Here is a 139,937-nt window from a genome sequence, read left to right as displayed (position 1 = left end):
TACTTTTATCATTACTTCTTATCAAATGTTTTATTTATAGCAATGTTAGAGAAAGCTTTGGAAAGACTCCTTCATAATTTACTATATTTAGTTATTTTGCTATTTTCAGGCATTTCAGGAGGAGATTAAGGGATCAGGAGTGTGTTTGGCATTTCTAGAAGCTGTTAGCAGGGAGACTATTGAGGAAGATGCAAAACGGGCAGCGACAACTGTTCAGCATTCCACTGCAAGAGTGATACTGATCTTTTGCTGGTACACAGACGTGAGGGAGTTGTTTCTACAACTGGCCAAGAGAAATGTGAGAGGCTATTAGGAAATATCCAAATACATTTCTTAACGTGAAAACCAATGCTTCATAATGTTCTGTTTGTTGAATGACGTTCTCTTCTCTCTTCGTAGGTGACTGATAGGCAGTTCCTAGCCAGTGAGGCTTGGAGTACCAGCAGCGATCTTTTACAAAATGTTGCCATTTTGAACGTGGCAAGTGGTGTGTTTGGTGTTGCAATTCGAAGTGCAAGGATACCAGGATTTAAAAGTTTCCTCCAGGGCTTAAAACCCTCAAATCGCCCTGGCGATTTACACCTGCGGGAATTCTGGGAAAAGGAGTTTGAATGTAGCCTTTCAACGACACTGTTGAAGTCCATGTCTGATGGTTTAACTACAAATATCTCGACTGCTTCTCATGCCACCATGTCTCCACTGTCAGCTACTCTTTCATTGTGCACTGGGAGGGAGACACTTGAGGGCGTACAGAATATTTTTACTGACACTGCCCAATTAAGGGTCGCGTATAACACCTACCTGGCTGTGTATGCTGCAGCCCACGCTCTTCACAGCTTTCTCTCATGCCCAGATAAAGACCGTTCCCCAAGAGACAACAGCTCCACCTGTAGCTCACCTTATAACATCACACATAAAGAGGTATAATAAACTCCACACCAAGCATGATTTTCACAGGGTGGGGATTTATAATAGCATGGTTTATGCTTTGAATGTCAGACATATTGGTTTCACATAATATTTAAAGAAATCTCATCAAGGTTTTAGTAGACTAGTTTATCCTACTGATTACCATACGTTGTTCTTAGTTGTTAGAGCACCTGAACAACGTGAATTTCACTACTCCGAACGGGGAGGAATTCTTCTTCCAAGGAGCCGACATCCCAGCTGCTTATGACCTGGTCAACTGGAAGACCTCCCCTGATGGGTCACTGAAACTAGTTCTGATTGGTCGAGTGGATGGCCTGGAATTACACTTGAACAAAACATCTATTCAGTGGACGACAGGCTCCAGTCAGGTAATCAAAGAGTCATCCACCTTAAACAGGTTAATAATACAATATCAATCAAATATTTATACCTTACTAATTGTGTTTATTACATTTTTTAGGTGCCTATTTCTGTATGCAGTGAGAGCTGCCCCCCAGGAACCCGAAGAGCCAATAGGAAAGGAGAGCCTGTCTGCTGCTTTGACTGTATCCCCTGTACTGATGGAGAGGTCAGCAATGAGACTGGTGAGGGACAAAAACACTTCAACTGGTGTGTTTTCAGGAAAATCAGGAGGCTCTCTTCCCATTTCTTTGTTGCCTTCCCTGTATTACCCTCTCAGGTTCCCATCAGTGCAGGCGATGTCCTGTTGAGTTCTGGTCCAACATGGGGAACACGGCCTGTATTCCACGCAAAGTGGACTTCCTGTCTTTTAATGAGACGATGGGAATCGTCCTGACAACTGGAGCTGTGTCTGGGGTTGTGGTCACTACAGCTGTTTTTGTCATCTTCTTGTGCTACCATAACACTCCTGTGGTGAGGGCTCAGTGCATAATCAATGTTTTATCTTCAAACAATAAGTTGGTCATCTTAACCATGTTGTCTCTCATATTTCACCTCTATGTTTTACCTCGGATTAATCATTTTAATTCAGGTTAACTGTGTTGTCACTCATATTCCACCTCCAGGTGCGAGCAAATAACTCAGAGCTGAGCTTCCTGCTCCTCCTGTCACTCAAGCTCTGCTTCCTGTGTGCGCTGGTGTTCATTGGTCGTCCCTCCGTGTGGTCCTGCCGCTTACAGCAGGCAGCTTTCGGGATCAGCTTTGTCCTCTGCGTCTCCTGCCTTCAGGTGAAGACCATAGTGGTCCTGGCCGCTTTCCGCTCAGCTCGGCCAGGAGCTGGAGGCCTGATGAAGTGGTTTGGTCCGGGCCAGCAGAGAGGCAGCGTCTGTTTCTTCACCAGCATACAGGTGAGCATTATTTAAAACATTAGCCATCATAATCGTTTACAGTGTCTGAGATATAGTGAGGTGTATGTGTTTTTTTAAACTAGGTGATCATCTGTACCATATGGCTGTCCCTCAGCCCTCCGATCCCTCATCGTGACCTTGGTTTCCAGGGGTCAAAGGTTAACCTAGAGTGTGCCATGAGTTCAGTGGTGGGCTTTGCCGTTGTCTTAGGCTACATAGGCTTCCTAGCCTGCCTCTGTCTCCTCCTTGCTTTCCTGGCTAGGAAACTACCTGATAACTTCAATGAGGCCAAGTTCATCACCTTCAGCATGCTGATCTTCTGTGCTGTCTGGGTGGCCTTTGTCCCAGCCTACATCAGCTCTCCCGGGAAGTACTCAGTGGCTGTGGAGATCTTTGCCATCCTGGCTTCTAGTTATGGCCTGCTGCTGTGCATTTTTGCTCCAAAGTGCTTCATCATCCTCCTGAGGCCTGAGAGGAACACCAAGAAACAGCTGATGGGAAGATAGGAAAATGTGCACATACACAAGGGTAGGCAGCAAATGATTCTTAATTTCATGGATTTCAAGGGGCACAAAAAGTAGCAAAATGTTGAATAATTAGCAAATATCTATGTTCATTTTTGTAATGCATTATTTAATACCTTGTCAAATGTATTGCATCTTTATTGTTTTAATAATAATGTTTAGATTTCTTACGTCCTATTATCGCCATTATTAGTTTCTTAAGATGAAGAAGTTGCACAACCACATGTAACATTTATTAAGATATCTTTATCCGTCAACAGAAATCGACATTTGTTCGTAAATGTAATTCATTAAAATGTCATGATCTAACCAGGACATTTTCTATTGACATATCAAATGTAATGATAACATAATAAAAATGTAAACATCAAGAAAATTAACTTTGAGCTTTATGTATAGACTTGGTTCAACAAAATAGTTAATGTTGCTGTTCTTTCAACTCTTCTATTAAAGGATTTTATGTTTTAGAAGTTGTTCTCTCAAGTTATTGAGTGCCCAATATTTTGCACTACTTACATAATTGATTAAAAGTTATACAATTTAAAACATTGGTCCAACATTGTTCTGTGCAGTGTTATGATGGTTATAATGTATTCCTTTTCTTACACACCAAGTTTGTCACCTGCTAATGGCTCGGTTACAGAATGTTTTTTCTAAAGAGGAGTGGCTTTACATGTATGGGAATATGTCATCTTGTTTACGAAGCTGCCAGGCGTTACCACATTTATAAAACCCAGCTCGGCAGTCAGAATTTGCACAGACTTGCGGTATGTTATAATAGCCGCCATTGCCTTATTTTTTATAATACAGCATTAGAATAACACTTAAATTGTATTTTTTTTCCTTTCAGGTTTCCATGTGGGGTCTTTTTTATCTCCTTTTCAAAGTTTAGCATTTTTGGGTGAAAAGGTACTTGCCACTTCTGAATTGAGAGAGACTAATTTATTTAGCATATTTACATGCTTTCTTGTTTTCTATAATTCTACAGCTGTAGATTTGGACATCAATTCAAACTTAATCTGCTTTTATTTTTGCAGGAAGAAATACTTCTGCTGCATTTTATTTGTCATTCTTTAAATTGTGCTATTCAGTTACAATAATGGTTTACATAATTTGACACTGAGTGTCGCGTCAGTAGTGCTCCTCGATGTTATCGGCCTCCGGTCCGCCCATGTCTTGGGTGTCTCTTCTCCTGACTGCGTGGTCCTCCAGGGCTCCCTCCCTGCTGCTTGTTGTGATGGTGAGCTGGGATGTGGGGCTCAGGGTGGGTCTGGAGGGGGTGCAGACCTCCATGTGCTCTCGCTGGGGCTCCAGAGTGGAGGAGTTCAACCAGGGTCAGGGTGGAGACGTTGTCATCGGTGGGCTCTTTAACTTCCATTCCCAACCGCAAGTTATCAACCAGGCTTTCATTAAGCCTCCCTTCTACAATCCATGCACTGGGTAAAGGCACTCGTCACAAATGATTTGTTAATCTGTTTAAACAATCATCAATCTGATGCAATTGATGATCTGTATGTTCTTCTTTAAATACTGAAAGATGAATGTATATACATCCGATTAATGCATGGTTGATATTATTGCTGGTGGTGAGCCTCCTCCCTGTCATATTAGGTTGGAAGCAGTGATCTTGAAGGCTGCCTATGCCATGGAGTTTGCAGTGGAAGAAATCAACCGAAACCCCCTAATTCTTCCTGGTGTGAAGTTGAACTACCGAATCTTCGACGACTGTAGCCTACACCCCTGGGTGCTGCATGGAGCATTCTCACTGGTTGGGGGAGAGACAGAGAGTTGTGACTCCACAGCCATCCTGCCACAATCACATGTATCTGGACCATCTTCAGCTATGAGAGGTACAATAACAGATTGATATGATGAGGTCCCCTCCTCATGTATTGTTGATTGATATTCTGCCGGTACTTTATATGCATTACTTTCATCAGGGGGCCAGTCTGTACCACTGATCATCGGTGGGGCTTCTTCTACCACAGCTATAATACTGTCTAGGACACTGGCCTCTCTCTCTGTTCCAATAGTGAGTTTCACCATGAATAATATCGGAGGAACATTACATTTTCTATTTCGTAATCTTTAGCTTGAATTTGACACATTTTACTTCAACAGTTGATTAATATATAAAGTCTTTGCTATTTACATTTCATCTTTCCCGTTTTAGATTAGCCCCCTTGCTAGCTGTCCCTGTCTTAGCGACAGACATCGGTTTCCAAACTTCTTCAGGACCATTCCCAGCGACGTCTACCAGGCTAAGACAATGGCCCGACTTGCAATACTCTTCCACTGGACTTGGATTGGAGCAGTCATTGCAAACAATGATTATGGTCGTCTGGCAATTCAGGTTATTACGTTCAGATAACATGTCTTGTATGTAGCGATAAAAGAGAAAGCTTTGATAAGAATCTTCATTCATTTGGTAAGATCTTTTAAAATATTTACTCCTCTTGCTATTTTCAGGCATTTCAGGAGGAGATTGAGGGATCAGGAGTGTGTTTGGCCTTTTCAGAATATCTTAACAGGGAGACTTTTGAAGAAGATGCAAGACGTGCAGCCACGACTATCCAGCATTCCACTGTTAGAGTTATACTGATCTTTACCTGGTATACAAATGTGAGGGAGTTGTTTCTACAACTGACCAAGAGAAATGTGAGAGGCTGTTATGAAATATCCAAATAAATGTGCTGGACTGATGAGAAAATAAATGCTTTATAATTTTCTGTTTGTTGAATGACGTTCTCTTTTCTCTTCGTAGGTGACTGATAGACAGTTCCTAGCCAGTGAGGCTTGGAGTACTAGCAGCGATCTTTTACAAGATGTTGCCATTTTGAACGTGGCAACTGGTGTGTTAGGTGTTGCTATTCGAAGTGCAAGAATTCCTGGATTTAAAAGTTTTCTCCAGGGCCTAAAACCCTCAAATCGTCCAGGCGATTTATTTCTACGGGAATTTTGGGAAAAGGAGTTTGGATGTAGCCTTCCAACAACACCGTCAAAACCTCAGTCCATGTCTGACAGTTCAACTAAAAATATCTCAACTTCTTCATATGCCACCAGGTCTCCGTTGTCAGCCATCCTATCACTGTGCACTGGGAGAGAGACACTTCAGGGCGTACAGAATATTTTTACTGACACTGCCCACTTAAGGGCCGCGTATAACACCTACCTGGCTGTGTATGCTGCAGCCCACGCTCTGCACAGCCTTCTCTCGTGCCCAGATAAAGACAGTTCCCCAAGCGGCAACAGCTCTACCTGTAGCTCACCTTATAACATTACACAGAAAGAGGTATAATTAACTTCACACCAAGCATGAATGTCATAGTGTGGGGCCTTAAAATCAAAATGATGAGACTGTCACATTTTGGCAAATTTGTTTCACATACTATTTGAAGAAATAGGTCTCATTAAGGTTTTATTAAACTAGTTTATGCTACTGATTACCATTCGTTGTTCTTAGTTGTTAGAGCACCTGAACAAAGTGAACTTCACTACTCCAAACGGGGAGGAGTTCTTCTTCCAAGGAGCCGACATCCCAGCTGCTTATGACCTGGTCAACTGGAAGACCTCCCCTGATGGGTCACTGAAACTAGTTCTGATTGGTCGAGTGGATGGCTTGGAATTACACTTGAACAAAACATCTATTCAGTGGACTACAGGAACCAGTCAGGTAGTCAAAGTGACAGCCATCCTAAATAGGATAATAAAACAATAACATTCCTATTCTTAAACCTTTCTAATTAAGTTATTTAATTGTTTAGGTGCCTATTTCTGTATGCAGTGAGAGCTGCCCCGCAGGAACCCGAAGAGCTAATAAGAAAGGAGAGCCTGTCTGCTGCTTTGACTGTGTCCCCTGTACTGATGGAGAGGTCAGCAATGAAACTGGTAAGGGACAAAAACACTTAAATCGGTGTGTTTCAGGAAACTAATTCTACTGCTACTGCACAATAGTGTAGGTTAATGTCTTTAGACACAGTTAAACTCCCTTCCCATTTCTTAGTTGCCTTCCCTGTATTACCCTCTCAGGTTCCCATCAGTGCAGGCGATGTCCTGTTGAGTTCTGGTCCAACACGGGGAACACGGCCTGTATTCCACGCAAAGTGGACTTCCTGTCTTTTAATGAGACGATGGGAATCGTCCTGACAACTGGAGCTGTGTCTGGGGTTGTGGTCACTACAGCTGTTTTTGTCATCTTTTTGTGCTACCATAACACTCCTGTGGTGAGGGCTCCGTGCATAATCAATGTTTAACCTTGAAACAATAAGTTAGTCATGCTAACCATGTTGTCTCTCATATTCCACCTCCATGTTTTACCTTGCAACAATCTGTTTAATAAAGGTTAAACGTGTTGGCGCCCATATTCCACCTCCAGGTGCGTGCAAATAACTCAGAGCTGAGCTTCCTGCTCCTCCTGTCACTCAAGCTGTGCTTCCTGTGTGCGCTGGTGTTCATTGGTCGTCCCTCCGTGTGGTCCTGCCGCTTACAGCAGGCAGCTTTCGGGATCAGCTTTGTCCTCTGCGTCTCCTGCCTTAAGGTGAAGACCATCGTGGTCCTGGCCGCTTTCCGCTCAGCTCGACCAGGAGCTGGAGGCCTGATGAAGTGGTTTGGTCCGGGCCAGCAGAGAGGCAGTGTCTGTTTCTTCACCAGCATACAGGTGGGCAATATGTACACCATTAATCAGCAAAATAGTTTATTTTGTGTCAGATATATTGAGGTGTATGTGTTTTTTCTAAACTAGGTGATCATCTGTACCATATGGCTGTCCTTCAGCACTCCGATCCCTCATCACAACCTTGGTTTCCAGGGGTCAACGGTTAACCTAGAGTGTGCCATGAATTCAGTGGTGGGCTTTGCAGTTGTCTTAGGCTACATTGGCTTCCTAGCCTGCCTCTGTCTCCTCCTTGCTTTCCTGGCTAGGAAACTACCTGATAACTTCAATGAGGCCAAGTTCATCACCTTCAGCATGCTGATCTTCTGTGCTGTCTGGGTGGCCTTTGTCCCAGCCTACGTCAGCTCTCCAGGGAAGTATTCTGTGGCTGTGGAGATCTTTGCCATCCTGGCTTCTAGTTATGGCCTGCTCCTGTGCATCTTTGCTCCAAAGTGCTTCATCATCCTCCTGAGGCCTGAGAGGAACACCAAGAAACAGCTGATGGGTAGATAGAAAATGTGCACATACACATGGGTGGGCAGCAAATGATTCTTAATTTCATGGATTTCAAGGGACACAAAAAGTAGACTCCAAAGAGCAAAATGTTGAATTATTAGCAAATATCTAAATTCATTTTTGTGATGTATTATTTAGTACCTTGTCAAATGTATTCCATCGTTATTGTTTTAATAATAATGTTTAGATTTCTTATATCCTATCTTTGCTATTATTAGTTTCTTAAGATGTATGACTGTTTCTCAAGCGGGATTCTCCCAACCAAAGTGGCGCAACCAAATGTAACATTTATTAAGATATCTTTAGCTGTGAACAAAAATCTATATTTGTTCGTAAATGAAATTTCATTAAAATGTCATGATCTTACCAGGACATTTTCTATTGACATATCAAATGTAATGATAACATAATAAAAATGTCAGCTTCAAGAAAAGTAACTTTAAGCTTTACGTATCGACTTGGTTCAACACAATAGTTAATGTTGCTGTTCTTTCAACTCTTCTATTAAAGGATATTATGTTTTAGAAGTTGTTCTCTCAAGTTATTGAGTGCCCAATATTTTGCACTTCTTACATGATTGATTAAAAGTTAGAGAATTCAAAAAATTTGTCCAACAGTGTTCTGTGCAGTTTTATGATGTTTATAATGTATTCCTTTTCTTACACACCAAGCTCGTCACCTGCTAATGGCTCGTGACAGAATGTATTTTCTAAAGAGGAGTGGCTTTACATGTATGGGAATATGTCATCTTGTATACGAAGCTTCCAGGCGTTACCACATTTATAAAACCCAGCTCGGCAGTTAGAATTTGCGCAGACTTGCGGCATGTAACAATAGCCGCCATTGCCTTATTTTTTTAATAAAGCATTAGAATAACACTTAAAATGTAATTTTTTGACTTTTAGGTTTAAATGTGGGGTCTTTTTCTATCTCCTTTTTAAAGTTTAGCATTTGTGGGTGAAAAGGTACTGGTCACTTCTGAATTGAAAGAGACAAATTTATTTAGCATATTTACATACTTTCTTATTTTCTAGATTTCTACAGCTGTAGATTTAGACATCAATTCAAACGTATCTATTTTTATAATTTTCAGAAAGATATACTTCTGCTGCATGTTATCTGTCATTCTTTAAATTCTGCAATTCAGTTACAATAATGGTTTACATAATTTGACACTGAGTGTCGCGTCAGTAGTGCTCCTCGATGTTATCGGCCTCCAGTCCGCCCATGTCTTGGGCGTCTCTACTCCTGACTGCGTGGTCCTCCAGGGCTCCCTCCCTGCTGCTTGTTGTGATGGTGAGCAGGGATGTGGGGCTCAGGCTGGGTCTGGAGGGGGTGCAGACCTCCATGTGCTCTCGCTGGGGCTCCAGAGTGGAGGAGTTCAACCAGGGTCAGGATGGAGACGTTGTCATCGGTGGGCTCTTTAACCTTCATTACCAACCGCCAGTTATAGACCAGGAGTTCATTAAGCCTCCGTTCTACAATCCATGCACTGGGTAAAGGCACTCACCTCAAATGATTTGTTAATCTGTTTAAACATTCATCAATCTGATGCATTTGATGATCCGTCTGTTTTTCTTTAAATACTGAATAATTATTGTATATACATATACATCTGAACAGTGCGTGGTTGAGATAATAGCTGGTGGTGAGCCTCCTTCCTGTGGCATTAGGTTGCAAGTGGAGACACTGAAGGCTGCCTATGCCATGGAGTTTGCAGTGGAAGAAATCAACAGAAACCCCCTCATTCTGCCTGGTGTGAAGCTGAACTACAGAATCCTCGACGACTGCGGCCTACACCCCTGGGTGCTGCATGGAGCATTCTCGCTGGTTGGGGGAGAGACGGAGAGTTGTGACTCCACAGCCATCCTGCCACATTCACATGTATCCGGACCATCTTCAGCCATGAGAGGTACAATGACAGATTGGTACGGTGAGGTCTACGCCTCATCTATTGATGATTGATATTCTGCCGGTACTTTGTATGCATTACATTCATCAGGGGGCCCGTCTGTACCACTGATCATCGGTGGGGCTTCTTCTACCACAGCCATTATACTGTCCAGGACACTGGCCTCTCTCTCTGTTCCAGTAGTGAGTTTCACAATCCATAATATAGGAAGAACGTTGAATTATATTTCCTAAGCTTGAGTTCGATTATGCCAATTTACTTCAACAATTGAATCAAGTCTATGCTATTTACATTTTATATTTCACCCATTAAGATTAGCTACCTTGCCAGCTGTCCCTGTCTTAGCGACAGACATCGGTTTCCTAACTTCTTCAGGACCATTCCCAGTGACGTCTACCAGGCTAAGACCATGGCCCGACTTGCAATACTCTTCAACTGGACTTGGATTGGAGCAGTCGTTGCAAACAATGACTATGGTCGTCTGGCAATCCAGGTTGTTATTTTTATCATTACTTTTTAGAAAATGTTTTATTTGTAGCAATGTTAGAGAAAGCTTTGGAAGGAATCCTTGATCTATTAATACATTGAGTTATTTTGCTATTTTCAGACATTTCAGGAGGAGATTAAGGGATCAGGAGTGTGTTTGGCATTTCTAGAAGCTGTTAGCAGGGAGAATATTGAGGAAGATGCAAAACGTGCAGCTACAACTGTTCAGCATTCCACTGCAAGAGTGATACTGATCTTTACCTGGTACACAGATGTGAGGGAGTTGTTTCTACAACTGGCCAAGATAAATGTGAGAGGCTATAATGAAATGTCCAAGTAAATTTGTTTATGTGAAAACCAATGCTTCATGAATTTCTTTTCAAATTTCATTCAAAAGTTTTTTAAATGACGTTCTCTTCTCTCTTCGTAGGTGACTGACAGGCAGTTCCTAGCCAGTGAGGCTTGGAGTACTAGCAGCGATCTTTTACAAAATGTTGCCATTTTGAACGTGGCAAGTGGTGTGTTAGGTGTTGCTATTCGAAGTGCAAGGATACCAGGATTTAAAAGTTTCCTCCAGGACTTAAAACCCTCAAATCGCCCTGGCGATTTTCACCTGCGGGAATTCTGGGAAAAGGAGTTTGAATGTAGCCTTTCAACAACACTATTGAATTCTCAGCCCATGTCTGATGGTTTAACTACAAATAACTTGACTGCTTCTCATGCCACCAAATCTCCACTGTCAGCTACTCTTTCACTGTGCACTGGGAGAGAGACACTTGAGGGCGTACAGAATATTTTTACTGACACTGCCCACTTAAGGGCCGCGTATAATACCTATCTGGCTGTGTATGCTGCAGCCCACGCTCTGCACAGCCTTCTCTCGTGCCCAGATAAAGAGAGTTCTCCAAGAAACAACAGCTCCACCTGTAGCTCACCTTATAACATTACACAGAAAGAGGTACAATAAACTTCACACCAAGCATGATTTTCACAGGGTGGGGATTTATAATAGCATGGTTTATGCTTTGAATGTCGGACACATTGGTTTCACATAATATTTAAAGAAATCTCATAAAGGTTTTATTAAACTATTTTATCCTACTGATGTCCATACACTGTTCTTAGTTGTTAGAGCACCTCAACAAAGTGAACTTCAATACTCCAAACGGGGAAGAGTTCTTCTTCCAAGGAGCCGACATCCCTGCTGCTTATGACCTGGTCAACTGGAAGACCTCCCCTGATGGGTCACTGAAACTAGTTCTGATTGGTCGAGTGGATGGCATGAAATTACACCTGAACAAAACATCTATTCAGTGGACTACAGGCTCCAATCAGGTAGTCAAATTTACAGCCATCTTAAACAGGATAATAATGTAATAAAAATACAATATCTGCACTTGACTCATTGAGTTCATTTAATTGTTTAGGTGCCTATTTCTGTATGCAGTGAGAGCTGCCCCGCAGGAACACGAAGAGCTAATAAGAAAGGAGAGCCTGTCTGCTGCTTTGACTGTATCCCCTGTAGTGATGGAGAGGTCAGCAATGAGACTGGTGAGGGACAAAAACACTTCAATTGGCGTGTTTTCAGGAAAATCAGGAGGCTCTCTTCACATTTCATAGTTGACTTTCGTGTATGACCCTCTCAGGTTCCCATCAGTGCAGGCGATGTCCTGTTGAGTTCTGGTCCAACCCGGGGAACACGGCCTGTATTCCACGCAAAGTTGACTTCCTTTCTTTAAATGAGACGATGGGAATCGTCTTGACAACTGGAGCTGTGTCGGGGGTTGTGGTCACTACAGCTGTTTTTGTCATATTTTTATGCTACCATAACACTCCTGTGGTGAGGGCTCAGTGCATACATCAATGTTTTACCTTCAAACAATAAGTTATTCATGTTAACCATGTTGTCTCTCATATTCCACCTCCAGGTGCGTGCAAATAACTCAGAGCTGAGCTTCCTGCTCCTCCTGTCACTCATGCTCTGCTTCCTTTGTGCGCTGGTGTTCATTGGTCGTCCCTCCGTGTGGTCCTGCCGCTTACAGCAGGCAGCTTTCGGGATCAGCTTTGTCCTCTGTGTCTCCTGCCTTCAGGTGAAGACCATAGTGGTCCTGGCCGCTTTCCGCTCAGCTCAGCCAGGAGCTGGAGGCCTGATGAAGTGGTTTGGTCCGTGCCAGCAGAGAGGCAGTGTCTGTTTCTTCACCAGCATACAGGTGGGCAATATGTACACCATTAATCATCAAAATATTTCATTTTGTGTGAGATATATTGAGGTGTATGTGTTTTTCTAAACTAGGTGATCATCTGTACCATATGGCTGTCCCTTAGCCCTCCGATCCCTCATCGTGACCTTGGTTTCCAGGGGTCAAAGGTTAACCTAGAGTGTGCCATGAGTTCAGTGGTGGGCTTTGCAGTTGTCTTAGGCTACATAGGCTTCCTAGCCTGCCTCTGTCTCCTACTTGCTTTCCTGGCTAGGAAACTACCTGATAACTTCAATGAGGCCAAGTTCATCACCTTCAGCATGCTGATCTTCTGTGCTGTCTGGGTGGCCTTTGTTCCAGCCTACATCAGCTCTCCAGGGAAGTACTCAGTGGCTGTGGAGATCTTTGCCATCCTGGCTTCTAGTTATGGCCTGCTGCTGTGCATCTTTGCTCCAAAGTGCTTCATTATCCTCCTGAGGCCTGAGAGGAACACCAAGAAACAGCTGATGGGCAGATAGAAAAAGGTGCATATTTCACATATGCATATACTCAAGGGAAGGCAGCAAATTAATCCTCATTTCATGGATCTCAAGGGACTCAAAAAGTAGACTCCAAAGCAAAGAATAATTAGCAAACATGTGTATTCATTTTTGTGACCTATTATTTATTATGTAGTCAAATGTATTTCATCTTAATTGTTTCAATAATAGTTGTTCACATTCTTAATTTTAATTCTTATTAACGCTAGTATTAGTTTCTTAAGATGTACCGCTGTTTCTTAAGATGGATGCTCCCAACCAAAATTGTGCAACTACATGTTACATTTATTAAGATATCATTAGCTGTCAACAAAAACCTATTTTTTTTCGCAAATTTCATTCATTATTTACCGACCTATCAATTGTTATTGATGACATGATACAAAATGATGACTTGCAAAAGTTTCTTGCCTAGAAAATTTAGTTTTATGTATTGACATGGTTCAACACAATAGTTAATGCTGCATTTCTTTCAACTCTCATATTAAAGGATATTATGTTTTCAACTTCTTAAAAAATTGCTTTAAAAAATGTATTGATTTTCAAAACATTGTTCCAACAGCGTTCTGTGCATTGTTATGATGTTTATAAGGGATTCATTTTTTCTTACACATAACGTTCGTCACCTGCTAATCACTTGTGACATAATTGTTTTTTCTAAAGAGAGGGGAGTGGCTTTACATGTATGCGAATATATCGTCTTGTTTACAAAGCTTCCAGGCGTTACCACATTTATAAAACCCAGTTCGGCAGTTTGAATTTGCACAGACTTGCTGTATGTTACAATAGATGCCATTGCCTTATTTTTTAATTACAGCATGAGAATAACGCTTAAATTGTCATTTTTTCACTTTTAGGTTTAAATTTAGTGTCATTTTATCTCCTTTTGATATTACTGGATTTTATGGTAAAAAGTATTTGCCACTTCTGAATTGAGAGAGACACATTTATTTAGCATATTTACATACTTTCTTGTTTTCAATGTTTCTACAGCCACAGCTTTAGACGTCAATACAAAATAATATATTTTTTATTCTCAGAAGGTGAAACATCTGCTGCATGTTTTCTATTCTACAATTCAGTTACAATTATGTTTGATGCATAATTTGACATTGAGTCTCCAGTCTCAATAGTGCTCCTTGATGTTTTCGGCTTCCGGTCCGCCCATGTCTTGGGTGTCTCTGCTCCTAACTGCGTGGTCCTCCAAGGCTCCCTCCCTGCTGCTTGTTGTGATGGTGAGCAGGGATGTGGGGCTCAGGGTGGGTCTGGAGGGGGTGCAGACCTCCATGTGCTCTCGCTGGGGCTCTAGAGTGGAGGACTTCAACCAAGGTCAGGATGGAGATGTTGTCATCGGCGGGCTCTTTAACCTTCATTACCAACCGCCGGTTATAGACCAGGAGTTCATTAAGCCTCCGTTCTACAATCCATGCACTGGGTAAAGGCACTCACCTCAAATGATTTGTTAATATGTTTAAACATTCATCAATCTGGTGCATTTGATGATCTGTCTGTTTTTCTTTAAATACTGAATAATTATTGTACATACATATACATCTGAACAGTGCTTGGTTGAGATAATAGCTGGTGGTGAGCCTCCTTCTTGTGGTATTAGGTTGCAAGTGGAGACACTGAAGGCTGCCTATGCTATGGAGTTTGCAGTGGAAGAAATCAACAGAAACCCCCTCATTCTGCCTGGTGTGAAGCTCAACTACAGAATCCTCGACTGCTGTGCAAGACACCCCTGGGTGCTGCATGGAGCATTCTCGCTGGTTGGGGGAGAGATGGAGAGTTGTAACTCCACAGCCATCACGCCACAATCACATGTATCTGGACCATCTTCATCTATGAGAGGTAAACTGATTATTGCGATGAGGTCTCCTCCTCATGTATTGTTGAATGATTTTCTGTCTGTACTTTATATGCATTACTTTCATAAGGGGGCCCATCTGTACCGCTGATCATCGGTGGGGCTTCTTCTACCACAGCTATAATACTGTCTAGGACACTGGCCTCTCTCTCTGTTCCAGTAGTGAGTTTCATCATCAGTAATATGGAAAGAGTCCCATTCCTTGTCTATTTCGAAATGTTGCTTAAAAGTTGATAATGAAGAACTGTGATGTTTTATTTCTCTTAGATTAGCTACCTTGCTAGCTGTCCCTGTCTTAGTGACAGACATCGGTTTCCTAACTTCTTCAGGACCATTCCCAGTGACGTCTACCAGGCTAAGACCATGGCCCGACTTGCAATACTCTTCAACTGGACATGGATTGGAGCAGTCTTTGCAGACAATGATTACGGCCGACTGGCAATTCAGGTCAATATAATTGATGAATTATTTGTATTTAAGATATAATCTGAGGTGCACCTTTTTCCATTTGTTTTTATTTTTGTTATATTTTAAGGTAATTTTTTATATTTTCTTTGCTATTTTTCAGACATTTCAGGAGGAGATTGAGGGATCAGGGGTTTGTTTGGCTTTTTCAGAAGCTGTTAGCAGGGAGACTATTGAGGAAGATGCAAAACGTGCAGCTACCACTGTTCAGCATTCCACTGCAAGAGTGATACTGATCTTTTGCTGGTTTACAGACGTGGGGGAGTTGTTTCTTGAACTGGCCAAGCGAAATGTGAGAGGCTTTTATGAAATACCCACAAACATGTGATGGACTAATATGTGTGGATGTTAAATTCCTTTGGTTTTCTGTTTAGTTTATTTTTCATCTTCTCTCTTCGTAGGTGACTGATAGACAGTTCCTAGCCAGTGAGGCTTGGAGTACTAGCAGCGATCTTTTGCAAGATGTTGCCATTTTGAACGTGGCAAGTGGTGTGTTAGGTGTTGCTATACGAAGTGCAAGAATAGCAGGATTTAAAAGTTTTCTCCAGCACTTAAAGCCCTCTGATCGTCCTGGTGACCTGCTTTTGAGAGAATTCTGGGAAAAGGAGTTTGGATGTAGACTTTCAACGACACCATCTCATCCTCAGTCCATGTCTGAGAGTTCAACTACAGCAAGTATCTCTGGCCCATCTTCTGGCAACAGGTCTCCACTGACAGCTCCCCTACCACTGTGCAGTGGGAGCGAGACTCTCGAAGGGTTAGAGAATGTTTTTACTGACACTGCCCATTTAAGGGCCACGTATAACGCCTACCTGGCTGTGTATGCTGCAGCCCACGCTCTCCATAAACATCTCACGTGCCCGGATGAGGACAGTCCTCCAAGAGACAACGGCTCCACCTGTAGCTCACCTTTTAACATTAAGCGAAAAGAGGTGCAATTATGAATGTGCTTTATAGGTTATAGTTCTTGTGATTACTCAGGATAGGTTGGTGTCATGGACTTTTAAGAATAAAAGGTATTTTTCACTAAAAAAACGTTTTGACTATTATCCATTTGTTGTTCTTAGTTGTTAGAGCACCTGAACAGGGTGAACTTCACTACTCCAAACGGGGAGGAGTTCTTCTTCCAAGGAGCCGACATCCCAGCTGCTTATGACCTGGTCAACTGGAAGACCTCCCCTGATGGGTCACTGAAACTAGTTCTGATTGGTCGAGTGGATGGCCTGGAATTACACTTGAACAAAACATCTATTCAGTGGACGACAGGCTCCAATCAGGTAGTCAAAGTAACTGTCATCAATAGGATAATATTAAAATAACAATCCAATATTTACACCTGACTCATTGAGTTTATTTAATTGTTTAGGTGCCTATTTCTGTATGCAGTGAGAGCTGCCCCCCAGGAACCCGAAGAGCCAATAGGAAAGGGGAGCCTGTCTGCTGCTTTGACTGTATCCCCTGTACTGATGGAGAGGTCAGCAATGAGACTGGTAAGGGGAGTAAAAACAGATTTAATTGTTTCAGATAACCCAAAAAATGCAATGTTACTGAAGAGTTCTAACTGTCCACATGATAAATGTATCTGTATTTGTCTCATCCTATTTCTATTGTCTTTCCTGTATGATCTTCTCAGGTTCCCATCAGTGCAGGCGATGTCCTGTTGAGTTCTGGTCCAACCCGGGGAACACGGCCTGTATTCCATGCAAAGTGGACTTCCTGTCTTTTAATGAGACAATGGGAATCATCCTGACAGCTGCAGCTGTGTCCGGGGCTGCAGTAACGACAGCTGTGTTTGCGGTTTTCCTACGCTTTCGAAACACTCCGGTGGTGAGAGCTTTGCGTAAGATCTAATCAAAAATCAAACAAACATCCTATACCTCTGTTTTATATCGTTCATCTCTGTCCCACAATTAATCTCCAGGTGCGTGCAAATAACTCGGAACTGAGCTTCCTGCTCCTCCTGTCACTCAAGCTCTGCTTCCTGTGTGCGCTGGTGTTCATTGGTCGTCCCTCCGTGTGGTCCTGCCGCTTACAGCAGGCAGCTTTTGGGATCAGCTTCGTCCTCTGCGTCTCCTGCCTTCAGGTGAAGACCATAGTGGTCCTGGCCGCTTTCCGCTCAGCTCGGCCAGGAGCTGGAAGCCTGATGAAGTGGTTTGGTCCGGGCCAGCAGAGAGGCAGTGTCTGTTTCTTCACCAGCATACAGGTGGGCAATATGTACACCATTAATCATCAAAATAGTATACTTTGTGTGAGATATATTAAGGTGCATGTGTTTTTTTTAACTAGGTGATCATCTGTACCATATGGCTATCCCTCAGCCCTCCTGTGCCTTATCGTGACCTTGGTTTCCAGGGGTCAAAGGTTAACCTAGAGTGTTCCATGAGTTCAGTGGTGGGCTTTGCAGTTGTCTTAGGCTACATAGGCTTCCTAGCCTGCCTCTGTCTCCTCCTTGCTTTCCTGGCTAGGAAACTACCTGATAACTTCAATGAGGCCAAGTTCATCACCTTCAGCATGCTGATCTTCTGTGCTGTCTGGGTGGCCTTTGTCCCAGCCTACATCAGCTCTCCAGGGAAGTACTCAGTGGCTGTGGAGATCTTTGCCATCCTGGCTTCTAGTTATGGCCTGCTGCTGTGCATCTTTGTTCCAAAGTGCTTCATCATCCTTCTGAGGCCTGAAAGGAACACAAAGAAACAGCTGATGGGCAGATAGGAAAGTTTAGGTTTGACTCTCCAAAAGCAATGACTAAAATATTTTACAAATATCATCTTTAATTCATGTGCTGTTTATCTATTTCTCTCATTTTGCCCTGAACTCAACTGTAAAAAACAATCCATCTTTACTGCTTAAATACAAAAAATATACACATTCTTAGTCACATCCATGAGACTTTTGAATGGTTGAACCACTCTTTGAACTGTATCCTCTCGTTTTAATACCTGGAATCTTTTTGAACTGTATCCTCTCGTTTTAATGCCTGGAATCTTTTTGCATTATTTATTTATTTCTTCTCCACTATGGAGGTAATACTATTCATTCATTAGCCATAGGCAAGGATTTTTTTGCGGGGCTGATGGTGTGTGTGCGCGCGTGTGCGTGTTTTTGTTTATTGTATGTACTGTTGGGTATGGACACACCCTGCTGCTCCTCCACATCTGAAGTTCCTAACGAAAAAATAAAGTTATTTGAATTTAATTGAATTAGTTCAGTTAACTAAATTATTGAGAATGCTTACCACCAAAATGATGTGCTCACATGTAAAATTGCTTGCTTGATCATTTCTGACAAAAATACTATTACTATCTTTATAAAATAATGTAATGTACATATTGCATAGTGAACAGTATAGAATAAAGACTTTTTAAGAATGATGCATTCCGTTATCGAATAAATTCAAATAATAACGGGTATGTGTGTGGGTGGTTGGTTCAACCGGCTCAGTCAGACTCTTTCGACTTTCTATATTATCTTGAGTTTTTCCTTTACATATGATGTGATCATCGTACTATATTGCTTTAGAGAGTCCAAAACAACCTTCTAGAGACAATGTTGCTTTTCATACAGGATAGAAGTCATTGGACCTCGCCATCGAAAGCCAAGCCATCCAGATTCATGAATGAGAAGGCCATGTGTTTCACATGCCACTCCTCTTTGAGATGGCCCTGGCCAGGGTAACTACAATCAGGGAACATCTGGGGCCGTATTCACAAAGCATTTTATCTTACCGCTAGGAGTGCTCCTAACTCGCGCTAAAACATTTTACGTAGGAGTTTTTTCTTAAAAGTTATTCACAAAGCCGCTGAGACCTAGGTTGAATCCCATTACTTGGCTCGCTTCAAAATCTCAGCCCTAACCCTCGCTGTTGCGCGTTCACGCGCCGTGGAGCCATGTCCCAATACCAGTTTAAAGATAGCTTAAGGGGTAGGGGGAGGGCTAACATCCCCTCAAAATTGAGATTTTCGATGGGCACCCTCAAAGCGCTTCAGTTCTGACTTGCTCCCACAATACCTTGCGAGAAAACGGAAAATCAAGATATATCCTAGACAAGATGGAGGGCGAAAAGATGCGACAGGATTGGAAAAACACAAATGTAAGTGTTTTCTCTGTAATTAACGAGTAATTATTTTATTAATTATACTCTGCAGCCCGGCCGCGGACTCTCGGAAGATCGCGAAAGTCTGTGGCCGACTTTCGCGGAAGATCGCGAAAGTCCGCGGCCGACTTTCGCGGGCCGCCCGAGGGGCTGCAGAGCCCGATCACGGGCTCTGCAGACCGGGCTGCATACGACCGGGCTGGATATCATGTCGTATGATATCCAGATCTTCCATGTTCTAGTGACTCCAGGTTAAAAATAAGCTTTATACTAATATATTATATTATATTTAGAGCTGTCAAGCGATTAAAATATTTAATCGTGATTAATCGCATTAATGTCATAGTTAACTCGCGATTAATCGCAAATTCTTTTTCTATGCTAAATATCCCTTGATTTTTTCTTCTCATTTTAATTCTCTTATCAACATGGTGAAGTGCATAGTCAAAGTAACTGTCATCAATAGGATAATATTAAAATAACAACATGAACAACATTGGCATATACTGATCAAAACAGGACGATACAAAAAAAGAGCCTATAGTGCAATTAAACGACTGCTTTGAACAAATGTCATTTGAACATAGCAGTCAGGCTACTGCTTCTTTGTTTTGAGCCAAAGAAAAAAAAAAAAAATTATTATTTTTTTTTTATAAAACAATTGCGTTAATCGCGCGATAATTTTTTTAACACCGTTAAAATTGGTTTGCGTTAACGCCGTTAATAACGCGTTTAACTGACAGCTCTAATATATTATATTATATTAGTAATGTTCTATAAGTATTATTATACTAATATATTATATTATATTAGTAATATTACATGGTTAATCAATGTATTTTTTGGCAGTACTATATTGTGTACATAGCTATTATATATTGTACATAACATATGGCCATATCAACCAGTTCTGGCATATAATTCCTATTTCCTTCTTATTCATTTTCTTTCAGGACTTCGTTGAGTCCACTGCCACCAGCCCCCCCACCTCTCCCTCATGCTCCTCCACCCCAGGCACCTCTTCCACCACCCCAGGCACCTCTTCCAAGAGGAGAGTGCCAGGGGGCAGGCGAGGCATGAGGAGAGCGAGGCAAAGTTGGCGGAATGGTGGAGAAGATGTGATTCTCCACCATTCTCTCAAAAGCTGAGAGAGAGTGTGTGTGTGTGTGTATGTATTTTTAGGTGTGCGTGTGTGTGTATTTTTAGATGCGTGTGTGTGTATTTTTAGATGTGTGGTTCAGTGTTTCTTATTTAAATAAAGTGTTTCTTCTAAAGTGTTCTTGTTCATAACCGATTATTATCTAAGGGTGCACTCACACTAGGCCATCTGGCCGTGGCCGTGGCCGTTTTAGCACCTAACCGTGCTCAAATCTGCCAGTGTGAGTGTGGCCAGTCTGGCCAGGCCGGGCCAATTTGGCCACTTGGGAGAGGTGTGCTGCTACGGCACGGGCCGCTACGGTACAGATGCTAATGAGCCGACACGCGCTACGCAACCTGAGCTGGATGACGTATAGTCAATGCAACGACCACGGACATAATAAAGGCGACGAGCCTTCTTTCCCATTAAACGGTAAACATCGCGTCAAGCGGTTCAACTGTTGGCTTGTTCTCTGTGTTGTTGTCCATTGTTGTTAAAACTCTGACTGGCGGCAGACTTTATTATGGTCCATGCAGCGGACGCTTGGTGATGACGTGTTACGACGTGATGACGTATGTACAAGAGCCTTCCGTGGCCAGGCCACAGCTGCGACGGCCAACGGCCACGGCCAGATGGCCTAGTGTGAGTGCAGGCCAGAGAACAATGGGGCCATTTGAGCACGGTTAGGTGTGAAAACGGCCAACGGCCACGGCCAGATGGCCTAGTGTGAGTGCACCCTAATACCACCTTTAACATGTAGCTAAGTGACATTCAAAATAAAGGTATATTACGAGGGACAAATAGTATTATTTTTTTTTTAACACTTAATTTAAACATGCCAATTACAAAATATAAATACCATTTCAGGTTAAACATCTTTACAATGGGTCTTGCTCGTTGCCCGAGACAATGGCAGCCAGTCTGTCTCTTGTAACATTACCAGGGGTCTGGTTATCTGCTAGGGGGCACGGGGAGGCCATGATGACATCACAGGGTAGGGTTGTCCCATTTGGTAGGGGATCGGTTAGGGGTAGCAATGAGGGGTAGCAATGAGCATGAGCAATGAGGGTTAGGGTTGAGATGTAGGGTTGAGACAGTGAGCAAAGAAACGGGATTGGGCCCTACTCTTACTAAGGATAAATCACAAAGAGTGAACTAAGAGTGACGCGCCGTTGCTATGGATTACGTCAATTCTCGTGCACGAGTTTAGAAGCGATCAGTTCGGTGATTGGTTGTTCAGACGAGCCCACTGAATCACCGAAAAACAAGGAAATAGCCTAGGCTAGAAATGAATTCCTATTAAGTAGTTATAGTGCAGTTAGCAGAATACACGCATGATGACAATTTTGTGCAGACCACGATAATGACGTTGTAGCCTGCACGTTCAAGAGAGAGAGAAAGCAAACAATAAAAATACGTAAAATTTAAAAGAAAATAAATGTTATGAACTACCGAAGTGTTGACTGATTTGTGCCAAGGTGTTTACCTAAAATGTGTTCAAAGTGATCCCTAAATGCCTGTCCACTCGGTTCCACACGGCCAAATTCCTTGTCATGTTGATCGCCATCATCATCATCATCATCATCATCATCATCATCATCATCGTCTGGCTGTGGAATGTTCCTCCGCTTGCAGAGGTTGTGTAGAATGGCACATACAGTGATTACTGTGCTTGCCCTCTCTGGGGTGAGGCATATTTCACCGTGGAGGACATGAAACCGACGTTTCATCTGCCCAATTCCTCTCTCCACAACATTTCGTGTATGTTTGTGTGCTGTAGCATATATGGAAGAAATCAGTAAACAATAATAATTATGGATTCAACAAATAAAAGGCGTGAAAGAGCCAGTACGATGTGTTTTAAGCATAGGACTAAGTGTAATCTGCGTAATCACTTACATGTTATACTTTAACTGTGCTCTCGGTTGTGGATTGAGGTAGGGTGTCTAGAGCCACGTCTTGCATGGATAGTCACATGTCACCCAGCAAGTGACACCCAACTGGTACATCTCAAAAAGCTGCCTCAGACCGCTCACTATTAAAATGTGCGAATCATGGGTAGCTGAAGATCCAGGCCACTTTGCAACAACATCCAGTAGGCTATGTTAAAATTTGCATCAAAAACAACCTGCGTGTTGATGGAATGCACTTTCTTCCTATTGACGAACACGTCCTCGTCTTTTGATGGCGCAATTATTTTTATGTGCGTCCCATCAATAGCACGACCACACCGGGCATACCTGCAATTGCCATGAAGTAGGCTTTGATCCTGTGTAATTGTTGAATGTCCAAAGGAAAGTTTATGGCACGGCTGACTGATGGTTGCGATAATTTTAAATCGTCGGCATTGCAAAGTTGCATTTCCCCTGTTGCTAAATAACTTAGTGTGGCCAAACATTTTATTTCGGGACTAATCAGATTATTCCTGTTAGTCGGGGATGTTATTGCATCGCGCATTAACTCCACAACAAGTTGAATACCCTAACATTTCGTCTCGCAGGCATTTTACGATTCTTTGTGAATAGGTCTTACTGAGTTAGGAGTCCTCTTGAGGACTTTTAAGCTCTCCTAGACTTAGGTGCTACTTTTAGGCCTAAAATACTTTGTGAATTGCTCCTAGTGAAAAAAGTTAGGAGTCCTAAATTTAAGAGTGACACGCCATTATTTTTAGGAGTTACTCCTAAATTCGCCAGTAAGGACCTACTTTTAGCCCTAAGATCCTTTGTGAATACGGCCCCTGGTGTGTAAATGTATTGATACCAATACTATACAATGCGAAAAATAACCCAACATAACCCGACATGTATATGATCCCAAATGTCTGCGAAATTTACATTGTGTACAGTATAAGTGTACAGTATATTGAAATAATAATGTTTGTTATTTTAATTGTTTACTATTCTCTATTTCGCAGACACTTGAGTTCATATACTTGCCATAAACAGGGTTTGAAATCTTGCTTAAGGATGCCTCCAGGTAACCCATGGATGTAGGGAATTGAACACATAACCACTGGATTGGGAGTTGACTAATAATTACACATAATGACTGAGTAGCATGCAACTGTTCCTTCACTCTGGAGAGATGTTGTGTATGGCATCGTGTCCAAGAGTCATACAGCTTCAGGCTAAATTATGTTTATAAAAAGGCAGCCCAATAGTTGATTATTCATAGGGTTTAGAGGTAGCAGTTTAGATACTTCTGGTTTGTATATTTATGAAATGGAAAAAATGCATATACACCTAAATTACAAGTTTTCTTTACAGGCAGGGGTCCGTATACCAACACATGCAAACTCTTCTATGGATTTGCAGTTTTAGTCAATTACGATTTTTTTTGGTGGATTCATGTGTTTACGTGTGATTTTAGGTCTAATCAAACAGGCTTTTCCTTCATTTAATAATTTATTATACTACTGAAATATCCATCTCAATGTGTATTTTCCACCAAGCCTCCATGTCTTGGGCGTCTCTGCTCCTGACTGCGTGGTCCTCCAGGTCTCCCTCCCTGCTGCTTGTTGTGATGGTGAGCAGGGATGTGGGGCTCAGGGTGGGTCTGGAGGGGGTGCAGACCTCCATGTGCTCTCGCACGGGCTCACCGATGGAAGAGAGCAACCTGGGGCAGGATGGAGACATTGTCCTCGGTGGGCTCTTCACCCTCCATTACCAACCGCCGGATTTAGACATTGATTTTGTTAAGCCTCCACACTTCAATCCATGCACTGGGTAAAGTCTGATTATTTGTATGTATTAGTGTGCAATCAGTTTGGCAAATTGATTACAAATATTGAATTTACCATTACGACTTTTCTTTGTCTCTGTGTATTCATACCACAAACAATTACATCTATTGCTGTGGGATCCAGAAACTTTGTTTTCAAGCCCCCTGATGATGATGAGTGATGAGTTATATTCACATTCAATTATTCTTTTCCCACGCAACGTCAGTTTGCAAATAGAGCCATTGATGTCTATGTACGCCATGGAGTTTGCGCTGGAGGAAATCAACAGCAACCCCTCCCTTCTGCCAGGCGTTAGACTCAGCCACCGTATCCTTGACAGCTGTGGGCGACACCCCTGGGCCCTCCTAGGAGCTTTCTCACTGGTCGGGGGAGACGGCTCGACCTGTAACACAATGCCTGTTCTGCGATCATCTCGTGTGTGGTTGAACCAAACTTGGCAAAGGACAGGTATACAATATGAATGTTTTGTGCCCGTTGCTTAATGCATTGATTGCCACATAAGCTTTTCCTCACTTTGCCTATAATGCTTCCATCAGAGGCCCAATCTGTCCCTGTGATCATTGATGGTGATGCATCCCGATCAGCCATGATTCTGTCTCGGACCCTAGGTCCTCTGTTCATACCTATGGTGAGAACCACCATCGATAGCCTCCTTATTACATAAATGCAGGAACGAGTGATGTTTGGCGAAAACATATTGCTACACTTAAGTCTATATTAAATTATATTTATTTGCATTTCTCTTTTTAGATCAGCTACCTTGCTAGTTGTCCCTGCCTTAGTGACAGACAACAGTATCCTAACTTCTTCCGGACCATTCCCAGTGACATCAACCAGGCTAAGGTCATGGCCCGCCTTGCCATACGCTTTAATTGGACTTGGATTGGAGCTGTGCTTTCAGATAATGACTATGGCCGTCTGGCCATCCAGGTAACTTGGTAAAGTGTTATATGATATATATATATGTATATATATATATATTTTAAACACTTCTTCTTCTCATCACCATCACATATGTTCATTCATTGTCCTATTGTATTCAAATTATTTTCTCCCTTTTAAACTCATTTTGCCACTGTTTCTAGGTATTTGAGGAGGAAATTCGGGAGTCAGGGGTGTGTGTGGCATTTTCCGAAATCCTTAGCAGGGAGACTATAGAGGAAGATGCAATACGTGTTGCAAACACTATCCAGCATTCCACTGCAAGAGTGATACTGATCTTTACATGGTACACAGACGTGGCAGAGTTGTTTCTACAACTTGCAAAGATAAATGTAAGACACTATTATAAAATGCACATATTTTTTTGGGGAAAAAACGGTTTTCCATTGTTTTGGATGTTTAATCACGTTTCTGTCCTCACCGTAGGTGACTGACAGACAGTTCCTAGCCAGCGAGGCTTGGAGCACCGCCACTGATCTTTTACACAATGTTGCCCTCTCTAAAGTTGCAAGCGGTGTGTTAGGGGTGGCTATTCGCAGTGCAGGTATACCAGGATTTGAACAATTTCTGAGAAGGTTACATCCTTCTGATCGTCCGAGTGATTTCTTTTTAAGGGAATTCTGGGAAAAGGAGTTTGGCTGTAGCCTTTCAATGACACAATCAAAAGTTACAGCTCTGTCCAAAAAAAATATCTCGACTGCGTCTCATGCTAACAGGTCTCCACTGGCAGCTTCCATACCGCTGTGCAGTGGCAGAGAGACCCTAGAAGGAGTGAAGAAACGTTTTACTGACACTTCCCACCTAAGAGCCGCATATAATGCCTACCTTGCTGTGTATGTTGCGGCCCACGGCCTGCACAGCCTTCTGTCGTGCCCAGATGAAGGCAGTGCTCCAACAGACAACAGCTCCACCTGTAGCTCACCTTATAACATTACACCAAAAGAGGTATAGGACAAATAATTGACTTTAGATGACACAAAGCTGTTAAATATTATTTCCCTTTGTGATGCTTATTTTGCCGTGTTAATAATGTTGAAATACATTTCCCGGTAATTTATATATTTAAAACATGTGCCTTTCAGTTATTGGAACACCTGAACAAGGTGAATTTCACTACTCCACACGGGGAGACGTTTTTCTTTGAAGGAGCCGACATCCCAGCTGTTTATGACCTGGTCAACTGGAAGAGCACCCCTGATGGGTCACTGGGAATGTTTACAATTGGTCGCTTGGTTGGATCTGATCTCCATCTCAACGAATCAGCCATTCAGTGGAGTACAGGTTCCACTCAGGTAGTAAAAATAAGAAAAATATGTCAAGTACATTTTCCACTGAATACAATTAATTTGTTTATTTCATTGCTTAGGTGCCTATTTCTGTATGCAGTAAGAGCTGCCTCCCAGGAACCCGAAGAGCCAATAGGAAAGGAGAGCCTGTCTGCTGCTTTGACTGTATCCCCTGCACTGATGGAGAGGTCAACAATGAGACTGGTAAGGCGGGTTTATATTTTTTAGATTCATTGTTGGCATAGGCCAATGGGCTTTAACTCAGCTATGTTGTAATGTAATGTATGTGCAGTGTCCTCAATGACAATCTATACATATATATATAACAATCTATATATATTTATATTTACTGTACCGGTATTTATTTACAATATGTCAAATATGTCACATATCAAATCAAAAAATGTATGCAATGTTTTTCTCTTAAATTTGATCAATGTCATCTCAGGTTCTCATCAGTGCAGGCGATGTCCTATTGAGTTCTGGTCCAACACGGGGAACACGGCCTGTATTCCTCGCAAAGTGGACTTCCTGTCTTTTAATGAGACTATGGGTATCGTCCTGACAACAGCAGCTGTGTCTGGTGCTGTGGTGACGGCAGCTGTGTTTATCGTCTTCCTCCACTATCGACACACTCCTGTGGTGAGAGCCTTGTGTATCACAACCGGTATTTTATGTTACTCATTATCCCTGTAGGTTCCTCAAATCATCACCAGGTGCAGGTCCTCACATTCATTTTGAGTGTAGGGTTTTATGTTTATATATATTTACATGCCTTTCCACTAGGTGGCAGATGTAAAGGTGTATGGTTTGCACAAGTCACACACATGGGCCCTGTTTGAATTGGTCTTATTTTGACCCATTTTGAGGATTATTTAGGGTGTCACTATTTTGTAGTATTTGTAATATCAGTGGACACACCCATTGTGTCCTCCATGTGGTGCACTACCTAATACCAATGATGCACCATCAAATAAGCTACTGGAATAATAAATAAGCTTACTCTCTACTGGAATGAGCTTTACATATAAGGCAAACTTTTTCCACTGAATACCCCAAACACTAATTTCCATAAAAGGGAATGAGGAAACAAGTGAACTAATTAGAACATATCCCATAAGCAAGAATGTTTTATTATTGAGACAAACATCACAAATTGTTTTAATTCATGTTCATCTTGTTGTCTCTCATAATCCACCTCCAGGTGCGTGCAAATAACTCAGAGCTGAGCTTCCTGCTCCTCCTGTCACTCAAGCTCTGCTTCCTGTGTGCGCTGGTGTTCATTGGTCGTCCCTCCGTGTGGTCCTGCCGCTTACAGCAGGCAGCTTTCGGGATCAGCTTTGTCCTCTGCGTCTCCTGCCTTCAGGTGAAGACCATAGTGGTCCTGGCCGCTTTCCGCTCAGCTCGGCCAGGAGCTGGAGGCCTGATGAAGTGGTTTGGCACAGGCCAGCAGAGGGGTAGCGTCTGCTTCTACACCTGTATACAGGTGAGCAGTATGAAAGGTTTAATATAAAATAATATAAGTACAAGTACATATATTGTAATGTTTTTAACTAGTTTGATGTTTGTATTTTTATTAGGTGATCATCTGTACCATATGGCTGTCCCTCAGCCCTCCTGTGCCTTATCGTGACCTTGGTTTCCAGGGGTCAAAGGTTAACCTAGAGTGTGCCATGAGTTCAGTGGTGGGCTTTGCAGTTGTCTTAGGCTACATAGGCTTCCTAGCCTGCCTCTGTCTCCTCCTTGCTTTCCTGGCTAGGAAACTACCTGATAACTTCAATGAGGCCAAGTTCATCACCTTCAGCATGCTGATCTTCTGTGCTGTCTGGGTGGCCTTTGTCCCAGCCTACATCAGCTCTCCAGGGAAGTACTCAGTGGCTGTGGAGATCTTTGCCATCCTGGCTTCTAGTTATGGCCTGCTGCTGTGCATCTTTGCTCCAAAGTGCTTCATCATCCTCTTAAAACCAGAGAGAAATACCAAGAAACACCTGATGGGCAGATAGAAAAATATAGATTTTCCAAAGAGCAAAGACCAAAATATTTTACAAATATCATCTTTAATTCATGTGCTGTTTATCGCTTTGTAAAATGGACCCATCTTTGTTGCTTAAATCCATCTTTACTGTTTAAATACATAAAATAAACACATCCTTACTCACATTAGTTTAATTAATTATTGCTGTTAAAAAAAAAGCTTGTGACCAAAATAGTGTGCTCACGTCTAGTGTAACATTACTTTTTTGATGCAAAATGTTAATTTATATTTAAAGGCAATGTGATTAAAGCTTCTGAAAAATGTACCCTATGTCTTTGTTATCTTTGTAAAATATTATAATTGACAGTGCATAAAGAAAAACATAAAAGCAGGAATATGTTGCAAATATTCAATTACAATAAAAAAATTATGAATTAGATAAAACATTAATATAAGTCAGCCCATCATTTGAAATTGAAAATGTGTGCTTAACCACCGATGTGATCATGGTACTATACGGCTAAGGAGAGTGTAGAACAGCCTTCTAGAGTCCATGTAAGGCTATCCAGAGGGGAGGGGGGGGAAGAGAGAGAGAGAGAGAGAGAGAGAGAGAGAGAGAGAGAGAGAGAGAGAGAGAGAGAGAGAGAGAGAGAGACATTATGGAACACCTGCTCGGCCGGCCAAACCTTTAAACCTTTCAAACTCTACAATAAACTGGTTTCTCAACCTCAACTTGTGTCCAGATGTCAGATCCTTAAGACACTCAGGTGGTGTGTGGGAGTGGGAAACGGCTTGTAATCCTCTTGAAGTGGTGGAGTATCGTCAACAAAATGATGTAAAAAAAAAAATTATATGTGAAATGTGCAAAGAATATAGTGATTGCACATCGCACATGTTGTCATACAGTACAGTTTACAGCCACATTGCTGTTCATCGAAAAGCCTTTAAAGACTTGCAATATACATAGTTTGCTTAAATCGTTATGTACGTTTCTGTCGATCACTGCTTCCTACTGCGTTGTCATTTAGCATGCAGTTCTGGCGGTCTCTGTTGGCATCTTTATGTAAACAAAAAAGTAACCACTTTACCGTCAATAAAATAGAATATTAGCCAATTTTCTACTTTGCATAATTTGAGCCTATATTGGGATAACATTTCCTTCACTTACAATAATTATTTATTTTGTTTGATATACGATTTCAGACCTCATCGTTTACTCAACATCTAGTCTTATGAAAATGTAGGAATAAGCCTCTCTCTATACATTCTACTTATTGAGTTCATCCCGATAACCAACTACACATAAAGTGAACTAATGGTAATGTTTAGGCATTTTATTGGATGACAGAGATACAGATACATGTTTATAGTTAGCAGTGGCGGCTGGTTGAATTTATTTGAGGGGGGGCTGAACGTTTGCATTCCAAAGTTTCCAAACCCCTGTAGGGGGGTCTGGGGGCATCCTCCCCCACAAGATTTTTTTGTGATTTTCACAAACAAACAAAGCAATCTGGTGCATTCTGACAAAATAGTAAAGGCATAAAAAGAACATTTACTTACAAAGACGAATGGGGCCAGGGAACTTAGTTTTAAATTATTTTTTTGCCTTGTAGAAATCAGCAACATTAAGAGTGCAGATAGATCAACAATAACTTTGAATTACACACAAGGTAACATTCTCTCTCTCTCTCTCTCTCTGTGTGTGAGTGAGAGAGAGAGAGAGAGAGAGAGAGAGAGATAATGGGTGAGTGTGTTACGGCCAAGCCATTGTGTTGGTAAACGTCACTCATAAATATATCTACAGTCTGCATTAGTAAGCATTTAGACAAATACAATGAAATATGAATTCCACAAAATTCATGTAAATGTGCAAACTTTTGTGTGTGGGTTGTTGAAGACACTTAAGGCATGATACCAACATAGGTTTGCAGAGGACTACATACAGTACAATATGCACACTGAAGGCCTGATGCCACCATAGGTTTGCAGAGGACTATATACAGTATGTAGGCCTACACTGAATAGGTTTGCAAAGGACTATATACAATATGAACACTGAAAGCCTGAAGCAACCATAGGTTTGCAGAGAACTATATACAGTATGTACACTGAATAGGTTTACAGAGGACTATACACAATATGCACACTGAAGGCCTGATGCCACCATGTTTGCAGAGAACTATATACAGTATGTACACTGAATAGGTTTGCAGAGGACTATATACAATATGCACAATGAAGGCCTGGTGCCACCATAGGTTTGCAGAAAACTATATACAGTACACTTGAAAGGGGTGGGGGGAGGTTGTGAGGGTCTGCAACCAGTGTCCATCTCAAGGGAAATACATATAGGCTAGTGGAATAAATAGAAGTTGCTTACCTCTAGCATGGCTAGCTTCACACAGTTGTTCATATGCACTCTTGCTCGCTTGTGTCTTTTGTTATCCGTTCTGACAGATGTTTCAGGTCTGTCAACCCTGTCTGTGTCCACGAACTATCATAGGTACTTATTTTAAAAAGTATACAAGGAAAGCAAAAAAATGCATTGGCATTCCCACAGCTAGTTAGCCAAGCCTGAACCAAACTCTGGAAAAACTTCTCTTGTAGGCTCTATCCTTTTCTCTTGCTTGTTGGGTTATGTTCACTTCTGGCTTTTGTGCTCTGAGTTATTTTACTTGCAATTTTTCTGCAAATGTTCTTCTTTCGAAGGGATTCATAAGCAAAGACTTAACAGAATTTGGGGCTAGCTGAACTCACAGGGAAACAGTGGTAGCAGTACTCAAAGTCACCATCTTGCTGATCTCTGAGGTAATCATGGACATATGGCAAATGCGCGGTTACGCGCAGTGGACGGTGCACTGCGCTTGGGGCTATATCTTGAGCGCCCCAAAGCCATACAATTCGACGACGCTGATTGGCGAAATTATGTAGTATTCTGCCTAGCAACGGGGGAACCATTGGCTAATAATTCAGGCATGTGGGGCTGAGCGAATTGCGCCCCACGGAAGACATCTACTTCACCAAAATGAACGTTGAACTTTGAATGAAGATTTAATTATGGGGGATTCTAAAGTAAATGCATTATTCGAATGCAATTAAATTAGATTAATTCTCAAAATGAGAAGATTATTAAAAAAAAACTATATAAATATATATATATATAAAAAAGATGGTCGGTCGGCGGGATGGCGGCGCCCCAGCGCCCTCTATAGGCGAGCCGCCACTGATACGGAAAGCGCCGCATTTCTACTGGCCTGGCGATAGTAGGTTTCGCGCCGCTCTGACCCTGCCATTGTTCTTTTGCCGCCGAACACGTCTGGAGAAGGACATGTATCCTAGGAACCTGAACAAATTAGAATTATATTTATATATTATGAAGAATACCACAGTTGAATTGTAAAAGGCGACGCTTTAGTTGTAATTTGATTGAGATATCATATTATAAAACATCTGAGCATGTAAAATAAGTTCAGCATCCAGAGTAAGTTGGACCTGGCTGCTTCGAACAAGCTAACCACTGTAGCAGCATGAGGTACATGCGGTGAATGTCGAGGGGGGGCAGAGAATACCTCAATCCAACAGCGGACACAGGTGAGAGGAGCCTTAAGGCCGATTCATATGGCGAGTGGATAGTGCCGGGATTACCAGGAGAAGGATAACAGAGAGGATACGCACGCCGTCGCCATTATTTATTTATTTATTTTGGGTCATGGTCAAGACAATGTTGTGGTTAAGGTAATTGACTGTCACGCGAGAGACTGGGGTTCGATTCCCAGTCTATATATATTGTGGCAACCCCTTTCGTCGGCGGCGGGGATTCGGGAATTAATGACTGAAGCAGGGTTGCGGTGCAACGGGTTTTATTATAAGTCACAAAAGGGAAATCATACATAAACTAAGGTTCTTCCGTAATCGGGAATAAGGGTGCGGGACCTCCTCCTGGTCCAGCCCTTCCTCGGGGTCGGCGGGGAAACAGCACCCGACGCCACCAGCTTACTCCTGGTGGGGAAAACGTTCTGTTAAAGTGCGTATTGGAAGTTAGATACTGCAGGGAAGAATCATATAGGAAAAAAATTCGAATACACGATTATTTAGTTTTTATTAATAAATCTACTCTACAAGTGGCATCTTGAGCCGTTTTTGTGATACAATTTTACTTCCGCATCTCAAACGCTGTTTTCGAGCGTGACGTAGGAATTGGTAGACGGACGTTCTAATCATCATAGACTACATAGTAGGGCTGCTCGATTATGGGAAAAATCATAATCACGATTATTTTGGTCAATATTGATATCACGATTATTCAAACGATTATTTTTGAGTTTGAAAACATGCATTTATTGACACAATCAATTATGACATAGAAACATGCTCTCACACTCCCCCCTCATGGAGGCAGGGGAAGTGCTTGCCTCCAGTCTCTTTCACAGCCGTTTTTATGTAAGGTCAGGCTCAGCCATTCTAAATAGGTTCTACACATACGTGAAATAATACATTCCCTATTTAATGTCTAGAGAACAACGGTCCCAGCATTTCTCCATAGCAAAGTTAAAAGTCACAAAGCCATAACAAACACATGGCCAGTGATGTTGATAGGTTTTCAATGTAGTGAGTCCCCGGGACCCACAGGTGGCGAGTTGGGTGGGTCCCTGAGAAATTCAATGGGTTCCGACTCCCCAGTTTAAAAAATGTGTTTCTTTTTTATTATTATTCTATTTCTTAAATTAAATTAATAGTGTTAAACTCCTTGATGGTGGTATGATATGGTTAGAGCTGGAGTACTCAACCGTTCATGTTTAACACTAGAAACGCCGGGCCGTTTTTACTTAGGCCTACTCCTAGCGCCGCAAGAGGGGTCAAATGACCCCTAAGTCATTTTAATGAGAGGCTGTGCATTTGCACATAATGATCACTAGGTGGCGCCAATGAGCTATTACCGCGCGAGCGCCACATTTGTGTGTGTGTGTGTCACAAGCCTAGTCCTCACGATTTTGTCATAAATGTACATATATTCAATCAGAAGGATTGCAAAAAAATCCTGTTTGATTTGCTCATTCGACACGAATGAGCACAGCATCGAGCAGTGGAAACGTGGGTTTATTTACTATGAAGTTCGTATTTTTAATTGTTGAAATGAAATCAGCGGTGACGAGCTAGTTGTTTTGGTAGCGGCTAAATTAGCATGTCGCGATACTTTGTACAGGGGATCACGTCTGCGCCGAGTAGATGCGCAGAGGGTTGAAACAGCGCTTGTCCGATCTGCTCACAAGAAGGTTTCTTTGGCCAGTTACTGTGATTAAACACGAGTTGTTTAATGTTCACAATGTATCGTTTTTCATGGGGAAAATGAGATGCGTCCCCGGGACGCATGGATAGTGAGTTTAGTGCGTCCTTTCAGATTGTAATGCGTCAGGGACGCAGGACGCGTACCTAGCAACATCACTGGATGGCTAATAAAAATCATATTGTTGTTAAACAGAAATACATATACAAGATGTACTTGGCAGTTCTGCCTTAAAGAACTCTTAGTTAAAGTCTGCTATAGGAGCTTGTTATCGTTCAAACTGTAACGTTACTGAAACTTTAATATTCCACACGGTAGGTCTACTCCAACATGTCTGTCAACAGTCGATGCTGCTGATTGGCGGTTAACTGGCATGTCCCGCCTCCTGCCAACGGCATACTTCCTGATGCAGCACGCCTGTTAGATTGTACTCCCTCTCGCCGCGTTGAATGCTTTCGCATGCGCGTCTCTTTCATAAACTTTCATAAACTCTCTAGGCCTACTGTAAAACGGAAAATGTCAAATTAATCGTTTCAACTCGATTATACGAGTTTGGAGATCGTTTGACCCCAAAATCGATATCGCGATCGAAATTCGATTAATTGCACAGCCCTACTACATAGGCAACATAACAACAATGGATAACAGTTTCGGACCACTTCCGTACAATTTTGAGCCAGCTAGCCGTGAGGGAGAACAGCAACCACCTAAAAGGGGGAGACACCATGACAATAGGAGGGAGATAGAGTTGTGGTGTCAAGAGAATTATGGTGAACCAGGAGCGGCTGAACATCAACACAGCCACGGAGGAAGAGCTCATGACCCTGCCCTGGGTCAACCGCCCCGTGGCGCGGAGCATCGTGGAGTACCGGGACTGCATCGGGGGCTTCAAGAAGGTGGAGGACCTAGCGCTGGTGAGTGGGATAGGCGCCACCAAACTGGAGATTATTAAAGTGGAGATCTGCGTGTCGAGTAGGACCAGTTCGTCGCAGCACTCCCCGTCCTCCCTGCGGAGAGACCCGGAGTATATGTCCTCCTGCAGCGGCATGAACATCAACACCGCCACCCCGCCGCAGCTCATGAGCATCCGCGGCATCACGGAGAAAATCGACCGGAACATTGTCGCCTATCGTACACCCAACACGGTCCGTTCAAGAGCATCGAGGACCTGGTTCGGGTCGATCACATAAACTGCTCCCTACTGGACAAGATCCGTTTCCAGGTGTTTGTGGAGCGCTCAAGAACTCCGTCCACCAATACCAACGGCGGGCTGACCTACACGGGTCGGTCCCATCCGAGCCCAACCTCGTTCAGCCTCCGGAGCGACGACCTCGACCTCCCGCCGGGAGGACCCACGCAGATGGTGTCCCTGCGGCCCCGCGTGGCACCGGCCCCGGGCCCGCGGGACGGCCGGGCCGCGGTGCGCCTGGCCACCTGGGACCTTCAGCGCTGCTCCAGTGAAAAGGCCAACAACCCTGGCGTCAAAGAGGTCGTGTGTATGCCCCTACTGGAGAACGAGTGAGTACAACTAACGTGAGGGTTTGCAGGCTCGAAAGCCTGCTCCATCCTTTCTCCGATCGGGGAAACTGTGAAATCGGAGATGGTCGGACAGGAGGTCGGAGTTGGAACAACCCCACACAGATACAAAACCTCATCTCGTCGATTAGAAAAACCCAAAAACCACAGGGGGGGGAAATACAAGACCCCTCACCGCGGTAACTACTCACAACTACGCATAGAGCTGAGGCAGCAACAGCGACCGCGTCTACCAATTCCTACGTAATATGACGCGTTTGACGTATCACATAAAAAAACATTGGTTTTTGAAGCCTTGCTCAAAATAGTCACTTTAAAACTGGATTTTTTGCCGATATACTTTTTTAAACTGATAAAATCCTGCATTTTAATTTCAAAGAGCAATTTTCAGAGAATGTTATGTATAAATATTTTTAAAAACATTAACTTCCAATACGCACTTTAAGTAACTTCGCGTCAACTACACGTCTCTTCCCGGTCAGCCCTCCTCCCCGTCTGCCCCGTCCCCAGCCCTTAAAGCTCCTCTCTCGTTCCCGTCCCCCAGGTGCCCCCAATGTTCTTGATTGCCTGGGCCCGCTTGAGGTTCCCTCTCGTGCAGCTGGGTGGAGGGGGAGGTACCTTCCTTCCACCACCCGTCCACGGGGAGGGTGCTGAAGCGGCTGGCCCCTGGCCAATGGCGTGGGGTTGCCACAATATATAATCTTTTTATTTTTTATTAGGGGTCCAAGCCAACAGGTTGGATCCCTATTGTTTTTGTAGTGTTTTTTCCTATACTTACCTCCCTAGAAGTGGGACCACAGCCCAAACCGTAAATGGTGCACACACGCCAATTGCATGACTAGATCCAGGTACGTGAGGTGACCGCAGATGACCAAATCCAGACACGCCGGCCACTAGGTGGCTCTATACCAAAGAATACGCGTTTGGGGCTATAACTCCCACACCGAATCTTCCACAGTCCAAAATGTTAGACACACAGATTCACTGGAGTCTGCTGCATCTTTTGGCATAGGCCAAGCCCATTTGCGTCTATGAAATTCTTTCGCGAAAACCGCTAAACTGCCTTTTCCCTACTCCTCCCACATTTCTTGCCCGATCGACACCAAACTTTGCACACGACACACACGAAAATAAATCGTTAACAACTATTTTGACTCGACCGTCTGACGAAACGGTCGAGTTTTGAATATTTGTTTATTAGCTACGTTAGACGTGGAAAATCAAAAATCCAAAATTACACATCGGATCGAGTCCAAATTTTACACACATGTTGGTGCTAGCCTTAATGTCGTTCGATAAAAAAATCGGAAAAATTCGCCATTAGGGGGCGCAATAAACGAGGAAATTGTATATCTTCTACAAAATTTCGCCATTAGGGGCCGCCATAAACGAGGGAATTGTTCATCTCCTAACTGGCCAAAGGAATGTTCTGAAAACACGTTTGGGGATATAACTCCCACACCGAACCTCCCACAGTCAAAACCTTTATATCCACAGGTTCACGGTAGCGTGTTGAACACATGCTTCGCGTTGTGCCGGCGAAATGCACATTTCTTGGACCCCTGCATAACTGCTTGCAGTTCTAGTTATTATTTTTTTCTGGTATTAATATATCCAATTACTTGTTGATGAATAAGTTGATGAAATTTTATAAAAAACGTTAGTTTTTATCTGTCAAAAAGACGAAAACTGTTTTAAAACAGATCTCAAAAATGTTTTGATGATTGTATGGGCATGATGTCACTTCATAGGGCAGGCCTATGACATTTTCTGTTTTCTATCCAGGCTATATTCACTTTCTTTTTCAAAAGTTGTAGTTAATATTAGAGCCCGACCGATATAGGAGTTTTAAGGCCGATACGAATATTTTGTGATTTAAAATTCCGATATGCCAGTATATCGGCCGATATATATATATATATTAAAAAAAAATCCAGAAACGCGCCACAAAACGAACAGATTTCCCTAACATTGGTTATTTGTAGTTATCCTTTAAATCCTTTTCACTCTCAGCTAACACGTAAAACAGCAAAACTGGACATGGTAGTCATGAATTAAGTCATGCTTATCGACTTTAGAGAATTGATGGGGATGTTCTTTTAATTGTTATTCAAGCAATGTATGTCTCGTGACAGTTGCCAACTTACCATGAACACACTTGCACACATGAACAACACCGATGATCTCCGTCGATCTCCGTCATTCACTCTGCCTAACTCTGGCTGTATCAGCGGGTTTGGGGCGTTAGAGCGCCCTCTGGTGGACAAACTTTTTTTTTTTTTATATTAATTTATCGGCCATTATAAATGCCGATACCGAATAGTTTGAAAAATGCCTAATATCGGCCGATAATATTGGCCTGCCGATATATCGGTCGGGCTCTAGTTAATATATAAATCAATGTAACAATGTAAATGATCACAATGGAATTTCTCTGATGAAACAGAAAACATTAGTGAATTAACAACCGCATTTATCTGTGTTTCAAAGTAAATTTTAAGCATCCATCATTCAACAGAATCTGTGCTTTGACAGCAGATAATTAACCATACAAATGTTGAATTTGAGAAGGCAAGAAAGAAGAAAAACATTATTGGGCGGATAGAAGACTTGATTGTAGAGACACTAGTTGTAAGCCAACATGTATTATTTTGGCAGACAGCCAAACAAAAGCTTTGATTGTAGTCATCCAATAAGAGTCTGGCAAAGCATAAAAACGTGGCACTGGAACATTCTTTATTTAAAGAAGATGCAAAACATAAGCAAGAAGATGCAAAAAAAAAGTGTTGGCTTACATTAAGCATACCCAAAACAGGGGGACTGGATGATTCCTGAAATCATGGAATCGCTTAATGATTCATAGGTGGTGTGAAGAGAAAACTTCAGAATTAGTGCACACGTGTTTGCTTCCGGGAAGACAGTGCCAGTGTGCAAAAAGTTTAATGTTGGCTCTCCTGGGAATCGTAGGGGAGGAACTCTGTCCGCCCCAGTGACAAACATGAGGAGCTGGTTCAGCGTCACTCTGTTCTCTGTGTCCTCCACCACCAATACAGCATCTCCACCTGCAATGTAAAATATAGGACTTAAGTCAATACAATGACTCAAGGCAAATGTTTTTGTACACTTCACCTAGCCGAAAATAATCATTACAGATTAATATATCAACCTAAAAATTCTAAACAACACTTTCAATCAAATGAATGCACAATGTTTCAAATATTTTACCACAGGGGAGCTTTGTTGGGGCCTGCAAAATCCTTTCTGCGATAATGGGATCTTACATGAATAGGTCACATATTTTTGAACAAACCAAAAATGAAAAAAAATCCCAGAAATCCCACAAAAAATGGGATTTCTGTTACCTACAATTTTTTTTATGGACCAAAATGTCTGACGGGATAAAAGTAAGACAGAGGTCTGTTCACCGCTAGGCTCCCTATGAACAACTCAGTTAAGAATTGGCTCTGGGCGCAACGTTTGAACAAACTTAAACCCCCTCAGGCACAGTTGATTGCCAAGCCTTATTTCATCAATTCCCATTTTTCATTTCAAGTTACCAAAGTATGCATACCTTCCGCATTGATGAGCCTGTCCCTCCAGTAGCCAACTGCCCGCTCCTCCTCTGACCGGCGTGAGCTCCCTCGAACAGAGAAATTGACGGCAAAATATTTATCGCCTGCTCTGCTGTCAGTGGGGCAGGGGGTCCACCTGAAAACAGCTTTCGTAAAGCAGTGCTTCCTACTGCCGCCTGCAGCACCCCCAAGCACCCCAAACCTTGCCGCAATCTTTTAAAGAAATTCCAAAAGATTGTATTAGTGACATTACTACTTGAATAGGAAAACGAGGTGGAGGTGTGGGCAAGTGGTTGAAGAGCTGGTTTCGTTGACTGGAGAGGAAGCTCAGGAACCGGCCTCAGAACAGAAGATGGAGCCTCTCTGGGCTCACGACAGTAGTTCTCCTGTGCTTGTTCCCCTGTGCAGTGCCTAAAAGTGTTACCTTTTTTGTATAACAAAGCATAATATCAGATGACAACATGGCTACACAGGAAATGGCACAGATACTAGGTTATTATTGGCTGGGTAAAGTGTTTATAAACTCAACATCTTGTGATTGTTGCAGTATTTATCAGTGCTTTTTCTCCATCACCATGATATTAATAATAATGACTTGCCGGATGTGGGGGTATGGCTCAAACACTGGTGCCTGACTCCATATACGCGCCTTGATCCACAGTACTGCTCGTAGAGTTGGATGAAAAGTGCCTCAAACACACGATTGCAGTCAGGTCACTGTGCTGGGCTTCTCCCTCCTGCGAAGTATTTGCAAAGGTATTGAGTAGCATTAGTGCAAGTACAAGACATGATGTAATGGCTTGCATTATTGTCATGCTTGCTCAGAGTATTCATTTAGAATATATTTGTTTGTGAGTGTGAGCTTAATTCAAATTGTACAATTTATCATATGTACAGATGATAAATTGTTGTGTTGTTAGATCTATCGTCTCCTGTGTGTACAGGGAAATATGAAAACAAGCAAGAGAGGAGATTTAACACTGGTTATGTTGGCTGCCATTGTCATCTCTTTTATTTTACACCACATCAGATATTCTTAGCATTGTTATCAAAATTAACTACTCAATCAATAAATAATCGACACAATTTCTTCTGTATGAATCGGAATAAATAAACACAATAACCAATAACCAAAATACACCTTAAAAAAATACACCTGCAGATAATTACATTAATATACATTTTAAATATAAATGTGACTTAGGGCTGCAACAACGAATCGATAGAATCGATAAAAATCTATTACTAAATGCGTTGGCAACGAATTTGGTCGTCGATTCGTTGTGTCGCGCGATTAATAAGTTACTCATAGGCGCAGCACTGTTTACAGCCAGCCGCCGACAGGTTGGTTCACGGTTCATGCACGCCCAGCTTGTATTTTGGTCATATCTTAAAACTGGACTGTAGGCCTACATAAAAGTGTTGTACCTTCACTGTCTTTGGGTTAAAAAAACTCCTTCAACTCAGTATCCGTCTAGTCCAGTGATCCTCACTATTTTTTTGACAAGAGCCACATTGGCATTGCAAAATCAAAAGGAGAGCCACTTTTATGACCACATGCTAAGTCACCTTTGCAAATGTGCATTTCTTCATATAAATTGGTGTTACGTCCCAGACTTAAGGGGATGAGGGGAGTTGTTGTCAAAGTCTGTGAACAGTATTTCTGCTGAAGCCAAAAAAACAGTCTTTCACTATTTCTGAGTCGGAGAAAGGTTTTTTAGCCCGCGCCAGAATCCACATAAGACCGCGTTACTCGCGTAAGACGCGCATAAAATCGGCAATTTTTCCATAGGGAACCATTGGTTTACGCGCGTATGAGGGGCGTACATGCGTTACATGCGTAAAAGACGTCATAAGACGCCTCTGTTAAGCGCTCTGCAGTGGAGGTTGTGCGGTGGATTAGATTTTACTGCTCACACAGTGAAGCAGTGAGCTGTGCAGTTTTCTTAATTCTTAGTTCACTGCCAGGCGGGTACATTTCATTGAATTTTGGATGCGCCGTTTTGAAATGGCGCTCCAGATTGCTTCGTTTGAAACCGGCACGGGTTTGTTTGCAAATCAAACATAGAGGGTTCATACCGTGCAAAACAAACAGGAATTCGTCCGTCCACTTCTCTTGAAATTTTCTGTGCTCATCTTGTATGCTTCTTATTTTTCGTTTTTTAACACCTGCCGTTTCTCTGCCCGTCCCCTCTCCGATGTCTTCCTGCTGATTTTTGTCCTTAGACTTATTTCCCTCATCCACTCCACTAGCAACACTGTCTGTCTGTTCGTCTGTTTTTTGAGTTCTTTTTCTGTCCCTTTTTTATTAAAAACCGGTCCATTTCGTATTTCAGATGGCAAGCGGAGCGTGCGGAGCTAGCGGAGCTTACGTAGCCTGCCTTTACATTTTGAGCGGTCACGTGTTGTAAACAATGCCACACGCTTGCGGGCTGCGTTGCCAGGTTTGACAGGTTGACAATTCCCCCTTTAGGGATCACCATTAAGGCTTAATACTTTTAATTTCTCCTTCATTGTTTGGGTGAAGGGACAAGTATAATTCAGATGTTTGCGTTTTTGTAGTGCAATGTTGTACGTTTATGAAGCACATTTGAAAAAATGTATTGGCTGTGTTACCACATAGGAAGCTACCATGCGAGCCACCAATTATAGCTTGACGAGCCGCATGTGACTCGTGAGCCGCGCAATGAGTAACGCTGGTCTAGTCCAACCGAAAACTCTGTCAGCTGCTGCTGCTGCAGACGTTGTGCAGACGGGCTCGGAGTCGGCACCGCGTGCATCAACAGTCATTCAAAGCAGAGGTAGTAATCACACAACCGGACGGTGTAGAAAGTCCCGTCAGTTAAAAATAGTAATGTCGTTTTTAAAGCCATGTTAAAATCGGCAGGATATAGGGCTAGTTAGCTTAAAAAAAAAAAACTAACCAATGGTCACAAACAGTGTCAAATGTGATGTGTTCAGGTCGGCTCAGTAATATGATTGATGCGTTCAAATGCAGCAGTAAAAAAAAAAGAAAAATTGAGATTTTGGTGAAAACTTGTTTTCCCAGTAATATAAAATAGATAGTAAAGATAGAATTATGACCTGTTTAATGTCCTATCTTGAACTATCATCATCTTATCATCTTATGAATTTGAAGTAATGTTCAGTTTTTGAATAAAGATGCGGCAATTCCAAATTTTTTATTTATTTTTTTCTATCCGATTCATCGATTAATCGAAAAAATAATCGACAGATTAATCGATTATTAAAATAATCGGTAGTTGCAGCCCTAGACTCTTTACAGATATACTGTAGTAATCGATAACACTTTCAGTGGTGTTTAATGCTAAGTCTGTAGACCTACCCATTTTAATTACAGCAAATTACCCAAACAAATAAGCAATTCATTATCTCAACTAAAACAATAATAGGTCTACTTTGAGAGTGAATAACAGTATCAAAACAGGCACCATCAAAATAGCCTACATTTAAACAACACGTTATCTGTCCTACACCATTATACATTGCTGTACCAAGTGATATAAATGTGCTGGTTGTATAAAACACTAGTAAATCCTAAACTAAGTCATAAAATCTGAAGCGCTTTGTGGCCTCATACCTAGTTCAGGCGTTCTCATGGCGACGTAGGTCAGCAGGCGTCTTTGTGGCGCCTGTGACTAAATTATTCAGACGTCCATGAGTAGACGTCCATTTTGTCTGAATTTCCGTATGTACGTCGCCGTGACACCGCCGCTGGTGGACGGAACTTCCATGCAGTCGCCGTGGCGTCGCTGCTGGTCTCTCGTCTGCAGTCCCAATCAATTCCATTCAAAATTTCACACGTTCTGACGGCGGCGTAGGGTAGACTGCTCCTTCGCCTCTTCCAGGTTATCCTTAGTTTTGGCACTATCCAATGTCGAATGTTGAACAATGTCGAATGTGACGCAACTGTGAGGCAAAATGTCGGAAAAAGCCGAAAAACTTGCGCAACTGGTCAGAAATATTCTCGGCGGTTAGCCGGTTAACTGTTGACATCCCTAGTATGTAGAAAATTTTCCTCTCTTATGCAGGTTGATTGCAAGACTTTTCAAAGTATATCTAAGAACTTATCTCTTTCTTTGTTGGTCTCGCTGATTATCACACTGGACATCAGATGTCAAATTACTACAGAATATTAAAATAATGCCTATGTAATTATGACATGATAATTCTCAGACTGAGGGGTGTGTGTGTGTGTGTGTGTGTGTGTGTGTGTGTGTGTGTCAGCTTCAAAACTAAACTAATCTTGCTTGTTGCACCCTCCGTAGGTCAGCCTCAAGAAGAAACTTGGATTCTGTGAGTCACACAATTGGGCTATGAAGAAGAAACTGCGAACTGTAAGTCACCATTTTCCATTATTATGTTTGGGCCTGTTCATGTTTGTTGGCTTCATGGATGGTTGAATTGACATGTTGGGAGAGGGTTAATCTGAATAGTAAGGCCTAAAAAAAAAAAAAGTTTGGTTCCTGTTGGTTGTCAGTTGAGGTCATGGGTAGGTAGGGATTTTTTTTATTTTTTTTATTTTTTTTTTTCCAGCGGCAGCGAATGATAGGTAGGTTGTTTTCATTTAAAAACGAGAAAATTCGCTCATCCTTGTACAGAATGAAGAGGTGCTGTACCAAAACGTAATTATAGTTTGCATCAAAAATTTTATTTTTTTTATTTTTTTTATAAAGCTCATAAAATAATTTGGGTCGCACATAAATTGACAGGGTCGGTCGGAAACCGGAACCAAACAAAATTTTTTTTTTAGGCCTAAGGCTTTTTGTTGGTGCCTGGGATTAGTAAATTAATGGTTCTATTTTAATTAGGTAATTGTATTACTTTGTTTTGGTAAGAAGTTCTAAATATTTGATTAATTGTGCAGCCCTATCTTGTGGATGTTTGGTTTTTTATGTTCACTTGAAAACTTTGTGTCCTCCTCCACGTTCCATTGCACTCCCAATGCTCTTTCTACTGGTAAGTGTTCTTGATCCAGGGTGATTTCTTTGGCTCTCTTTTCCTCAGGGATTGAGCTCGGCACAGCTTGGCAGTTGCTACCTGTAGTTTCTCACGGGAGGCTTCTTATTGCACATTGAAGGAGCTTTATTTCGTTCCTGACGAACACAGTGTGCAGCTTAACTTAACATGGCAAAACCAGTGCACATCACTGACTGAACTTGTTCGGCGCTTTACTATAGGCTAACTAAAACGTAACAACAGAGAGTTGCTGCCACCTAGTGGACCACCGAATTAACATGTTTTAATTACTCTTTCCAGTTATCACATCCCTCCCTCCTTAAACAGATTATACACAAAAAACGATATACCCTTTTTTTTTTTTTTTTAAGGAACATTCTAACAATAAACACATCAGTTTCTTTTCTTGTTTGATTTGGTGTCCATATTAAGTAGGGCCCGACCGATATTGATTTGAGTGCCGATGCCGATTATTTTCAGAGAAAAATTACGATTTAATCGGCCGATTATAAAAAAAAAAAAAATAAAGCATATAAAACGTATTTTTTTGATACCTTAAATATACTTTAAACACTTTTGATGAATATGTGAATTGAATGCAGAACCTTTGAGTGTTTTAGAATACATTTACAGTCAAAAATGAGTGCAAATACAGCCTTATCTTATTGTCAATAAAATAAAATAAAAAGATCTTAAAAAAATGAGTGCAGGAACTTATTTTTATTGGTAACATAGTTCTAACAAAGGAGTACAGGACAGTACAGGAAGAAGAACTATTTTGTAACTATACGCAACATCTTTGAAAACAAATCAATAATAATATAAAATAACTGTGTAGGAACGAGGTAACATGTTGTGTGGGGCAAGCAGCATATTAACATTTTGCACAACAATCTTTTGACATAAAGTGCAGGAAGAACTTTTTTGTAACTATACACAACATCTTTGAAAACAAATCAATGATAATATAAAATAACTATAGGAACGAGGTAACGTGTTGGGCAAGCAGCATATTAACATTTTGCACAACAATCTTTTGACATAAAGTGCAGCAAGAAGAACTTTTTTGTAACTTTACACAACATCTTGGAAAACAAATCAATAATAGTATAAAATAACTATATTAACGAGGTAACATGTGTTGTGTGGGGCAAGCAGCATATGGATATTTTCCAAATAGAATTCTATTTACAAGCCCCTGCCAGTCATAGAATCCTTAATATTGCCACTTCAGCAGAGGCACGTTGTAGTGCAGGAAGCACAGCTTTTCAGCATTCTCTCCCTTGAGGGAGCTGCGCTTCTCCTCATAAATGTTGCCAATGGTACTGAACACCCTCTCACTAGGCACAGAGGAAGGTGGACAGCAAAGGTATCTCCTGGCCAGGCCCGACAGTCCCTTGAAGCGGAAACCGTTGCTCTTCCACCACTCCAGTGGGTTCCCCCTTTTCCGGTCTATGACAGGCTCCCTCATATACCGTTCCAGCTCTTCAATGATCTCCTCTGGTTCCTCGTCCTGAGTGGTTGAAGAGAGCATGCTGTCATACAGACTGTCTAGAACACTGTGGGCCCGTCCCTCCTCCACTCTCTGTCGTTTTGGATCTCCCTCTTCTTCACAGGCAGTGTCTCCTTGTGTTTCTGGTGGATTCCTCTGTGCTTCTTCCATTACCCAGGCTTTGGCTTGACCTAGTGTCTCTGGTGACAAGGGCTGCTCCTTGTAGCGTGGATCGAGCAGACATGCGAGCACCACCTCTTTTGCCTCTTTCACCTTAGAGAACCTTTTCTCCAGGCTCTCCAGCATGGTCTTTCTTAGAGTCTTGATTCCTCTGCTGTTTGGTCCCTCTGACTCGAGTAAAAGCAATGCTGCTTCCTGCATTTTCCACAGAGAGAAGTTGCTTTACTCTATTTGCAACTTGAGAATACACTTCTCCCATCAGCTGAGTGCGGAAATACTTTTCACTTTTTTGAGGATACCTGTGCTCTGCCACGGCCAGGACTCTTTTAAAACCTTGACCCTCCACAACGGCATAGGGCAATATATCAGTGGCACTCATTTCCATTATTAGTTTGTCCAGCTCCTTTGTTCTCGGGTCATTTAGGTTCCACTTTGTGTTCCTATCAATCACTTGTGCAAGTGTGGGCTGATTAGTTTTCTTAGTTAGTGCTTCTGCCTTTCTTTGTGCTTCATGAAGAGCCTGTCTTTGATTCCATATAAGCTTCATTATGTCTAAGTCTCAAGTGTTGCCATAAGTTGGTTGTGTTTCTTGTTTTTTGACGGCTTGATCCCTGGCTCACAGAAGCTGCACATGCATTACAAACTGCTTCACCAGTAGGGCCCTTGGTGAAGTAGTCCCAAACCTTGCTATGAGTCTTATCTGACATCTGTAAAAGGAAAAAAATGTCAGAAATATGCATTGGCTTAAGAAATAAAGTTAAAAAAAATATTTCTTAAGTTACTTGGGGCATTTTGAAACTCGGATATAAAGCATTTTCCATCTGCAAGGCTTATACATAAATATACCTTATTTACAAATTATGGATTTATAATAAGCTACCGCAATCAAATGTAAAATAAATAAATAAATAAATAACTCCCAATGTGCTGCGCTCGTGAGCAGTGACTAACACGTGCGCACTGAGCAGTATGGTCTCACCGTTGGAGTCTACAGTATAACAAATTAACATGGCCTCGGACCTAAAGAAAAACAGGCACAACATGCTCAAACAACGCGTCTTGCGTACATTGGTGAGGTGAGCTCGCAGCTGCCTGAGCGAGTGTGCTTTCATGTTGTACGGTAAAATTCAATCTCCTCTTTTTTTCTCCGGCTTAAGTTGCTAGTTAGCAAGGCTAGGTTAGCTTTACTGTATTTGAAGGGTAGTGGGGGGTTAGGTGTACTTTTCCTTTTTTTAAGCATGACCTACACGTTAAAAAGGACCAATTGTTCATTACACAAACTAGTTATAAACTTACAGTGGGGGGAAACTCTGCTCGGTTCATCCAATGAGCTCAGCACATTCAAGCTACATGCGCTCCGGTGTTGTGGTATCTCGACGGGGCCGGGTGTCTCCTGTGGTGGCGGCTGCGTCCCTCGCGGCGGCGGCCGCACCTCTCGCAGCGACGGCGGCAGCATCCCTTGCAGCGGCGGCGACCGCATCCCTTGCAGTGGCGCCGGCCGCATCCCTTGCAGCGGCGCTGGCCGCATCCCTTGCCGCGACGGCAGCCGCATCTCTCGCCGCGACGGCAACCGCATCTCTCCTGCCCTGGGACTCCAGTGCCGGGTCCCAAAACCGGCGGAAAATCGGGCAGTCCCTCCCGATTAACAACGGGACCGGTAGGTGGGGAACAATCCCCGCCCGGATCGTGAACACTCCGTGTGGGGTGCGGACAACCACGTGGCACGTTGGGTACGTCCGGGTGTCCCCGTGGACGCAGGCCACCTCCATTGGTTCCCCTGCCTTCCCACCCGCCAGGTCGGGGTGAAGGAGGGTAACCACACTGCCGGTGTCCAGGAGGGCCTGCGTGTCCCGGTTCATCACCCGCGCCGGGATGGTCGGACTACCGGACGTTCCCTACGCCCAGCAGGTCGCCAGCATACAGGGCCGACCCGTCCCCACGTCCGCGTCGGCCGGCGGCGCCGTCCCGTCCCGGCCTCGCGCTGCGGCCTTGTCTCCCGCTGCGGCGGCGGCGTCACTTGCGGCGGCGGCGGCGTCACTTGCGGCGGCGGCGTCCCTTGCGGCGGCGGCGTCCCTTGCGGCGGCGGCGTCTGTCCCGTCCGGGTTCGGCATACCGAATGGGTGGGGTACTTCACCGGGGGGTCGTAGTGGGATCTTCAGCTTGCCCGCATCCTCCACCATATGTGGCAACCCAGTACTCGATTGGGCCAGGTTCCACGGATGAACGACACATTTGTGTGCGGGATAAGCCATTACAGGCATTTATTTAACAATCAACTTATATACAATGAAGGAGACGCGGTCTCTAGGGCCTCCGTGGGCCTCCGTGGGCCTCTAGGCTCTCTCGCGGACACGAGCACTTCCTTCTCCCTTGCTCTCCCGTCTGTAGCCTCTTTTATGCAGGCTCCGGGCCTTCCTCCTCCCAGCCGCCAGCTGTCCCCCATCCCGCTGATTGGGGGGAAGGTCCAGGTGCTCTCCGTCGCCGGCTGGTGGGTGGGGGTGGTATACCCCGTCCTTCACGGTCCCTCAGGCCCGTCCAGGCCGAGGTTTACGTGGCGGGATGCCACAACGTCCATCCATTTTGAATGTGCATCTATGAGCACAAAAAACTTTCCGGCATAATCCACGTGAATACGACTCCAGGGCTTATCAGGCCAATCCCAGGGGCGTAACAGAGCTGGTGCCGGGACGTTGCGATTCTCCTGACATGTTGTACAGGCCTTTACCATATCCTCCACCTCTTTGTCAAGCCTCAGCCACCATACGTAAATCCTAGCCAATGCTTTCATCCCGGAGACTCCGGGTGGCATTGATGAAGTTGTCTCATGGCACTTCCTTGGCCTGGTTTTGGCACAACCACTCTCGACCCCCACATCACACAGCCATTTTGAATACTAAGTTCAAGTTTCCTCACCTCATAAGGGGCAAACTCCTCCCCTTTTTCTTTTGCTGACCAGCCGTTGTGAACCATTTCTCTCACTCTCGATAGTACTGGATCTTTGTCTGTTCATGCTTTCACTTGATCAGCTGTCACAAGTGTGATGTCAGAGCTCTCCAGCATGAGAACCCTCTCTTCCGACGTCTCCACTTAAGCTGTATCTGGCAAAGGAAGGCGGCTGAGAGCGTCTGCATAGCTGTAATGTTTTCCTTCTGTATACACTAATATTCGTAGGCTTTCAGTGGGCTAGATTCCATTGGATGAGGAAGCAAAAAAGTATGTAACTATAAATACACACAAAGGCTTGTTCACATACAGAGTGCTACCTTTTGGCGTTTCATCATGTCCGGTTATTTTCCAACATACCATGGAGGGACTGCTGCAGGGCATCCCTCATGTGGCCATCTTCCTAGCCCACCTTTGGATCCTGGGTGAGGCCATTTGTGGTACTGCTTTCATCTCCTTGAAAAGTGACAAGGGCTTTTTCGGTCTGTCACTATAGTGAATTTCCGTCCATAAATGTACGATCCGGGCGGGGCTTGTATTTTTTCTCTGCTGTGTTTAATGTTCGTGAGGTAAAACCTATGGGGATTTCAGTTCCATCTGGCATGTGGTGTGACAGTACGGCACCATCCCGTATGGTGACGCGTCACATGACAGCACAATGTCCTTCTCTGGAACGTAATGCCCCAGCACCTGAGCTGACTGCATGAGTTCTTTAGATTTTTCAAAGGCTGCTTGTTGTGCATCTCCCCACTGCCACTTTGTGTCTTTTTGTAGCAGTTTGTGCACCGGAGCAAGGACAGTAGACCGATTTGGTAGGAACTTGAGAGATCTGGTTCACTGTCAGTTCGTAGTCTCCGCATAGCCTTGCTGTGTCATCTGGCTTCAACACAGGGACCACCGGCGCTGCCCACTCAGCATATTTTACTGGTTAAATTATCTTTCCGGCAAGGAGACGGTCGAGTTCACCCTCAACTCTCCCTCTCACGGCATATGGGATGGGTCTGGCTTTAAGAAACCTGGGGGCTGCTTCCTTGTCCACATATATTTTTCCCTAGTTCGTCTTTGAAAACCTCCGCAAACTCCCCCAGTCTCGTCTTTAACCTTGAGTATCTGTGGCTCTGGTCTCCGCTGTGCCATCTTTGGGGTCTCTGTCCGAACATGGTGGATCTGTGGTTCTGGTCTCCACTGCAAACCTGACCTCCTAATCCAGTACCTGCCTACTAGACTAGGGCTTGAACCTGCCACAACTACCAATGGTAAGTTCTCTACTAGCTGTTTATGCTGTAAAGGGGTGGCCCGAATGCCATTTTCAGGCTTCGAATACTCGTTGGTTTTTCTGAGCGAATATTCGAATACTCAAATATTGACAGTATCTGCATATTTTGTTGAAGATTTAATAGCTTTTGAACGTTAATTAGTAGGCCTAAGTAGGTTGAAATTCCTTAGTTTTTCCCTGTGAAAGCGAACAGCTGTTGCTCCGTTCCAAATCAGCTGTCCTCTGCCATCTCAGCCCTTACGGGAGCTTTTCAATTCATCCTGGAACGTGCATCTTTTCAGGGAATTTGTACAATAAATCCATAACAAATACCGAATATTGATTGTCTTATGTGCCCATATTATATCCATTATATTGACCGGGTATTCCCAAGACGCTCACGCTCTGCAGCAAGCCAGTCACAGTTGATTGGCGCGGCGCTGTAAAGCGAACGTAAACACACAACTAAGCTAAGGTTAGCATTTCGCTAAGTATTACTTTTCCTCCAGAGATCCCGCTAATGTTGTGTTATAAAGTAAAGGGAAACAAGATATCTATTCCTCCTCCACCTCTCCCGCTTCTCTGCTTGGTGTCGCTGACGCTTATAGTTTGCCCCCCTCGCTCTGGTAACGTCACATACGTGGAAAAAAAATAAACGAAACTCTGAATACTGATTTAAGCTTCGAATACTAATTTTCTGAACGAGTATTTGAATATTCGAATAATTCGGGCCAGCCCTAATGCTGTACTTTAACCACTGCTGCTCCCACAACATTTAATTTATGTCCTGTATATGTTTTTAGCCTCACTCTACATGAGCGTAGCTCTGGCACCTCCTTCCCCCATAAGGTTTTGTACACAGAGTGGTTCACTACTGTTACCCCACACCCCGAGTCCATTTCAAATTGCTGTTTATCCCCATTAACAGACAATGTCTGTATAAATGGCTCCTCTGCTGGTATGTCTAGTTCATCTAATTTGTGCAGTGTGAACATGACTTCACCTTCGTCCATGTCGCCCTCCCCCTGGCTGACATAATGTGTTCCCTGAGTTTTCACATACTTCCCTGTTGGTACTCCACCCCCTCTAGCCTGTGAAGCGCTAACCGAGCCACCTGACCTACACACTTTTTGAATGTGGCCTGCATTATCGATAACACTATCGAGTCCCCCCCCCCCCCCACATTTTTTTGGCCGGTAGGTCCTGTAACGTAATATTGTGTCCCTCGAGTTGCCTCACGGCATTTAAGTCAAATCAATCCAATCACTGCAGCTTGTCCACCAATGTTTTTGAATGGAATTGTAAGCAAACAGGTGTTACAAGTAAAACAAGTGAAGTCAGGCAGTTAACTTTGCTCGCGAGGATGGCTGAATGGGCAAAGGGTGAAAAGCATTTATTGTAAAGGGGGGAACACAACCTCAATGGCCAAGCACAATAGCATTGTGCATAAAATGAAGGCCAATTGCAGTAGCTTCGACTGTCTCCGAGTCTAAAAGGTTCCTGTCTCCTCCTTCTCCTGTCGCACCCCAGGCGGGCCCGTCTTAATCATCCACTCAAAGTACTAGCGGTAATCGCACACACAGACATTTTCGCTAGTCGCGTCAGTTAAAAATAATAATCCAATTATGAAATCTGTTGTATCGGCAACATACAAGCTAGTTATTTTAAAAAGTAAATAAAGTTTCAGATGTGCTGCGTTATGATGTGTTGAGGTTGGCTCAGTAAAACGACTGTTACGTTATCGTGATGCGTTCAAATGTAACATAGAGAAACGGTAAATTTAGTTCTTGGTGAGAAACATGAGTAATACTGTATTACTCATGTTTCTGTATTACTAATACAGTTGTATAGTGCTCTAATCATTTTAGTACAATTATTTATTTCCTAAATATTTTCCTCATCACTAAAAACGCATCGTATTTCCACCAATTAATAGAAAAGTATCGATAGTGGTATCGATAAAGACCCAGTCACGACTGCCTTTTGAACTCTTGGTTTTGCTGATTGGCACGTTTAAAGAAATCCAAACTTTAGCCAGCACCCTATCCCAGCCTGAATCTCTGGTGACTCCAACCATACTGCCAAAAGTATGGCAACATTCATGTGATGTAGCTGCAAGGTTTTTGAGAGTAGCGACTGAAGAAAGGGACAAAGGGTTTGGATCAGAGCAGCATGTATAGTCCATAGCTCTGTAAATCAGGACGATGGTTGCAGGAATCAGGAAGATAGGAGTTCTGGAAATATGGTTAGATTTTTATTATTTTCTCTCAAACACACTTACACACTAATCTTTCTCTTAACCGCTCAGTATCTATAAATTGTCAACTCTAAATGTTGACTCTTAGATTTGGTTAATGTTGTAATATGGTTGGCTTTTTTATTTGTTAAATAAACATGAGAGTCATCATGAAATGAATGGTACAAAAAACCAACAGTAACAAACTACTTAAAGGTAAGTCTGTTGGATGTGTTTTGACATGAGAAGATGATCAAAGGATGACAAGATCTTCCGTCGTTCAACTCAAGGTGAGGGGGTGGTTATTTTTGTTGTTGCTTGGTTGGTTCATACTGGAATAGAAGGTCTCCAGTCTGGAAGGTCTTTTGCATCCTTCAGGGGATGGTAGATTGCATTAAGGTGAGCATTAAGGGGGAGGGACTTTCTTGGTGTGAGGCAGGAATGTGCCACCATGCCACCAAAAATATAGTCAATCACTTGAGTTGGTCTCAGTATGGCTGGCATTAGCCAGACAAAACATACTAGTACCGAAAAATAAAAGGGCACATTTCATATGCACACATTTGACATTTTGTATGCATTGCCTAATTTCTTCTTGCATTGTCCTGAAATTTTACTGACAGTTCTCGCTGCATACAGAACTACCTTTTATTTGCATGCACATTTTCGACCTGCGTAGATGCAGCATTCATCGAAGGCTGCAAAACCTTTTACAGTGGAGGGATTTGGCATTTCTATTTTGCTGAATGCTGTATGGGTCCATATATTTCAAACAGCCAGCACCTGAATATGGCTAAGTATAATTGTATTATTCTTACTAGTAACTATTAGGGGTGTAACGGTACACAAAAGTCACGGTTCGGTACGTACCTCGGTTTTTAGTTTTAATAGTTAAGGGGAATTAAAAAAAAAAAAAAAAGCAGCACTGAAAACACCAATAAACTTTGTTATGGCATTTCCGTTTCTGAATTCCCAGTGAGCTGGGTTTGTACAGCTCGCTTTTTTTTTTCACAGCAACGGTGATAGTAACACCTGGATGGGGCCTTTTCAAATGCGTGTGCATGTTAAAGTGCTGTAAGTAGACACAGGGAGCCCTATCCATAGCCGGACAGCCTGTCGGAGACCCTCTCCGTAGCTTACGTGCACATCCAATATTTTTAACTATGCGTCGAAACCATGGACCTATTGGTCGACGCAACGGAGACGGCAAGGGCCAATTGCATTGCGTATCCGACATCCCGACTGAGAGCTGCTGATCGTATATCTTATACACTGTATAAGATAGATCGGGCGGCCAATTGCATTGCGTATCCGACATCCCGACTGAGAGCTGCTGAAGGGATTACGGAGTCGGAGTAGCCGACTCGCCGAGCACAGCAGGACCGAGAAAAAAAATAAAAATAATAGTTTCACTTCTGACACCAATGTAGTGACCTCGCCGGTGACATAATGATGTCGAGTCATTAGTAGTTGAAGGTAGTTTTAATGAACCAAAACCAGGTCACTGAAACCTGTAACGACATAACCAACGGCAGAAAACCGACCCAAAACAAACCCCGGTTACCCCGGCAACCCCCAACACGGTCTCACTCGCGTGCAGGCCCCCACCCTCCTGTTCTTCCAAAGCCCTCCCCCAGCTGACCTAATGATTCGCCCCCACGCTGATTGACAAGAAGAACATTACAATACATGCACATAGAACAACTGGCATAACGGACAACGAAATATAATGCAACACATAACACAAACTATTTAACTGTCCCAGGGTCGCTACATTACTTTGGCTAAACGGTCCGGGTGGAACTCCGACTTCAAGTTTTAAATTCCGTATTGCAAAACAAGCCTTTACATTCACCATATTAACGCTATGTACGCCACGTTTACGAACCGCGGTACACCTCTGTAACCGCACCGAAGTGCCTGTACCGTGACGGTTCGGTACAAATACGTGTACCGTTACACCCCTAGTAACTATCTGTACTGCTAATGTTCTTTGGTACTATTAACACCTTGTGTAAAATCGAAATAGCGGAGCAGTGATTTATTGCCTTGGAAAGACATCCTACCGAATACATTTTGGAAACCATATTCTGGTCAGTTAGTACCAATCTGAAAACAAGAAACAGCTAAAATAATTTACACAGGTCTCGCATGTTGCAGTAGTTCAGATTAAAGAACAGTAAGACTTAAAAGTACCTTCTTTATTGTGTACTTTATGTCTTAATGTGTATGCTGCTGTGATACATTTTTTTAAATGGATGCTTTTGTGTTTGGCAAGGCTAAATTAAGAATTACCTGTACGATGGTACCAGCACCAAAGGCTGGGGAAGCTGGGGATCAAAGGGTCACCATCACCATGCTAATCTGAGCGCCTTCATTTCCTTTATAGATCTGACTAGTTAATGTAGAGGTCGATTTTTCAGTTATTTTAATCCTGAAATCTTCCAATGCTATGTTTTGAGGTTATTCATATTTGGGGCTATGCACGATTTGGGGGTATGCACGATTTATTTTTGTTATTGCTGCTTCAACTATAGTTTATGCATTCCTCAATAAAGTAAATTGAGCTATGTCATGGGTTAGCAGGGTTGGGTACCGTTCACATTCGCTACCAGTACCCAACGGTACTTTTTCTTTATAACTCAAATGTAAAAACAAACTTTTATATTCATTCTCTAAAGACCCTTACTCCTTTTGGTCTAAACGTGGATTTTGAATTGAAATGTTTTCTCTGATTATTAAATATGCAAAACTGTTACTTCTACGGGTCCTGGCCCCACTCTTGATCATCAGTTAGTTAGTTGGACAAGATTGCACTGTCTATGACGGCCTCTAGTGGCCTGATATACCACAAGTAATGTATCTTGTCACTTCTAATATGCTTGTATATTATCCTTTAAATATATAAACTTCTTTGGGTATTTTCATACATTGTTCTTTGGCTTAAGGGATTTTGGTGAATATCCCCTGGTTGTTGACCGCACTTGACTGCACTTTATATGCACTTGAATGCACTTTATATATGCATTGACTGCACATAACTGCACTTTATATATATATGTATGCATGTGTATGTATGTATGTATGTATGTATGTATGTATGTATGTATGTATGTATGTATGTATGTATGTATGTATGTATGTATGTATGTATGTATGTATGTATGTATGTATGTATGTATGCATGTATGTATGTATGGGTGTATGTATGTTATTGTTAGGAACACAATTGTAATGTGTTGAATTACTGATGAACACCCTTACTCATTGCAGAATACCATCTTGTTGTTTACCCAACTTATTCCACATAGGGGTATTCCACACGAATTATTGTTAAGAATCTAACCTACCTGTTTTTTACCTGACTTAATCCATTTAAATGAATTATTGACATTAGAAGTTACTTGAATTATCATGTTGGACTGTTGTTATATTGTGTATATTGTATGTATAGATGAATGGAAACCAAATCATGGCGCTAATTGATTACAGGTTGTTTCAGACCAATCAACAACCAGGGTCCACCATAAAAGGTGTGTTCTTTCACTGTTTGGGTGTGAAACTTGAAAAAGGCCTCAGGCCGAAACGTTGTTCATTAAAATATTATTTGGCATCTGAACAAGAGTGTGCGGTCTGTCTCAACCTGTCTATAACTCAAATGTAATCCATTCATGTAAGACCAGAGGTGAAATACACAATTAACGGCTGTCTAGATGGGGAGGAGCCAATGTGTCTGAACATGATAGTGGCATGTTGTGTTTGAACTCTTTAGGTCCAGCAGAGGGTGGGGAAGTGCTGTACGACCATAGTTTGAAAAAACAACATACTCAGTTCTGTTAAAGTTTTGAGTAGCGGATTTAATAAATGAATGGATAAGTATGACTAACAAAAGGAAAGTTCTTGCAGATCTAGCATTTCTTCTATATTTAATATTTAGTTGGACCCATACAGTCAATGGGTTGACCTGAATTAACATTGTGAGGTACAGTAGACATTTGTGTAAATGTGTCACCTCATTGCCATATAATGACAATGGCCTGAAGGTTAAAGTTGACTAGGATGGATATTGGGTCCGGTTTTCCTATCCATCTATTGAATCATAAAATGCATCTTCTTTTTTCAAATGCTCACTGCCTTGCTCCACTCTAATCCGAGGCCCAACCAGCTCTATGGCACTATAGTTGCTACTAGGGCATTGCTTCTTAGGTGGTTGAAATGCAGTTACCTATATACCTTTTTATCTATATTATGCTAAACTGTTTTCTGTAAGTAAAAAGGCGTTGTGCTCATCAGTTACATCTTTTTAGTGAAGTATTTCAACATTTTCTTTAAAAACAAGAGGACACACCGCATGGCTATCGTATGATCCACAGTTCTGTCATGGTTTTATCAAACACTACAGTATCTGCAGTCCTAATATATCATTAGTAATATACAGCATACATTAAACCTGAGATCCTTAAACAAGCCTAGGGTGACCAAAATACAAAGTAAGTTGCCAAATTAGGGCAGTTGAATTTAATGCTTACATTTTCAGCAATTTGGAGAACAATCAAATGGGAATTTAGCCATGGTCACATCGCTGGTGCTGTTAAGATGGCCTGATTCAGAAAAGTTGCAATCAGTCCTTAATAACCTGTCATCATAACTTAATTGGTGTGCTTAACCAATTGCGTTATAATATCCGGGCTCTTTGAAAAAAGTTTATTGTATGATTTAGTTTTTACCTCTACCCATAATAGCTTTTTTGGTATTTTTCTCAGGTTTAAGCAAAATTATATAACACTTTGGACAAAACAGTGCCGCCAACAGCCCAAAACTAGAAGCGAGAATGGCAAATACCTCTACAGCATCTGCATATTTTCCAGGGGAGTTAATATAGGCTGGGATAAAGGCTATCCAAACAGCACAGAAGACAAGCATGCTGAAGGTGATAAACTTGGCCTCATTGAAGTTATCTGGTAGATTCCGTGCCAAGAATGCAAGCAAGAAGCTGAGAATAGCCAGTAAGCCAATATATCCTAGTAATAATCCGAATCCAATTGTGGACCCTACAAGACACTCAACAATTATCTTGTCACTATGATATTGTGTGTTTTTATGAGGAATAGGTGAGGAAGACACAAGCCAGGTTGTACAAATTGCTGCTTGGATTAAGGTCAGAAATACAATTGTCCCCCTCTGTTGCATTGCCCCAAACCACTTTAGACTACCGCCAACTCCTGGTTTGGAGGCCTTGAATACCGCCAGAACTACCATGGTCTTCACCAGGATACATGAGACGCATAGAACAAAGCTGATCCCAAATGCTGCATGCCTCCACTGACAAGTCCACAGCCTTGGCTGACCAATGAAAAGTAATGAGCACAAGAAGCACAGTTTGAGTGACAGCAGAATGAGGAAGCTGAGCTCTGAGTTGTTGGCCCTAACCACTGGGGTGGTACGATGATAGGTGAAGACTCCAATAACAATAGTGCATAAAAGTGCACCGGATAATGAAGCAGTGGTCAAGGAGATGCCCAGTGGTTCCAAGTAGGAAAGAAATTCCATTCTTTTGGGAACACAATGATCACGTTGTGAGTTGGACCAAAAATCCTCCGGACAGCTGGTACATTCTGTTGAATCTGACAAACAATAGCAAGGTTCTATCAGGTATATATTGCGTAATAATATATCCGTCTCTGTCTGTCACTTTCTGTCGATCTCTGTGTTTGTGTCTCTCGATAGATATATAGATATCTACAATATGCATGCAATGTATTGAAAACAAACCTGTCTCATTACTAATTTTGCCTGCTGAACAAGGGATGCAGTCGAAGCAGCAGACAGGTTCACCCTTCTTTCTGGCCATGCGGGTGCCAGGGGGACAGCTGTCACTACAAACCGATTTGGGTGGCTAAGGGGAGATAAGTTTATTGCATTATTACTATTTCATAGTAATATGACGGAGATAGCATAATTATCTGACCAAATGTAAGCAAACCTTTTTAGATTCAAAATTCCAAAAGATTTTGTCTTCATGAAGGATGAGATCATCGACTTTCGATGCCAATTCTTTGATTTCTCCTACATTTTTAACCTGTGTGACTCTATCTGGAAGCCACATCCAGTTCATCACATCATAGATTGGTAAAGCATCCCCATTTTCATTAAATGACACATGATCACCAAATTGTGTAGTGAAATTCACCATTTGCAAGTAATGTACAAGCTATGAGGTAAGAGAACAAAGGGTGATACACTGAGAATAATCATACTCTTTGCAAACTGGAAACCATGGTATATAATTGACTTCTTAATCTTTCAATGTCTGGAAATAACTTTTTTCTAAAGTAAAATTTATTCAAGATGATTTAATCTTTCAAAAATGTACTAATGTTATGTTAAATGAAAGTTGAAGCGGAACTCTGACCTGCCATGCTTCTAGACTTTGTAAACTGGCACAGCTTTGATCTTTGAATGGACCATTCCCTGGGACACATTGCAGCATGTCCTGTAGGGCATGTGCAAGGGCATATACTGCCTTGTACACATTATACTCTGGCCTGAGGTTAGACATATCAAAGAATTCATCTTTTATATTCCTTAGATCCTCATTCCCTGTACATTGTCTTTCCTGTGTCGGGTTTTCCACCTCCATTCCAGCAGATACAAACCTACAATGAAATATATTCTCCCAAAACTGCTTCACCTAATAAATGGGGAATCGAATCAAACATAAATAGCATTTAGATCACATATAAGATTCTCGTAGGAATACATAAGAGTATTCCTACGAGATATATTAAAGGCAGTGTGTAAAACTTGAGATTCTGAATCAGTCTGTAAGAGGAAACCCGCACTAAATTGTTGTCCTGGCTGTTGAGTGTTTCATTGTCAGGGTGTATTCTCAGTAGGAAATCCCTTAGTCCTGGTATCTCCCCCCGGCGGATGGCAATGCCAAGAGCTCCTGCAAGAAAGGGCATATAGCTTGGGGTCTGTAACACAGTGGCTGCAGTCCATGCTTCGCTGGCGATCCACTGCAGGCCTGTAACATTCTGCTTTACCACCTGAGGAGTCAAGTGTGTAATTCAAAACGTCAATCAAAAGAATGAATATATTTCATGCTTTTTTACTGTAATATATCTGAATAGGATAACAGTAAAAAATATCTAAATAGGCTTCCACATTGTGTCGTTCCTTAATCAATTGTATCACTACTTCATAATGCCATGAGCCCAAATTAACTTTGGGCTTGATCTTACAAATTACTTAAGCAAAATCACATTTTGGAATATCTTAAACCCTAACCTCTTGCATAAGATTAAGCATGTGGGTCTCATGTGCAAAGACTATAACCACACGGCTGGTAGATTTCCGCATAATGCCAACTATCCTTTCGTATTCAGTTCGGTAATTCTTCCTTGGCAGAGTCTCCAGATAAGCCAGACAGCCTCTGCCAGACTGTGCCATGTCTGACTGTAAGTATCGGGCAGCGTGGAGGCCATAGTCATCATCACTGATCAACATTCCAACCCAGGTCCAGCCAAACCGCCTCAGAATCTGGAGCATAGCTCGCACCTGGTTGGACAAAAACAATCTGAAACGGATTATGTAACATATTCCTGCATGTTTCTAATTAAAATATGAACAGGGTTCTTGACTTATGCATGAAGATGATATTGTTATTGTCTTAATGGAATCGCTTTACCTGAAATGCATCACTTGGAATAGTTCTAAAGAATGATGGGAAACGCTTCCTGTCACTCAAACAGGAACATGTGGCAAAATAACTCACCTGTCGAAGGCAAAGATGATTAGCATTGTATATCTGCATCTTTTTGTTATTGCAACTCATGCACCATATTAATAAGGATTAATTTGACCAGATTCTTATTTTTTTTTTTTTTTTACAGTAGCCATGTCTATTTGTAATGGTTAGAAACCTACCAAAGGTAGATTGTACAAGCTTACGATGCTAGAAATGGCAATAGTACGTGTCGAGGAGGAATCTCCCACAATTCCTAGCAAAGGAGGCTTCCCGAAACAGCTCTCATTTAATTGCAAGGGCTCTCCTCTGCCACTGGTCATAGACAGAGCTGCACGGAATGAGATCCCTAGTTTGACACAGCTATCATATAGACTGTATCCCAATGATATATTAGGTAGCAGTTTGGAGTTTCTATTAATTTCATCAACAGCAAAGGCCATGGTCTGGGCCTGTCTGAACCCTAGAACATCAAAGCTGTAAAATAGACAAGTTAACAAGATAACAATAATTATTGTGTAATTATTATTGTATAATTATGAGTGTGTCAATTTTTTTTCTGAATATATCTTCATCAAAGCAATCACCCATTGCAGATGGGGTCCTTTGGTTCTGAAGTAAAGGATAGTTCAGAAAATGTTGTGTAAAAGTTGATTCCAAATAACCCTCCCAGAATAACATCACCAAACTTGTGCATTCCATTCAGATGAAATTGTCTCTGTAATATGCAAGAAAAGGGACCTGTTGAAGACATTTGGGAAGAGAAAGAGAACAAAAATAAAAATACACATATAAGCAAGTGTGATTCCTTATGGGCTCTCATAACTGCCCTCTAATATGCTCCCCACCTCTTCTAATGTTTTTTTTCCCAAACACTTGATTTTATAAACGGTGTAACCCCTTTGCGATTTGACGTCATTATTTAATATACCCATCTCCTATCACGACTGGGCAGACATTTTAGGGGTGGAGCTTGAATTGCATTATACCAGTGCCATTCAACATAGTCACAAGATAAAATATTTAAATATTAGAGGCTTTGTGAAATTTAGTTGCTCCAATTTGTATTATGAAATAAATTCACTTTGAATTGTTTTTGAACTGAAGTCAGAAACCCGTCATTCAAGCAATGACCACTAGATGGTAGTATCACACTGATTATGTGTCGTCCCTTTTCGGCTAACATGTTCAGCTCTTGTTATTGTGCACCAAGCAAGTAACTAACAGGGTGTGGATCTATATATGTGATAATAGGCTGTACAGGGGTTTAGACGGCTCCAGTATTTCAGTATCCATGTGCACTCATTCATTTCCTGTATTGCCTCCTGATTAAACATTTCCATCTCAAACATATTATTTTTAAACTGCACATACTTGGTCGATGGTCATCAACATGTATCCAGAGATATTCCCACTAGATGGGTGTATTACAGATTTAATGGTGGTGTAATTTATTTTGCTCTGTATTCCTATGTTCGTGGTTAGCCTGGTCATGACCTTTGCCCTTTTATTCCTCCTTATCCAGCAAGATATACAGCCCTATCTTGTTTATATTTATTTATGCAATCTACCTTGATAGGTAATAGGCAAAACAACAATGAAGGGTAAAAACAATGTTAAACCCTATTCACTTAACAATTCTCCAAAATAAACCAGGTTTATATTGTTATCAGTTATAACGATAATAATTTGAACACGGTTTGACCTTTTCTACTTTTAAACGTAAGCAGCAGACATATAATTTTTTTAAACTAGGAAATAAGGAGAAACTGGTTTCCTTGATTTTTCTTCATCAACCTAGATGTAAGCAACCTGGTTTATGTAAATACTACTCTAAAACGGCCCTGAGCAAATATATTGGACAAACAACGTCCCTGTAATCTCCTCAATAGTAATAATAATGTATTTTCTTGCGTCTTTGTTTTGTTTGTTGAAATGCACATAATTTTTCTTAACCAGACTGGTTGCTTGCGATTGGAAGTGGAGAATACTAATACAATAATAAGGAGGATTCAAGACGGTGAACAAATAAGCACTGAAGCATTAAATGACGTATATACTCTAAGAGAGGCACAGCATCTATTAGAAAGTCTATATAAACTAAACCGAAGAGCTGCCTGATCCACAACACATTGGGTCATTCTAAGAATGACCAGTTTTACCATTACTTCTGGGCCAACCCCTTTTCTGGGTTTGGTTGTGCTCTGGCTTGCTCTTGCTTTGCATGAGTCTGCAGTTGGCCATCTACAGAGAACTGGCACTACAGGACCTGAGAATGGTGGTAAGGTTGGGATAGGGGATTTTTCTGATACAGGGAATTCTACTAATTCTGTTAAATGTATGCTTCGAGGCACTCCTCAACCCCCTGTATTCACACTGGACGGTGACTATCTAATAGGAGGTGCCTTTTCGATACATTACTACATGAAAACAGTGAAGCATAACTACACAAGCCTACCAGAGCCCATAGAATGTACAGGGAGGTGAGTTAGAGGACAAAGACCTGTGATCAAGAAAATTGTATTGCTGATATATACATTTTGATTATAGATATTATTAACCATACAAAGCACAATTTATTCAGTGCAGTTAGTTTGAATTAATTAAATTATATAACATTAGCTGTTCAATTTGTATGTGTCTGTCTGCAGCATGGATACCAGAGAACTGCGCATTTCTCGGGCTATGGCCTTTGCCATTGACGAGATTAACAAAAGCTCTGGCATTCTGCCGGGCATTACACTCGGTTACCAAATCCATGACACTTGTGCCTCAGTTCCATTGACGGTCCAGGTGGCATTCCAGTTTACCAATCCCCCTCAGCTGTTGTCTGACAACAGTAAAGTGTGTTCACAAACTGGAAGCGTGCTGGCTATTATTGGTGATTCTGGATCCACACAGTGCATCAGCATTTCACGCATTGTCGCGCCATTTGACATCCCCTTAGTAGGCTATATATTTTTATTCTGCAGAATTATGTAATCTTTATTTCAGGGCCTAGAGTAAAAACGAATCATGCGTAATGTTTATTTCTTTTTCTTAGGTCAGTCACTTTGCTACATGCGCTTGTTTGTCTGAAAAGACTCAATTCCCAACATTTTTTCGAACCATCCCGAGTGACCAGTTCCAGGCCGATGCTCTTGCAAAACTTGTGAAATATTTTGGTTGGACTTGGATTGGAACTGTCCACTCTAACTCAGACTATGGCAACAATGGTATGGCGTCCTTCCTACGAGCAGCGCACAAAGAGGGTATATGTGTGGAATACTCTGAATCATTCAATCGAAATGATCCAGCAAGCAAAATTCAACAAGTTGCCGACGTTATCCGCAGGTTTATACATTTTTTACTATTAATATATTCAGAATATTAAGGTGAATGTCAATTTGACAAATGTAATGTTCATTAGACTTTGTGAAATGTAGGTTGCATAGAAAAAAAGAGTTGGGCTATAATTTAATTTAAACATTATGACATTTCTACAGGTCCACAGCCATGGTTGTCGTATTGTTTACAGCCACTGGTGATTTGAAGTTTCTACTGGAGGAGCTGACTCGAAATCCCTCTCCTCCTCGCCAGTGGATTGGCAGTGAGGCCTGGGTAACCGATCCGGAAGTTCAGAGTTTCAGGATTTGTGCAGGAGCCATCGGATTTGCTATTCCACAATCTGTCATACCAGGTTTTAGAGAATACATTATGGATCTTTCTCCTGCTAAAGTGGCTGCTTCCCACTTGCTTACCAAGTTCTGGGAGGGTGCATTCAACTGCAAGCTAAAAAAACGTGAGAAATAGACTTCCTAACAGAATCCTTCATTTCTATATCTATAATTAATGCAAACCAAATAATACAAAGTAAAAAGCTAATATAAGCATAACGTTATGTTTTTTTTCATTATTAAAGCTTTAATGTGTAACATTTCAACAGGCTCGTAGCTTAAAATTAATTGGAAACATTTGTATTCAATGCTGATCTATAGTGATATCAATTATATCCATAAAATCGCATCCTATAATGGATTAATTCAACAAAATGCAAATCCTGGCCAGCCCTTGCCCAAACCCCTCACACTCACATCACCCAGAAAAGGTACTCTGGTCGGCTACTAACTGGGAGGGCCTGAATCTTACACATAGTTGCCCTAATACTACCTAATTCTATCTATTGAAAGAAGAATACTTTCAAAGTCTTTTATTGTTTTTATTGTGACAACACATTGTCCCGCTAAGCTTATTACATTTAGTCTGCTTATATTCTGATCGCTTTTATCCCAGCATATATCAGTTCCCCTGGAAAGTTCACTGTAGCTGTCGAGATCTTTGCCATATTGTCCTCTAGTTTTGGGTTGATTTTCTGTATATTTGTTCCAAAATGTTTTATCATTTTGTTTAGACCAGAGAAAAACACCAAGAAAAATGTAATGGGTAAAAAATAACTGGTTGATTTTCATTATTGATCTTAAATTGAATCTTACACATAGTTGCCCTAATACTACCTAATCTACCTTATTCTATCTATTGAAAGAAGAATACTTTCAATGTCTTTTATTGTTTTTATTGTCACAACACATTGTCCCGTTTCTCTGTTTCTAGAAGCTGGCTTAGTGGAAAAAGTATGTGATGGAACTGAAGATCTACAGAAGCTCCAAAACCCATACACTGATACTTCTCAGCTCAGAATCACAAACATGGTTTACAAAGCTGTTTATGCAATAGCACACGCTGTACACAATATTGTGTGTAAGAAGATAAACTCCACAGTACAATGTGACCGATTTATCAAAATAGAGCCAATGCAGGTCATTATCATTCATATCGTACCTTGATAATTGAAAATGAAACCATTTACCATTGATACACACTTTACTCACAAAGAATTGTTTTGTTTATTATGTTCATCTGAACAGGTCCTTGATCAGTTGAAAATGGTGAATTTCTCTCGTAATGGTTACCACGTCTCATTTGATAACAATGGTGACCCTGTGGCCTTCTATGAGCTGATTAACTGGCAACAAAATAGAAAAGGGGATCTCGAGTTTGTAACAGTGGGAAACTACGATGAATCTCTTTCTCCTGGACAGAAGTTTACTATAAAAAGGGAAATCCGTTGGACAGACAGTAGCACACAGGCAGGGAGAAGTATACATTGAATCCTTTTTACTTTTAACTTTTTTAAAACCGACAATGGGTATTTATATGTTTATGTGTGCCTCAGGTGCCTGTATCCATATGCAGTGACAGCTGTCCACCAGGAACACGCAAGGTTTTGCAGAAGGGGAAGCCAATTTGCTGCTATGAATGTGTACCATGTGCTGAAGGAGGAATAAGTAATACTTCAGGTATAAGCAATGGTATTAATCCTAATGTCAACTATAGACATACTGCAAAACCTTCCCTAATTATATATTTCTCTTTCTTAGATTCATCTGACTGCTTGTCTTGTCACAAGGAGTTCTGGCCCAATGCAGAGAAGACCTTATGTCTTCCAAAGCCTGTTGAGTTTCTTTCTTTTCATGAGGTTTTGGGAATCATCTTGACATCATTTTCAGTTGGAGGAGCATGTTTAACCATTGTTACAGCCATAGTTTTCTTCCATCATAGGTATACTCCAATAGTTAGGGCCAACAACTCTGAACTGAGCTTTCTTTTGCTCTTCTCCTTGACTTTGTGTTTCTTGTGTTCTCTTACATTCATTGGTCGTCCCTCGGACTGGTCCTGTATGCTTCGCCACACAGCCTTTGGGATAACATTTGTCCTCTGTATTTCTTGTGTTCTGGGAAAGACTATAGTTGTGTTAATGGCATTTAAAGCCACACTGCCAGGTAGCAACATTGCTAAATGGTTTGGCCCTACACAGCAGAGAATGACTGTAGTATCTTTTACATTTGTTCAAGTCTTGATATGCATTATTTGGTTGGTTCTTAGGCCTCCTTTCTCTATTAGAAACCTGACCACCTACAATGAGAAAATAATTCTAGAATGTGCATTAGGCTCAGCGATCGGTTTCTGGGCTGTGCTTGGGTACATCGGTCTCCTTGCTGTATTTTGTTTTGTTTTAGCTGTTCTGGCCCGAAAACTACCTGACAATTTTAATGAAGCTAAGCTTATTACATTTAGTATGCTTATATTCTGTGCTGTTTGGATCGCTTTTATCCCAGCATATATCAGTTCCCCTGGAAAGTTCACTGTAGCTGTTGAGATCTTTGCCATATTGTCCTCTAGTTTTGGGTTGATATTCTGTATATTTGTTCCAAAATGTTTTATCATTTTATTTAGACCAGAGAAAAACACCAAGAAAAATGTAATGGGTAAAAAATAACTGGTTGATTTTCATTGATTAATTAACAAGCTTTTGTTAATTAATCAAGAAAGAATGCAAACTTTATAATATAACTAAAACGTTATTTTATTTTGATCTTCTTATAGGCATATTTCTGTACTTAGTTACGTCTGCCATCGATTGTTTAATAGATAACATAAGTAAGTTGGATTTTGAGTGTATTGTACGAATACATCAATTTCAAATAAAGATTTATTGTGCCATTCATGAATGCCTAAAATGTTTAAAGTCCTAATTGCAACATTTGTTGTAATTGGAAGCATTCCATTATTACATGTAATTTCTAAAGCTATTGATACCCATGTTACTGAAGAAAGAAGTTGGGAATGGGATATTGGGTAAAGTAAAATTTGCTTTGTGCAATATAAAACACCATGAATGCAGGAATCACAATGTTGAATACAAGATTTATTCGCTTCCGATATGTTGGTCAAACTATTCAGTAAAGATCTATAACTTACTTACATCTACATTAGCTACAATCACAGACCTCCACTGATTATTTCTATGTATTCAAAATGATAGCCATGTTACTATGATCTTGGTGTGCCCCTTCCCATCAAAGCTTTTTTATTATTTTTCTCAGGCTTCAGGATAATTATGTAACACTTAGGTCCAAATAGGGCCAGTAACAGCCCAAAACTTGAAGCTAGAATGGCAAATGCCTCCACAGCATCTGCATATTTTCCAGGAGAATTGATATATGCTGGGATAAAGGCTATCCAAACAGCACAGAAGACCAACATGCTGAAAGTGATAAACTTGGCCTCATTGAAGTTATCTGGCAGATTCCTTGCTAAGAAAGCCAGCAAGAAACTAAGAATAGCTAGTAAGCCAATATAGCCTAGTAAAACTACAAATCCAACTGTCGACCCCACTACACACTCAACTGTTATTTTTTCCTTGTAGTACTGTGTGTTTTTATGAGGAGTTGGTGAGGACGACATAAGCCAGGTTGTACAAATTGCTGCTTGTATTAAAGTAAGAAATAAAACAGTCCCCCTCTGTTGCATTACCCCGAACCACTTCAGACTATTGCCCCCTCCTGGTTTGGAGGCCTTGAAAACTGCCAGAACTACCATGGTCTTCACCAGGATACACGAGACACACAGCACAAAGCTGATCCCAAAGGCTGCTTGCCGCAACTGGCATGTCGACAGCCTTGGGTGGCCAATGAAAAGCAAGGAGCACATGAAGCATAGTTTGAGTGACAGCAGAATGAGGAAGCTGAGCTCTGAGTTGTTGGCCCTAACTACTGGCGTGGTCCGATGATGGATGAAGATTCCAAAAACAATTAAACATAAAAGTGCACCAAATAATGAAGCAGTGGTCAAGGAGATGCCTAGGGGTTCTATAAAGGAAAGAAACTCAATGATTTTGGGTTCGCAGTGATCACGTTGGGGGTTGGACCAAAACTCTTCTGAACAGCTGGTACATTGTGTTGAATCTAACAGAAAACAATTAAATAGTTTTAGTCTTTGCGTTTGACAATATATGTACAATTGATTTGAAATATATTTGTATTGCAAACAAACCTGTCTTATTGCTAACTTTTCCTTCTGAGCAAGGAATGCAGTCGAAGCAGCAGACAGGTTCACCTTTCTTTATGGCCATGCGAGTGCCAGGGGGACAGCTCTCACTACACACTGACTTGGGAGGCTAAGGGAGGAACAAGTTGATTGCCTTTAAAAATATTCCACCTTTCAGACTATGACAAATTAAACTTGTCAAGGATAATAGATAGATTGTCAGCAGACCTTTTTAGATTCAAAATTCCAAAAGATTTGGTCTTCCTTAAGGATAAGATCATCTATTTCTGAAGCCAATTCTTTGACCTCACCCACATTTTTAACCTCTGTGCTTCCATCTGAGAGCCACATCCAGTTCATCACATCGTAGATTGGTAAAACATCCCCACTTTCATCAAATGAGACTTGATCACCAAAATCTGTTGTGAAATTGACCTTTTGCATGTAATATAAAAGCTGTATGGTAGGAATGAGGAGTAAATAGTGAAAAAAAGTATGTTGGACTATTGAGTTCTCAAATGAACATTATACAAAATCATTAGAAAATGTCAATTCATTTTTCATTATGGAAATGATTGAAAACAGACCTGCCATGGCTCTAGTCCCTGTAAACGGGCACAGCTTTGACCTTTGAAAGGCCCACTCCCTGGAACACACTGGAGAAGGTCATGTAGGGCATGTGCCAGGGCATATACTGCCTTGTACACATTGTACTCTGGCCTGAGGTTGGACAGATCAAGGAATTCAGTGTCTACATTCTTTAGAATCTCATTCCCTGTACACAGTTTTTCCTGAGTCTGCCCTTCAAACTCCGTTCCAGGAGATACAAACTTGCACTGAAATATGTGCTCCCAAAACTGCTTTACCTAATGAAGGGGAATTCATGATGAGGGGGATCATAAACAAACATAAGTATCATGTATTGGTCACATATACATTGAAAAGTATTCCTACAAGATATTTGATTATGAATCTGTGTAGAATGAAACCCGTACTAAATTGTTGTCCTGGTTGCTGAGTGCATCCTTGTCGGCGCGTATTCTAAGGAGGAAGTCCCTGAGGCCTGGTATCTCTCCCCGGCGGATGGCAATGCCCAGAGTGCCTGCAAGAAAAGGCATGTAGCTGGGGGTCTGTAGAACAACAGCTGTAGACCAGGCTTCACTGGCCATCCACTGAAGGCCCGTAACATTTTGCCTCACCACCTGTGGATTGGAATGTATATATATATATATTTTAAAAAAAGTAAGCACAGTAATGCATCTACTGCAACATATTTTAGCTTTTTACTTCAAATTTCACAAAAAACTACAATTGTAATTGTTCTTTGAAAATATCTAACCTCTTCCAGTAGATTAAGCATTTGGGTTTCATATGCAAATACAATAACCACACGGGATGTGGATTTCTTCATTATACCAACAATCCTTTGCAGCTGATCTAAATCGTTTCTCTTAGGCAGAGCCTCTAAATAAGCAAGACAGCCTCTCCCAGACTCGGCCAGGTCTGACTGGAAGGATCGGGCGACGTTGAGTCCATAGTCGTCATCACTGATTAACAAGCCTAACCAAGTCCATTTAAACCGTCTGACAATTTGGAGCATAGCTCGCACCTGGTTGAATGAAAAATCAAATTAAAACAACATAAAAATGCCTTTCAGAACATTTCCCTTCATGTTTCCTGTGGTAATTAATGTGCTCTACCTGGAATGCATCACTTGGAATAGTTCTAAAGAAGGACGGGAACCTCCCCCTGTCAGTCAGACAGGAACAAGTGGAATAATAACTCACCTGTCCAATGTAAAGGTAGAAACAATTGTTACCATTTATCTGCCTGAATTTTTTTAGAATTTACTTCATTCTTTTTGATTATTAATTTTAAATGTAATGGCAATCATCAACCAAAAGCCTTGTCTTTTTAAAAATGAGGTTAAAACTTACCATTGGAACCCTGTACAAGCTTACTAAGCTAGAAATAGCAATAGTACGTGTTGAGGAAGAATCTCCCACAATTCCTAGCACAGGAGGATATCCATAACAGCTCTTATTTAATTGAAATGGCTCTCCGCTGCCGCTAATCATAGACAGAGCTGCACTCAATGAGTTCCATAGGATTCCACAGCTATCATATAGATTGTATCCCAACAATATATTAGGAAGCAGTATGGAGTTTCTGTTAATTTCCTCAACAGCAAAGGCCATGGTCTGGGCCAATCTGAAACCTAGAGGATGAAAGCTAAAAGAAAACGAAATTATCCTTAAACAACATTGTTATATAGTTAAACTGGCTTTATCAATATTCTTAGACATACTCACCCAAAGCAAATGGGATGGTTTGGCTCTGAAGTAAAATAAAGTTCAGAAGATTCAGTGTAAAAGTTCAAAGTAAAAATCCCTCCCAGAATGACATCCCCAAACTTGTGCATTCCATTCAGATTAAATTGTCTCTTTGATGTACAAGAGAAGGGACCTGTTGAAGACATATGAGAGGAGAAAGAGACCAAAAACAAACAAACACAAATTATCAAGTGTGATTCCTTATGAGCTCTCATGACTGCCCTCTAGTCTGGCCCCGCTTTCTGAACAAATTTTTTCTCAAACACAACTTTATATGCGGTATAATGCCATCCCCTTTGCCAATTTAATTTTTTTTTTGCTGTATGTATTGAGACTAGACTGACTTTTTGGGGAGGGAACTGGACTGCATTACCATAGAAACATTACAGAATGACTGAATAATATATGTAATTAAAGCAACAATTCTAAACATACAACAATTCTACTGCTTCGTTGATGAAATGGCTTTAACTTGACTGAGGCTTTTTTAGATATCTTGCAAACTTTCATTTCACGTGGTATTTTTTTGTGCACATGAATAATAATTTTTTAATTATACAATTTTACATTACATTTTTCATTTCAATTAAATTTTATTTGTATAGCCCCTAATAACCATTACAGTCTCAAAGGGCTTAACAGGCCAAATATTTATGGCACAACATTCCGACAAAGCCATAAATCCAGACTCAACTTATAACAGTAAAAAAAAAAGAAGCACATCATGGGATATTTAGTTTGGAACTGTCTTCTGCTAAGTATTTTGTGATAAACTGAGAGAGTTGTATTAATGTTAATTGAATAATAAATGTAAATATTCTTTAACGTATGCTTATTTTGCCACCCTGCATAAGAAATTCTGTGACATTTACCAACACAACAGTGTCACCCCATATAGCGAAATGTTACGATTGATTACTAAGTAACGACAACATTTCTATGTTCCTATTCTTCCAAAAACGGAGGTGGTCATTGCAAAGTGACTTCTCGATGTACAAGCCCTGTATATTACCTTGTGTTGTTGTCTTAAATGTTTGAAAAATCTGTTTTCATAATGCAAAAAGTACTTTTGTACATGCAACTCGTCAGACTTCCCTTATACTTGGGTAGTGTCTGCCCTGATATTGACAACCAATTGTACATAGATATCCCACATGTATACGCATTTCAGAGGTAGTCCCCTGAATAAAAATGAAACATTTAATGGACAAAGGAAGTGTATTATCTTTCATTGTTGTATTTATTTTATTTTGTTTGGTTTGGGAGTGGATTCCGGAGACGGTGACTGAATCAGTAAATGACTTGGACTGTAAGAGAGTCAATATCTTTTGGAGTCTATATAAACTTGTAAAATCTGTTGTAGGAGGCACCTAATTTTTATCAAATAGGCCTGTGTAGAAAAAGGATGAGGAGTTCTGTTATTGTTTTGTTTGGGTAACATACCTTTTTAGATATTGTACCAGTTGATCATCCACACACCACTGAGGCATGTGGTTTTACTGGGCTTCTCATGCACAAAGACACAGGTAGATATGTAGAAAACCGGTTTATTGCAGAGTTTGAAGGTTTGTTGCATGCAGAGCAGGATTTGAATACTGACATGCCAGATCTATCTCCCTGAGTGTGTGTGTTAATGGCTGGTTTATCCTGTGTGCCTTGATTGCCCAAAGCACCACAGGTGTGCAGCCTCATCCATCCCCAGAGGTTAATTAGTCCGTCTCAGCCGTCAGCTGAGGCTGTTTTGTTTTGTTTACGCCCCTCTAAAAATATATCTGCAAATACTTCAACGTCTAACATGGTAGCATAATTAACAAAAACAATTGGACACTTAACAGTGTTAGAAAACCTAAATGAAATAAATTAAAACTCGAACCACCATTGTCCCACAACACCCCAGTCTGACCCCCTCCCCCTCCATCTCTGAGACCGGAAACCTGGGCTGCTGCCATTGCTGGCGGAGGGGACTGGAGGTGCTTTCTGGGTCATAGAGGCCTCATGGGTTACATGAGATATTGCCAGACCAAGCTTAATCAAAAAGTGCATTTGGTTAATTTACGAGTGAATTGTATCAGACATGTATTTAATTTAGACATTGTACTGTGACATGTGTAAAGTAGTGTCCAAACATTTTCAACATCTACAGCCTGGATTGTCATGGCATTCAAAACGTTGGAAGATTTCAGGCCTCTGTTGAAGGACTTGAACCGCAAGCCCTTTATTCCACGCCAATGTGTAGGCAGTAGGGATGTGCCCCCATCACTGGGGCCAACCGGGGACACACGCATCTCGAAGCATTGCCAATGATCCGATACATTAAAGAAACATAGGAAGCAACTACCAATGTGATTCGACACGATTTGAATAAACTCAATGAGATTCAACACAATGCAAAATAAGATGCAAAATAAGATGCTATGCAATGCAATACGATACAGAGTTGGATTTTATTTCTTTGGTTATTTTTAAGCAAACAGAAAATCATAAATTAACCCAAAAAGTTTAATTTTTAGTTCACAATTATTTCACATACTTTTTTTACCTGTAAAGAACACTTGGCCCTTTAACAAAAAGGCCTTTCCGTAGACAAAACAGTAAAACTGGGCCCGGACCTGGTCTTAAACCAGATTTTCTTTCTTGTTCTGTCTCAAGCGACACTTTAATAACACCTTACACATTAATCAGTTAAACAATTTAAGAATGATCTGCATTAACAATGAAGCATAGTGCAATGTACTCCAACTAATGCAAGCAGTGGGATGTGCTTCTTTTTAGCAATGGCGGCTGTTGGTTTTTAATGTGAGGGAGGAAGGACTGCGTGCTTGGTTGCCATTGGACTGCTTGCACTGTTAGTGGCATATGGTGGCATAAGTTTGTGAGACTCAAGTTGTTTCAGGGGTTTTTGGTGAACTACCAAATAGCAGGGAGGGATAATTATGTGAATTGATACAAATCCACTAGTGGCAGCATTGTACTTTGAAAGCTGGTGGGCAGCATGTCTTGGACTACAAGTGCAGAAGGAATGGATGCAAAGCCAATTAGTCAAATCGGACCTACTCTTGATTGGTAAAACTAAAAAAAATCAGGGCCTATCATTGGGCCTATTTTTTTTTTACAATTGTTTTAAGAAAAATGAAGACACAAGACCAAAAGTGATGCCATTTAAAATGCATAATGCTCTGAATCATTCACTAACATTCTTTCCACGATATCAAACTGAATGGTCAGAGTAACAAACAATTAAAAGAACAAGAACATTATTTCAAAACATTGTTTGAGGCAAATGTGGATGTTAATGGATGTTTCAGAATGTGGGTCAAGGTGTTAGGCAAATTAAGATTGAGGGGACTTAATTTATAGATCAAGTCAATCCTTGCTCCACAGCTCGGCAGCGGGCAGCACGGCCGCAGGCTCCGCAGCCCGGCCACGGGTAGCCCTGCCCGGCCGCGGGCTCCGCAGCCCAGCCCTGCCCGGCCGCGGGCTCCACAGGAAATTAATGGGAGTCAATGTAGGCTGAGGGAGGAACGTCCACCCTGAAGTAATTGTCAATAGGCGATAAGGGGTGCTAATGTCCCTTTACCAAGGGAAACGAACATTACATATACAGAGGCATTAAAGTAGTCATATTTAAGGCCGTTAATTAATTACAGTACAGGAAACGTGGGTCGGACTGCCCATCCCAGCGGCAGCCCTTTAGTAGCGAATCACAGTCCGGCAGGGGTGGGGGGCGGCAGTAGCTCAGGATGTAGAGCTCGTTGACTGGCAACCCGAAGGTTGCTAGCTCAATCCTCGGCTGGGATCCCCGGCTCCTACCATCCCCGAAATGCTCACAGAATGCAAAATGCAAAATGAGGCATGTACACGAAGTTCAGATTTCTTTTACCTATCGGCAACAAATTTTGGCACCAAATCTTTTGGAGACTGAAATATGTATGTATACCCCAAATTTGACAACTTTTGACCAGTCCTCCGTGGAGATGTAGGCATTACCAATCCGGAATAATAATAATACCCAAACCCTAGATTAACAATATGTATCCACAGATACACTGAGAATACCTAATTAGGCTTGCTTAAGCTGGTAGAAAAAAGAAGAGGTCTCATCACTCTGTGGAAAACAAGATTTATTCTCTTTTAACATACATGTTGATAAGTCAAACTAATACAGATCAACAAAATAACTGTGGTTGTAATTTGAGATCTGTAATGATTTCAAACTACAATTGAAAATGAACTTTAAATAGAAGGTAGGTAGTGTAGTAATTCTACTCATCAACTAATTATTTTCTTTTTAAAGGATTGCCAGATACCATGTTTTTATGATATTGGTTTTCCTCGCCCCATTAAAGCTTTTTTTGTGTTTTTCTCAGGCTTCAGGATTATTATGTAACACTTTGGTCCAAATAGGGCCAGTAACAGCCCAAAACTGGAAGCTAGAATGGCAAACACCTCTACAGCATCTGCATATTTTGCAGGAGAGTTGATATAAGCTGGGATGAAGGCTACCCAAACAGCACAGAAGACCAACATGCTGAAGGTGATAAACTTGGCCTCATTGAAGTTATCTGGTAGATTCCGGGCCAAGAAAGCAATTAAGAAACTTAGAATAGCCAGTAAGCCGATATATCCTAGTAAAACTCCAAATCCAACTGTCGATCCCACTAAACACTCGACTATTATCTTGTCTTTGTAGTACTGTGTGTTTTTATGAGGTGTTGGTGAGGACGACATAATCCAGGTTGTACATATTGCTGCTTGTATTGAAGTAAGAAATACAACAGTCCCTCTCTGTTGCATTACCCCAAACCACTTCAGACTACCACCACCACCTGGTTTGGAGGCCTTGAATACCGCCAGAACAACCATGGTCTTCACAAGGATACACGAAATACACAGCACAAAGCTGATCCCAAAGGCTGCTTGCCGCAACTGACAAGTCGACAGCCTTGGGTGACCAATGAAAAGCAAGGAGCACATGAAGCATAATTTGAGTGACAGCAGAATGAGGAAACTGAGCTCTGAGTTGTTGGCCCTAACTACTGGCGTGGTCCGATGATTGATGAAGATTCCCAAAACAATTAAACATAAAAGTGCACCACATAATGAAGCAGTTGTCAAGGAGATGCCCAGGGGTTCCATATACGAAAGAAACTCGATGATTTTGGGTTCGCAGTGATCACGTTGGGGGTTGGACCAAAACTCCTCTGGACAGCTGGTACATTGTGTTGAATCTAACATAAAATAACAAAAGTAGTTTTAGTCTTTGCGTTTGACAATATATGTGCAATTGATTTGCAGTAAAGAAATACATTTATTGCAAACAAACCTGTCTCATTGCTTATTTTTCCTTCTGAACAAGGAATGCAGTCGAAGCAGCAGACAGGTTCACCTTTCTTTATGGCCATGCGAGTGCCAGGGGGACAGCTCTCACTACACACTGACTTGGGAGGCTAAGGGAGGAACAAGTTGATTGCATTTAAAAATATTCCACCTTTCATACTATGACAAATTCAACTTGTCAAGGATAATAGATAGATTGTCAGCAGACCTTTTTAGATTCAAAATTCCAAAAGATTTGGTCATCCTTAAGGATAAGATCATCTATTTCTGAAGCCAATTCTTTGACCTCACCCACATTTTTAACCTCTGTGCTTCCATCTGAGAGCCACATCCAGTTCATCACATCGTAGATTGGTAAAACATCCCCACTTTCATCAAATGAGACTTGATCACCAAAATCTGTTGTGAAATTGACCTTTTGCATGTAATATATAAGCTGTATGGTAGGAATGAGGAGTAAATAGTGAAAAAAAGTATGTTTTACTATTGAGTTCTCAAATGAACATTATTTAAAATCATGGGAAAATGTCAATTCATTTTCATTATTGAATTTAATGAAAACAGACCTGCCATGGCTCTAGTCCCTGTAAACGGGCACAGCTTTGACCTTTGAAAGGCCCACTCCCTGGAACACACTGCAGAAGGTCATGTAGGGCATGTGCCAGGGCATATACTGCCTTGTACACATTGTACTCTGGCCTGAGGTTGGACAGTTCGAGGTATTCAGTGTCTACATTCCTTAGAATCTCATTCCCTGTACACAGTCTTTCCTGAGTCTGCCCTTCAAACTCCATTCCAGGAGATACAAACTTGCACTGAAATATGTGCTCCCAAAACTGCTTCACCTAATGAAGGGGAATTTATGATAAGGGGGATCATAAACAAACATAAGAATCATTTATTGGTCACACATACATTTAAAAGTATTCCTACAAGATATTTGATTCTGAATATATCTAAAATGAAACCCGTACTAAATTGTTGTCCTGGGTGCTGAGTGTGTCATTGTCAGGGCGTATTCTCAGAAGGAATTCCCTGAGGCCTGGTATCTCTCCCCGGCGGATGGCAATGCCCAGAGTGCCTGCAAGAAAAGGCATGTAGCTGGGGGTCTGTAGATTAATGGCTGTAGCCCAGGCTTCACTGGCCATCCACTGTAGGCCCGTAACATTCTGCTTCACCACCTGTGGATTGGAATGTATATATTTTTTTAAAAAGTAAACAAAGTGATTCATCTGCTGCAACATATTTTTGCTTTTCACTTTAAATTGCATTTACTTAAAAGACACCTAAAATGTTCATTGTTTTTTGAAAATATCTAACCTCTTCCAGTAGATTAAGCATGTGGTTTTCATATGCAAATACAATAACCACACGGGATGTGGATTTCTTCATTATGCCAACAATCCTTTGCAGCTGATCTAAATCGTTTCTCTTAGGCAGAGCCTCTAAATAAGCAAGACAGCCTCTCCCAGACTCGGCCAGGTCTGACTGGAAGGATCGGGCCACGTTGAGTCCGTAGTCGTCATCACTGATTAACAGGCCTAACCAAGTCCATTTAAACCGTCTGACAATTTGGAGCATAGCTCGCACCTGGTTGAATGAAAAATACAATTTAGAAATTTAAAATAAAATAAAAATTGCGGAACATTTCCCTACATATTCCCTGGGGTAAGGAATGTGCTCTACCTGAAATGCATCACTTGGAATAGTTCTAAAGAAGGATGGGTACTGCCTCCTGTCACTCAGACAGGAACAAGTGGAATAATAACTCACCTGTCCAATGTAAAGGTAGAAACAATTGTTACGATTTATCTGCCTGAATTTCTTTCGAATTGGCCTTTGACTTTATTCTTCTTGATAAGTAATTTTAAACGTAATGGCAATCATCAACCAAAAACCTTGTCTGTTTAAAAATGAGGTCACAACTTACCATTGGAACCCTGTACAAGCTTACTAAGTTAGAAATAGCAATAGTACGTGTTGAGGAAGAATCTCCCACAATTCCTAGCACAGGAGGATATCCATAACAGCTCTCATTTAATTGAAAATGCTCTCCGCTGCCACTGGTCATAGACAGAGCTGCACTCAATGAGTTCCATAGGTTTCCACAGCTATCATATAGATTGTATCCCAACGATATATTGGGAAGCAGCATGGAGTTTCTGTTAATTTCCTCAACAGCAAAGGCCATGGTCTGGGCCTGTCTGAAACCTAGAGGATGAAAGCTAAAAAAAAATAGGAAATTATTCATAAACAACATTGTTATATAGTTAAAATGGCTTCGTCAACACATTCTTAGACACTCACCCGAAGCAAATGGGATGGTTTGGCTTTGAAGTAAAATAAAGTTCAGAAGATTCAGTGAAAAAGTTAAAAGTAAAGATCCCTCCCAGAATGACATCCCCAAACTTGTGCATTCCATTCAGATTAAATTGTCTCTTTGATATACAAGAGAAGGGACCTTTTGAAGACATATGAGAGGAGAAAGAGACCAAAAACAAACAAACACAAATTATCAAGTGTGATTCCTTATGGGCTCTCATGACTGCCTTCTAGTCTGACCACGCTTTCTGAACTAAATTATTTCTCAAACACAATTTTATATGCGGTATAATGCCATCCCCTTTGCTAATTTACTCTTTTTTTTATTGCTGTATGTATCTAGACTAGACAGACTTTTGGGGGAGGGAACTAGAGTACATTACCATAGTAACATTAAAGTAATAAGAAAGAATTAAAATAACAATTCTAAACATCCGAAAATTCTACTGCTTCGTTGATGAAATGGCTTTTACTTTACAGAGGCTGTTTTAGATCTTGTCGTGTGTTATCTTTTTGTGCACATGTATAATGTTTTATTGATGATGCAATTTTACATTCCGAAAAAGCCATAAATCTAGAGCCACTCAGAAACTTATAACAGTAAAAAAATCATGAGATATTTAGTTTGGGAGTGTCTTCTTTTGAGTATTTTGTGATGAACTGAGAGAGTTCTATTAATGTTAAATGAAACATTTAAGTGACAGAGGAAGTGAATCTTACATTGTTATAGTTATTTTATTTTGTTTGGTTAGGGAGTGGATTCCAGAGATTACTGAATCATTAAATGACTTAGACTGTAAGAGAGTCAATATCTTTTGGAGTCTATATAAACTTGTAAAAGCTGACGTAGGAGCCACCTCATTTTTATCAAATAGGCCTGTGTAGAAAAAGGATGAGGAGTTCTGTTATTGTCCTTTTTGGATATTGTACCAGTTGACCATGCACACGCCACTGAGGCGTCTGGCTTTACTGGGCTTCTCATATACAAAGACACAGGTAGATATGTAGAAAACCGGATTAGCTCAGGAGGTAGAGCAGTTGTCCTGTAACCGAAAGGTTGTTAGTTCAATCCCCAGCTCCTCCTAGCTGAATGTTGATGTGTCCCTGAGCAAGACACTTACTAACTGCTAACTGCTCCTGACGAGTTGTTGCCTTGCATGGTTTACTCTGTGTCAATGTGTGTATTAAAATGATATAAGTCGCTTTGGATAAAAGCGTCTGCTAAATGTCTGCTAAATGCCCTATTTGTAATTGTATTACAGAGTTGAAAGGTTTGTAGCATGCAGAGCAGTTGTTGAATACTGACATGCCAGGGCCTCGTTTCCCGATCACGATGGATCTTCGCTCGTACGATCATTCTCACGATGGATCGTGCGGATCGTGAATTTCTTTGGAGCGTTTCCTGAAACTCCTCTTAACAGGAATGCGCTTTCACTGCACTCACGACGTTCGTAGGATTGTAACTGTCTGCTGACACGGTGCTGAAATGGGCCCCGTACTGAGGGAGACGCAGGAAAATGGGGTTGAAAAGCGTTATATCTCCCCATCAAGGCCAACAGCAGAGTAGCCTTCAAAACAAATAGACTGCAATCATTTTAATGCTAAAGATATTAAAACACAATTGATTAGGCCTAGGCCGACATATATATCGATCCTAATCCTGATTGCATGTGCGTAATTTTTTTCACGCCATTTTCCCCCCTTCGATATTACAAAAATCAAAATAAGCTTGTGTGACAACTAGGTGTTGATTTCTGAAACATGCTTTGCGCAGCAAAGAGAGCCGACTTTATCTGATTCCGCATAAGGTTTCATTGATGGGCGCGCACTCTCTAGTCTAGAATATTTGTTGACTAAAAATGCAACGCTCCATTCATTCATTATCATTCAAACGCAGAGGCTAGGCATTGACGCACGGCTATTGCTGACCCGATTAGGAGAGCTTGGTCTAGATCCTGCCCATATTGTTTGGCAGGAGGATGTAGGCTATAGGTCTTTTTACGCCGCCAAGCCGGTTCGGTCGCAGCTTGGCAATTTCACCTTATCTCAAGTTTACTGTGTAGAACCGTGGGGGTCAACCCCCGGTCGTCACGGCACTGGCTTTCTTGGTTCACTGGAGAAGGCGGGACTACGCACGGAGTCTAGACCTCTTTAGAATAATTTGTAGTATTGCATACTCCAGAATGTTTACATTTTTCTATGAATGAAGACACCCGCATGCAATAATGAGTTCACGGCTGAGTGTAGACTACAAACTCGATTAACTATGGTCAGGGATGTTCATTACTGTCTAGACACAGTCCAATAAATAGTGAACTTCATCACAGCCTCACCGAAGCGCCTTCAGTGCTTAATGCAAACAATCGCAACAAAAAACGCCTGCAGAAATTATCCGACACCCGCTGGTCTCAGCATGATTCATGTCTACAGTAGCCTGTCTTCTGTCATTGATCAATATGAGGACATTTTAACCACGATGGTTGAATTAAAATCAGAGGGAGACAGCAAGTGAAGCTCGAAAGCGACCTCCCACACAAGGGCAATGGAATCATTTGATTTTATTATATGCCTTGTGACGTGGCGTTTGATCGGTACATTTCGGCTGCGCATGTATTTTTGGAATTTTAATTGCTGCAATAAATTATGTTGTTGTTGACTTCTAACATGTCTCTATCTTTGCTGTTTAAATCTAACAGCAGTCTATGAGTAATATATTGGCAGTAACCACTGTTTTTGGGTGCGAAATTGTGCCAGCTGGGCATTCCGTGGTATTGGATGGGTTTTAATAAAATCCATCCAATACACGGAATGTCTGCTGGTGACGCCACTGAGGCTATAGTAGGCTAACGATGCTCTTAGGCCCCGTTTACACAAAGGGAAAACGCAGATATTTCCATGCGGTTTGGCCTCTCATTTACACGAAAACGCAGTTTTTATCACAGAAAACTATCATTTCTAAAAACTCCGGCCAAAGTGGAGATTTCTGAAAACGCTGGTTATGCATCGTCGTGTCAACGGGTAGATTTAGGTTCTGAAGCGTCACATTATGCGCCAGGAAATGCCTAACGTCATATGAGCTCCCTATGTTTACAGTTTGTTTGTTACAGGAAGACGCTCGTGTTATTCGTTGTTGTTGATTCTGAGGATTCTGATTGGCTTGCATGGCTTTATCGTTCTCCCTACACTGCCGCCCATAGGTTTGACATAGTTATAATGGCGCTCTACGGCGTATTTATGCGTTTTGATGTAAACGACAACTTTTTCGAAAACGATGTTGTGTGCACAATGTTATTTTTGAAAACGGAGGGGGGGAAATATTTGTTTCTATAAATACCCTGCTACGTATAAACGTGGCCTTAGCATTCTACGAGTACCCCTGGAGTCCTTGTTTGCTATGAGCGTTTTCACGACGTTCGTTACCAACAATGCTTTCGGAAAACGGTGTGAAAACTGTACGATGCTCGTACAACGCACTTCACGATCCACTTAGGCTAACGATGCTTTCAGGAAACTGGGCCCAGGGCCCCGTTTCCCGATAACGATGGATCCACGCTCGTACGATCATTCTCACGATGGATCTTGCGATCCATCGTCAATTTCTTTGGAGCGTTTCCCGAAACTCCTCTTAACGTGAACGCGCATTCGCTGCACTCACGACGTCGTAGGATTGTAACTGTCTACTGACACGGTGCTGAAATGGGCTCCGTAGGAGGGGGAGACGCAGGAATGTCGCAGGAAAATTGTGTTAAAAAGGGTTAAAAAAATATATCCCCATCAAGGACAACAGCAGAGTAGCCTACGAAAAAAATAGACTGCAATTATATGAATGCTAAAGACATTAAAACACAATTGATTAGGCTTAAACCGACATATATCAGTCCTAATCCTGAATGCACTGTGCGTTTCACGGCATTTTCCCCCCTTAAATAATTCCTCTTCACACCTGTGAATAACCCGGGAGACGTCCATGATGAGGAATACAACGAAGCCCACCGTCTAGCCCGGTGCATCGTTGAGCGCACGATCGGGAGGTGGAAGTTGCGCTTTAGATGCCTTCACAAGTCAGGCGGAGGGCTCCAGTTTTCTCCGGCCAAGTCATGCGCCGTGATATGTGTGACGGCTATGTTGCACAACATTGCAGCTAAGGCTGGGGTGGCATTGCTTGAACCGGAGGACGTTGAGGATGATGACGATGAGGAAGATCGGTGTGAGGACGGCCTCCCTCATAACTACGCGGCTGGTTTTCATGCGCGTCGAATAGTGATTGAGACTTTTTTTTAACCCCCTCCACCCTCCCTCATGTCACTAAACATTCCCGTCAACGTGACCAATCCCCACCATATCCCAGCATTTTGCCTGCTCCTTTGCTTGTTTTTTATAAAAAAAAATATTTCTTTATTTTTTATTTTTTTTCATTTATTTTATTTTGTTTAATTTAATTTAATTTTTACATTATTTTATGCTACGTTTTATGAGTAGCCTATGTCAGTCTGCACAAATCCCCCCACTCTCTCTCACACATTTTGAGTGCCCTGCCTGCGCAAACATTTTCTGGACTGTCCCGTTTTATTTTGGCCATTTTAACATCTTTATTAATAAATTAATTAATAATCTTTATTAATTACCAAACTAAGAACATAAAGGCGCAATGCGTTTTAATAAAACGCATCCAATATACGGAATGTCCGATGGTGACGCCACTGAGGCTATAGCTGACAATGCTCTTAGCGTCCTACGAGTACCTACGAGCACCCCTGGAGTACTCGTTAGCTACGAGCGTTTTCAAGACGTTCGTTCCCTACGATGCTTTCGGGAAACGCGGTGAAAACTCTACGATGCCCTTTCGACGCACTTCACGATCCACTTAGGCTAACGACGCTTTCGGGAAACGGGGCCCAGATCTATTTTCCTGAGTGTGTGTGTTAATGGCTGGTTTATCCTGTGTGCCTTGATTGCCCAAAGCACCACAGCTGTGCAGCCTCAGCCATCCCCAGAGGTTAATTAGTCCGTCTCAGGCCAGCTGACACTTTTTAAACCAATCCACACACACTCAATATACCCCCTTCTAAAAAATATATCCAAATGCTTGAACTCCTAACATGTTACCATAATTACCAAAAACAAACGGTACACTTAACGGTATTGCAAAACCTAAAATAAAGAAATTAAAACTCAAACCACCATTGTCCCACAACACCCCAGTTTGACCCCCTCCCCCTCCATCTCTGAGACCGGAAACCTGGGCTGCTGCCATTGTTGGCGGAGGGGACTGGAGGTGCTTTCTGTGTTCCTTCTGGGTCATAGAGGCCTCATGGGTTACATGAGATATTGCCAGACCAAGCTTAATCAAAAAGTGCATCTGACTCTTACGAGTGAAATGTATCAGACACATGTATTGAATTTAGAGATTGAACTGTAACATGTGTAAAGTAGTGTCCAAACATTTTCAACATCTACAGCCTGGATTGTCATGGCATTCAAAACGTTGGAAGATTTCAGGATTCTGTTGAAGGACTTGAACCGCAAGCCCTTTATTCCACGCCAAAGGGTAGGCAGTAGGGATGTGCACCCATCACTGGGGCCAACGGGGGACATGCATGCGCATCTCGATGCATTGCCAATGATTCGATTCATTAAAGAAACATTGGTAGTGTCGAATAGCTACCAATGTGATTCGACACGATTTGAATAAACTCAATGTGATTCAACACGATGCAAGATAAGATGCTATACAACTCAATACGGTACTGAGTTGGATTTTATTTATTTGGTTATTTTTAAGCAAACAGCAAATCATAAATTAACAAAAAAATCTTAATTATTTCACATATTTCTACCTCTAAAGAACATGTGGCCCTTTAACAAAAAGGCCTTTCCGTAGACAAGACAGTAAAAACTTGGCCCGGACCTGGCCTTAAACCAGATCTTCTTTCTTGTTTCCTGCGACACTTTTATAACACCTTACACATTTAATAGTTAAACAATTTAAGAATGATCAGCATTAACAATGTAGAATAGTGCAATGTACTCTTATCTAATGCAATCAGAGCAATATGCTTATTTTTAGGTAGGTTAACTCAGCAATAAGCCAGAAGCAGGAGCCCTGTTTCCATATGAACAGTACAAAATAAAAAACGTTCACATACTTTTTTTGTATACATATAAATATATGTATGTTTATCTATACATTTATATCTATGTCTGTCCGTCTGTCTGTCTGTCTGTGTATATATACATGTATATATATTTTTAGATTGATATATATGTGTATATATGTGTACAAATAACAAGCGACTAAACAAATGAATCCCATTTGCCATTATCTCGGATCCAGAACTTTGTTTAGACGCTGGCGTCTGGACTGAATGTTGTAGCTTGTATACACATCGGCAACAGCAAAAGTTAAGTTTGTGTGCTTCAGATGTCATATTTTAATTAGGACTCCAATACGATCAGCTGCCACTGCTCATTCCTGTTAATTTGTTTTCAGTGTTACATTGATATGCACGGTAGTGAAGAAACGGGGGGCTTGGATCTCAGGGCTCTTGCCAGTTTCTAAAGATACATAAAGAAAAACAGGTAGTCACACAAGGTATTCAGAGTCCGGCAGGGGTGGGGGGTGGCAGTAGCTCAGGAGGTAGAGTGGGTTGACTGGTAACCTGAAGGTTGCTAGCTTGATCCCCGGCTCCTCCTAGCTGAGTGGCAAAAGTGTCCCTGAGCAAGACACCTCACCCTGACTGCTCCCAACGAGCTGGCTGTCGCCCTGCGTGGCTGACTCCACCGTCGGTGTGTGAATGTGTGAATGAATGGTTGTACGTTGCTTTCGATAAAAGCGTCAGCAAAATCTTATAAATGGTATTTACTCACACGTGCACACACACACACAAAAGCACACACACATACATACAGAGAGACAGGCACACACAGAGATAGAGAGAGGCACACCAACTATGTACACATGTTAAGGGAGGGGTCCTCTATGTTCCTGGAAAGTTTCAAGTTCCTGCATCCCTCTTACACGGACTTGCGATGATGGAAAAGGAGCATTAGCACTTAGTTGAGCATTTTATCAAATTATTCACATTGGCGCTGTGACCTCAGTCTTTGAGCTATCGGCACACACTTTGTATACACCTGGTCAGGATCATGGCCTCTCTCTTGCTAAATCTGTACCATTTCCCAGATCATCAGACAAGTCCATAGATCCTGGATATTAAAACTGTGAGTAATTTCATGCTTTAGTTCTGAAGGATTAGACAACATTTTCGCAAAATGTAAAATGCGGCATGTACATGAAGTTTAGATTTTTTTTACCAATCTGCAACAAATTTTGGCACCAAACCTTTTGGAGACACAAATATGTAAATATACCCCACATTTGAAAACTGTTGACCAGTCCAAAGTAGAGATATAGACATTACCAATCCGGAATAATAATACCCAAACCCTAGAATAACAATATGTAATCACATATACACATATATGGTCTCATCACAATGTTGAAAACAAGATTTATTGTTTTTGAACATACATGTTGATTAGTCAAACTAATAATACAGATCAATAAAATAAGTGGCTATAATTTGAGATCTGAAATGATTTTAAACTGCAATTTAAAATGAAGTTATAATAGAAAGTAGGTAATGTAGTAATCTTTTAAAAGGGTTGCCAGATAACCATGTTTTTATGATATTGGTGTTCCTCGCCCCATTAAAGCTTTTCTTGTGTTTTTCTCAGGCTTCAGGATTATTATGTAACACTTCGGTCCAAATAGGGCCAGTAATAGCCCAAAACTGGAAGCTAGAATGGCAAAAACCTCTACAGCATCTGCATATTTTCCAGGAGAGTTGATATAAGCTGGGATGAAGGCTATCCAAACAGCACAGAAGACCAACATGCTGAATGTGATAAACTTTGCCTCATTGAAGTTATCTGGTAGATTCCGGGCCAAGAAAGCAAGTAAGAAACTTAGAATAGCTAGTAATCCAATATATCCTAGTAAAACTCCAAATCCAACAGTCGATCCCACTACGCACTCGACTATTATCTTGTCTTTGTAGTACTGTGTGTTTTTATGAGGTGTTGGTGAGGACGACATTAGCCAGGTTGTACATATTACTGCTTGTATTAAAGTAAGAAATAAAACAGTCCCCCTCTGTTGCATTACCCCGAACCACTTCAGACTATTGCCCCCTCCTGGTTTGGAGGCCTTGAAAACTGCCAGAACTACCATGGTCTTCACCAGGATACACGAGACACACAGCACAAAGCTGATTCCAAAGGCTGCTTGCCGCAACTGGCATGTCGACAGCCTTGGGTGGCCAATGAAAAGCAAGGAGCACATGAAGCATAGTTTGAGTGACAGCAGAATGAGGAAGCTGAGCTCTGAGTTGTTGGCCCTAACTACTGGCGTGGTCCGATGATGGATGAAGATTCCAAAAACAATTGTGCATAAAAGTGTGCCAGATAATGAAGCAGTGGTCAAGGAGATGCCCAGGGGTTCCATATAGGAAAGAAACTCGATGATTTTGGGTTCGCAGTGATCACGTTGGGGGTTGGACCAAAACTCCTCTGGACAGCTGGTACATTGTGTTGAATCTAACCGGAAATAATTAAAATAGTTGTGTTACTTGCCTCCCACAATATACGTACAATAAATGTGCAGTGTAGAAATGTATTTGTGCAAACAAACCTGTCTTATTGCTAAATTGTCCTTCTGAACAAGGAATGCAGTCGAAGCAGCAGACAGGTTCCCCGTTCTTTCTGGCCAGGCGTGTGCCTGCGGGACAGCTCTCACTACAGACTGACTTGGGAGGCTAATGGGGGAACAAGTTGATATGATGAAAATATTTAACTTTTCATTCAATGATATATCAAACATGTCAGGGACTTAAGGATGATTGAAAGCAGACCTTTTTAGATTCAAAATTCCAAAAGATGTGCTTTTCCTGAAGGATAAGATTATCAAGTCTTGAAGCCAATTCATTGACCTCTCCCACATTTCTGACCTCTGTGGTTCCATCTGAGAGCCACATCCAGTTCATCACATCGTAGATTGGTAAAACATCCCCACTTTCATCAAATGAGACTTGATCACCAAAATCTGTTGTGAAATTGACCCTTTGCAAGTAATTTAACAGCTGTTTTGTGGGAAACACGAGTAAAGAGTGAGAAAATCTACGTTGTGCTATTGAGTTGTCACAACGACAATATGTTAAATAAGGGTAACATGATGTCATTTTTATTTCATTATGGAATTTAATTGAAAACAGACCTGCCATGGCTCTAGTCCCTGTAAACGGGCACAGCTTTGCTCTTTGAAAGGCCCACTTCCTGGAACACACTGCAGAATGTCATGTAGGGCATGTGCCAGGGCATATACTGCCTTGTACACATTGTACTCTGGCCTGAGGTTAGACAGATCCAGGAAATCCGTCTCTCTATTCTTTAAAATCTCATTCCCTGTACAAAGTTTTCCCTGGGTCTTCACATCAAACTCCATATCAGGGGTCATAAACTTGCAGTGAAATACGTGCTCCCAAAACTGCTTCACCTAAATGAAGGGGAATTCATGATAAGGGGATTCATAATCAAACATAAGTATCATGCATAGGTCACATATATATTTAAAAGTATTCATGCAAGATATTTGTTTGTGATTCTTAATCGGTGTGTAAGGTGAAACCCGCACTAAATTGTTGTCCTGGTTGCTGAGTGTGTCCTTGTCAGGGCGTATTCTCAGAAGGAATTCCCTGAGGCCTGGTATCTCTCCCCGGCGGATGGCAATGCCCAGAGTGCCTGCAAGAAAAGGCATGTAGCTGGGGGTCTGAAGAACAACGGCTGTAGTCCAGGCTTCACTGGCCATCCATTGTAGGCCCGTAACATTCTGCCTTACCACCTGTGGATTTTAATGCATTAAGTATATCAGGTTTAAACACCTGTAATGCAACTACTGTAAAAATGTCACAGTCATATTTGAATGATTTGCTTACAGAAAAAAAAAAAAAATCTCACTACACCCCTCTCAATAACACAAATCACTAACCTCTTCCATGAGTTTAAGCATGTTGCTTGCATGTGCAAAAGCAATAACCACACGGGATGTGGATTTCTTCATTATGCCAACAATCCTTTGCAGATCATCTACATCATTACTCTTAGGCAGAGCCTCTAGATAAGCCAGACAGCCTCCCCCAGAGAGGGCCAGGTCTGACTGGAAGGATCGGGCAACGTTGAGTCCGTAGTCATCATCACTGACTAACAGGCCTAACCAAGTCCACTTAAACCGCCTCAGAATTTGGAGCATAGCTCGCACCTGGTTGAATACAAAAAATATGTATAGCTTGTAGAGCATGTATTCTCAATAATTTTCACATGTTTCAATATCTAATTCCCATTTCAAAGCTTTGAGTTGCATGCAGATTATTTATGATGCTTCATGGATACAAAAATCGGTAAGGAATGCACTCTACCTGAAATGCATCACTTGGAATAGTTCTAAAGAAAGATGGGAACTGCCTCCTGTCACTCAGACAGGAACATGTGGAATAATAACTCACCTGTCCCATGTAAAGATAGAAACAATTGTTATCATTTATCTGTCTAAATTACATTAGAATTTATTTGGCTTTGGCATTTGACTTAATTATCTTTGATTAATCATTTTAAACGTAATGGCAACCATCAACCAGAATTCTTGTCTGTTCATAAATTAGGTTACAACTTACCATTGGTACCCTATACAAGCTTACTATGCTAGAAATAGCAATAGTACGTGTTGAGGAAGAATCTCCCACAATTCCTAGCACAGGAGGATAACCGTAACAGGTCTCATTTAATTGAAATGGCTCTCCGCTGCCACTGGTCATAGACAGAGCTGCACTCAATGCATTCCATAGGTTTCCACAGCTATCATATAGATTGTATCCCAATGATATATTAGGAAGAAGTTTGGAGTTTCTGTTAATTTCGTCAACAGCAAATGCCATGGTCTGGGCTTGTCTGAAACCTACATGACTAAATCTAATAAACAAATTTATTATGCATTGCAACATTGTTATATTATTAAAATGCCTTGATCAACACAATATTAGACATACTCACCCAAAGCAAATGGGATCGTTTGGCTCTGAAGTAAAATACAGATCAGAAGATGCAGTGTAAAAGTTACAACTAAAGATCCCTCCCAGAATAACATCCCCAGACTTTTGCATTCCATTCAGATTAAATTGTCTCTTTGATGTACAAGAGAATGGACCTGTTGAGGACATCTGAGAGGAGAAGGAGACTAAAAATAAACATACACAAATTAGCAAGTGTGATTCTTTATGAGCTCTCATGACTGCCCTCCAATCTGACCCCACCTTTCTTAACTAAATGATTTCTCAAATACATCTTTATATACAGTTTAATGCCATCCCCTTTGCCAATTTACTTTTTTTTTTTTTTTTTGCTGTATCTATCAAGGCTATGCAGACATTTTGGGGAGGGAACTGGACTTCATTACCATAATTACATTAAAGAATGGATAACAATTCTGAGCATACAACAATTCTACTGCTTACTTAAGAAAAAAAAGTGGAATATACAGTGTTTTTTATAGGTATCTTGTGAACTCTCATTTCAAGTGCCCTTTTCGCATGAAAAATGCGCACGTTGTAGAAGCCCTTTTGTTCTTTTAAATGTTGGAAAAATAAGAAATCATAATATAAAAGGTAATTACAATAATGTGTTTATTCAACTGGTTTAATCTTATAATTATAGGATGAAGGGAACTTTCTTCCACCACACCTGGTTGGTGTCTGCTCTGAAATTGGCAACCAAGTGTATATAGATCTCCTAGTTTAATATACATCTTTTGATGCACTTATGCAGATCAGTGATGGAACTTTGGGTCATTGGGTGTTTCGGGTCTTTCAACATCATACAGCCTAACCCCGGCGACCCAGCCGGGATTGATCAAGTCCCGACCTGCAGGCCCAGCCATCAACGGAAGTAACAGCTGATCCTCCTCTCAAACCCCTTCACTGCTGTTATTGGGAACTCGTACACAAGCAGGGTCCACAGAATCCGCGGGAGAACACTGCTGGTAAATCCAGGCCTTGATTTACCAGGCAGACCGGACTGGTCTACTGCTGTCAGAAACGCCTCCAGCTCCGATTTGTGGCCATGATAAAGTAGCAAAGGGTAAAATAGTTTAATATACATCTAAGTTATATACATATTTTAAATGCAACCCTACGAATAACAATGGCACATCCTTTGGACATTGAAAGTGGATTATCTTTCATTGTTATTGTTTTGTTTGGTTAAGGAGTGGATCTAGACACATAAAATGTACTGAAGCAGTAAATGACAGACCGTATGACCCTATTGGAGTCAATAAATAAGTTTTTAAAATTCTATGTAGGAGCCAACTCATCTTTATCAAAAAGGCCTATGTAGAAACAGGATTAGTAGTTCTGTTTTTGTTTTATTTGGTGCACATACCTTTTTGGATATTGTTCCAGTTGACCCCCCACACACCACTTAGGCGTGTGGCTTTAATGGGCTTCTCATACGCAAAGACACAAGAAAATATTGTAGGAAAACGGTTTATTAGAGATGGAATGTTTGTTGCAAGCAGAACAGGAATTGAATGCTGACATGCCAGATCTATCTTCCTGAGTATCTGGTAATGGCTGGCTTTTCCTGTGTGCCTTGATTGCCCAAATCACCACAGGTGTGCTACCTCAACCAGCCCCAGAGTCTATTAGCCTTTCTCAAGTCTGGTGAGGCTGTTTGAACCAACCATCATCGACAAACACTCGATATACCCCTCTCCAAAAAATAAATACAAACTCTATGAACTGAACTTTGAACAGGGTACCAATTAGCCTTGTCCTACCAGACTCTCGTACTTCATTTCATTTGTACAGAGAGTCTGTACCTACTCAATTGACAAACGTTAACTCACTTGAAGGCGGGTGTCTGTTGAAGTTTAAAACTATTTGATCTGCCCAGTGCCACTCTGGATCTGCCATAACCAATCGCTAACGTTTGGCCGGGAATCACGTTGCGCACAGGCTGTAAACAAACCAAACACCGTGCGTAAAGATGTCCGTCAACGAGAGCTGACTTTAACGTCATCGTTCTCAGCCACTCCCTCTGTTCGCTGATTGGACCGCCAAAAATCAGGCTTTGAAGGAAGCCATGAATATACCTTAGGTCTCGTTTACACGAGGACGCTTGCGGGTAAAAACGACCAAATATTTTATCGGAAGTGCCTTTCGTTTAGACGGTGACGGCGTTTTTGGGACATGAAAACGCATAGATCTGAAACCACCCTCCAGAGTGGAAAAGTTGAATCCGCTCCGCCGTAGTGTTTCTGTCTACACTGCCAAGACGCAAAACACTGCTCAGATCTGCTCACGTCGCGTACGCGTTTACGTCACATACATGTGCCAGTACAAGGAAATAAACAAACATGTCAGATTATTTCCATGCGTCGGACCTTCAAGCTGCTCTGGCAGCTCTAACAAGCGTACAGGAGTCTTTCCACGAAATGTACAGGATATGTACAGATAGTATTACTGAACAGAGAAGGATCTTTTTGTTTTTTGCGGCACGGATAAGAGAAGAAGGAAGATTCTACGCATGCGCTCAGACATGGCGGTGTTGTGTGATAGTGTATTACAGCACCACCTAGACGCCTGGCATGCATACCCAATCGAATTCTACACACTTTTGCATCACTGTATGCACGCAGATTTCCTCCCGAAAACGCTTGTCTAAATGCGGAATAAAAAGTGAAGACGCGACGCCACTTTTGTTCAGACACTTCTGTTCAGACCGTCATCGTGTAAAGGTAGCCTTAGACCCAGACTGACTACTGAAGTGAAATGAAAATTGAGTGGAAGTAGGTAGGTGGGTGGTGCCAGGCTAGGTACCAATACCATACCTAACAAGACAACCAGACGCTTAACATTTTTACCGTACCTAAAATAAAAAATAAAAAATCATTGTCCCCAAGACCACCCCATCTGGTGGTTGGTTTATTCTTTTTACTATTTTGCTACGGAAATATTTGTCTAGACTTGATTTGAGAGTGGCCAGATGGCGATTTCAGAAGATTATTTCAACAAATGTATTTCTACAGGGGCTAAACGATTTAGATTTTAAAACCATCAGTCAAAGTGTGTTGGTTTCCGGACTGTACAGTGGAGCTTATAGTAACATTGTCTACTAAAAAAGTTTAGCTTGTGTGTGCGCATCAGATGCCACATTTGAATTAGACCTCCAATACGATCAGCTGCCACAGCTCAGTGCTGTTCCCTTGTTTACAGCGTTCCATTGATATGCATAGGAGTTGAGGAGAGAAGGATTGAGGAGGATTGAGCTGGTAGGGGCGGCTAGGATATCGGGGCTCTTATCAGTCTCTAAAGAATTAAAGAAGAATTAGGCTTGTATAATCTGGTAAAAGTTAAGTGGTTTCGTCACAATGTTAAAGACAAGATTTATTCTCTCTTTTGACGTATATGTTGGACAAACTAATCTATAAAAGTATTGCGGATATTATTATAGATCTGTAATGATTTCAAACTACAATTGAAAATTAGGTTATAATAGAAAGTAGGTATCATAATGACTCTAGTCACTGACTAATCTCTTCTTTCATAAAATACCCAGATAACCCTTTATTACGATCTTGTTGTGCCTCGTCCCATTATAGCTTTTTTGGTGTTTTTCTCAGGCTTCAAGATTATTATGTAACACTTTGGTCCAAATAAGGCCAGTAACAGCCCAAAACTAGAAGCTAAAATGGCAAATACCTCTACAGCATCTGCATATTTTCCAGGAGAGTTTATATAAGCTGGAATGAAGGCTATCCAAACAGCACAGAAGACCAACATGCTGAAGGTGATAAACTTGGCCTCATTGAAGTTATCTGGTAGATTCCGTGCCAAGAAAGCTAGTAAGAAACTGAGAATAGCCAGTAAGCCAATATACCCTAGTAATAATCCAAATCCTACTGTGGACCCCACTACACACTCAACTATAATCTTGTCTTTGTAGTACTGTGTGTTTTTATGAGGAGTTGGTGAGGATGAAATAAGCCATGTTGTACAAATTGCTGCTTGTATTAAAGTCAGAAATACAACAGTGCCTCTCTGTTGCATTACCCCAAACCACTTCAGACTACCGGCACCACCTGGTTTGGAGGCCTTGAATACCGCCAGAACTACCATGGTTTTCACCAGGATACATGAGACACACAGAACAAAGCTGATCCCGAAGGCTGCTTGCCTCAACTGACAAGTTGACAGCCTTGGTTGACCAATGAAAAGCAATGAGCACAAAAAGCAAAGTTTGAGTGACAGCAGAATGAGGAAGCTAAGCTCTGAGTTGTTGGCCCTAACCACTGGTGTGGTACGATGATATGTGAAGATTCCAAAAACAATGGTGCATAAGAGTGTTCCAGATAATGAAGCAGTGGTCAAGGAGATGCCCAGGGGTTCAAAATAGGAAAGAAACTCCATGCTTTTGGGTACACAGTGATCACGTTGGCGATTGGACCAAAACTCCTCTGGACAGCTGGTACATTTTGTTGAGTCTAACAAACAACATGAAGTAATTATAACTGTTTAGTCGTTGAGTTTCACAATATATGTACAATAGATGTGCATTGTAGAAATATATGTGTATCAAACAAACCTTTTTTATTGCTGACTTCTCCTTCTGAACATCGGATGCAGTCGAAGCAGCAGACAGGTTCACCTTTCTTTCTGGCCATGCGGGTGCCAGGGGGACAGCTCTCACTGCACACTGACTTGGGAGGCTGAAAGGGGAACAATGTCACTGCATTCAATTTTTTTCCCCATTTCATGTTATGATAAATAAACATGTCAAGGGCAATAGGTTGATTGTAAGCAGACCTTTTTAGGTTCGAAATTCCAAAAGATTTTGTCTTCGTCAAGATTAAGATTATCGATCTTTGAAGCCAATTCATTGACCTCGCCCACATTTTTAACCTCGGTGCTTCCATCTGAGTGCCACATCCAGTTAATCACATCGTAGATTGGTAAAGCATCCCCACTTTCATCAAACGACACTTGATCACCAAAATATGTAGTGAAATTGACCCTTTGCAATTGATATACAAGCTGGATGGCAAGAAAGAAGGGGTGAAAACATTAACATTGCAGTATTGAGCTCTCAAATCTACGTCATAATAAATAATGAACAATAATAATACTAATACATAATAAATAATAAACATAATAAATCACAGGAAAGAAATTAATGTAATATAATTGTATTGAAAACAGACCTGCCATGGCTCTAGTCCCTGTAAACTGGCACAACTTTGACCTTGGAAAGGCCCACTCCCTGGAACACACTGCAGAATGTCATGTAGGGCATGTGCCAGAGCATAAACTGCCTTGTACACATTATACTCTGACCTGAGGTTAGACAGATCCAGGAATTCAGTCTCTATATTCCTTAGACTCTCATTGCCTGTACATAGTCTTTCTTTAGTCTTGCCTTCAAACTCCATGCCAGGGGTTATAAACTTGCACTGAAATACATGCTCCCAAAACTGCTTCACCTAATAAAGGGGAATTCATGAATAAGGGGGATTCATAAGCAAACATAAGCATCATGAATAGGTCACATATACATTGAAAAGCATTCCTACAAGATATTAGCTTGCGATTCTGAATCGGTGTGTAAGGTGAAACCCGCACTAAATTGTTGTCCTGGCTGCTTTGTCTGTCATTGTCAGGGCGTATTCTCAGTAGGAAGTCCCTGAGTCCTGGTATCTGCCCCCGGCGGATGGCAATGCCCAGAGTGCCTGCAAGAAAAGGCATGTAGCTGGGGGTCTGAAGAACAATTGCCGTAGTCCAGGCTTCACTGGCAATCCACTGTAGGCCTGTCATTTTCTGCCTTACCACCTGTGTTTTGGAAAGTATAAAATGTATCCATTTGTTTTATCTACTGAAACACATTTGTGCTTTTCAATCTTACTTTTGCGAAAATCCCTACTCATAAGAAAAATAACAAACCTCTTCCATGAGATTAAGCATGTTGCTTTGATGTGCAAAAGCAATAACCACACGGGATGTGGATTTCTCCATTATGCCAACAATCCTTTTCAGCACCTCTTCATCTTTTCCCCAAGGCAGAACCTCTAGATAAGCCAGGCAGCCTCCCCCATTCTGGGCCAGGCCTGACTGGAAGGATCGGGCGGCGTGGAGCCCATAGTCGTCATCACTGATCAACAGGCCAAACCAAGTCCAATTAAACCGCCTGAGAATTTGGAGTATAGCTCGTACCTGTGGAAAAGAATAGCCGGTGTAACATCTAGTTGGAACATTCCCTACATGTTTGAATATCTAATACACATCGCAGAGCCATAATATGCATGCAGATATTTGATAATGGTTCATGAAAACTAAAATCGTTGCTGTGGTAAGGAATGTGCTCTACCTGAAAGGCATCACTTGGAATAGTTCTAAAGAAGGATGGGAACAGCCTCCTGTTACTCAGACAGGAACATGTGGCAAAATAACTCACCTGTCCAACGTAAAGAAACAATTGTTATGATCCATCTGCCTGAATTTATTAGAATTGATTTGGTCTTGACTGACTTGACAAATTTCTATTAGTCATTTTAAAAGTAATGCCAATAATCAACCAGAAGCTTTGTCTGATCGGGAAAATGGGTGTCAACTTACCAATGGTAGCCTGTACAAGCTTGCTATACTAGAAATGGCAATAGTACGTGTTGAGGAAGTGTCTCCCACAATCCCTAGCACAGGAGGTTTCCCGTTACAGCTCTCATTTAATTGAAACGGCTCTCCTCTGCCACTGGTCATAGACAGAGCTGCACGTAATGAGATCCCTAGATTGCTACAGCTATCATATAGATGGTATCCTAAAGATATATTAGGAAGCAGCTTGGAGTTTTTATTAATTTCCTCAACAGCAAAGGCCATGGTCTGGGCCTGTCTGAAACCTACAGGATCAAAGCTAAAAAACAGTAATTAAATTATTCAAAATCTTTGTACACAAACAGAATTGTACTTTCTGAATAGTTCAATAGCCTTAATTGACAAAATCCTAGCCATAGCAGAATTTTTTTGTTGAATTTTGCAATCTAAACAACATTGTTACGCTTTCATTTTATAACAGTTAGAATGCCTCAACACTCCTCAGATACTTACCCAAAGCACATGGGATGTTGTGGCCCTGAAGTAAAGAAAAGTTCAGAAGATGCAGTGTACAAATTCATCTTAAAGATCCCTCCTAGAATAACGTCTCCAAACTTGTGCAATCCATTCAGATTAAATTGTCTCTGTGATTTACAATAGAGGGGACCTGTTGAAGACAGATAGGACGAGAAGGAGAACAGAAACAAACCAACACATATGAGCAAGTGCGATTCTTTATGAGCTCTCATGACTGCCCTGTAATCTGAACCAACCCTTCTCAAACTACATTCTTTCTCAAACACAACTTTATAAACAGTCAAATTCCATCCCCCTTGCCAATACATTTTTTTATTTTATTGTTTAGCCTATCAAGACTAGGCACACATTTGGGGGATGGAACTGTATTGCATCACGATAATAACAGCACAAAACACTCAATATTATACATTATTAATGTAACAATTCTAAACATCCAACATTTCTACAGCTTCCTTCATGAAATACCATTGAATTTACAGAGGGTTAGAAAATATCTTGTGTACTTCTACTTTCATTCGGTTGTTTAGCATTAATACAGGTGCATGTGTGTAGGGGGGGGGGGGGGGGGGCGGGTATGTGTATTTCTTGCATGTATAGTGTTTTTTGAACTATAAAATTCAGTGTTTTATCAAAACGTGCGTATTGGCATGGTCGGCTGTGCGCCAATGTGAAATGGCTACATTAATTTTAATCAAACCAAGTTTGATTTGTTACTGCTCTCACTTGTGAATATATCTGCTTAACCAATCACAGAGGCACACACAGCTTTTGGCTGTGATAATAGATATTATATTGATTGATTGTCTTTATTTCTAACATGTAAGCAATAAAAAATACATGATTATTAATCAATTAATGATTATCAATTGATTATTAATAGATGAAATAAAAAATAAAAGAGACAACTAAAAAAAACAAAAGAAGTAAAATTAAAAAAAAAAAATCTGCATGCTCGAAAGATGATGTAGATATCTATGCATAATATGATATTATTTAGATATTGAGCTCCAGGACTCCTGCCGGTTCTGGAATATTAACAGAACACGGCCAAAAGCTGTGTGCGCCTCGCCATTGCGATAGAGACAATGAGCTACGACCATGCGAGCGCCACGTGTGTGTGTGTGTGTGTGAATACACACTCTCTAACGGAAGTGTTGTACACTTCTTTGTTATGTGGATAACCGTTCTGCTGTTGTTCTTATGGCGCATAACACGTCAGGTTCTCTGACGTCTCTGGTATTTCCACAACGAGACACGTAGTGGGGTTTATCTCAGCCATGGTTGAGAAGGAATTGGGGTAAATGAACATTGGCTTTGCCACCCTGAAGTACATGAACCGCGAAATGAAGGAGAAAGGGATTTTTGCCCACGTTTGTTTCCCACAGGAGCCCTGCTGCCCGCTTCCGAGGTGGTGGTTCCTCCCGTCGCAGCGGGGCTCCGGCGGGAGACAATCGCGGGCAACAATCCCTTTCTCCTCGATGTCGCGGTTCAGTCAACTTCAGATTGATGTGGAAGTGGAAGAACTAGAGACGTCGGAGATCCCGATGGAGTCGTTTGAGATTCATAATATCGTCCGGAGGCGCACACAGCTTTTGGCCGTGATAATATATATTATATGATATAGATATCTATGTATAATATGATATTATTTAGATATAGAGCTCCAGGACTCCCGCCAGAGCACCCGGAGTGTTCTAGAATATTTACAGAACACGGCCAAAAGCTGTGTGTGCCTCGCCATTTGTGATACTTCCACTGTAAACAAAAAAAACTGTAAACAGCTTTTTTTGCATTAAAGCTACAGACACCGAAACGGCGCGTTTGGGGGGAAAGCTCAATGTGCGACTGGCTTGTAGTGGCTGTAATTCTGCACCACGACTGAATTTCGGGAACGTCTTCAAATGTGTTAGGGGCCCACTAATATCTAAATTACAGCATCCTTAAAGTAGCATGCCATGGGACCTTTAACACCGCCTCTCGACAGCGTTAATATAATTAGCCTTGTTTTCGTTGTGATATAGAGCATTGACTCACAACTCGCGTTGTAATGTCCTTTGACATTGATTGTGCATTGTTTTTTTTCTCATGACAATTACATAATATCATTGATTTGAAATGGACTTTACACATACAACACGATTTCCGTTTTGCGAAAAGAAGACTTTAATGAAGCAGTGGTCTTTAATCGCACAAAAGTTTATGGCTCTTGCCAGCAAAATATATCCATTTAACTAATCACAACGGGCTATCTTTTTTCCTAGTGACCATAGTGTACACTGTACTAGTCGTAGGATATGGCGGAGGTAACAGCCTAATTATGTTTCTCATCACATAGGGCCCTATCTTGCATCCGGCGCAAGTGACTTAGTCACTGGCGCATGTGTCGTTGCTAGTTTACAACTGGCGCAGAGCGTTCTTTTCCCACCACCGCCACTCGCCGGTAAATTAGGGAATGATCTTGCGCCCCAAGGGGCGGTTCGGCGAAAGGAGGAGGCGTGTTCTGGCGCAAACGAAATTTTGCAGTTTCTGAAAACAATTGCGCCACAGACCAGGAAATACCTGGTTTAAAGTCAGTGGCGCGTGGTTCAGATGCTATTTTAAGGGCACATGCATACATGCGCATGCGATGCATACGGATTGCTTGTGCACCTCGCGCATACACTTTGCTTCTCTCATCTACCTCGCCACACATTCTTGGTAAATTATTTGTGAAAGAACAGCTGATGCAGCGGTAATAAGTTGTACTTTTAAATCAATGCATCTGCAAACACCGTACAGCAAACACGTATTTTCTTGACACAGACATCGTGTAGGCCTACATGCCCATAACGTTTAGGATTGATGAGTATTTGATCGTGAAAAACATTGTTTTACCGCGAGTGAGTGTTAAAAAGAATGAATGAATGCGGGCGCGCGTGTGTGCTCTGTTTAAACACACGCAAACTAAACAGGTAACGCATAATACAATCAATGGCAATGTCTATTACCGCGGGGACACATGCATATTAGGATAGCATACAATACTGCTAGAAAAAATGTTTATAATGTATTGCGTATATCATTAAATAGAACCACAGTTACCGCATATCATATGTTATATCATATACGTTTTCTTTGCCAAAATGTATTTGAGGACTCAGTATTTCTGAAGTTGTGGAAGAAAACCCCTTATTCCATGTGTGAATTAGGCCATATTATTTGGCAATAAACTGAGCCATTTGCAGTTTGAAATTCATGTGCATCTGTCTCATCGGAGACTGCAGACTCGCTGTCAAAATATCAACTCGTCCGATTCAAATGCGCTCATGGCTCTTAAAGGGGATGGGAGCTGGCACTCTCATTGGTTTGTTGGACGTTACGCCCAAACCACACCTACGGGTAATTAGGCTGCTTCAGACCAACCATTTTGACACTTGCGCCGCGACGCAAGTGTCATTTATCCGCCTGTAAAATAGCGATAGCGCCGTAGAACCGCCCACAAAGCTACTTGCGCTTTGCGCTTCCCACTTGCGTTTCAGACCGTTAAAATAGGGCCCATAGTGTTCTTAGTGCAGCCATAGTGGTAAACTAAAATCATAGATATCTGTTATAATGTATTGGTCATTCATCTTATATCTTATCATACTTGCATTGTGGTATGTGAATATAGCTTGCTTTAGATAACATGAATGTGTGCAGGTGTATCGCAACAGCGTTGTATTTTAATACCAACTTTAGGAGATAGCCAATTCTAGTTACTGAACAGGGTAACGCACTTACTAATTCCCCTCATCTTCGAACAGCCAACGCTACACTATTTAACTCTTCGGTTAAAAAGTAAAAATCCTGAATAACAGAATCCTATGAAAATACAAAGGATATTTTGGTGAAAGGACGGAGTATGCTCATCTTCACTAGGCTATGTATTTGGAGTTTTCCATCCGTCTTTGCACAGACGCGATTATTATGGGAATATGACACATATTCGCATCGATGCTGATGTGAACAGTTTTTAACTGTTTATCAGACGTGACATGAGGAAAGCATCACGTCCAAGTTGCTTGAGTTTGCTTCAACAATTATTGAAATACCATCAATGGTCCTCCCCTCCCCAACCGCCCCTCTCAATTATCACACTTCTGTCCCTCTCTCTTCTTCCACATCAGTTATTTTATCAGTTATTTAACAGTTTTGGAGATTTTTTATAGATATTTGGTTATCCGTCCCGCCCTTTTCACTTATTAGGGGCCATGTCATGTTATCTTACATCCAACCCTACCTGAATCCCATCGTATGACTTGTAAGAGCCTTTTCTCTTTGATAGGCTTGCACTCTCGCTCCCTTGCTCTCACTCCGCAGTAATTTAAAGGGACTCAAAATCCCTTGCATTGGTGTCAAGATAACGCTGCTTTATTTTTATTGCATCTATTATTTTGGTTTTAATATTTTTGGGGGCCCTGGCAGGGGTCCTCTTTGTCATGGCGTCCCGCCAGTCCTCTAGAATTATAGGGGAAACAGTGTAATTTTAAATTTGAAAAACCAATATTACTGAAAAATAAACAAAAAAAACAATTACTAAATTACTCCAGCGACCCGAAAAATTGCCCAGAAATTTGGTTCATTTTCTCGACCAACATCTTGTACATCAGAATGCATCATGGGATTTTTATGTTGAAGATAGTAACCTGGTCATCATTTTGTGATGAACATAGAGATTTGTAGCAATGTCAGATCCAAAACGAACGTAAATATACACTAACTTTGTCAATTTTTGCCACGTCTCGCATGAGAGACAATGTTGTTCATGAGTGTATGTGGTAATGGATGGTTTATCCTGTGTGCCTTGTTTGGCAAAAGCACCACATGTGAGTGATTAGACTCCCCAGAGTCTTAATTAGTCTGTCTCAGGTCAGATGAAGCTGTTTAACCCGCCATCAGCTAAACAAACTCAACATACCCCCCTCCAAAAATTAATTAAATACTATAAACTGGACTTAAACAGGGTTCCATAACTAACAGAAACAACCACACTCTTTAACAGTGTGCAAAAAATAAACACCAACTCCCCAGTCTGACCATTCAACCCCCCACCCCCCCCTCTCCATCTCTGAGGCTGGAGGCCTCGGTGGCTGAATTGGCTGGTGGAGGGGCTGGCCATTGCAGGGTTTTCTGGATGGGCTGGGAGGAGGTTTGACAGCTGGGCCCTGGTGGTAGTGTGGTAGCATTAATAATAACGACTTATCTGATTCACTTCAACTAGCTATAGGCAAGAGGAATCTGAGAGTCCAGGTCAAGTATAGATAGAGAGTTTATTGCCACCCGCAAACGAGAGACAACAAAGCCGAATGGTATCCGCGAATACACACTCCTTATATCCCCAATCCTTACACAATACAAAGTTGGACTTTCATCAAATATTGATGTGCATAGAATGTTTTTCTGGGTCATACTGTGTGGATGTCAGCATATTCTCATGTCTTCTGGATCCCAATGTGACCTTAGAACATATATTATCCTTATACAAACAGAGATGATGCACACGTGTAAATGTAAGCATTGTCTTCAGAGAGTACATCAAATGGGAATAGACTGGACCCACTCACTGGTGTGCCACATGGAACATCAGATGGGAATGGACTGGACTCACTCACTGGTGCCACATGGCACATAACATCTAGGCTAAAGGTGACCAGCTGTTTTCCACTATTAAAGTATCTATATGATATGTAGGCCTAATAATAATCATAGTTTAACATAGAATATAAGGTTCATTTCTACCATAGTAGCTCCACGGACGGCCCAGAACAGCCCTCAGTAGGGCCATCCTCCACCAGGAGGACAGGGCGTTCCTCAGACCCCCTTTCGGAGCATAGGGCCTTGAGCTGCTGTGCTTGCTGGCAGAAGTGCGACTGGGACTGGGCCGCTGTGGGAATGATCCAAGGGGTTCTAGATGCAGGCGGCTGCTCTTGGCAGTTGCTATAATGCCTCCCCTGTCCTCCGCTGGCTACCACCAGCAACTGTCGTCTTGGAAAGGGCTGTTGGTGGGAGGTAGCTGGTTGACTGCTGTATTTCAGTGTTTTCCCAGGAAGACTTTCTGGGTCATAGATGCCCTACGTTGGGTGTCATAACATATTACCAAACCGAGAAGAAATTGTGTTTAGCAAATATGTGAGTGAATTGTATCATATACAATTATATTATTTGGCTATGTTCCCACATTTTTCAAGCAAATTAAGAATATTGTCCAAAACTATAGCCATAAGCTCGGATCCGAAGTTTGACAAAGTTATTGCTGAACTACTGGAGGGAGACTAAACTGTGCTGAGGACCAACAAATGGAGGGGTAGAGTTACGTAGGGTTTATTATTTTGTTAAGGAGCTTTTCGTCTGGACTTGTAGAGAAACTAATTCGAGAGTGGCAAAATGGAGGTTTCAGAAGAATATTTTAAAAAAAATATTTCTCCAGCAGCTAAACGATTTTCAAAGTTTAGTTTGCGTGTGTGCCTAAGATGCCACATTTTAATTAGACCTCCAATACCATCAGTTGCCACAGCTCAGTGCTGTTCATTTGTTTATAGTGTTCCATGGATATGCACAGGAGTTAAGGAGAGAGGAAGAATCAACAGGCGGGCTAGGATATCAGTCTCTAAAGAAACGTAAAGAAAAAGTAGTCTTGCATGATCTGGTTAAAAACAAGTGGTGACAATGTTGAAAACAAGATTTATTCTCTCTTTTCACATAAATGTTGGTCAAACTAATCATACAGATCTACAAAATAACTACTGTCCTAATTATATGTCTGTAATGATTTCAAACTACAATTTGATATGAAGACATTACAGAAAGTCTGTAATGTAGTAAATCTACTCAGACTAAATCTCATTTTTTTCCCAGATAACCATGATTTTATGATATTGGTGTGCCTCGTCCCATTAAAGCTTTTTTTGTGTTTTTCTCAGGTTTCAGGATTATTATGTAACACTTTGGTCCAAATAGGGCCAGTAACAGCCCAAAACTGGAAGCTAGAATGGCAAATACCTCTACAGCATCTGCATATTTTCCAGGGGAGTTGATATAAGCTGGGATGAAGGCTATCCAAACAGCACAGAATACTAACATGCTAAAGGTAATAAACTTGGCCTCATTGAAGTTATCTGGTAGATTCCGGGCCAAGAAAGCTAGTAAGAAACTGAGAATAGCCAGTAAGCCAATATAGCCGAGTAAAATTCCAAATCCAACTGATGACCCAATTACACACTCGACTATTATCTTGTCTTTATAGTACTGTGTGTTTTTATGAGGAGTTGGTGAGGACGACATAAGCCAGGTTGTACATATTGCTGCTTGTATTAAAGTCAGAAATACAACAATCCCTCTCTGATGCATTGCCCCAAACCACTTCAGACTACCTCCACCTCCTGGTTTTGAGGCCTTGAATACCGCCAGAACAACCATGGTCTTCACCAGGATACACGAGACACACAGCACAAAGCTGATCCCAAAGGCTGCTTGCCTCAGCTGACAAGTTGACAGCCTTGGGTGACCAATGAAAAGCAAGGAGCACAAGAAGCATAGTTTGAGTGACAGCAGAATGAGGAAGCTAAGCTCTGAGTTGTTGGCCCTAACCACTGGCGTTGTACGATGATAAGTGAAGATTCCAAAAACAATAGTGCATAAAAGTGCACCAGATAATGAAGCAGTGGTCAAGGAGATGCCTAGGGGTTCCGTATAGGAAAGATATTCCATGGTTTTGGGCACACAGTGATCACGTTGGCGGTTGGACCAAAACTCCTTTTGACAACTGGTACATTGAGTTGAGTCTAACAAACAACAAGAAGTAATTATCGTTATTTAGCCGTTGTGTTTGACAATATATGAACAATTGATGTGCATTGTAGAAATATATGTATTTTAAACAAACCTGTCTCATTGCTAACTTCTCCTTCTGAACAAGGGATGCAGTCGAAGCAGCAGACTGGTTTACCTTTTTTTCTGGCCATCCGGGTGCCAGGGGGACAGCTCTCGCTACACACTGACTTCGGAGGCTAAAGGGGGAACAAGTTGGTTGCATTAAAAAAAATTGCATTTCATATTATGAAAAATGTAACATGTCAAAGACATTATTAATTAGATTGTAAGCAGACCTTTTTAGATTCAAAATTCCAAAAGATTTTGTCTTCATCAAGAATAAGATTATCGATTTTTGAAGCCAATTCATTGACCTCTCCAACATTTTTTACTTCTGTGCTTCCATCTGAGAGCCAAATCCAGTTCATCACATCGTAGATAGGTAAAGCATCCCCACTTTCATCAAATGACACATGATCACCAAAATCTGTTGTGAAATTTACCCTTTGCAAGTAATATACAAGCTGGATGGCAGGAAAGACGAAAAAATTGTGAAAAAATTGATATTGTACTATTGCGCTCTCAAATCCACATTATAATATATCACAGGAAAATAACTTAATATCATGGAATTTTATTGAAAACAGACCTGCCATGGCTCTAATCCTTGTAAACTGGCACAACTTTGACCTTGGAATGGCCCACTCCCTTGAACACACTGCAGAATGTTATGTAGGGCATGTGCCAAGGCATATACTGCCTTGTACACATTATATTCTGGCCTGAGGTTAGACAGATCCAGGAATTCAGTCTCTATATTCCTTAGACTCTCATTGCCTGTACATAGTCTTTCTTTAGTCTGGCCTTCAAACTTCATGCCAGGGGTTATAAACTTGCACTGAAATACGTGCTCCCAAAACTGCTTGACCTAATGAAGGGGAAATCATGAATAAGGGGGATTCATAAGCAAACATCATTAACAAGTTTCATGTATAGTCCACATATACAATGAAAAGTATTCCTACAAGATATTTGCTTGTGATTCTGAATCGGTGTGTTAGGTGAAACCCGCACTAAATTGTTGTCCTGGTTGCTGAGTGCGTCATTGTCAGGGCGTATTCTCAGTAGGAAGTCCCTGAGTCCTGGTATCTCTCCCCGGCGGATGGCAATTCCCAGAGTGCCTGCAAGAAAAGGCATGTAGCTGGGGGTCTGAAGAACAATTGCTGTAGTCCAGGCCTCACTGGCAATCCACTGTAGGCCTGTAACATTCTGCCTTACCACCTGTGGATTGAAATGTCTAAAATATATCAAGTGTTTTTTCTCCAGTATTGTATCTACTGCAACATATTTATGCTTTTAAATCTTAATTTTGTGAAAAATGTCCCTATGTTCCTACTCATAACAAAAATAACTAACCTCTTCCATTAGTTTAAGCATGTCGCTTTGATGTGAAAAAACAATAACCACACGGGATGTGGATTTCTTCATTATGCCAACGATCCTCTGCAGCTCGTTTTCATCTCTTCCCCATGGCAGAACCTCTAGATAAGCCAGACAGCCTCCCCCAGACTGGGCCAGGCCTGACTGGAAAGATCGGGCAGCGTGTAGTCCGTAGTCGTCATCACTGATTAACAGGCCAAACCAACTCCAGTTAAACCACTTGAGAATTTGGAGCATAGCTCGTACCTGGAAGAATGAAATGAATAGCTTGTGGAACATCTAGGAGGAACATTTCCCTACATGTACATGTCTTATTCACAAGAAATGACATGCATACAGATAATGTATGATGCTTCATGAGCACAAAAATAATTCAGGGGGTAAGGAAAGCGCTCTACCTGAAAGGCATCACTTGGAATAGTTCTAAAGAATGATGGGAACAGCCTCCTGTTACTCAGACAGGAGCATGTGGCAAAATAACTCACCTGTCCAATGTAATGACAGAAATAATTGTTATGATCCATCTGCCTGAATTTATTTAGAATTGATTTGGTCTAGTCCTTTGATTCATTCTTTGAGTCATTTTAAATGTAAAGGCAATCATCAACCAGAAGCCACCTCTCATTGAAAAATGATTGACAACTTACCATTGGTACTCTGTACAAGCTTACTATGCTAGAAATAGCGATAGTACGTGTTGAGGAAGTATCTCCCACAATTCCTAGCACAGGAGGATTCCCGTTACAGTTCTCATTTAATTGAAACGGCTCTCCTCTGCCACTGGTCATAGACAGAGCTGCACGTAATGAGATCCCTAGGTTGCCACAGCTATTATGAAGATGATATCCTAAAGATATATTAGGAAGCAGTTTGGAGTTTCTGTTAATTTCATTAACAGCAAAGGCCATAGTCTGGGCCCGTCTGAACGCTTCAGGAGCAAAGCTTAAAAAAATAAATAATAATAATTAAACAACATTGTTACACATACAATTTTTAACTGTTAGAATATCTTCATCAAAACTCCTCGATATACTCACCCATAACAGATTGGGTCTTTTGGCTCTGAAGTAAAATATAAATCAGAAGATTTTGTGTAAAAGTTCATATTAAAAATCCCTCCTATAATGACATCCCCAAATTTGTGCATTCCATTTAGATTAAATTGTCTCTGCGATGTACAAGAGAAGGGACCTGTTGAAGACATATGGGAAGAGAAAGAGATCAGAAAAAAACCAACACATATGAGCAAGTGCGATTCTTTATGAGCTCTCATGACTGCCCTCTATTCTGAACCGACCTTTCTCAAACACAACTTTATAAATGCCATCCCCTTTGCCAATATTTCATTATTTTCATTGCTCAGCCTATGAAAACTAGGTAGACATTTGGGGGATGGAACTGGATTGCATTACGAATGGAACAGCATGAATGGCGGAATAATATACATTATCAACATAACAATTCTAAACATCAAAGGGACATTATATAAATTAATTATAATGAGCTGCAATGACTGTGGTGATAGAGAGCACTGAACCTACACTTGCCTTGTACGGTTCTTTTAAATTGAACGCAATTTTTCTTTTGTAATTTTTCACACATTCACGTTACAATTCATTGAAGTCTCTAAACTAACAATGCAATTTCCGTTTTGCCAAATGGCGACATTCATTTGAGTTTGATATTTTTTTTTAATGACGCTCGTCAGCGTATATATTCGTTCAACCAATCATATTCAACTTTATTTGTCATAGTCAACATGGCTACTGTACAAGTTGTAGGACATGGCTGAGGTAACAGCCTATTTACATTTCTTAACAATGTTTTTACTCCATCATATTGGTAAACTTCAATCATAGACCTATAATTATCGCTATCTGTTATATGTATTGATCATTCATCTCCATAGCAGTCAGTGCTTTAAGCCAATATTTACTTGAAATGTGGCATGTGAAACTAGGTTGTTTTTGATAACATGAAGGTCTATCGCAACAATTTATTTTTGGATATCAAATTGCTATGAAAAGGGTTATAGCCTATTTTAGTTATTGAACAGGGAAACTAACGCCACCAACACACCCACTTATCATAATCCCCCTCATTCGCGAACAGTAATTAGCTCCACTTTTTAACACTTGGGGTCCTATTTTAACGGTCAGGAACGCAAGTGAGAAGCCCCAAGCGCAAGTAGCTTCGTGGGAGGTTCTATGGTGATGTTGCTATTTTACCGGCGCATAAATGACTCTTGCACCCGGTGCAAATCTAAAAAGGGTTGGTCTGAAGTAGCCTAATTACCCGTAGGTGTGGTTTGGGCGTAACGTGCAATAAACCAATGAGAGTGCCATCTCCCATCCCCTTTAAGAGCCATGAGCGCATTTGAATCTGAAGAGTTGATATTTTGACATCGTGTTTGCAATCTCCGATGAGACATATGCATGGCCACATGAATTTCAAACTTCAAATGGCTCAGTTTATACAAACACTGAGTCCTCAAATAAATTTTGGCAAAGAAAACTTAAAACACATATGATATGCGGTAACTGTGGTTCTATTTAATGATATACGCAATACATTAACAAACATCGTTTCTTACCAGTATTGTATGCATTATCGACTTGTGTTCCTAATATGCACGTGTCCCTGTGTTAATATACATTGCCATGGTCTGTATTATGAGTTACGTCTTTTGTTTGCGTCTTTTGTTTGCGTGTGTTTAAACAGATGATCCTAAAAGTCATGGGCTTGTACACGATGTCTGTGTCAAGAAAATATGTGTTTGCTGTACGGTGTTTGCAGATGCATTGATTTAAAACATTCTTGGGAAATTATTTGGGAAAGAACAGCTGATACAGCGGTAATAAGTTGTACTGTGGCTAGGTAGATGAGAGAAGCAAAGTGTATGCGCGAGGTGCGCGAGGTGCACAAGCAACATTATGCATGTGCCCTAAAAGTAGCATCTGAACAATGCGCCACTGACTAAACCAGGTATTTCCTGGTTTGTGGCGCAAATGTTTTCTGAAACTGCAAAATAGCACCAGGGAAAATTTGCGCCAGAACACGCCTCCTCCTTTCGCCGAACCGCCCCTTGGGGCGCAAGACCAATCCCTAATTTACAAGCGCGTGGCGGTGGAGGGAAAAGAACGCTCTGCACCAGTTGCAAACTAGCAATGACACATGCGTCAGTGTACAAAGTAAATTGCGCCAGATGCAAGATAGAGCCCATGGATTAAAAAGTAAAACTCCAGTATAATTTAATCCTCTTAATACATTGAATATTTCGGTGCAAGAACAGAGCACAAACTCGTCTTCACTAGACTATATAGGTTGAGTATTCCATTCATCTTTTCACTGGCGCGATTATTATTGGAATATGCCGCATATTCCCATTGTGGCCGATTTATATAGTTTTTAACGTTCGTGTGGACTTTATTGTTCATAAAAGGTGATGCGAGAAAAGCATTTCGTTTTCACATGCAGGTAGGGCAAGGCGAAAAGGGTGATAGGCTTTTTGAGTAGGGCTGTCACTTTTTGTTAGAAGTTCGAATATTCGTTCGAAGGTGGGGTGAAAAGTTCGAATTCGAAGTGTAATTCTCCATTCGAACTGTAAAAATGCGCTATAAAGAAGAGAGCGGCGAGTGGCTTCTCCTCAATGAAGCGGCCCTCCTGGATCCCCGCTTCTCCCGGTTAGTCCACCTTTCCACTGCACAGAAACATCTCGTGACTGAAAGCCTCTCACACGAGCTCACTGAAACGGAGACCGACACTGATCGCACACGACAGGGAGAAAAGTCTGCTGCTGCGCTGGGCGCGATGGGCAGCCTGTTTGGGGACTTATACAGCACGACACAAGCAGCTGCAACGGTAACGGAGAGCTGCGAGACTACTTGTAATTTTCTTTCCGTAAGGAATAAAAAGAGCAGCATGCCGTGTTGGAGGTCGGCCTCACAGATTGTTCGTTTATATAGGGCCTATATAAACGAACAATCTGTGAGGCCGCACACAGCCTATATTATAGGCTGTGTGTGCCATGGACGACATGCGCTCCGCATATCGCGCTCCGAGCAGTTATTGTTAATGTGTAAAAGACAGCCGCACTTGTGTGTCGGAGCTTCCTCTTGTTGTGTTTACAAATGTGTTATCAAAGATGTGTTTTTATCCTGTGCTGTTATGAATTCAGTAGGTATACGTGAGGTATACGAGAGCAACATAAAAAATCAAGACTGTTGTCGTGTTCTATGGGGGGGGGGGTCGAATGTATTCGAATGTATTCAAATTAATTATGGACATTCGAAATTCGTTTGAATTTCATTTTTGGAAAAAGTGACAGCCCTATTTTTGAGTAGTGGTTTTAACACCGCAGCCTTGAAATTCTAGGGAACAATTCCTGTCGAAAGCGAGAGATTCATAAGCGAGATCATTGCAGGCCCCACCGTGGGAAGAAGGTCCTTCAGAACCTTGGAAGGGAAAGGACCTAACATACAAGTTGTTGGCTTCGATGCCTTTATCACCTTTTCAAGTTCAACCAGACGAATTGTCTTGAACTCCAGGAGAATTGCCTCAAGAGCAGTGTTTCCGCTAGAAGAAATTGGTGCCGGTCATGTGACCGGGAAGGTTTAATTTTACCGGTCAAATTGGAAAAAATATCGTCCGAGTTTATTGCACTTAAGAAAATTGATAGGCAGGCTGTATAAAGAAGAAGAAGAAGAAGTGTGTGATCATATTTTGATTCGCCATGGTTGTTAAATACCGGTACTCCGAAAAGCTTGCCGCCGGTTTTCGCTAGCTTGCCGCCTTTTATTTCATAAACCTAGGGTAGTCTATAGCGATCAATTTGGGCGACTGCACGAAATGTAACAAATATTTTATCACACAGGCTACGCTACAATCAAAACCCTCATTGTTTTACATGAATTTGCTAAACAAATGACCACTGTAGCATATTTAAACACAATTCAAATGAACACATTCAAAAGTATTTCTGCTCAATTTAAAAGTTTGAATCTCCTCGTGACTGAATGTTTGTATACAGCGCGCATGCTGTATGCGCGCAGGGTTGATTCAATCCACTTTTTTCTGTGGAGAACCAGCGCCTTGAATATTCTGCATAAAACTAAACCGGATTGTTTTCGCCCGTTTCGGCTCCGTGTGGACGGGGCCTTATTTCCAATCATTCATTCTGACCGGAGACATTTAGAATTTTCGGTCCTACTCATTTTTTTCCGGTCAAAGACCGGTAATTACTGGACAACGGGAACTCTGCTCAAGAGTTCCCCATCCTACTCTGCAAGACCCCATCCTGCCCCACAGGATGTGTAGGACAAGTTGCATGGCAAGCATAAATTTCCTCTCTAATCTTATTTTCAAAGAAATCCATGAATTGACCTGCCAAGAGGGAGATGCCTACGCTCTGAGTCTGTTTCTGAGTCAGACTCTTCACCGTATCGAAAAGAAACTTGGGATTGTTTCTAATCAAGTTTTTGATACTGGAAGAGTAGGCGTCTCTGGCAGTAGTCAACCCTTGTAAGCAGGTGAGCAGACTGTTGTGCCATGCAAGATGAAAGTCCTCAAGTTTAGTCAAGCGCCATTTGCGTTCAAGGATTCTGCAGTTTTGCTTCAGGGTGTGCGTTTCTGCATTAAACCAGGGAGCTGGTTTTTTCAATGATTGTTTTTTAATTACAAGTAAGTAAGTGCCTTACTGTAAGTCAGTAAGGCACTCTACAGAACCCCTATAGTTACAAAGAGGAGCAAGTGAACGGGGTAACTTATCTGCCATAGCTGTAAGGTGAGCAGGGGTGATGCGACGACAGCTGAAAGTAGCCTGCTGATCGTCGCAGGGGCAGGATACCACCACCTGGAAAATGAGCAAAAAATTGTCTGATAAAGCTGAGGTGTAGGAAGAGACCATTAGGTCTGAAATATCTACACCGCGGGTCAAAACGAGGTCCAGCTTGTTTCCACCGATGTGGGTTGGGTGCTGGACGAGCTGTTTGAAGCCAAGCGTATCTGTAATGGACAGAAAAGCCCTTGCAAGGGCATCAGAGGGGTTATTAACATGAATGTTGAAATAAGCAAAATATTGTCTGAATATGTAGCCAGATCAGCTGCAAAATCAGAAAACTCTTCAACAAAAAGTGAATACGGTCCTGGGGGACGGTATAGAACAGCTAAAACGAAAGAGTCTAGAACTCGTTTTGTTTTTAGGGGAACTGAGGAGCAGAACGCGAGCACCTCAAAGGATCTGAATATATATCTATTCTTTGGCTTTAAATTAATCTTAGGATTAGATATCAGGGCTACTCCACCACCTTTCTTTGCTTCTCTAGATACTTCTGCGCTAACGTAATTGGGGGGAGTAGCTTAGTTTAGGACTAGAAACTCATCTGGTTTTAACCAGGTTTCACAAAAGCCCAGTATGTCAATCTTATTACCAACAATTAGGTCCTGGATCAAGAGCGCTTTAGATGAAAGCAACCTTATATTCCTGAAACCTACTCAAGTGCTTCCATTTTATTATTTTCAGAGGGAGTCCAGTTAACACTCAGCTCTGAAGCGGTCAGGGATTTCAACATACTGGTCGCGGCCTTTGCCTGCACGTTTTACACCTCGAGACAGCGCGAGGCCGCACCACCGTACACATAGGTACAGCGTTATTTTCAGAGGGAGTCGGTTCCAAAGGGTTGTTAACATGCGACCCGACATGCGGTTCAACATGCGATTTGACATGCAATTTTTTGCACCACCGTACATATAGGTACAGCATTATTTTCAGAGGGAGTCCGGTTAACACTCGGTTCTGAAAGCGTTGTTAACATGCGATTTGACATGCGATTTGACATGCGATTTTGTACCATCGCACATATAGGTACAGCGTTAATTTCAGAGGGAGTCCAGTTAACACTAAGCTCTGAAAGGGTTGGTGCAATAGATACATCATCCTGATAAACTGGTTCAGCTAACCCACCTGCTATTCTAGACTCTGCAACGTAAACTATCATGTTGCTAGCAGGTTTGCTAAACTCCTGCAACCCAGCATGCTGTGAGTGGATGAGTCACGCCTGACCCAGTAGGGTGAAGGCTGGCTCCGGGTAGGCAAATAACTTTCGCTGGCGAGTCTAACTTTACGTGTAACAGAGTCGCCTATGACTAGCTTTTTTACCCCCGAAAAAGACTTGTGAGTCAGGCTGCTGTCCGCCTTTGCAAGTGGTACTGCCGACAGGGTTGCCTTGACGGTGTCACTGCTAACGATAGCGTTAGCTCTACAAGTCCGCCTGGCGGCTCCATTCTCTATACTTTCTGGAGTATCTGTTTTCTTTATGCTCGCTACCCTTTCATCCTCTAACTGACATATGTCTCTCTTACAGAGCTATCTTATCTATGGGAAAGGCGGAACAAGGGCAACCGGAGTCCATGCTTACCTTGGTTGATGCAGACAGAGCTCCAACGAGGAAACAGCGAATACAATACAGAGTATGCAGAACAGGACGCAGATATAAATAGCGGAAAAATAGATATAAACCGAAAATAGCAGGTAGACCTTAAGCGTCCTGCTAACCAAACCAAACCGGTTACCCGGAAGTAGCGTCCGCAGCGCCACACAGCAGCCTCGGGTCAGCCTGTTGAGAGAGAGCCTGAGATTTTGTGGACCAGCGGACGAGCAGCTCCGGCGGGGGGAACTTGGCGGCAGCTCAGCTCCGGGAGTACAATCCCTTTCTCTGCTGGACTGCCTCCCCCCACCGGAGCTGCCGGACTGCCGCCGTAGTCCGGAGGAGGAGACATGGAGGAGAGTCTGGCAGCTCAGCTCCCGGAGTACAATCCCTTTCTCCTCCATGTCGCAGTTCATAGACTTCAGTGAGTCAAGGCCAAAGTTCCTTTCCCCCAATTCTTCTCAACCATGGCCGAGATATCCCCCACTATGAGTCTTTACTTGTTGTGGAAGGGCCAGAGACTTCAGACGCAGTCTTTGTGATTCATAATATCATCCGAGCTTTTGGCTCGGATGATATATTATATTATGATATTATATATTATGTAGTGCAATTAAACGATGAACATACAAACATACTGCCTTGAACATAGCAGTCAGGCTACTGCTTCTTTGTTTTGAGCCAAAGAAAAAAAAAAAAAAAAATTCTGAAGGGACTGAAATAGAGGGGAATAGCGGTAGGAAGATTTTTTTTCCTAAAAGCTATATCCAGCAAACTGCTTCAAAAACATGTTTTCTGGAACTCAAATGCTATGTTTACTTGTTGTGAAAACTCCATAATATGTCTCCTTTAATGCTCAAGTATTAAGGCTTACTATGTTCCTTTTCACTGCATATAAAGGCATATGCATGGCCAATGCCACTATTAAACATTCTGCCCACTAGAGGGCATTCCAGCAATAAAAATGTCTTTCTTGACAAGTAAGTAATAGGCACAAAAGGTTAATATATTAACACTGCCGCTCGACAGCGTTAATATAATTTGCCGCGTTTTCGTTGTGATATAGAACACTGACTCACGACTCTTGGTGTAAAGTCCTTTTACATTGAATGCGATTGTTAGGTGTGATTTTTTCTCATGGCAATTAAATAATATCATTGATTTGAAATGGACTGTACCCATACAACGTGACAACATGAATTTTAATCGCACAAAGGTCGATTTATTTTTTAAGGCTCTCGTCAGCAATTTATCCATTTAACCAATCACAATCGAGCATCTTTGTCGTAGTGACCACTGATACTGTACTAGCCTCGTGTTCGGGTCAAATCTGACTGACTTCCATTTCGATCAATCATAAAAATTGTGTTTTACATTTATTTGTCTCGAGGGCTTATGATATCCTCCACATATCCACATATCCTTGAACATATACAATTGCTGATCACTACTTTCATTGAATTTTGAGTTGTTTAGTCAACTTTGTAACACCTATGGTGTTCCCGGTCAAAAATGACCACCATAGGAAATGAATGGGTGACCCTAGATTGTGTTCATCCATCAGATAGTACGCAACCACAAATCCACCACCACACGCACACACACACCTACACGCACACACACACACACATAAACGCGAGCACGCACACACACACACACTCCACCCCACGTGAACCCTTTTCAGACTGAACAATTAGGTGTCCTCCTTCCCATGCTTATGTGCCTATCCCCCTATGTGAACCACCCCTTCCAGACTAAACATATAACACCTGTTCCACATTTCAAAGTTACAAATTAGGTGTTTGTTATTGGAACCCGGCTCTTTTCCGGGCTTATGTGCCCATCCCCCCACGTGAACCACACTATCTTCTCACAGATTCCAGAGCAGAGCAAGAGGGGAAAATATTATTCGGATGACGCCAGGGCCAACACGGTATGCAACATCTCGTGTGGATGACATCAAGTCCTGCATCCAACTCTTTTTACCAGAGTCCATTTTGGAAATTATACCGGCGATGACAAACCTGGAAGGGGGGCGTGTGTTTGACGACACATGGAAGGCATTGGACCAGGTAGACCTCCAAGCCTACATGGGTCTGTTGATTCTAGCAGGAGTACATCGGTCCTACAATTAGGCTACAAAAAGTCTGTGGGATGCAGAGTCAGGGAGGCCTATATTTCGGTCAACTATGTCCCTGGAGCAATTTCATGTCCTCTCAAGAGTTATCAGATTTGACAGAGCTACACGACCTTTCCGCTGGCAAGACGACAAACTGGCTGCCATCAGGAACGTTTGGGACAGGTGGGTGGAGCGCCTACCACTGATGTACAATCCAGGCCCTTAGGTGACAGTGGACGAGCACCTGGTCCCTTTTAGAGGTTGCTGTCCATTCAAACAGTACATCCCAAGCAAACCAGGCAAGTATGGGATCAAGATCTGGGCAGCATGTGATACCAGGAGCAGCTATGCCTGTAATATGCAGGTTTATACAGGGAAACCTGTTACTGGAATGCCAGAAAAAAAACAAGGCATGCGTGTTGTGTTGGACATGACAGCCGGTCTCAAGGGGCATAACATCACATGTGATAACTTTTTCACATCACATGGGCTTGGTCAGTAGCTGCTGAAAAGAAAGCTCACCATGGTGGGGACAGTGAGGAAGAACAAGCCTCAACTTCCCCCTGCACTGTTGTCGACCAGAGGGAGAGAGTCACTCTCATCCAAATTTGCTTTCAATGACACACACAGTCTTGTGTCATATTTGCCCAAGAAAAATAAGAATGTCATCCTGATGAGCACTCTACACAAAGACTCCGCTGTCAGCGAAGCAGAGCACAGAAAGCCCCAGATCATCCTGGACTACAACAGAAACAAAGGAGGCGTTGATTGCCTTGATAAGGTCATATATATTTTCATCTGTCAAGCATTTGATTTACTTGTATTCATGAGAAACATTGCATTTTGTGTAAGACAGGTTCAATATTGTTTCCAATCTATTCATTATTGTTTCTTTCATTGCAGCTTACTGGTACATACACCTGCAAGCGAATGACAGCTTGTTGGCCTGTGCCGGTGTTCCACAACATCCTTGATGTGTCTGCATGTAATGCATATGTAGTGTGGACAGCGATCGACCCAGCCTGGTATCAGGGGAAATGTTTCAAGAGGAGACTCTTCCTGGCAGAGCTTGGGAAAGCTTTAGTGACTCCTCTAACGGCACCAGCACTTTCCCCCCACACCAGCCTCTGGCAGTCTGGTGAGGAATCTGCAAGTGTGTCTGCAAGTCTGCAAGATATAGTGGTAAATTCAACAATGTTGAATGTGTGAAAACAAGATTTATTCTCTCTTTTCACATAAATGTTGGTCAAACTAATCCTACAGATGTACAAAATAACTGCTGTTCTAATTATATGTCTGTAATGGAATCTGCAAGCCCCAGCCACTGCCCTGGCCGCTCTCCCCCCAAAACAGGGGCAGAAACAGAAGAGATGCTAGTTCTGTGCCCCTAGCAACAATAAGACAAGTCTTACATGTTTCAAATATGATGTCTACGTTTGCAAGGCACACTGCGACCTGATTGCAAAATGCCTCTCCTGTGTGTGAACACACACACACACACACACACACACACACACACACACACACACACACACACACACACACACACACACACACACACACACACACACACACAGACACACACATGAATTTGGTCTCTGTTTTGATTTTTCTGTCATTTTTTACAATAAATGTTAATTTTGGAATACAACTTTAAATGTCTGTGTCTATTCACTGCAGTTATTCACATGAACCAGTAGTCTGAGACGTTGTTTACAGGTTAAAAGGGAGTTAAATAAAATTTGGTGAAGATCAATGGTTTTTGTGTTAATGTAAGGGCAGTTATAATAACAGGCCGGTCAAATTTGACTGGGAGCACCAAAGTAAGTGGGGAGAAACAAACACGACAAAAAGGCTTGTTGTGTTCTTAGTTCAGATATAGTGGTAAACTAGAATCATAGATATCTGTTATTTGGTTTGATCATTCATTTTATATCTTATCATACTTGCATTGCGGTATGTGAACATAGCTTGCTTTAGATAACATGAATGTGGGCAGGTGTATCGCAACAGTCTTGTTTTTACAATACCAACTTTATTTTTTAGAAGAGAAGTAAAACTCCTGTATAATTGAATCCTCTAAATTCATAGGATATAAGGGTGGAGCATATGCTCGTCTTCAATAGGCTATGTATTTTGAGTATTCCATCGGTCTTTTAACTGATGCGATTGTTACTGGAATATGACGCATATGTGCCTCGAGGCTGATGTATACAGTTTTTAACATTGGTGTATTGTTTATTGTTTATCAGACGTGATATGAGAAAAACATTTCATCTTCACATGTGGGTAGGCCAAGGAGAGAAGGGTGAGATTTGCTTATGTTAGTGTGAGATTCTGAGAAAACATTTGAGATATTTGGTTGTCCTTCCCAGTTTCTTCTGTTTTCGTATTTCGTTCGACTGCTTCAGTTGGACTCACTTCCAAGATGCTTGAGCTTGCTTCAACAATGCTTGAGCTACCATCAAAACTATACCCATATTCTCAGATCTGAAGTTTGACAATGCTATAGCTGAACTCCTGGAGGAAAACTGCACTGTGCCTTTGCTGAGAACCAACAAGTGGAGGGGAGGAGATACGTAGGGTTTATTATTTTGTTTAGGAGATATTTGTCTAGACTCGTAGAGAAACTAATTCAAGAGTGGCAAAATGCAGTACAATGAAGAATATTTTAACAAATGTATTTCTACAGCAGCTAAACAATTTTCAACCATAACGTCCACTTTGTCAAAGATGTTGGTATCCAGACTGGACTTTGTAGCTTTTCTTCACATCGAGTACAGAAAAAGTTTAGTTTGTGTGCGCCTCAGATGCCACATTTTAATTAGACCTCAAATACCATCAGCAGCCATAGCTCAGTGCTGTTCATTTGTTTATAGTGTTCAATGGATATGCACAGGAGTAAAGGAGAGAGAAGGATTCAGCCTGTGGGCTAGGATATCAGTCTCTAAAGAAATGTAAAGAAAAAGTAGGCTTGCATAATCTGGTAAAAAATAAGTGGTGACAATGTTGAATGTGTGAAAACAAGATTTATTCTCTCTTTTCACATAAATGTTGGTCAAACTAATCCTACAGATGTACAAAATAACTGCTGTTCTAATTATATGTCTGTAATGATTTCAAACTAAAAATTTAAAATGAAGGCATTACAGAAAGTTGGTAATGTAGTAATTCTACTCAGACTAAATCTCTTTCAAAAAGATTTCCAGATGACCACGATTTTATGACATTGGTGTGCCTCGTCCCATTAAAGCTTTTTTTGTGTTTTTCTCAGGCTTCAGGATAATAATGTAACACTTTGGTCCAAATAGGGCCAGTAACAGCCCAAAACTGGAAGCTAGAATGGCGAATACCTCTACAGCATCTGCATATTTTCCAGGGGAGTTGATATAAGCTGGGATGAATGCTATCCAAACAGCACAGAAGACCAACATGCTGAAGGTGATAAACTTGGCCTCATTGAAGTTATCTGGTAGATTCCGGGCCAAGAAAGCAAGTAAGAAACTGAGAATGGCCAATAAGCCAATATATCCTAGTAAAACTCCAAAACCAACTGTTGACCCAATTACACACTCAACTATTATCTTGTCTTTGTAGTACTGTGTGTTTTTATGAGGAGTTGGTGAGGATGACATAAGCCAGGTTGTACATATTGCTGCTTGTATTAAAGTCAGAAATACAACAGTCCCTCTCTGTTGCATTGTCCCAAACCACTTCAGACTACCACCACCTCCTGGTTTGGATGCCTTGAACACCGCCAGAACAACCATGGTCTTCACCAGGATACACGAGACACACAGCACAAAGCTGATCCCAAAGGCTGCTTGCCTCAACTGACAAGTTGACAGCCTTGGGTGACCAATGAAAAGCAAGGAGCACAAGAAGCATAGTTTGAGTGACAGCAGAATGAGGAAGCTAAGCTCTGAGTTGTTGGCCCTAACAACTGGCGTTGTACGATGATAAGTGAATATTCCAAAAACAATAGTGCATAAAAGCGTTCCCGATAAGGAAGCAGTGGTCAAGGAGATGCCCAGGGGTTCAATATAGGAAAGAAACTCCATGCTTTTGGGTACACAGTGATCACGTTGGTGGTTGGACCAAAACTCCTCTGGACATCTGGTACATTTTGTTGAGTCTAACAAACAACATGAAGTTATTGTTTAGCTGTTGAGTTTGACAATATATGTACAATAGATGTGTATTGTAGAAAAATATTTGTATCAAACAAACCTTTTTTATTGCTTATTTCACCTTCTGAACAAGCAATGCAGTCGAAGCAGCAGACAGGTTCACCTTTCTTTCTGGCCATGCGGGTGCCAGGGGGACAGCTCTCACTACACACTGACTTGGGAGGCTAAATGGGGATCAATGTCACTGCATTCAAACATTGTTCCCATTTCATGTGATGATAAATAAACATGTCAAGGGCAATAGGTTGATTGTAAGCAGACCTTTTTAGGTTCGAAATTCCAAAAGATTTTGTCTTCGTCAAGATTAAGATTATCGATTTTTGAAGCCAATTCATTAACCTCGCCCACATTTTTTACTTCTGTGCTTCCATCTGAGTGCCACATCCAGTTTATCACATCGTAGATTGGTAAAGCATCCCCACTCTCATCAAATGACACTGTATCACCAAAATTTGTAGTGAAATTTACCCTTTGCAATTGATATACAAGCTGGATGGCAGGAAAGAAGAGTAAACAGTGAAAGAATTGACATTGCAGTTTTAAGCTCTCAAATCTACATCATAATAAATAATAAACAATAATATAAATAATAACAATATAATAGTGATAAATAATAATAATAATAATAATAATAATAATAAACATAATAAATCACAGGAAAGAAACGGAATATAATGGAATTTTATTGAAAACAGACCTGCCATGGCTCTAGTCCCTGTAAACTGGCACAACTTTGACCTTGGAAAGGCCCACTCCCTGGAACACACTGCAGAATGTCATGTAGGGCATGTGCCAGGGCATAAACTGCCTTGTACACATTATACTCTGACCTGAGGTTAGACAGATCAAGGAATTCAGTCTCTATATTCCTTAGACTCTCATTGCCGGTACATAGTCTTTCTTGAGTCTGCCCTTCAAACTCCATGTCAGGGGTTACAAACTTGCACTGAAATACGTGCTCCCAAAACTGCTTTACCTAATGAAGGGGAAATCATGAATAAGGGGATTCATAAGCAAACATCAGTATCAAGTTCATGTATAGGTCACATATACATTGAAAAGTATTCCTACAATATATTTGCTTGCGATTCTGAATCGATGTGTTAGGTGAAACCCGCACTAAATTGTTTTCCTGGCTGCTGAGTGTGTCATTGTCAGGGCGTATTTGCAGTAGGTATTCCCTCAGTCCAGGTATCTCTCCCCGGCGGATGGCAATTCCCAGAGTGCCTGCAAGAAAAGGCATGTAGCTGGGGGTCTGAAGAACAATTGCTGTAGTCCAGGCTTCACTGGCAATCCACTGCAGGCCTGTAACATTCTGCCTCACTACCTGTGGATTGTAATGTATAAAAAATATATAAAGTGTTACCTCCAGTATTGTATCTACTCTAACATATTTATGCTTTTAAATTTTAATTTTGCGGAAAATGTCCCTATGTTCCTTTTCATAACAAAAATAACTAACCTCTTGCATGAGTTTAAGCATGTCGCTTTGAGGTGAGAAAACAATAACCACACGGGATGTGGATTTCTTCATTATGCCAACGATCCTCTGGAGCTCGTTTTCATCTCTTCCCCATGGCAGAACCTCTAGATAAGCCAGACAGCCTCCCCCAGACTGGGCCAGGCCTGACTGGAAAGATCGGGCAGCGTGTAGTCCGTAGTCGTCATCACTGATTAACAGGCCAAACCAAGTCCAGTTAAACCGCCTCAGAATTTGGAGGATAGCTCGTACCTGGAAGAATAAAATTTATAGCTTGTGGAACATCTAGTTAGTAGGAACATTTCCCTACATGTATTAATATCTAATTAACATTGCAAAGCCATGACATGCATGCAGATAATATATGATGCTTCATGAGCACTCAAATAATTCAGGGGGTATGGAAAGCACTCTACCTGAAAGGCATCACTTGGAATAGTTCTAAAGAATGATGGGAACAGCCTCCTGTCACTCAGACAGGAGCATGTGGCAAAATAACTCACCTGTCCAATATAAAGACAGAAATAATTGTTATGATCCATCTGCCTGAATTTAAATAGAATTAATTTGGTCGTGTCTATTTGAGTCATTTTAAAAGTAAAGGCAATCATCAAACAGAAGCCTTCTCTCATTGGAAAATGGTTGACAACTTACCATTGGTACTCTGTACAAGCTTACTATGCTAGAAATAGCGATTGTACGTGTTGAGGAAGTATCTCCCACAATTCCTAGCACAGGAGGATTCCCGTTACAGTTCTCATTTAATTGAAACGGCTCTCCTCTGCCACTGGTCATAGACAGAGCTGCACGTAATGAGATCCCTAGGTTGCCACAGCTATTATGAAGATGGTATCCTAAAGATATATTAGGAAGCAGTTTGGGGTTTCTGTTAATTTCATTAACAGCAAAGGCCATAGTCTGGGCCCGTCTGAACGCTTCAGGAGCAAAGCTTAAAAAAAGAAAAAATATATATATATAAACAACTTGTTACACATACAATTTTTAACTGATAAAATATCTTCATCAACACTCCTCAATATACTCACCCATAACAGATTGGATCTTTTGGCTCTGAAGTAAAATATAATTCAGAAGATTTTGTGTAAAAGTTCATTTTAAAGATCCCTCCTAGAATAACATCTCCAAATTTGTGCATTCCATTCAGATTAAATTGTCTCTGGGATGTGCAAGAGAAGGGACCTGTTGAAGACGTATGGGAAGAGAAAGAGAACAGAAACAAACCAACACATACGAGCAAGTGTGATTCTCTATGAGCTCTCATGACTGCCCTCTATTCAGAACCAACATTTCTCAAACACAACTTTATAAATGCCATCCCCTTTGCCAATTTTTTATTTATTTTTTATTGTTCAGCCTATCAAAACTAGGCAGAAATTTGGGGGATGGTACTGAATTGCATTACGATACGAAGAGCACGAATGACAGAATAATATACATTATTTACATAAAAATTCTCAACATGAATAGGATATTATATGAATTAACTATAATTAGCTGCAATCTCTGTGGTGATAGAGAGCACTGAATCTAGACTTGCATTGGATGGTTCTTTTAAATTGAATGCAATTTTTCTTTTGCGATTTTTCAAACAACATTAAAGTGGACATATTTCAAAAACAACACTTTTCCTGGGATTTGGGTCTTTGCTGCTCCCAGACACGTACAAACTTTGAAAAAACTCCACATGATTTTTTGAGTGAGATATGCATTTCTGAAAGTACCCCGCCTACAGTAACCAAACGAGTGAGTCCGTTTCGGCGCCCCCTTCTACGTAGGAAGGGGGCACATTTGAATATTACCTCCCACTTCCCCAGCCCCCTCCAATCCGAAAATAGCTACGATTTTGTAGACCAGCGGACGGGCGTTGGGCGGAGTTGTTCGCGCAATTCAGAACCAGGGATATTCCACACAAAAATAGATATCTAATTAGTCTGTTTGCCATGTGACTGTCTGGCAGGGATTCCGGCGGAGCTGCCGCCAAAGTTCTAGCGGCAGTCCGGCAGCTCTGGCAGGGGGAGCTCGGCGGCAGTCCGGCAGCTCAGCTGAGGGAGTACAATCCCTTTCTCCGCCGGAGCTGCCGGACTGCCGCCGAGCTCCCCCCGCCGGAGCTGCCGGATTGCCGCCAAACTCCCCCCGCCGAAGCTGCCAAGCCGGAGCTCGGCGAAGCTCCCCCGCCGGAGCTGCCGGACTGCCGCCAGAGCTTCGGCGGCAGTCCGGCAGCTCCGGCGGCAGTTCGGCAGCTCAGCTCCGGGAGTACAATCCCTTTCTCCTCCATGTCGCGGTTCAGTATGGACTTCAGAGAGTCAAGGCCAAAGTCCCTTTCCCCCAATTCTTCTCAACCACGACCGAGATAACTTGTTGTTGTGGAAGTACCAGAGACATCAGATGCAGTCTTTATGATTCCTAATATCATCCGAGGCGCACATAGCTTTTGGCCGTGATATTAGATATAATACTATATAAATACCTAAATACATATGTTATAGAATATTATTATTATTATATTAAATTATATTATATAGATAAAGACATCCGGGAGTCCGCAAACGGCAACAATCTCTTCTCTTCTTAACTCTGAAAGCTCATTGTTCAATGGGCAGCTCATTTGCATTAAAGCTAGAAACACCAGAAACAGCGCATTCTGAAGTGACTGAAACAGAGGGGAATAGCAGTAGGCTAGATTTTTTTTCCTAAAATCTATTTCCAGCAAACAGCTAAAATAAGATGTTTTCTGGAACTTATATACTATTTTTACTTGTTGGGAAAACACCATAATATGTCTCCTTTAAAATAACAATTTATGGAAGTCTGTAAACTAACAATTGAATTTTCCTTTTGCCAAATGGCGACATTAATTTGAGGTAGATTTCTTTATGGCGCTCGCCAGCGGATATGTACATTTAACCAATCATATTCAGCTTTATTTGTCATAGTCATCCTGGCTACTGTACAAGTTATAGATCATGGCGGAGGTAACAGCCTATTTACGTTTCTTAACAGTGTTTTTCCTGCATCATATTGGTAAACGTCAATCATAGACCTATAATTATCGCTATCTGTTACATGTATTGATCATTCATCTCGATAGCAGTCAGTGCTACAAGCTAATGTTTACTTGAAACGAGGCATGTGAATATAGGTTGTTTTTGATAACATGAAGGTGTATCAATAGTTTATTTTTGGATGCCAACTTTCTATGAAAAGGGTGATAGCCTATTTTAGTTATTGAACAGGGAAAATGACGCCATCCACTTATCAATTCCCCCTCATTCGCAGTCATTAGCACCACTTTTTAACACTTGGATTAAAAAGTAATCCTCCAATATAATTTAATCCTCTCAATACATTGAATGTTTTGGTGAAAGGACAGACCAAAAACTTGTCTTCATTAGACCATATAGGTTGAGTTTTTCATTCGTCTTTTCACTGGCACACTTAATATTGGAATATGCCGCATATTCACATTGCGGCTGATTTATATAGTTTTTAAAGGTTCAATGGCATACTACTTTATGGATGCTTTAATATAGATATTAGTAGGCCCCAAACACAGCATTTGAAGACGTTCCCGAAATTCAGCCCTGGTGCAGAATTACAGCCACTACAAGCCAGTCGCACATTGAGCTTTCCCCAAATGCGCCGTTTCTGTGTCTGTAGCTTTAATGCAAATGAGGAGGAGAGAGGCGGGTCAAGGAGGAGGGTGGGGGTGTGGCCTTGAGCAGCTTGTAGCCACGATACCGTGCGCTATGTTTACAGTGGATGCATCGCAATGGTGAGGCGCACACAGCCGTTGTTCTGTAAATATTCTAGAACACATGGGAGTCCTGGAGCTCTATATCTAAATAATTTCATATTTTACATAGATATCTATATCATATAATATATATTATCACGGCCAAAAGCTGTGTGAGCCTCCAGGCGATATTATGAATCTCAAACGACCGCGTCGGGTTCTCCGACATCTCTGGTTCTTCCACGTCCACATCAATCTGAGGGGTATTCCACAAAGCCGGTTTTACCAAATAACCGGGTAAATTAACCCAGGGTTTGCGGTAACCCTAGGTTCTCCGTTCCAAAATGTCACAACATAAAGTATAAAATAGTCCTAACGGACTTACAGTCAGGTCCATAAATATTGGGACATCGACACGATTCCAATCTTTTTGGCTCTATACACCACCACAATGGATTTGAAATGAAACGAACATGATGTGCTTTAACTGCAGTCTTTCAGCTTTAATTTGAGGGTATTTACATCCAAATCAGGTGAACGTGTAGGAATTACAACAGTTTGTATATGTGCCTCCCATTTTTTAAGTGACCAAAAGTAATGGGACAAATTAACAATCAAACTTTCACTTTTTAATTCTTGGTTGCAAATCCTTTGCAGTCAATTACAGCCTGAAGTCTGGAACGCATAGACATCACCAGACACTGGGTTTCATCCCTGGTGATGCTCTGCCAGGCCTCTACTGCAACTGTCTTCAGTTCCTGCTTGTTCTTGGGGCATTTTCCCTTCAGTTTTGTCTTCAGCAATGCTCAATCGGATTCAGGTCAGGTGATTGACTTGGCCATTGCATAACATTCCACTTCTTTGCCTTAAAAAATTCTTTGGTTGCTTTCGCAGTATGCTTCGGGTCATTGTCCATCTGCACTGTGAAGTGCCGTCCAATGAGTTCTGAAACATTTGGCTGGATATGAGCAGATAATTTTGCCCGAAACACTTCAGAATTCATCCTGCTGCTTTTGTCATTCATTGTGGTGGTGTATAGAGCCAAAAAGATTAGAATTGTGTCGATGTCCCAATATTTATGCGGTCAGCGATCCGCTGCCAGGCTTTGGTTCTCTGGGTTGCAGAGGCTTTAATGTTCCCTTTTCTCGTGATAATGTCCTTCTCCTCGTCATAGCTCTCCAGGAGAACCTGGAGTTCCATTTCATTGAAATAAGAGGCCCGTTTCGCCATTTCGATCAGGGTTTCCATGATCCATACATCACGTCTTTATAGGTTTGGCGTGGACGCGCACAACCCTGTGTTAACCAACCCCGTGTTGATTGAACTAATGCATAACCCGTGCGGTGGAACCGAAGGCTCTGATTTAGTTGGCACAGGGTCAATCAACCTAGAGTTCAGCGTTAACTCTGTGTTTGTTAAAGCTCCACTCTTGGAATACCCCTCTGAAGTAGACTGAACCACGACATGGAGGAGAAAGGGATTGTTGCCCACGATTGTTGACCACGGTTGACTCACGCCGGAGCCTTGCTGCCCTTAGGCACCACGGCCCCCTGCAGCGCCGAGGCGGTAGTCCCTCGGCAGCGGGATGCGGGGCTCAAGCGGGAGACATTCGCGGCCAACAATCCCTTTCCCCTCCATGTCGTGGTTCATGTACTTCAGGGAGTCAAAGCCAAAGTTCCTTTCCCCCAATTCATTCTCAACCATGGCTGAGATAACCCACACTACGAGTCCCGTTGTGGAAATACCACAGGCGAGAGTCCGACCTTTTATGCGCCATAACACCAACAGCAAACACTTGCGTCACAGTGTGTGTAATCTCACACACACACGCACACACACACGCACGCACGCACACACACACACACACACAAACACGTGGCGCTCGCACGGTCGTGTCTCATTGGCGGGACAAATTCTCAAGGCAGAGAAAGCTTAGATCCTTTACGACGACATATGGGACCACATTCCAAATCAGTGCGCTTGAGCCTCCGTTTTTTCAAAGGCGAGCAGAACACCTAGTGCTCGTTTTACACCAAACACAACTTTTACCCACTGGGAGACCATAGGCAGGCTAGGGGAACTCATATTTATGTTGGAAGACCTCATGAAGTGAGATTTTCATGCCATAGGACCTTTAACGTTTGTGTGGACTTTGTTGTTGATAAAACGTGATGCGAGAAAAGCATTTTGTTTTCACATGCAGGTAGGCCAAGGCGAAAAGGGTGAGATTTGTTTAAGTTAGCGTGAGTTTGCAGAATTTTGTTTTAGATATTCTATCGAACCTATCTGTAATGAAACGTCAAGTATTATTGCATAGTCTTAGAAAAAAGAGCCATTAAAAACAAATAAAATGTGTATTAATTTATTCAGAATATATGTTGGACAAACTATCTGATTTACATTTAAAGTTTTGTTACAATTTGATCAAGGATATTTAGTTATCACACAATGCAGGCAATGTTGTCTAAATTCTATACATCTCACTGACCCAATGCATTTATTAAAAACATAACAAATCAATGCACTGTTTCTATGATCTTGGTGTGCCTCGTCCCATTAAAGCTTTCTTAGTGTTTTTCTCAGGCTTAAGGAGAATTATGTAACACTTTGGTCCAAATAGGGCCAGTAACAGCCCAAAACTAGAAGCTAGAATGGCAAATACTTCTACAGCATCGGCATATTTACCAGGGGAGTTAATATAAGCTGGGATAAAGGCTATCCAAACAGCACAGAAGACCAGCGTGCTAAAGGTGATAAACTTGGCCTCATTGAAGTTATCTGGTAGATTTCGTGCCAAGAATGCAAGCAGGAAACTGAGAATAGCCAGTAAGCCAATGTAGCCCAGTAATACTCCAAATCCTACTGTGGACCCCACTACACACTCAACTACTATCCTGTCGCTGTAGTACTCTGTGTTTTCATGAGGAGCAGGTGAGGAAGACACAAGCCATGTTATACAAACTGCTGCTTGTATTAAAGTCAGAAATACAACAGTCCCTCTCTGTTGCATTACCCCAAACCACTTCAGACCACGGTCACCACCTGGTTTGGAGGCCTTGAATACTGCCAGAACTACCATGGTCTTCACCAAGATACACGAAACACATAGAACAAAGCTGATCCCAAATGCTGCATGCCTCAACTGGCAAGTCCACAGCCTTGGTTTACCAATGAAAAACAAGGAGCACAAAAAGCATAATTTGAGTGACAGCAGAATGAGGAAGCTAAGCTCTGAGTTGTTGGCCCTAACCACTGGCGTGGTCCGATGCCGGGTGAAGATTCCCAAAACAATGGTGCATAAGAGTGCTCCAAATAATGATGCTGTTGTGAAGGAGATTCCCAGGGGTTCAACATAGGAAAGAAATTCCTTGCTTTTGGGGACACATTGATCCCGATGGATGTTGGACCAAAAATCCTCTGGACAGCTTGTACATTCGGTTGAATCTAACAAACAATCGGAAGGTATTCATACTTTTGGTCAGGGCTTTTGAAAAAAGATTTGCAGTATACAAATATATATATTGCAAACAAACCTGTCTCATTGCTTATTTTTCCATCTGAACAAGGGATGCAGTCGAAGCAGCAGACAGGTTCACCTTTCCTTATGGCCATGCGAGTGCCTGGGGGACAGCTCTCGCTACACACTGACCTGGGAGGCTATGGGGGAACAAGTTGATTGCATTAAAATCAAATTCCTATCATGATGAATGAATCATGTCCCTGGCAATTAATAGTTGGGAAGCAGACCTTTTTTGATTCAAAATTCCAAAAGATTTTGTCTTCATCAAGGTTAAGATCAATGAGTTTTGAAGCCATTTCTTTAACGTCTCCCACATTTGTAACCTCTGTGCTTCTGTCTGGGAGCCACCTCCAGTTCATCACATCATAGATTGGTAAAACATCCCCATTCTCATCAAATGATACTTGATCCCCAAAATCTGTAGTGAAATTGACTCTTTGCAAATAATATACAAGCTGAATGGCAGGACAGAAGTGTAAAGAGAGAAAACATCAATATTGCACTATTGAGCTCAGGAATCAACTTTATAATAAATCACAGGAAAAAAACGATACAATGGAATTTATTAGAAAACAGACCTGCCATGGCTCTAGTCCCTGCAAACGGGCACAGCTTTGCCCTCGGAAAGGCCCACTCCCTGGAACACACTGCAGATTTTCATGCAGAGCATGTGCTAGCGCATATACAGCTTTGTACACATTATACTCTGGCCTGAGGTTAGACAGATCCAAGAATTCAGTCTCTATATTCCTTAGAACCTCATTCCCTGTACATAGTCGTTCTTGAGTCTGACCTTCCGCCTCCATTCCAGCAGATACAAATTTACACCGAAATATGTGCTCCCAAAACTGCTTCACCTAATGAAGGGGGATTCATAAATAAGGGGGACTAATGAGCAAACATAAGCAGCCTTGAGATCATATTTATATTGATTGTTTCTACAAGGCAGATAAAAGACTCAGTCTGTTAGGTGAAACCCGCACTAAGGTGTTGTCCTGGGTGCTGAGTGTGTCATTGTGAGGGCGTATGGTCAATAGGAAGTCCCTGAGTCCTGGTATTTCCCCTCGGCGGATGGCAATGCCCAGAGTGCCTGCAAGAAAATGCATGTAGCCTGGAATATGGAGCACTTTGGCTGTACTCCAGGCTTCACTGGCAATCCATTGTAGGCCTGTCACATTTTGTTTTACTACCTGTTGATTAGATTGTACAAAGTATATAAATTAACAAGATCTTTTTTTTTTTTGCATCTACAGAAACATTTAAGTATTTCCCCTGCTTTTATTCTAGCATTGAAAAATCAGCACTAGATTCCAATAGCTATCTATAATTAAATCACTAACCTCTTCCATGAGATCAAGCATGTTGCTTGGATGTGCAAAAACAGTAACCACACTGGATGTGGATTTCTTCATTCTGCCGACAATCCTCTGTATTTCATTAACATCGTGTCCCCAGGGCAGAACCTCTAGATAAGCCAGACAGCCTCCACCAGACTTGGCCAGGCCTGACTTGAATGAATGGGCCGTGTGGCGACCGTAGTCGTCATCACTGATCACAAGACCAACCCAGGTCCAGCCAAACCTCCTCAGAATCTGTAGCATAGCTCGCACCTGGTTTAACAATTTTTTGAGAAACACATTTTGTAATATTTAGGAGAAACATATATTTCAATAACATTACATGTCGACAAATAATTTTCATGTGGTAATAAAATTACCTGAAATGCGTCACTTGGAATCGTTCTAAAGAATGAAGGGAACTGCCTTCTGTCACTAAGACAGGAACATGTGGCAAAATAACTGACCTTTGAAGGCAAAGATATCATTTATTGTCATGACCCATATTTATAATTTCTAACATATTTATCAACAAGAAGCTTTTTCTAAAAAATGACTTACCATTGGTAGACTGTACAAGCTTAGGATGCTAGAAATGGCAATAGTACGCGTTGAGGAAGAATCTCCCACAATACCCAAAACAGGAGGATACCCGTAACAGCTCTCATTTAATTTAAACGGTTCTCCTCTGCCACTGGTCATAGACAGAGCTGCACGGAATGAGATCCCTAGTTTGACACAGCTATCATATAGACTGTATCCCAACGATATATTAGGAAGCAGTTTGGAGTTTCTGTTAATTTCATCAACGGCAAAGGCCATGGTCTGGGCCTGTCTGAAACCTCGAATATCAAAGCTGAAAAATAATAATAATAAAACAAAATCAGTGTGTAAGCAAAAGTATTACATGTCATCGGATAGTAAATACCCTTGATCATCCTAGACGTACTCACCCATGGCATATGGGATCATTCGGCTCTGACGTGAAATACAGTTCAGAAGATGCAGTGTAATAGTTTATAGCAAAGATCCCTCCTAGAATAACATCACCAAACTTATGCATTCCTTTCAGATTCAATTTTCTCTGGGATGTACAATTGAAGGGTCCACTTAAAGACATATGGGAAGAGAAAGAGAACACAAACAAACATACACATATGAACAAATGGGATTCATTATGAGCTCTCATGACTGCCCTCCAATCTGAACCCACCTTTCTCAAACAAATGATTTTCTAGAACACAAATTTATGTGTTTTAACAGTCAAATGCCCTCCCCTTATTTTTTCTTTATTTTTTTTTACTGAGCCTATCACGACAGGGCAGACATTTTGGGGTGGAAATTATACTGCATCATGATACTATGACTAAATAATATACATAATTATTATAAAATTCTAAACTGCCGAAAATTATAAGAGGAGGTTTTTTTCTTTATCTTGTATAGTTTCATTTTTATGATTTTCTGCACTAAAATAGGCCATTTTTTTTGTGTGTATTGTTTTTTAAAGAGTCTCTCTATATATAGCGCTACTCAGTTACCGACCACAGTGTAGGTAATGAGTAATTTATATCTTGTCACATCTAGAAATCAATGAGTAATTTATATCTTGTTACATCTAGACATCAACGGGCCACCCCCATAGATCTGCCAAAATGTTCACATATTTGAAAAGCATTCTTGTGAACCACCATGACAAATGTACTGGACACAGGAAGTAGATTATCTTTCATTGTTATTTTGTTTGGTTGGGGAGGGGATTCCACACACATAAAATGTACTGAAGCAGTAAATGACGTCGCCCTTAAGAGTCAGCATCTATGGGAGGGTCCGTATTAACAGTTATATAATTCTATGTAGGAGCTGCCTCAACTCTATCACATAGGCTTTTGATGATAAGGATGAGGAATTCTTGAATTATTTTACTTGGTCCACATACCTTTTTGGATATTGTATAAATTGACCAGGCTAGGTGGCTCTTCTACACCTTTTCTTTTTTTCTGTCACCAAGCCACTGGTAGATGTCGAAAAGCAGGTTTATTGCAGAGTTGGAAGGTTTGTTGCATGCATAGCAGGTGTTGAATACTTACATGTCATATCTATCGCCCTGAGTGTGTGTGGAAACATGCGATTTATCCTGTGTGCCTTGATTGCCTCAAAAACTACAGGTGTGGAGCCTCACCCAGCCAGAGAGTCTAATCAGTCGGACTTGGCCCAGGTATAGATGTTTAAGCCAGCTATCAACACATACTTCGAATACCCCTCTCCAAAAAAAGTATGAAAATACTATAAACTGAACTCTGAAAATGATACCCTACCGAGCAAAAACAACCCCAAACTGCCACTGTCCCCACAACTCCCCATCCTGACAAGCCAACCGCCCTCCCCCTCCATCTCTGAGACTGGAGGCCTGGTGCCTTGACTGACGTAGGTGTTGCTGGGTCTGGCCATTGCATGGCTTCTGGACGGTCTGGGAGGAGGCTTGACCCTGTTGATAGCTCAACTGAGGTCCTGGAACAGCACTATGTAGGGCTACCCTCCACCAAGATGACAGGGCATATTCACCAGCTCCTTCTCGGAGCATGGGGCCTTGGACTGCTGTGCTAGCCGCTAGCTGCAGACTGCTGCTCTTGCACTATGATCTACTTCCTCCGCTGGGCACTACCAATGACTTTTACTGTCGTCGGTTAAAGGGCTGGTGCTGGCTGTGTGTTAACACTGCTGGGTTCCAGGGGTTTCCTCGGCAGCCCTTCTGAGTCCGTTCTGGGTCATAGAGTCCCCAAGTTGTGTGACATGAAATACTACCAATCAAAGTGTAATCAAAAATTGCTAATATATTGTGGCAACCCGGCCCCGACACGGCGGGCCTGGAAGCCCAGAGGGCAGGTAATACGAGCTGTCTACCACCCTTTTCCCCCAGAGGGCGCCAAGGGTCGCATTGGCAAAGTCCCACTCAACGCCAACGGGAGACACCTGTGTACCAGGCCAATCAGACCCAGGTGAGGGCTATAAAGAGAAGCTGAGATTCAGTCTAAAGACAGGAGGTATGTGACCCATGTGGGAGCAGAGAGCGGAGCGAGATTCCCTACCCGGACGGACCTTTGCCCCGGGACCCGGTCTAGAGAAGACCACAGGAGACCACGGAAGGATCTCCTCACCTGGATACCGGGACAGCGCGTGAGACACGACCACAGCATCCCCAGTGGCTCACGGAGCCCAGACTCTTTATTTGTTATAGTTTGCATTGACGGGTGATTCCCCTTTTTTCCGTTGTTTGGAATTAATAAACGTGCCTTGTTGGCAGTTTGAGCATCCGAGACTCTTGTTCCTTGAGCCGGGTTACCACAATATATCCGTTTGTATTTGATATTAATTGTATCAAATACAAACATTTTAATAAATAATCCTTCCAGTCAGGCCTCCCCCAGACTGGGCCAGGCCTGACTGGAAGGATCGGGCAGCATTTAGTCCGTAGTCGTCATCACTGATTAACAGGCAAAAACAAGTCCAGTTAAACCACCTGAGAATTTAGAGCATAGCTCTTACCTGGTAGAATAAAATGAATAGCTTGTGGAAAATCTAGTAGGAACATTTCCCTACATTTATGAATATCTTATTCACATTGTAAAGCCATGACATGCATGCAGATAATGTATGGTGCTTCATGAGCGCTAAAATAATTCAGGGGGTAAGGAAAGCGCTCTACCTGAAAGGCATCATTTGGAATAGTTCTAAAGAACAGCCTTCTGTTACTCGGACAGGAACATAGGGCAAAATAACTCACCTGTCCAACGTAAAGACAGAAATAATGCTTATGATCCATCTGCCTGAAATTAATTAAAATTGATTTGCTTGTCCATTGACATTCCTCCCTCTACCTGTAGGGTATAGGGATATTGTTGTATATTGTTGTTTGTGTCTGGTACTGTTCCCTTTGGCCTGCAGGAGGAGCTAGAGTGTTCCTGTCCTAATGAGGGAATTGGAGCCAGCCGTGTTCATGGCTGCCGGGGATATAGGCGGTGTCCTGTGGCCCCATCCTCTCTCTCTCTCTCTCTCTCTGATGGACGCGGTTTGAGGGCTGGATGCAGCGGATCGCAATGTCTTTTCTGCGTTGTGCATTGCACGTTACCTTCTATGTTGAGTTATGGAAATACCTGTGAATAAATACAGATTATTGTAATTTACGTTACCCGACGGTGTCTGTCTCCCTATGTGCAACGCCTTCGAGCCAAGGCGTTTGGGACATTTGGGGGCTCATCCATTATTTTCCTTGTTTAAGGCTCATGTTGGCTGTGATAGCGACGTGCGGTGTATTAGGCTAGACTACTTTGATTTCCACGGCCTGTTGTGACGTGAGGTGAGTAGGTCTAGTGCTAACTGGCGAGGGTTTTTGTGAGTGGAGCTGTAGTAGTGGGCGTGGTTTGAGTCTGCTGTATACTCGCCTGGTTGTTTGGGGAGATCTACGCTGTCTCAAGTTGGTAATGTTAATTTAGGCACGTTGGGGATTTTTAGTTCTCGACTCAACTGTCCAATCAGTTTTGTTTTGTGGGGTGAAATCGTGGTTTTCATAGTTGGGCGGCTAGTTACAAGAGCAAACGCTGTCCCCATTTAGAGCGCCTCCGCGCTGGGTGTTAAGGCAAACGCTCACCGGACCATCTGCCCGATTCGCGTCGGTAAATGAAGTCGGGCTATTTAATCTGGCCGACTCGAACACCGACATGGGCGGTACACACCTACGGGATTACAGCCGACGCCGTACGTTCCGTGCTTGCACGAGATGTAATGTCTCCAAAACAACAGATGGCGCTAATCTGTATTGTTGGCCAAAAAACACGAAAACCGGAAGTAGCAGGTCCTCTCTAGACCAAAACACAGAGCAGCGACGGTCTATCCTCCACCATGGCGATGAATTGTTGCTCAAGCTCTTCGATCCACATTATTCAATCCAAGGTCAACAATCAAAACGATGCCAAACAATGTGTTGAGAGTGTGTCGACATCTTCTTCAATTACACTGTTTATCTGGTATGTTTACCATCCTCACTTCCGGGCTTCACTGATTCGCTAGTCAAGCTGCTAGCCCTCCACCAATCAGAATGGTAAAAGAATGACCGACTCGAATGGCCGATCACACATGTTAAGTCGGCTGAAATGAACGCCGAAGTGGCCGATTTGAGCGACCATACCAAATAGATTCATGTTGCAGATTTTCGGACCGGTGGTCACCGCTGCATCGACTTTGGTCGGGATGGCTGGCATCTGACGGTATTGTTCGGTGTGCATTTCTTTTGTTCACTAATCCCCGGTTCTTGGGCTCCGTCAGAAGATAGGTGAGTTTAGGCGGGGGGTAAATGGTTAGGGGGACACTTTGTAATTGGTTTTCCCTACTATGCTAGCCGCGTTGCACCTTGTTTGATCGGTGTAGCAGGTTCCAAATGAGTGCGAGCAGGCAGAGTTGTCAACCCTCAGCGGGAGATCGTTTTAATGTCTTTTAAAGCCGAACAAAATCACTTAAACTATAAACAAGGTTCTCTCAGGGGATCTCTTGGGTCCGTTCTGGATCTCTCTGGTCCGGTTTCTCCCGGATTCCTTTCTCCTCACTACAACACAAAGCAGGCACATAAGTACAAACACTCCCTGATTGGCCTGAGTGCTCACACCTGCTCGCACTCAGGTCCAATCCCCCCAGCCAATCCGGTGCGCTCCCGACCTGCCCATACTCCCCCTGCAGGCCAGACGTCGCATGTCCCCTCACAATCAGATTTATTTTTCGTTCACATTTGGTTATGGTAGGCCGGTTATGAGCGCATTGGATGCGTTTTGGGATGCTCCATCTGAGAGTTAATAGAAGTTACAGAACGGTTTTCTATTGAGATTACACTGCCTAAAACTGCCAGGAAGGACCGTTTGGAGTTTAAAGGCAAAAGAGGTGTTGCACTTTTTTTGTTCTCCGATTGTTGATTCGGTTATGGAGCAGTCGCCCAGTCAAAAATCTGATGTTACAGCGTCCGCTATGGCTTACAGTGTGCTAACTTTTGAAGAGCAAAAAAATATTTTGCAAATGCAACTTCAGCAGAAGAGATGTGACGCGGTGGAAGGGGAACAGGAACGTTTGTTGGAGCAGGAAAGAATACGGTTGGAACGTCTTCGACTGGACCTGATGGCAGAGGGGAAGTACGGAAATTCCAAGCAGCCATCGGGCCTAGCAAGTATGGTTAAGTTTCTCCCGAAGTTCAATAAGCGAAGTTTTTTTTCCCAATTTCAAAGTGTCACTAGTGATCTGGGGTGGACTGGTGAGGACCAAGTTTTATTGTTACAGACTGCCTTATACGGGAAATCCCAAGAAGCTTATGTCGCTCTGTCCACTACCGATCGGAAAGATTATAGAACTGTTAAGGAAGCAGTGCTGAAAGCATACAAGCTTGTCCCTGAGGCTTACCGACAGCGTTTTCAGAATCATCGAAAGTCGGATAAACAAACATATGCTGAGGCAGCCAGGGAACAGTCCAGTTTGTTCCACCGTTGGCTCGCAGCTGAGGCTGTTGATTTCGATTCGTTGTGCAATTTAATGATTGTGGAGCAGATTACATCTTGCCCGAAAAGGTGGCTACCTATGTAAACGAACATAAGGTAAAAACTGTTAAGGAAGCCAGTTCTCTTGGCGATGGTTATATTTTAACACACAAGAGTAACCTGCATGAATTCTCGCCGCGCAAAGATTATTATCGGCGAGAACAGCAACCAACTTTCCAGCAGCGCTCTAGTCATGTTAACACAGGACCTCACGTGAGGTTTAAGTTCGGGTCTGGGGGAAAAAATAAGGAGGGTCATTTTGACATTTGCCGTGAGTGCCATAAGCCAGGGCACTTCAGACGTAATTGTCCTGATTTGGCCCGTAAACAGCCTACGGTCAGCACGAGAGAGGTTGGTTGTGTGTCCTCTGTGAGTTTTGCTCACATGAAAAGTGCTAATGCAGATACGGGCGAACTGTTACATTCCGGGGTGTTCTACCGTAGCAGGTGAAGGCGAAAGCTTGTGTGTGTGGTGCCTAGGACTATTCCTGACGCTGATTACACGCTGTTTGTTAGTGACTCACGTAGAGTGCCAGTCAAAATATTGTGCGACACTGGAGCGTCAGAGAGTTTCATCCGTCAGGCTGTGCTCCCATTTTCATAAGCATCAGACACTGATAGTGCGGTCTTGATTCGAGGAATTGGGTTACATTCGTTTTCTGTACCTTTGCATAGGATCGAGCTGAATTCCGGTTTTGTAAACGGCGAAGTGACTATCGCTGTTCGTCCTTCGCTGCCTGTGGATTGCATTGAATTAGATTTTGGGCAATAATTTGGGACATGATTCTGTTTTTCCTTTTCAATCTCCGCCACCGCCTGTGGTCAGTAGGCCCCCAGGAGTGGAACTGTCAACTGAGTCTGACAAGTGTTTTGAGTTCCAAGTTCCAAGAGGTGTTCACTGCCTGCATGGTGACTCGTGCTAGGGCTTGTGCGCAGGTAGAGGGTTCATCAGGTGTTCCTGTGACGTTGTCCAAATTGTTTATTCCAGAGTTACCAGCGCCGTTATCTGTGGGTAAGGTTATTGAGGCTCAGAAAGATGAAACCTCTTTGAAAAAGTATTTTTCAATGGTTGTGGATAATCAGGGTGTGGAGCATGATTATTTTGTGGGATGCTGCTTCGCAGTTGGTTGCCTTTTGCAGGTACTGAGGTGACCGGTCAAGTGATGCAGGTGGTAATGCCTGAGAAATATCATGATCTGGTATTGAAGGCCACTCATGGGGAAAACATCCGGACATTTTTGTGTAAAGAAAACGTATAACCATGTGTTGCAGCATTACAACACATGGTTACATTACAGAGTATATGGTCACGGTAATGTGCCAGGCTACCCGGTATCCTGCAGCATATGCAGCGAGGTCGATTAACACAAAGGCTGCAGTGAAGTCGTTGACTCAGTTATTTTCCATTTTTGGCATGCCGAATGTGATCCAGAGCGACCGTGGTTAAAATTTACATCTAAGACCTTTGCTGAGGTGTTGAAACAATTACACATTACGCACATTCTCAGCAGCGCGTACCATGCGCAAAGCCAGGGGGCGCTGGAACGTTTTCATGCCACCTTGAAGTCTTTGTTGCATGCCTATTCTATTGAGTTAAAGCGAGATTGGGAGGAGGGCTTACCATGGCTCTTGCTGGCGGCATGTGCAGTCGTGCAGGAAAGAACTGGGTTTAGTCCTAATGACCTCGTCTTTGGCCACAAGGTGCGGACACCTCTGTCTGTCTTGGGCAGTGAGTTGGGCAGTACAGAACCACCAGAGAGCTTGGCCGACCACGTTTAAGGTTTTCGTTGCAGAATGTTCCTTGCATGGAAGATGGCTAGCGAAAATCTGGGTCGTGCTCAAAAGAAAATGAAGACACTTTATGACCGTAAGACAGTCGTAAGGGCTTTTAGCCCAGGTGATGAAGTTCTTGCCTTGCTGCCAATACGAGGTTCACCTTTTGAGGCCAAGTACTTGGGCCCGTACACTGTCAACCGCCAGGTCTCAGATACAAATTATGTTGCGTCAACTCCGGAAAGAAGACGCAAAACACAGCTTTACCATGTCAACCTGCTCAAGCCTTATTTCTCTTTGTCTTTACAGGGGAAGGGGGCAGTGCTGAAACCAGTAGGGTTTGCAGCGGGGCTGGCCACACCCGAAATATCTCAGGTGGCAACTGAGGATGGCGTGTGTGGGTCGGATGATGCAGTGTTGCACGCTCGGCTAGATAAGAGTGTAATGCTAGCTGGTTTGGATAGTCTTCTTGGCCATTTGGACGTTGAACAACTGGGACAACTGAAAAGATAATTTTTGAGTTTTCATCTTCATTTTCTGACACGCCGACCTGTACCAGCGTGATCGACCACGATATAGTGGTGGGAGATGCGAAACCGATTCCGGCCGGGAAAATGTAGTGGCTGACGCCTTTTCTCGAGCCACGGATGGATTGGAATGAGGGTGAATGTCTGTCTGTCTCATGTCTTGTTCTGCTTAAGGTGTGCTGTGTATCCAAGTGCCGGGTATGCAAGAGAGTGGAGGCGGTAATAGGGTTGTGAGTAAGACTGTGTAGGCTGTTTGACTTTTGGCCTATATGTCTCTGTACAAAACTATGTGTTTTTTGGGGTTTATGTGTGCAAGTATAAAATAAGTTGTGGTGATTGGGATTTAGAAATGTTTTCCAAGAAGCCCAGGATATGGTCTCCTGTCTTATGGGGGGGAGTGATGTGACAATTCCTCCCTCTCCCTGTAGGGTATAGGGATATTGTTGTATATTGTTGTTTGGGTCTGGTACTGTTCCCTTTGGCCTGCAGGAGGAGCTAGAGTGTTACTGTCCTAATGAGGGAATTGGAGCCAGCCGTGTTCATGGCTGCCGGGGTGTGTGTCTCCCTATGTGCAACGCCTTCGAGCCAAGGCGTTTGTGACAATTGAAAGTAAAGGCAATTATCTACCAGAAGCCTTCTCTCATTGGAAAATGTGTGACAACTTACCATTGGTACTCTCTACAAGCTTACTATGCTAGAAATCGCGATAGTACGTGTTGAGAAAGTTTCTCCCACCATTCCTAGCACAGGAGGATTCCCGTAACTGCTCATTTATTTGAAACGGCTCTCCTCTGCCACTGGTCATAGACAGAGCTGCACGTAATGAGATCTCTAGGTTGCCACAGATATTATAAAGATTGAATCTTAAAGATACATTAGGAAGCAGTTTGGAGTTTCTGTTAATTTCAATAACAGCAAAGGCCATAGTCTGGGCCCGTCTGAACGCTTCAGCATCAAAGCTTAGAAAAATAAAAACTGTCTATAAACAACAATTGTATGTTACACATACAATTTTTAACAGTTAAAATGCCTTCAACACTTCTCAATATACTCACCCATAACAGTTTGGATCTTTTGTCTCTGAAGTAAAATATAGTTCAGAAGAATTTGTGTTAAAGTTCATATTAAAGATCCCTCCTAGAATAACATCCCCAAATTTATGCATTACATTCAGATTAAATTGTCTCTGGGATGTACATGAGAAGGGACCTGTTGAAGACGTATGGGAAGAGGAAGAGAACAGAAACAAACCAACACATACAAGCAAGTGTGATTCTTTATGAGATCTCATGACTGCCCTCTATTCAGAACCAACATTTCTCAAACACAACTTTATAAATGCTTTGCCAATTATTTATTTTTTCATTGTTCAGCCTATCAAAACTAGGCAGACAACTGGGGGAAGGAACTGGATTGCATTACGATAAGAACAGCATGAATGACAGAATAATATACATAATTATATTACAATTCTCAACATCAAAAGGACATATTAATTAACTATAATTAGCTGCAATGTCTGTGGTGATATGGAGCACTGAATCTAGACTTGCTTTGTACTGTTCTTTTAAATTGAACACAATTTAAAATAACATTTCATTGAAGTCTGTAACAATGCATTTCCGTTATTGAACAGGGAAACTAACGCCACCAACACACCCACTTATCATAATCCCCTCATTCGCGAACAGTCATTAGTTCCACTTTTTAACACTTGAATTAAAAAGTAAAGCTCCAGTATAATTTAATCCTCATAATACATTGAATGGTTTGGTGCAAGGACAGATCACAAACTCGTCTTCACTAGACTATATAGGTTGAGTATTTCATTCGTCTTTTCACTGGCGCGATTATTATTGGAATTTGCAGCATATTCACATTGCGGCCAGTTTATGTAATTTGTAATGTTCGTGTGGACTTTATTGTTCATGGAACATGATGCGAGAAAAGCATTTCGTTTTCACATGCAGGTAGGCCGAGGCGAAAAGGGTGATATTCGCTTAAGTTAGCGTGAGTTTGCAGAACATTATTGTGATATTCTATCTAACCTAATGAAACATCAAGTATTATTGCATTGTCTTATGAGAAAAA

The 139,937-nt window shown here is 41.8% G+C and overlaps 15 protein-coding genes across 15 annotated transcripts in view; 6 read left to right on the top strand and 9 right to left on the bottom strand.

Moving 5' to 3' along the window:
• Positions 1 to 3,010, top strand: part of LOC132475210 (extracellular calcium-sensing receptor-like) — a 3,719-nt gene extending 709 nt beyond the window's left edge. The window contains exons 4-11 of the mRNA XM_060076215.1: positions 110 to 298; positions 400 to 652; positions 707 to 921; positions 1,089 to 1,298; positions 1,391 to 1,514; positions 1,610 to 1,803; positions 1,956 to 2,237; positions 2,321 to 3,010. Coding sequence (XP_059932198.1) covers positions 110 to 298; positions 400 to 652; positions 707 to 921; positions 1,089 to 1,298; positions 1,391 to 1,514; positions 1,610 to 1,803; positions 1,956 to 2,237; positions 2,321 to 2,743 — 1,890 coding nt within the window. The 3' untranslated portion in view covers positions 2,744 to 3,010. The remainder of the gene's footprint in view (positions 1 to 109; positions 299 to 399; positions 653 to 706; positions 922 to 1,088; positions 1,299 to 1,390; positions 1,515 to 1,609; positions 1,804 to 1,955; positions 2,238 to 2,320) is intronic.
• Positions 3,011 to 3,805: 795 nt separating this feature from the next.
• LOC132475181 (extracellular calcium-sensing receptor-like) lies at positions 3,806 to 8,295 on the top strand. The gene is made up of 12 exons (XM_060076187.1): positions 3,806 to 4,201; positions 4,373 to 4,548; positions 4,702 to 4,793; positions 4,935 to 5,114; positions 5,231 to 5,419; positions 5,526 to 5,737; positions 5,858 to 6,053; positions 6,225 to 6,434; positions 6,526 to 6,649; positions 6,791 to 6,984; positions 7,137 to 7,418; positions 7,503 to 8,295. The coding sequence occupies exons 1-12, from the start codon at positions 3,909 to 3,911 to the stop codon at positions 7,923 to 7,925; spliced, it is 2,571 nt and encodes an 856-aa protein (XP_059932170.1). The 5' UTR covers positions 3,806 to 3,908; the 3' UTR covers positions 7,926 to 8,295.
• An 836-nt stretch (positions 8,296 to 9,131) lies between these two features.
• On the top strand, positions 9,132 to 13,042 carry LOC132475253 (extracellular calcium-sensing receptor-like). Its single transcript, XM_060076285.1, has 11 exons — positions 9,132 to 9,424; positions 9,602 to 9,784; positions 9,911 to 10,022; positions 10,154 to 10,333; positions 10,448 to 10,636; positions 10,757 to 11,284; positions 11,452 to 11,661; positions 11,754 to 11,877; positions 11,973 to 12,166; positions 12,255 to 12,536; positions 12,620 to 13,042. The coding sequence occupies exons 1-11, from the start codon at positions 9,132 to 9,134 to the stop codon at positions 13,040 to 13,042; spliced, it is 2,718 nt and encodes a 905-aa protein (XP_059932268.1).
• Positions 13,043 to 13,799: 757 nt separating this feature from the next.
• LOC132475180 (extracellular calcium-sensing receptor-like) lies at positions 13,800 to 19,082 on the top strand. Its single transcript, XM_060076186.1, has 11 exons — positions 13,800 to 14,498; positions 14,676 to 14,914; positions 15,001 to 15,092; positions 15,198 to 15,377; positions 15,499 to 15,687; positions 15,797 to 16,327; positions 16,463 to 16,672; positions 16,762 to 16,885; positions 17,029 to 17,222; positions 17,317 to 17,598; positions 17,682 to 19,082. Exons 1-11 carry the CDS (start codon positions 14,206 to 14,208, stop codon positions 18,102 to 18,104), a joined length of 2,757 nt encoding a protein of 918 aa, XP_059932169.1. The 5' UTR covers positions 13,800 to 14,205; the 3' UTR covers positions 18,105 to 19,082.
• A 4,997-nt stretch (positions 19,083 to 24,079) lies between these two features.
• LOC132475179 (extracellular calcium-sensing receptor-like) lies at positions 24,080 to 28,872 on the top strand. The gene is made up of 9 exons (XM_060076185.1): positions 24,080 to 24,266; positions 24,902 to 24,993; positions 25,116 to 25,295; positions 25,734 to 26,252; positions 26,390 to 26,599; positions 26,674 to 26,797; positions 27,042 to 27,235; positions 27,798 to 28,079; positions 28,174 to 28,872. Exons 1-9 carry the CDS (start codon positions 24,080 to 24,082, stop codon positions 28,594 to 28,596), a joined length of 2,211 nt encoding a protein of 736 aa, XP_059932168.1. The 3' UTR covers positions 28,597 to 28,872.
• A 15,617-nt stretch (positions 28,873 to 44,489) lies between these two features.
• On the bottom strand, positions 44,490 to 47,188 carry LOC132475178 (zinc finger BED domain-containing protein 4-like). Its single transcript, XM_060076184.1, has 2 exons — positions 47,045 to 47,188; positions 44,490 to 45,807 (listed from the first exon to the last, which is right to left on the bottom strand). The coding sequence occupies exons 1-2, from the start codon at positions 47,186 to 47,188 to the stop codon at positions 45,157 to 45,159; spliced, it is 795 nt and encodes a 264-aa protein (XP_059932167.1). The 3' UTR covers positions 44,490 to 45,156.
• Positions 47,189 to 55,972: 8,784 nt separating this feature from the next.
• LOC132475176 (extracellular calcium-sensing receptor-like) lies at positions 55,973 to 58,465 on the bottom strand. Its single transcript, XM_060076182.1, has 2 exons — positions 58,459 to 58,465; positions 55,973 to 57,670 (listed from the first exon to the last, which is right to left on the bottom strand). Exons 1-2 carry the CDS (start codon positions 58,463 to 58,465, stop codon positions 56,763 to 56,765), a joined length of 915 nt encoding a protein of 304 aa, XP_059932165.1. The 3' UTR covers positions 55,973 to 56,762.
• A 6,161-nt stretch (positions 58,466 to 64,626) lies between these two features.
• LOC132474597 (extracellular calcium-sensing receptor-like) lies at positions 64,627 to 66,284 on the top strand. The gene is made up of 2 exons (XM_060075380.1): positions 64,627 to 64,919; positions 65,006 to 66,284. The coding sequence occupies exons 1-2, from the start codon at positions 64,716 to 64,718 to the stop codon at positions 66,107 to 66,109; spliced, it is 1,308 nt and encodes a 435-aa protein (XP_059931363.1). The 5' UTR covers positions 64,627 to 64,715; the 3' UTR covers positions 66,110 to 66,284.
• Positions 66,285 to 66,352: 68 nt separating this feature from the next.
• LOC132475175 (extracellular calcium-sensing receptor-like) lies at positions 66,353 to 68,777 on the bottom strand. The gene is made up of 3 exons (XM_060076181.1): positions 68,655 to 68,777; positions 68,365 to 68,525; positions 66,353 to 67,732 (listed from the first exon to the last, which is right to left on the bottom strand). Exons 1-3 carry the CDS (start codon positions 68,775 to 68,777, stop codon positions 66,664 to 66,666), a joined length of 1,353 nt encoding a protein of 450 aa, XP_059932164.1. The 3' UTR covers positions 66,353 to 66,663.
• Positions 68,778 to 74,181: 5,404 nt separating this feature from the next.
• LOC132474416 (extracellular calcium-sensing receptor-like) lies at positions 74,182 to 76,607 on the bottom strand. Its single transcript, XM_060075113.1, has one exon. It carries the CDS (start codon positions 75,225 to 75,227, stop codon positions 74,307 to 74,309), a length of 921 nt encoding a protein of 306 aa, XP_059931096.1. The 5' UTR covers positions 75,228 to 76,607; the 3' UTR covers positions 74,182 to 74,306.
• A 7,923-nt stretch (positions 76,608 to 84,530) lies between these two features.
• LOC132474417 (extracellular calcium-sensing receptor-like) lies at positions 84,531 to 91,078 on the bottom strand. The gene is made up of 8 exons (XM_060075114.1): positions 88,379 to 91,078; positions 88,124 to 88,210; positions 87,697 to 87,966; positions 87,337 to 87,549; positions 86,926 to 87,198; positions 86,564 to 86,791; positions 86,344 to 86,467; positions 84,531 to 86,249 (listed from the first exon to the last, which is right to left on the bottom strand). The coding sequence occupies exons 1-8, from the start codon at positions 88,703 to 88,705 to the stop codon at positions 85,336 to 85,338; spliced, it is 2,436 nt and encodes an 811-aa protein (XP_059931097.1). The 5' UTR covers positions 88,706 to 91,078; the 3' UTR covers positions 84,531 to 85,335.
• Positions 91,079 to 92,188: 1,110 nt separating this feature from the next.
• Positions 92,189 to 95,868, bottom strand: LOC132475173 (extracellular calcium-sensing receptor-like). Its single transcript, XM_060076180.1, has 9 exons — positions 95,858 to 95,868; positions 95,369 to 95,663; positions 95,121 to 95,207; positions 94,697 to 94,966; positions 94,373 to 94,585; positions 93,961 to 94,233; positions 93,566 to 93,793; positions 93,345 to 93,468; positions 92,189 to 93,243 (listed from the first exon to the last, which is right to left on the bottom strand). Exons 1-9 carry the CDS (start codon positions 95,866 to 95,868, stop codon positions 92,330 to 92,332), a joined length of 2,415 nt encoding a protein of 804 aa, XP_059932163.1. The 3' UTR covers positions 92,189 to 92,329.
• Positions 95,869 to 102,481: 6,613 nt separating this feature from the next.
• Positions 102,482 to 103,713, bottom strand: LOC132475141 (extracellular calcium-sensing receptor-like). The gene has a single exon (XM_060076138.1). It carries the CDS (start codon positions 103,607 to 103,609, stop codon positions 102,770 to 102,772), a length of 840 nt encoding a protein of 279 aa, XP_059932121.1. The 5' UTR covers positions 103,610 to 103,713; the 3' UTR covers positions 102,482 to 102,769.
• A 14,114-nt stretch (positions 103,714 to 117,827) lies between these two features.
• Positions 117,828 to 121,916, bottom strand: LOC132474650 (extracellular calcium-sensing receptor-like). The gene is made up of 9 exons (XM_060075452.1): positions 121,411 to 121,916; positions 121,019 to 121,313; positions 120,781 to 120,867; positions 120,347 to 120,616; positions 120,005 to 120,211; positions 119,582 to 119,860; positions 119,146 to 119,373; positions 118,925 to 119,048; positions 117,828 to 118,829 (listed from the first exon to the last, which is right to left on the bottom strand). The coding sequence occupies exons 1-9, from the start codon at positions 121,644 to 121,646 to the stop codon at positions 117,916 to 117,918; spliced, it is 2,640 nt and encodes an 879-aa protein (XP_059931435.1). The 5' UTR covers positions 121,647 to 121,916; the 3' UTR covers positions 117,828 to 117,915.
• A 4,292-nt stretch (positions 121,917 to 126,208) lies between these two features.
• On the bottom strand, positions 126,209 to 129,239 carry LOC132475171 (extracellular calcium-sensing receptor-like). The gene is made up of 3 exons (XM_060076178.1): positions 128,979 to 129,239; positions 128,432 to 128,495; positions 126,209 to 127,586 (listed from the first exon to the last, which is right to left on the bottom strand). Exons 1-3 carry the CDS (start codon positions 129,237 to 129,239, stop codon positions 126,649 to 126,651), a joined length of 1,263 nt encoding a protein of 420 aa, XP_059932161.1. The 3' UTR covers positions 126,209 to 126,648.
• Positions 129,240 to 139,937: the final 10,698 nt, after the last annotated feature.

Source organism: Gadus macrocephalus, chromosome 16, assembly GCF_031168955.1.
Source record: "Gadus macrocephalus chromosome 16, ASM3116895v1".
Classification (NCBI taxonomy): Eukaryota; Metazoa; Chordata; class Actinopteri; order Gadiformes; family Gadidae; genus Gadus; species Gadus macrocephalus.
Note: the sequence above shows the minus strand (reverse complement) of the source record. Positions and strands in the feature narration are given on the sequence as shown.

What these genes read in the sequence shown, in the direction of transcription:
- LOC132475173 (XM_060076180.1), bottom strand. An exon ending in GCTTGTACAGGCTACCATTG is followed by an intron (nt 95,208 to 95,368) that starts GTAAGTTGACAC and finishes TACGTTGGACAG; the next exon opens with GTGAGTTATTTTGCCACATG. An exon ending in GGAATTTCGAACCTAAAAAG is followed by an intron (nt 93,469 to 93,565) that starts GTCTGCTTACAA and finishes TTCCCCTTTCAG; the next exon opens with CCTCCCAAGTCAGTGTGCAG.
- LOC132475180 (XM_060076186.1), top strand. Translation starts at nt 14,206, where the DNA reads ATGTTTTCGGCTTCCGGTCCGCCCATGTCTTGGGTGTCTCTGCTCCTA. An exon ending in CCTCTCTCTCTGTTCCAGTA is followed by an intron (nt 15,093 to 15,197) that starts GTGAGTTTCATC and finishes TATTTCTCTTAG; the next exon opens with ATTAGCTACCTTGCTAGCTG. An exon ending in GGACGACAGGCTCCAATCAG is followed by an intron (nt 16,673 to 16,761) that starts GTAGTCAAAGTA and finishes TTAATTGTTTAG; the next exon opens with GTGCCTATTTCTGTATGCAG.
- LOC132475141 (XM_060076138.1), bottom strand. Translation starts at nt 103,609, where the DNA reads ATGGAATATCTTTCCTATACGGAACCCCTAGGCATCTCCTTGACCACT.
- LOC132475179 (XM_060076185.1), top strand. Translation starts at nt 24,080, where the DNA reads ATGTCTTGGGCGTCTCTGCTCCTGACTGCGTGGTCCTCCAGGTCTCCC. An exon ending in GTCCTCTGTTCATACCTATG is followed by an intron (nt 24,994 to 25,115) that starts GTGAGAACCACC and finishes TTCTCTTTTTAG; the next exon opens with ATCAGCTACCTTGCTAGTTG. An exon ending in ATAACATTACACCAAAAGAG is followed by an intron (nt 26,253 to 26,389) that starts GTATAGGACAAA and finishes TGTGCCTTTCAG; the next exon opens with TTATTGGAACACCTGAACAA.
- LOC132474650 (XM_060075452.1), bottom strand. Translation starts at nt 121,646, where the DNA reads ATGAGAGCTCATAGAGAATCACACTTGCTCGTATGTGTTGGTTTGTTT. An exon ending in GGAATTTCGAACCTAAAAAG is followed by an intron (nt 119,049 to 119,145) that starts GTCTGCTTACAA and finishes ATCCCCATTTAG; the next exon opens with CCTCCCAAGTCAGTGTGTAG. An exon ending in TGAAATAAGCAATAAAAAAG is followed by an intron (nt 118,830 to 118,924) that starts GTTTGTTTGATA and finishes GTTGTTTGTTAG; the next exon opens with ACTCAACAAAATGTACCAGA.
- LOC132475181 (XM_060076187.1), top strand. Translation starts at nt 3,909, where the DNA reads ATGTTATCGGCCTCCGGTCCGCCCATGTCTTGGGTGTCTCTTCTCCTG. An exon ending in CCTCTCTCTCTGTTCCAATA is followed by an intron (nt 4,794 to 4,934) that starts GTGAGTTTCACC and finishes TTCCCGTTTTAG; the next exon opens with ATTAGCCCCCTTGCTAGCTG. An exon ending in GCTACCATAACACTCCTGTG is followed by an intron (nt 6,985 to 7,136) that starts GTGAGGGCTCCG and finishes TTCCACCTCCAG; the next exon opens with GTGCGTGCAAATAACTCAGA.
- LOC132474597 (XM_060075380.1), top strand. Translation starts at nt 64,716, where the DNA reads ATGGTGAATTTCTCTCGTAATGGTTACCACGTCTCATTTGATAACAAT. An exon ending in GGACAGACAGTAGCACACAG is followed by an intron (nt 64,920 to 65,005) that starts GCAGGGAGAAGT and finishes TGTGTGCCTCAG; the next exon opens with GTGCCTGTATCCATATGCAG.
- LOC132475171 (XM_060076178.1), bottom strand. Translation starts at nt 129,239, where the DNA reads ATGCTACAGATTCTGAGGAGGTTTGGCTGGACCTGGGTTGGTCTTGTG. An exon ending in TGCTTGATCTCATGGAAGAG is followed by an intron (nt 128,496 to 128,978) that starts GTTAGTGATTTA and finishes CCCCTTCATTAG; the next exon opens with GTGAAGCAGTTTTGGGAGCA. An exon ending in TGCTGGAATGGAGGCGGAAG is followed by an intron (nt 127,587 to 128,431) that starts GTCAGACTCAAG and finishes GACCAAAAGTAT; the next exon opens with GAATACCTTCCGATTGTTTG.
- LOC132474416 (XM_060075113.1), bottom strand. Translation starts at nt 75,227, where the DNA reads ATGTTAGATTCAACACAATGTACCAGCTGTCCAGAGGAGTTTTGGTCC.
- LOC132475175 (XM_060076181.1), bottom strand. Translation starts at nt 68,777, where the DNA reads ATGCCTTTTCTTGCAGGCACTCTGGGCATTGCCATCCGCCGGGGAGAG. An exon ending in GCAACCAGGACAACAATTTA is followed by an intron (nt 68,526 to 68,654) that starts GTACGGGTTTCA and finishes CCCCTTCATTAG; the next exon opens with GTAAAGCAGTTTTGGGAGCA. An exon ending in CTCAGGCCAGAGTACAATGT is followed by an intron (nt 67,733 to 68,364) that starts GTACAAGGCAGT and finishes ATGGCCATAAAG; the next exon opens with AAAGGTGAACCTGTCTGCTG.
- LOC132475253 (XM_060076285.1), top strand. Translation starts at nt 9,132, where the DNA reads ATGTTATCGGCCTCCAGTCCGCCCATGTCTTGGGCGTCTCTACTCCTG. An exon ending in TACAACTGGCCAAGATAAAT is followed by an intron (nt 10,637 to 10,756) that starts GTGAGAGGCTAT and finishes CTCTCTTCGTAG; the next exon opens with GTGACTGACAGGCAGTTCCT. An exon ending in ATAACATTACACAGAAAGAG is followed by an intron (nt 11,285 to 11,451) that starts GTACAATAAACT and finishes CACTGTTCTTAG; the next exon opens with TTGTTAGAGCACCTCAACAA.
- LOC132475178 (XM_060076184.1), bottom strand. Translation starts at nt 47,188, where the DNA reads ATGCGGTTGCCGTCGCGGCGAGAGATGCGGCTGCCGTCGCGGCAAGGG. An exon ending in TGCCGCCGTCGCTGCGAGAG is followed by an intron (nt 45,808 to 47,044) that starts GTGCGGCCGCCG and finishes TGGAAAATGCAG; the next exon opens with GAAGCAGCATTGCTTTTACT.
- LOC132474417 (XM_060075114.1), bottom strand. Translation starts at nt 88,705, where the DNA reads ATGTTGCAATGCATAATAAATTTGTTTATTAGATTTAGTCATGTAGGT. An exon ending in AGGGACTAGAGCCATGGCAG is followed by an intron (nt 86,792 to 86,925) that starts GTCTGTTTTCAA and finishes CCCACAAAACAG; the next exon opens with CTGTTAAATTACTTGCAAAG. An exon ending in ACAATTTAGCAATAAGACAG is followed by an intron (nt 86,250 to 86,343) that starts GTTTGTTTGCAC and finishes ATTTCCGGTTAG; the next exon opens with ATTCAACACAATGTACCAGC.